Genomic DNA, 144,179 nt, shown 5'->3' with positions numbered 1-144,179 from the left:
TTTGATTGTAGAAATCCTTAATCAAGTGATCAGATCTACTATCACCAGTAAAAGGAAAGTAACATTGTAGTGAATGAGATAAATATCTTACTGTCATAATCTTCCCATTAAAAATCCTTCAACTAATTTAATTATGAAGAAGCAATCATATTGATTTAAGTGGAAAGCAGTTTGTAATCCAACTGACCAAATTTTCATGAAGGTCAATAACTGGCTTGAGAAGAATTCTAATAATATTAAACAAGAAAAAAAGTAAATATTCCTTTTTTAGGACATTAAAGTTAAATTGTTAGCAACATTTTTAAACTACAAGATGTTTTATGCTAATCTCACTGTAACCATAAAGCAAAAACAACAAGAGCTATATAAACAATGATTAGGGAATTTCTGAGTTCAATTTCCATTAATGCTTACCAGACATAATCAGCAACATTTCTATACGCTAACAACAACTATCTGAAGAAGAATAAAATATTCAAGAAAACAAATCAGTTCAAATTTGCTGTAAAATAAAAAGAAAACATTCACGAATGAATTTAATCAAAGAGGTGAAAAATTTGTACACTGAAAACTATACAGCACTGATGAAAAAAACTGAAAAAGACACAAATATATGGAAAGATAGCCCATATTTATGCATCACAAAATTTAATGTTGTTAAAATGCCCATATCATTGAAAACTATGGAGATTCAATATACATACTATTAAAAGTCCAATGCCATTTTCATAGAAATTGGAAAGTTCTAAAATTCATATGGAACCACCAAAGACTACTAACCGATCTTAAGCAAGGAAAGATTTACAGGTATGACTTTGAAATGTACTAGTCACAAGAGTATAATTCTAGCATAAACACAGGCACAATAACCAATAGAACAAAGCAGAGAGCATAAGAATAGACCCATGTATTTATGGTCAACTTTTGGCAGAAATGTAAACAATATACAGTAGATAAAAGACAATCTCTTCTTTACGTGGTGTTTGGAAAACTAAGTATCTTTATGTGGAGGAATGAAATCAGACCCTCAACTGACATTATTTACAGAAACCATGTCATATAGATTACAGAATTAAACCCAAGACCTAAAAGTTAAATTTTTAGAAAAAAACATTGATCTGGGAAATGACTTTTTCTTTGGATACAGTTCCAAAAGGGTGCTATCGTTGAGACCTGGAATGGCCCACCAAAACTCTCATGCTCACAGAGGTGGGGCCTTTGGAAGGTACTGGATCATGAATGTGCTATACTCATTGGTGGATTTATCCACTAACGAGTTCAGTAGCTAACCGTTTGTTAGGAGCCAGGTCCCAGAGGGCATGACCTGGACTTGAAGTATATCTTCCTGGCTCATCCCTGGGCTCCATGCTTCTTAGCCTCCATGACTTGAGCACCTTTTTTACAAGACTATTCCCACATTTTTACAAGGTGTACCTGTGATAGATTTTCTTTGCTGTAGGAACCCAAAGCATCCCAACACATAAATAATCCCCAGTCATTTAAAATAGATTCTGCCTGGAATATGTAAACAACCAGATCACAGAGTTTAAAAATGAGAAACTTATGTGGAAAAAAAACACTCAAAATTTTATGCAGTCATGATACATAACTCAAGGGCAAGGGCTAGAGTTTTTCATACCAAAATATATTTAATATGAGAAAAGAGACAATAAAATATGCACACAGTTACCCCAAACACTAAGAAAGTGACAGAAATATAAATTTCTAAAATCAATAGCTTAGCAAAAAATTAAACTTTATATCTGACCTTCATCCAGAATAAAAGAGGAAAGATGAAATCTTAAGCTTAGCTATATTTTATGCTACATTTTTAATTGGTTTAATGGATGATATAATATCAAAAGTACTCTGTGTATCTCTGGCCAAGGATAAAATTTAGATTCCATCGGCCCTGATTTTAGAGATTTGTGTTGCTTCCTCTGGGAAAATTAGACATCCTCTGAAGCTATAATTACATCTTATTTTTGCCCTGACATTTGTCAGCTAGTCAACGTTCTTGCTCTTTCCATGTTTTGCATGTCAAAAATTAAATAAATTAAGCACTAATATTTCTATAAAAAGTAAGGGTACAAGAAGAACAGAAAATAAGTACTGTACTCTTCAATTTAATAGATTCTCAGACAATCTCTGAGCTTTTAAAATTTTAGTTTATTAGTACATCTGGGCTTTTTTGGTCTCAAATAACATAGCAGTTTATTATTATTACTTCAATAATTAAATTTTTCATTAAACAGTTTAATGTTTAATAAAATGCATATAATTTCTATCCCTCTGCTACAGTTGATTTTAGTGAGTGCTAGTTTCATAGCTACAATTTAATATGAAATTTAATGCTTATCTTATACTGCAATGCATACAGGAGTCTTTATCTTTAATATTCCTGGAAAAGAATTTATTTGACCATTACATCAAATATTATATGTATCTTAGCTAAAAAATAAATTCTGTGATTGTTAATTAAAAAACTGGAATTCCCCACCACCACCTCCGGCATCTTCAATACCATCTACATTCCAAGCCCAAGCCAGGAGGGCGATGTGCCAAGAACCACAATGTCCACATTTTGGTTTGATGCATATACAGCTGAAGAAGCAGGCCTAAATCAAGCCCTGAATTACACACTGCTTTATATCCAGTTGTTTTAGGAAATAAGATTTATAAATGGGAGAGAAGACAAAATTAATGCCACTAGGTAGCATTTGGATAATATTAGCCTTGAAAAGTGTAGCTTTAGTCTTTCACATCCCTATTAGTATTTGAGAGAGGCAGAGAGAGAGAGACAGAGAGAGAGACAGAGACAGACAGACAGAGAGAATGAAGTGGGAGATTTTTAGAAACGAGGATTACCCAGGCCCCCTCCACTAACCAATGCTGGTCCTTCCATGAGACATGACAAGTGAATGTCGAGCCAGTGAGGAAATGCAACACGTTCCGGGGTAAGACAACCTCTGCAGACAAGAAATAGAGCCCCTAACCCTTCATGGAGAGGCCGACAATGGGGAACACTTACCAAGGCGAGGACGGAATGGACCTGGAAACTGGAACATTTTCCCAGTAGAACCTTCAGATCAGGAAAGGTAGAAATTCTTGAGTGCCTTCCCTGTGGGGAAGCCATATCTAACATATTCACTCTTTCTGCCTTGCTTTCAGTTCTCTTCAATCCTTTAATAAACTCAAATATGACTTTTCAATTGTTTTAATGGCTGTGGTCCAGCAGGAAGGAATACAACCATAAGGAGACATTAGACCTGCACTCCTGCCCCACACTCTTTCTACAGCAGAATTTGGGAAGTACCACTCTCCTGAGTGGCTCTAAAATGCCTGAATATGATTAAAAATATAGTAAGGCCTTGCATCTATATTTTTCTGATGTTTGCTGCTGATTGTCCTGTATCTTCTTTTGTGCTGCATTAGGTACCAAAACTTAGTAAACTGATATTTTTACCATCAAACTGGAAAAGTTAAAAAAAAAAAACAGAAAGGAATAGTGAGGAATGTTGCTTTTGTATTCTTTGAACTCACTGAACTCCACTAACGCTGTGTGGAAAAACACAGGTTAGTATAAAATCATTCTTAGGGACTGGAGATGTGACCAGTGCTTGCCTGGTACAGTAATGTGCAAGACCCTGGATTTGATGCCCAGTGCCAAATCAATAAATAGTCATTGTTAGAAACTTTGAGATATTGATAATAAAAATAGATTGTCGCCATTCGTGGACCGCAGAGGCAGAGATCCAGGCCTCACCAGGAGGTGGTCCCCTCTTGGAAAGGAGCACCATGCATAGACCGCTGGCCAGAGTGGGGTACTCACACCCAAGTCTTTCTCCATGAGTCAGTACCTTCCACAGACTGCAGAGGGAAAGAACAAGGCCTCACCAGAAAGTGATCCCCACCTGAAAACCATATCATTTTCATTGTTTTGTTGGATTGGATTTTATTCTCTTTTGTTTTGTTTGATTATGTTAAATCTGATGGCATGAGCAGCTATTTAAAAGATAGCAAGACATTATGGTAGCCATTTTGGATTTACCATTGGCTTGTTTTGAAGTCCTTTATTGCGTTCATTGTTTTGTTTTTATTGTTTCAATTCTGTTCTGTTCTGTTTGATTTTTACTATGTCCTAACTTAGCTGCAGCTATTTTGATGACAACAAAAGGCATTATGGTTACTATTGTTGATTTTGTAAAGTTTTGAAGTCCTGTATCACTTATACACTTTATTTTGATTGGTGTTATTCTGTTTTATTTTCCTTGGTTTCATCCTCTTTAAAATTAAAAAAAAAAATAGATTGTCAAAGAAACTTAAGAGTTCCAGTTGCTTCAAGAAGCATGTGAAAATGCTTTCATTTGGAGAATTCTGTTGAAAAGCAAACAGTTGGCTCTTAAAGCAATGGCTTGACCGTGCCACATAATCAGTAAGTAGTAAAGTGAGAGACTGCTTAGCGTTTCTGACTCCAGCACCCTGCTCCCCACCGTGCTGCAGCACCCCCTAACTGGGTAATGTTGGGCTCACTAATGTTGGGACCCTAATGAACCTATCAGTTTCCTGGATTATGCAGGAGGATGACAGGAAGCCCCCTAGAACCCTGGGGGCAGGTTGTGACAGCACTGCTTCTTTCAAAAACGCGGAACAGAGTTCTGCTCATCAGTTACCAACCTCAAAAGGGTACTCTTACTTTCTCTTTCTGATTCAGGCTTAAGAAGGGACATGGGGGCATCAAGTCTGACGTGCAGCAAGAGGCTTCTGCTTACCGCCAAGCCGCTGTGAAATTTGGGGAGCTAAAGGGTGACTGGCAGGAGGCTCTGCTGTGTGCCTTGCTTTGACACAAATATCAGAATGTTGGTTAACAGCGCAACCCTGAGTGCGGGATATAGGTTTCTTGTCATATATCATGTTTAATAGATGTATTTAATATTTACTATTGAATATTAAAACTATATTCCCTTGAAGTGATAGAGGCATCAAGAAAGAAAGGAAAATGACATGTTATCTTTTTTGAGGTAGCGAATATCAAAAAAGACTCAGAATAAATACGATCTTAATCATGACAGTTGTGCCTGGGGAAAGCACACGGTAGTTGCCCAAGGCACAAGAGCGTGCAGTGAGCAGTCCAGTCAGCCTAGCTTTGTTTGGAGCTGTGACACTAAATGTGTAACCTAGGACAACCTCATGTCACTCACCTGAGCTGCCTTATCTGTTGAAGGCGGCTATTTGAATGGGTTATGTTTGCCTATTGGCTTATAGCGAGGAGTAATAAAATTGTGGACTTACAGCAAGCCAAGCCCAAAATACTAGTAGGTCTAATAATTTAATGAAACAGTAATCAACTGTATGCGGATTCCACTAATTAACCACAAAACTATTCTTAATGAACTGCAGATTAGCTGAATCATCCATGCAAAACTCAAAAACATGAGTATCAAATTCACGTATTTAGCAGGAGAGAGGAACTTCGAAACATTACCCAGTGAGTGCTGATTCAGTTCTCAATGACATGAAATGTCTTTGTTTTAGAGGATAAATCTAATAGCAAACTCTCGGGTAAGTACTGACAGTTTAAAAGAAATACTTTCAATTAACATTAAATTCTAAATGGTACAATGTTTTGAAAGAGAAAATAGAAAAAAGAAACAAATCAAATTGATTTTTAAACCTAAAATGGAAAAAATTGGAACTGAAGCAATGGCATGATCCCTAAGAATAAGCTCAGTGTCCTAATCTGTTTGGGTGACTGCACCAAAATACCATCAAGTGCTTGGTTTATAAACATCCAAAAAGTAGTCTATCCACTTCCAGAAGCTGGGGAGTCCGATGTATAGGTGCTGGTGCTTTCAGGGTCAGGTAAAAGCTCAGTGCCTCACAGATAACACCTTTTCTGACTCCTTACAGAGTGAGGGACAGGGCCACATCTCCAGGATCACTTTCGCAAAGGCAGAACCTCCTCATGTAGATTTGGAGGTGCTAAATAAGGCTCCATTTCCTAATACAACTGCCTTGGGGGTTAGATGTAAATCTACAAGTTCTAAGGAAACACATACATGCAGACTGTAGAACATAGCTCTGCATAGTTCTGGTTCTCTACGAATCTTATACTTCAGAGAGTCATGTTCTGATTTTTTTTTTTTTTTTTTTTTTTTTTTTTTGTACCAGGGATCAAACTCAGGACAGCACGCTTGCAAGGCAGGCACTTATTTTTGCCACTGAGCTAAATCCCTTGTTCTGAATTTTTTATGGCCATCTTTGATGCCTGATCCTGGCCATATCATCTGAGCAGAATTCTCCAAACTTAGAGGCTCTGAACCTCGAGGCCTTCATTTCCATTTCTCCTGAGTAAATTTTCCTATGCTCTTTCCAGGGTGTAATTTCAACCAAATCATTAAGGATTCCTGGAACTTTTGCTGGTGAGAGTGCTCTGAGACTTTTCTGGCTGGCCTCTGATGAGTAGACATCTCCTAATGACCAGCATATTATTTCCTTTTGCAGGATCATACAAGATTGAACTCCAGGCATGGCAGCAACAAGCAGCAGATGTTGGTTGACTTTGTTATCATGATATGACACATTTAGAACCTGGGCTGCAGAGAAGCTACTGTTGAACCTTGGGCTTGTGTATGTTTGCTACCACTCATCTGTGTTCTGAACACAGTAACACCTTTGATCTGCACCACAGGCTGTAGTTTAACCCACATATCACTAGTGACCCCACAGGCAACCCCCTACTCTTTCTCCAGACTCTATGCTGTGTATCCAGTAGCCATGAGGGTATGGTCAGATTTACCCACTCTTAAGATTTTAAGATTGATATCTACTCTTTGATCAATGCAATAATGCAGTTCTAGGATTCTTTTTTCTAGGATAGATCTCTTCACATATATTGGGCCATTTTTTGTTGTTATTCTCCTATTCCTTTGCTACTTAAACTTGTTACCTGTTCTCTTCCCTGGTGATAATATATAGAAAGAAGAGAGATGTTTTACAATGAAAGAGATCACATTCTAGGGATGCAGTGACTATGTCCTTCAGAAGACATGTTATTCTATATTTAAACTATAAAATTCCAAGTGGTATATTTAGCATGAGTAGAAGATGAATTATTCACATTTCTCCACAAAGCCTAGGTAGAACTTCATCATGAAGGAAGCACAGTAACAGCTTTTAAGAGATTTTGGAAGCTAGTAATCATGGGAGGCATTATGGATGATGCAAAGTCACGAGCGAGTATACAGCTAGAATTAAACTAACAAGATTAGGGAACTACAGAAGCAAGGTCTTTATTTTCAATACAAGCAGATACCAACAAGACATGGTCTTGTAAATAATAACAACATTAATGCCATTTTCTCACAGTGAGAGAGAGGAATCAGCCATGCTTTAGTCACTTCCTGCTTGCTGAGACACAATACCTGACTCCCTCACCTTGACAGAGAAGCAATATATTGTGGTCTTGCTTTTAGTCCATAGCTGGCGAGCTGCAGGCAGAAAGAGATGGTAGAAGAGCATGGGTGGAGGACAGCTCCTCATTCCATGGTGAAGCGGAAGCAGAGAGCAAGAGGAGGAACCAGGAAGGAAGGTAAATCCTTCCAGGTCAATGCCCCCATGACCCGCCTCTTTTGACAAGACCCCAACCTTCTACATTAGCTATACACCCCAAAACCCAGTCACCTTTCAAAAGCCCTACCTATTAGCACATGAGGTTTTTGAAGGACATCTAGATACAAACATAAGAACTAGGAATTGTGCATTTGTTAATAAAGAATATGATGGGATTATTCCTGGACCTGAATAGGAGATAAGCCTAGCTAGTACTGGGAAAGATCATCTGCCATGGATCTGAGTTAATCCTGCATGTTCTTGCTCAAGCACCAGATTACAAGGCCTATCCATCCCCTGATGCCACATAGTTTCTGTGACTGATCCCTGGACCCTGGGTCCAGGGCCTCTCCTGCTATATGCAAGTTCTACTTGACCAGTCTCTGATGATTCAAGCAAATATGCTGATGTTCACTGCTTTGCTGTACAAGGAATAATTAAGTGCTTTGTTTCTAATTGAGGAGTCTCCTGGATTCCTCTAGAATTCTTAAAATAATACTGAAATAATCACTTAGATCTCAAGTAGAGTATTCAGTCCAAAACGTTACAGTTTGGGGCAAATGCCTCAATGAATTTTCAAGGGCATTGATTAGCCAATAAACAAATACATAAAAATCTTGATTCATTCTTCTTAATGTTCATTAATATAACTCACGTAAGCCTGAGATTTCATGACACATTTTAAAGTCATAGTAAGAACTTAGACAGAAATTTTCACAAAACAAAAATTTTCCCCAGGATTCTACACTCTCCCAGGGATGGGCCTGGGTAGACTCCCATCAGTTGAATGGATATTTAAGCTGTTCAGCATAAAATGTATCCAAATTGGCTTTTTGTATCATGACACTAAGCATCCTAAATAGTCTAATCATATACTCACCATCATTTTCAAAGTATGTGTTATACAAGTAATCAAGGAAGGTAGTAATTAAAAATAATGACTTTTTACTTTATGTCAGGCATGGGCCAAATGTTTGATGTAGGTTCTCCTCTTATTCTAAAACCCTGTTGTCATCAATATGTTGCAGCTATTCAGCAACATGTCTAAAACCTCACCCTTCATCCATTAAGTAGAATGTTTCAGACACTCTCCTTGAAAGTGTGGATGGAGGTAGTTTAGAGTAAGAATGGTTCTAGTGGAGAAGGGAGTGTATTTGTAGCTATTTCCCCCAAAAAGACTGAATTAGCTTATAGCTCAGAGAAGAAGACCAAAAATGGCAAAACCTGGGGCTCTCAGAGGCCCAGAGATGTGAACATCCTTCTCAGGACTCAGTTCCTTGTCTTTCCCTTAGTTCCTGTTTGTCTTTTATTCCTCTGTCTGCTTAGAAGTTTCAGTCCAAGGCTGAATCACTGCCATTTACAAATCCTGGATTAATATTCTCACATCTCCACCACTGGAGATAAAAGGGCTAATGCCTCTAATTTAAGTTTAAATCCTCAGAAGGAGTCTGATTGTCGTGACACATCAAGTGCCTGCTCCTTGGGCTAATCACTGTGCCACAGTGTACTATGATTAGCAACTGCTATTAAATGTAGGCCATTCGTCCCAGAGGAAGGGAGAGATACCAGGTGAGCCAAGCAGTGCACTATCACTGCAATAGATTAAACAACTGTGAGTCCGTTTTTAAAATTGTGAACTACCCCATCGGTATTGTTAGTCTATTTTTTGCAAACACAGAACATGAATTGCTATCCAAGTATGCAATTTGAAGGCCACACAGAGAGAGAAGCCACATAGCCAAGAGCTTCCCACTCTTTATGAGCCTGGCACTGAGGTTTTTAAAAAACTCTCTGTATCACCAAGAAATATATTCTAAACACATTGTAGTTATCAAGGATCATCAATCCCAAGATATTCCTCTCACCAAGAAGGGATTCAGCCAATAAAAGCAGGAGAGTCAATTATTTATCTTTAATATAGAACTATATTAAGCCTATATTTAGTGTCACAGCAACACTCTTTAATTGATTCAGCAGCATCTTTGAATTTACATTAGAAAAGCAAAATCACTTGTTTGATATTGCACATAAATATCACCCACATCCCAATCATGAATTTCATTGTAAAAAGTGTTCATCTAAATAGGAGCTCTTCACAACAATCAACACTTTTGACAACATGTATTTTCATGAACTTGAAAAATCTGGCAGACCTTCTCACTAGAGGGCATTTTAGGAGATCATTTCTGAAGACTATCCAGGTATACATGAGAGAACAGTGTTATCTTTATGACTGTACCCATTTCTAATACTGGCATCTGTTTATTAGAACAATAACAAGATGTGTTTGTTAAGAAAAATGGTTTTACATGTCAGACCACTCACTTGGATATAAGAAAGTTATGTGGGACAGTGAAAAATCAGCTAGGAGGGATGGTTAGAGGTACATTTTATAGTGCTTGACATATACCTGCATTCAACTAAGTCCACTTCTCTTGGAAATTAAAAAGAAAAAAGAACTGGGAGCCAGGGCACTGTGTTACATTCCTATAAATTCCAGGGTTCTGGGTGGCTGAGAAGGGAGGATCACACTAAGGAGACAAGCCTGGGCAACTCAGAAACGTAGGGAGATGGTCCCAAAAACTAATAAATCAATAAAGTTTAAGGCTATATTTCAGTGCAAAAGCCCTAGGTTTGATCTCCAGTGCTGAAAAACAAAAGAATACTGTTGAGATAGATATTGATGATCTGAAAATTCAGACCACGACATTTAGTAGCTGTTGACAGTCATGTCATCTGTAAGACACAAAAAGAGCTATTTTATAGCTGGAGGTTTTCTTCATCGTTTCCCTGAAATGAGGGCAATGGACTTTCTTGGTCCATAAAATGACCACTTCTATTTTACCGCTACATTGGCATAAAGATGAACACAGTTGTTTTGATTATATACATTTTTCTTTCACCTAAATGCTTGCTTCTTCTGATTTCTAAGCCATCAAAGTCTGTCCACAGACCTCAGGAAGCACTGTGGTCCCTAGACAGCGTGTCTTTTGTCTTAAGGAGAAGGATCCAACCGGAATCACACCACTGATCCCTCAAAACAATGCAGCTTTCAAAATCTACTTCACTTAGGTGAGGAAATTTCGAGGATGAAAACCATTTTAAGGGCAATGATTTGGAATAGCGATGCAGAAAGCACAAGGACCACTCACTTAAGTGATGTCTGTAGCTTCATCCACAAACAAGCAATCCATTCTCTGGATTCCAAGAATTCAAGGAATCCGAACTTGCCTTGAATACGAATGTTAAGAGTAGGGAAACTTAGGCTGGAAAGAAATACATGTTAGAAGCAGCTGTTCCTAGGGAAGTCTTAAATGCTACCTCTGAGTTGAATAAGTGGGCAGAATGCAATGCCTTCGTTAAATAGATGGAACAAGCTGTTGGTTGATGCCAAGCCATGTTCTGTACTCTAAGCCACTGAAAGGTAAGCAAAACTTGCAAGTTGCTTGATAGCAACAAACACTGGCTGTCCTAAATAAGAGGAAGCCATTTTACATTATTCGTTCAGTCATTCAATAAATGTTAATTAGTGACGACCAGCCTGGAGGTGTGAAAGAAAACCTGGCAGGTTTGGAAGCCTGCAAGCAGTTCAGCAGGTGAATCTGTGTTAGGAGTGGAGCATGGCGCTAATAATACTAGAAAGGCAGTGGTCAGGTGGTGTAGGGGATCATTTGTCTTATGAAGGGGCCTGATTTTATCAAAAGTTGAGGAGTCAATGAATGGTTTTACTGGGGGATTGATGTGATTAGATTTATAAATGAAAAGGATAGCTACAGTGGTAGTGGAGAGTTTTGGTTTCCAGTCTTCTTTTCAGGATAGGATCATCTGTGATGGATTTAAACGTCACTGGGCAGCTTCTACCCCTGAAAGACCCCAGTATAATTAGGTTAATGTGAGACCCCAGCATAAGAGCTTTTAAAAAAGTTGCCCAGTGTATAGGCAAGATTGGAGAGTCACTGTCATAAAGACAGACTGGCGCTAAATTTATGATAGTAGAGAAAGCTGCTTGCGGGAACTAAACTAATCATACTATAGAAAACCCCATGATGCTAGAACAGGAAATTTGGTGGGCTGGGTTTACCATGAGTTATTTCAAAATAATGAGTATAAATAAATCGATGCCTTCAGGAAATAGCCACATGGCTCCACCATGTGGACAAACTGTGGGGTACCAAGAGGCAGATTGCTTTTTCTTTCGGATTCTGGATACTGATAATACGAGGACACTAATAAAAATAAATAACCCAAAAGTAATGTGTTGATTAGAAAAACAATGTGTCAATACTTGGAAATACTTACAGTGAAATATGTTTTAAAATCTAATGTAGTGCTTTATATGTAAATTTTCTTTACAATTTTTATCCTAGATACAACATTTATGGAAAAGGTATTTATTTGCATTTATCAGGTCCGATATATATCAATAGCAAAATGGCCCCATATAATTTTGGGTAGAGATATTGTATAGCCTTGCATTGAGGGCTTTTGAAATACTAAACACTTACAACTGCTTTTTATATCTATTTATAGGATTCCTTGAAAGTAGCCTCGTAATCATACTACTCTTACTCTTGGAGTATATTGAAATAATTCAGGTTGAACTTTAAATTGAATATAAGAAGAGCAAAATAAATGGACTAATTTTTATGATGGTAGAAGTTTCTCATCTTATTTAACTACTCACATAATTCTCTTCAAAAGCTGGAATGTGCGATTCTTAATGGCAAAATAAAACACTTTCATAGTCTGTAAACTTTCATACATGATTGGCTATTGCAATTTATCAATAAATCCTCAAGCAAATTCTGAATATGAGATTATTAAACTAGGAAATTAACATTGCATTTCTAATTCTCCAGCCTCCGGACAACTTGCACAGTAAGCAGTTTTTCAGTTCATAATTAAGGTGTACTGTACCTCTCAAGAATGAATTGAGTTTAAATTTCAGTTCCATAGTCTAATTTAATACAGGAATCCAAAGACTTTGATTTTACTTCAATGTTGTTTTTATTTAGGAAGAAATATAATCCTTAACATGGGAATGCATTAAAACTATTGAAGAGAAAAAAATAAATTAGTTCTAAAAATATGTCACTGAAGAAGAATATCTCATCACTTATTTTGATGATAGTGTTCTATTGATAAAAACTACCTTTTCTAGCTATGGGACAGTCACTGGCTTCATAAATATTTAAATAATATTTGCCATATGCAAGGTGCTATATAGCTATAATCGATACCTAATAACAATATCTCTGCTTGAAGGGAGTTAATATTTTTAAGAAGTGTTAAGATCATGATATAATTTTTAAAAATCAAATGAGGGCTGGAGATGTAGCCCAGTGATAAAGCATTCAGTAGTGAGTGTGAGGCCTTGAGTGTGCTCCTCAGTGTGTGTGTGCATGCACATGCACCAAACACACACATACACACACACACACACACACACACACACACACACACACACACACATGACAGTATCAAATAGATGAGTAACACAAAGGAAGTACAGAGAGGAAGTGTTCAGGGTGAACTGCAGAGTGCATGGAAGTAACAGGATACAGGTCGCCTAGACCTAAGGATGCAGACAGGAGTTTGAGGTGATGGAGTCAGTGCAGTAATGAGAGTAAAGGAGGAAAAGTCGAGGATAGCGTAGTTTTCAACAGGGAACCCAGGGGAATGTATGCATATGAAAACTGTGAAAGCAATGTCTTAGGACAATCATGAGCAAAACATTTTCCACAAGGATCAGTTAGTAAATATTTTAGATTTTGCAGGCCATGTGTCTGTCTCAACTGCTAGATTCCAATTCTTAACTGGAAATTCTGTAGTCAAGATCACGGCTCCGGACAAGGGGCAATGGTTGTATTCCAGTAAAATGATCAGTTACTTTGCAGGTTCAATTCATGTGCCAGTTGGACTAGGATGGAGGGGATTAAGGTGCCCGGATATGTTTCTGGGTGTCTCTACAGGTGTTTCTGAAGGAGATTAATCTTGGAACCAGTGGTCTGAGTGAATCGCATTGCTCACTCTGATACGAGGGTCCTCATTCAAGCCATTAAAGGACAGAATGGGAAAATAAGAACAGTTTAGTAATTACTAGAGAGTCCATTCTCTGTCTGTGGCTGTATTCTTCACTTTGACTCACTCATATCCTTGGTTCTCCTCATTCTCAGGGCTTTGGAGTACTAGAAATAGATCCCTAGCTTCCCGGATTCCAGCTTGCACAAAATAATTCAGAACATAGTATTTCTCAAACCTCCATAATTGCAAGTTGATTCCTTATAATAAATATATGCATAAGAGGAGTGATAGTCCACGGAACGAGCTAGTTATAAAGAGACATAAATATCTGTATTGGATACTGCCGACCAACAACTTACAAGAAACAAGGAGTTGGGTGGCTCTGGATATGACACTGTTGAACTTTCTTGGAAAATCTAACCAATATAACCAAATCTAGCCAACATAATAAGGCTAGTTGGAACAAAATTATGAAAGAAAATATGGCTTAGAGGTTTAATTTCTCAACACAGCTACTACAGAAATGATCTGAAGGTTTCTATGTATGCCCTGAAATACTCTGGTCTCCTGTAGCTTCAGAGTGGAAATCATTAAAAATCAAATGCAAAATCTCATCCTGCAACTGACTGAATTACAATGCAGGCTGAACTCCCCGCCTCACATGGCACAGATTGTTAAGGTGAAGGCATTGTCTGGGGAAGAATAAGATCTTACATGTTGGGATGGGAATTTGTAGGAAGCTCTGGATGGAAGTGAGAATATTTAGCCCCTGGATTCTGATGAGTCTTTGCCAGTGGAAAGCCCTTACCTACCTCCAATGAAAGCAGAACAGCCCTTACCCATGTGGTATCAACTACTCCACTCTAGAATGAGGGAATTAAACCTTCAGGGTCTGAAAATCTATAATGCCTTTCCCTTGCAGCTTCTGTGCAAAACAATGCTGAGTCTTCTCAGGACCCATCATTCTCTTGCTCCTAAACCTAAAGGCAAGGTACCAACCACAGATGTTCTACATTACACAAGGGCTACTTAGGGTTTCTAATTTATATCTGCAGAAATCCAGGAACCACATGTAGGGATGAATACTGAGAATGTGGGCTAATGGTGGGAATGAATGTAAAATTCAATCAGGCCAAATTTCTTGATATGGATGCATTAAGCAGGAATTCTGCATCTAGTGTTGCAGCTCAGAAAGTTAGAAAGCGCTCTAATAGTTTAGTTGGTTTCCTGATCATATTGCAAAAGATGGTTGTCGTGAATGAATTGGAAGTGCTGGACTTGCTTTGGTTTAATAAAGAAAAAAGGATTCAAAGACTCAGGGAGATTGAAATGTTAGAGTGGATTTGTTATTTAAGATATACTCACCCATGCTGAAGAGTCGAGAGGTACAGCCTTCACCAACACTGGGAGAAATAAATTTGTGAGGGAAATCCTAGTATCCTTAGAGAACTTTGTGATGGTTTTTCTCTCTAAGCTGGACCTCATAGTAGGAATTCACAAGGCCTTTATTCTAAATATAAATTTACCTTCTCTACATACAGTACTTCAGCCAACCCTATGATCTGTGGACTCACAGAATGCCATGTCCAATGTTACTGTGTTCCACACAGCATTACTTCTGATCAAGAAACTGATTCCACAAAAAAAGAAGTATGGCAATGGCTTCCTTCCTTGTGTCAAGCATGGGTCCATATGTCCCAGCATCCAAAAGCAGCTGGTTTGATAGAACAGTGGAATGGGCTATTAAGGACTCAGTTATATATCAGCTAGGTGTCAGTAATATGCAAGGCTGGGGCAAAGTTCTCCAGAAGGCTGCACAGGCTCTGAATTGCCATCTAATATATAGATTTGTTTCTTCCATACCAAAGATTCACAAGTCTAGAAACCAAATGGTAAAAATGGGGATGGCATTATATACTATTACTCCTACTAGCCTTCTAGAAAAGTTTATGCCTCCTGTTCCCATGACCTTATGTTCTGTTGGTGTAGGTGTCTTAGTTCCCAAGACAGGAATACTGCTGCTGGAAACACAGTATTGTTCTTTTAAATTAGAAGTTAAGTATACTGCCCAGCTACGTTAGACTCCTCAGGCCTCTGATTCAACCAGCAAAAAAAGGAGTTACAATGTTGTATGCTAGAAATGTTGTATGTTAGAGTATGCTAGAAAACAGATTTAATATAAAATGCATACATGTGTGATCATATAAAGGGTTTACTAAGTAGACTCCCAATGGCTGTCTGTGGTATCAGAGAAAAAAGAATGCAAAATGACCATCTGTATGCTAGAGAGCTGGAGAATCCAGTCGAGATCAAAGGCCTCGTGCTCATGCAGAGTCTGGTGCAAATTCATGTTGGAAAGCTGAAAGATCTGTGTAAGAAGACATAAGAGTCTGCACTGGAAGCCTGAAGGAACTGCAGATGAATGTTTAAAGGCAATGACAAAGAGTGGATCTCCCTCAAAGAAGCAAACAAAAGACTCCCCTTGTCTATCTGCTTTTTATTCCTTTCAGGCTACAAGCTTACTGATTGGTGCCACCCGAGTCCAGGATGGGTCCTCTCCCCTCAGTTTGTGACCTATATGTCAATCATCCATAGAGACACTCAGAATTCTACTCCACTAAATCGACTATGCATTTCTTAATCCATTCCAATTGATAAATCACCATTACTTATCACTAATGCTAACTCAGGTGATCCTGACTAATGATGGAAAATTGAACTACTACTCCACAGTAGACATAAGAAAGAGTATGTTTGGAGTACTGGAGATGTTTTGAAAAATCTCTTCATACCAGTGTCCAGTAATTAAAACGAATGGAAATGTACTACAATCCAATGTAGGCAGAATTCCTGTGATATTTATCTTTCTGTTGTTGAGACAAATACCTGACATATACAACTTAAAGGAAAACAATTTATTATGGCTCATGGTTTCACTCCATGATCCACAGGCTCCAAGTAGAAACATCAAGATAGAAATATGTGTAGAAGAAAACTGCTCTCTCTGCTCAGCACAGCTAAAAAAGAGCCAAAGAGGAAGAATTCAGGAACTGGAAATGAGTCCCCATGTTCATGCTCTCCTGGCTGACTCAAACACACTGAGACGTGTGCTTGACTAATCCCCTACATAGCTATCAAGCCATTCACATTGACAGTCAAGCTTAATCATCATAAATCTACCCATTTTCAGCCTCTCTCTTTTCCTTCTTTGCCATATAGCCTAATATTCATTTACTTGTCATAATATTTAAGTATTTTTAATTACATCTTGTATTGAAGTTATGAGATAAAAAGAACAAACATTTCTCAGGCAACAACATTTAGTTGTATGTGTAACAGTTACAGAAAGTTAAGAGGAATGATTACCTTCTTACTAGGGTTATTTAAAAATTAAGTATTATTTGCACAAGTGTAAATGGGCACAACATAAGGGAAAAAAGAGAACTTGTGAGCATTTATTTTATCTGATAATGCAGATGGGTTGAAACATGTTTGAATGTTATTCTGAGTGAGTCTTTGAAACAGTTTGTAGGTGAGAGCAACATCTGAATCAGTAACCTAAGTGAAGCAGGTTGCCTTCCCAATGTGAGTAGGCCTTATTCAGTGTTAGGGTTCTACACAGAACATAAACATGGAACAAGGAAAACCTGCACCTCTGTGCCTGAATGCACACACCAGTATAGAGATATATATTTTATTCATTCTCTTTCTCTAAAGAAACTAAAGCAATTATGGACCTCAAGATGTGAATTTTATATAATTTCCATGTATCATGAAATACCGTTCTTCTTTTGACTTTTTGCAGTCACTTTAAAAATGTAAAAGCCATTCTTAGCTTGCAGTTGATGCAAAAATAGGCACTGGTTGGATTCGGTCTTTGAATAGTAGTTTGCCAATCCCTGTCTAGAATGTGAGCAATTAATAGAGAAAAATAGAAAACATTTAGCCTTTCTTTCCATATTCTCAATTTTGCTTTCTATATTCTAAATTCTGAGAATAGAAGAATAACAAAAGAGATAATGATTTTTATTACTCTGTAACAAAAGGATATTTTAATCCAATTATGGAAGCATGAATTTTTCTTTACTTTTTCCATCCAATGAAGTGTGAGTGGGAATCATTGTTTTTCAGAAGGACGTAAAATTCCATTTTGTCTGTATTAGGCCAACAAATAAGTCAGCATTTTCCTTTTTCTGCCTTATAAAGGTAAGAATGAATAAAAATGTAATTTCCTTCATCAATCTAATGACTCTTCCTGATAAATTACCATAATTCTTCCTGTCACCCAGGATCTAGAGATCAACTGATGCAGTGTTCTCAAAAGGCAGAAGGAGTGTTCTCCCTGTCCCTAACCTCACCTGAGATCCAGTTAGAAATGCACATTCTTGGTCCTTCCCAAGACCAGTGAATAGGAACTGTTAAGTGCTCCAGTCAGATCTGATAAATGCTAAATTTTAAAACCCATGAACTTTGCATCACTGTGAGAAAATATCATCCTTGAAAAAATCTTATTAGAGGTCCATTTTGGCTCAAGGTTTCAGAGGCGTCAACTGCCTCCATTGTTCTAGACCTACAGGGAGGAGGCAAAAACATCTTCACAGTAGGATGTGGTAGAAGAAAATGGCTCACCTTATGGCAGCCAGGAAGCAGAGACAGGTGGAAAGAGCCAATGAGGGAGAGGGAAGGGATCTAGATTTAGTCCCCAAAGTCACATCCCCTAGTATATTCCCTTCTACTAGGCCCCACTTCCTGTTTTCATTGCTGTTATGACTTGTGTCTAGAAGACACCCCAAAGCCTCATCCAGCTGTAGGTGGGGTTTCGGGGAGGTGGCTGGGTCTAGAGTGTGTTAAGGATGACATGTGGGTTCAGTTCATTGCCCAGTGCTGGGATTGTAGCCTGGCTAAAATACAGGGGAGAGAAAGAGGGCTGGTGGTGTTGCTCATCAGTAGTCACTTGGTGCTTGCTGCTTTGTTTCTTCACAATTTTGCTGCCTTCTGCCTTCCATGAACTATTTCTCCTCTGTGATGACACTCTCCCAATGTGACCCTGCCTTGGAACCAGCCCATTATGGACTAAAACCTCTACAAATTGTGAGCTGAAATAACCTTCTTCTCCTTTAACTTTGGGTGTCAGGCATTTTGTCTGAGCAGTGAGGAAAATAACTAAGGCAATGTATTCTTCAGTAACCCCATCAAATTATGACTTTATCAGTGGCTTAACCCTCTGAAGTTAGAATTCTCAAGAGCCAGTCACTTTTGCCAAGCCTCATTTGTTGGCAACCAAGTCTTTAGCACATGACTTTTAAAGTACATTTCAAATCTAAGCTGTGGAATTTGAGAGAAATATTGTTAAGAATCCACGGCACAGAGGCTCTATTTTGGATCTGTAGAACCAGAGTCTCTGGTTTTGTAAACAAATGCAATGAGTTTACCTCTTGATTAATGTAAAGCCAATAAAAACAACAAAAAGATAAAAGAGTAAAAAGATATTTATTCCTTTCAGCAAGTGAGGAACATACAAGAAATAATTTTCAAGTCACTGCCTTCTTGAATAAAGAAATTAAGGGCTTTTCCTAGGGAAACATACATATTCATACCAGAAGGATTTATCTTTACACATAGAAGTGGGTGCATACCTGAGAATACTCAGCCCAAAGCCATATACTACATATTCAAAACAATGGCAATGGGAATACTTTGAGGCATAGAACTTAGTATTAAAATGAGCCAAGTTCACTGCAGTCATCTTATAAAAGAGTGACTCAGAGTGAGTTTGAGTTTGACTGGTTCATTGTGTGCTTCTAAGGAAGACTTTAGCTGAAACAAAAATCATTTTTGAAGGAGAATTAACCATTATTTTAAGGCACAGAACTCACTCCCACAGCAGGGGATTGCCCTTAGAAGCACCTGATGCTCAGCTAGCCATTTTTATTTTAGCGAGCTCCTGGATGATCATTGTGTTGATTTCATCATTTATATAAGTCTTGATTTTAAAGTAGCTGCTTGCCTTTCATCCCACCATCCCACCCAATCAATAGCACTTTCCCAATCCCTACATATTTCATTTTCAAAAACTTCCAAACCTAATGTTAATTACTAGCAAAATCTAATTGTGGTAATCCATAATTCCCACGGCCAGTTGCAGCATTTACACACAGAGACATTACATATATATCTCAGATAGCATGTGTTACATTTCATATATAATATACCAGTCTCTGTATTCTGTGCAGTGGTGAGAAACTCACTTGAAATAACCTTAATCCAATGTAACTTGCCAAAGCACAGACATTTGGATGGCATTATAGGACTGATTTGTTCATTCTATTTTAATTTATTTCAATGAGGACTTCATAAAGTCCTCTTTCAAAAGTGTATTCATATATACAACGTCCTCAAGTTGACGGTCAAAGCCCCCTGCTAGTCTTTCTTATTAATTCATACACAGGTAGTTAAGCTTATTCTTTAACCAAACTAGTCTAATTCCTAGTCATTAGACAGAACTTTGTCACTGTCCTTGCAGAACCTGTGCACCTCCCTCAGTATCCATACAAATTTACAAAAATATTTTATTCTCCAAGTGAGGCAAAAAGTTAGGTTGACAAACTGGCTAGGCAAGAGGGCATGGCCTGTCTGTCACTGAGTTCCAGGACATATGGCAGAGCAGCTCCAAAAGCCCAAAGCATGCCTAGACAAGACAGGGCTAATGACATCTTTGTCAGTCCAGTCCCAGGTTACTGCCCCTGAGAAGAGACTGTATCTTAGTTATTATTCTCTCATTGATGAGACAAAATAGCCAATATCCAAAAGTAAGGAGGAAAGGTTTATTTAGCTCATTGTTTGTGGAGGTTTCAGTCCATACTCAGCTGGCTCCAAAACAGGCATAGTAAGAGGCAACAGTTCAATGCTGCAGAAGACAGCAAAAGCAACAAGATTAAAAGAAGAGAAGTGAAATAGCAAACCTCTTTTTCTGCTTATATTGTATACAGGCCACCTGCCTCTGGGCAGGTGTAGTACTCACATCCATAACCACAGCATTGTACCATGAATCAGTCACAAACTCTAGAAGTGTATGAATCTTTGGGGGACATCTAAATGTAAACCATAACAGACTGTCTTTACACATATCAGACACTGTGAAATGATCATTTCTGCATGCCCACTACTATCATCACTACTTCTTGACAATTAGTTCCTGGTTTCAATTATAGTGGAACCTTTTTTTTTTTTTTTTTTACTAATTTTCTTCCAAATTACATTATTTTACTTAAATATGTTTGTGATCCATAACAAATCTACTAATCATGAAGAATTGGTACATATCACATCTTGACCCTTTTTATTTCCTCTTCCCATTCTCACCCTCATTTCTCTTCCATCCCCAGAACTGCTTTTTAATAAATATATGCTGAATTAAATATAGATTTAAATACTCTTTAGTATGCAGTTATGACTTTATACACCAATTTTAAATACTCCTAAAAAACAAAGGAAAATGCACTTCAAATTTAAGTGAAGCCTATTTCTAAAATGTTATTTGGTCTCTTTATTCCTTTTTATTTAGCAGTATTCTATTTTGGAAAAGCCAGAAACTCACTGCAGGTCTTCTATGTAGAGTATCATGTTATCTGCAACTATAATAATTTTTTCCTTTTCTATTCTTATTCCTTATTCCTTATTCTTACTCTTTCTTTTATTTAATTATTCTGGTTAATATTTCCCAACTATATTGAACAGGAGTAGTGATAGTGGAATCCTTGTCTTGTTCCTGATTTTGGAATGAAAAATTTCAGTTTTTGACCATTTAGTATGATGTGGGCTATTGGTTTGCCATAGATGGCTTTATCAGACTGAGATAATGACCATCTATTCCAATACATAGAAGACCCTAAAAACTCCACAAAAGACCTCTAGATGTAATGACCAAATTCAGTACATTAGCTAAATACAAAGTCACACTCAAAAATCAATAGCATTCCTGTGCACAAATAACAAATTACTAAGAGACAAATTAGGGAAATCACACCTTGTACAGTAGCATTACAAAACATGAAATACTTCAGAATCAATCTAACAAGGGAAGTAAAAGGTCTTCACTTTGAAAACCATAGTACTTTAAAAAAGGAGATTGAAGAGGATATCAGAAAATGGCAAATAAATACATGAAGGAATGTTCACCTTCACTGGTTATTCGAGAAATGCAAATTAAAACAGCATTGAGATTTCATCTCATTCTGGAAAGAATAGATGCCATCAAGAAATCAACTGATAACAAATGATGGTGAGCCGACGGGGAAAAAGGAACACTGCTCCACTGTTGGTGGGAGCGTAGTCTGGTGCACCCACTATGGAAATCAGTATGGAGAATTCTCAGAAGGCTATGATTGGAAGTTCCATTCAATCCAGCTATTCCTCGCCTGGGTATTTTCCCAGAAAAATTGAAAAGGTCATATCACAGTGATATATGTGTACCCATGTTCAAAGCGGCACAATTTGTAATAGTTAAATCTTGGAATCAACCACGATGCTCATCAACCACAAAGTGGATGAAAAAGATGTGGTATTTTTATACAATGGAATATTATTGAGATACAAAAAAAGGATGATCTTGAGGCCTTCATAGGTAAATGGAGACAACTTAAAACTATCCTCATAAGTGAAATAAATAATAATCATTATTTATAAATATCACAATGTGTCTCTAGTGTACAAAAAAAAGAAAAACTGTAGGAGTAATAAAACTCAAAATGTATAATTGCTATTGTAAAAAAGAGAGGAAAAGAAAGTCCTCTAAAGGATATAACTGCATGTATGTTTAAGTGCGTAGGATTGATAAACATATTACTAAGTTTTTGTTGCATCATTGAACAGAACTGTTTGCAGTCTCACTGTTTGAATGTCCACTTTGTATGCTTTAATTTTGTAACTTGAACAACTATTTCTAAGAGGACAATATGTAATTTATCAACTAATGATCTCTTATTGTTTAATTTTTTGAAATTATGTATTATTTCTACTCTTTTTCTGTTTTTTTTCTCTTTAAATAAAATTTTAAAAAAGAATATAGAAAGATTTCCCTTGCTCTTGGATAGGAAGATCCAATATAGTGAAAATGCCAATTTTCTGTTTGACAATCCAACTCTGTCCATTCCAAAATTGTCAGACAGATTTAATGCAATCGTGGTCAAAATACCAATAGCGTACCTCACAGAACTAGGGAAAACAATCTTAAAATTCATTTAGAACCAGACGAGACCTAGAATAGCAAAAAAAAAAAATTATGGGCAACAAAGACAAGGAAGATGCATTACAAATGTTCTCTTGAAATTATACTACAGAACTGCGGTGGCAAAAAAAAAAAAAAAAAAAAAAAAGCAGGCCCAAGGATCAATGGAACATATTAGAAGATGCAGAAATAACTCCAAACTCACTCAGCCACCTTAATTTGACAAAGGGCCAAACATGTTCACTAGAAGAAAGATAGTATCTTTTAATTAATGGTGCTTGAAAAACTGGCTTTCCACGTGCCAAAGACTAAAACTAGATCCAGATCTCTCACCATACACTAAACTAAAATTGAAGGTATAAATATTAAAACAGAAACACCAACTGTGCTGGAAGAAAAAATAGAACTCTTGAAGACATTGGATAGGGAAAGAATTTATGAAGCCTACTTGCACAGGAAACTTACAAAGAATTAACAACTGGGATCTCATCTGGTTAAAACTCTTTTGCATAGAGAAGAGAAATCACCTAAGAAGTGAAGAGACAATCCACAAAATGAGAAAAATTTTACCAGCTGTTCCTCAAAGAACAAATATCTAGAATATACCAAGAATTTTTAAAAATCAGATTAAAAGAAAACAAAACAAGGAAAAAGAGGATTTAAAAACAAGATGATAGGAAATCGACAATGATCATTATATTTCATATTGTTATTTTTGAAATAGTTGCTCAGATTATAAGATAGAGGCATGTAAAACCAATCATACACGATTTCTTTCCATGAACTAATAGAATTAGAAGGACAGTTACTTTAGTTATGTCGTGTGAATATGCATATATATTTTCCCCCTTCCTTCTTTTCTCTTTTCCCCATCCCATTTGTTCTTTTCTTTTGAGCAGTTTCTTTCCCTTTCACAATATCTACTGTTCCTTTCGGATTTTATTTACTCTTTCAGTTTCTTACACAATATGATGTTTATACATGAGAGTCTGATTTATTTCACTTATAATTATGTTTTCCAGTTGCATCCATTTTCCTATGAAAGCCTTGAATTTACCTTTCTTTATAGCTGAGTAATACACCACTGTATAAAAATATCTTATCATTTTTATTCATTCCTCTGTTGATAGGCATTTGGGCTGTTCCCAAAATTTAGCTACTACAAATTGTGCTGCTATAAACTCAGATGCGCATATATCACTTGGTATGTTTTTAATTCTTCTGGAAAAATACCCAGAAGGGGTCAAATAGAACCTCTAATCCTAGCTTTTTGAGGAATCTCCATACTGATTTCCACGTTGGTTGTACCAGTCCACACTCAACCAACAAAGGAAAAGGGTTCCTTTCTCTCCACAGCCCAGCCAGCATTTGTTATTGGTTGATTTCTTGATGACAGTCTAGAGGCGAGATGAAAGCTCAGTATTTAATTTGCATTTCTTGAATGACCAATGATGTTGAACACTTTTGCATATATTTGTTTGTTACTTGTATTTCTTAATCTGAGAAGTTTGTATTCATCTCAAATGCCCATTTTTGGATTGGATCTTTGAATTTTGGGAGCATGATTTTTTAATTCTTTATATATTCTAGATAGAAGTCCTTTGTCTGGAGGACAGTTGGCTAAAGTTTTCATATAAATCGATCCTCTCTCAAATAGGGAGGAGGGCAGGAGAAAAGAAGGAAGAGAAAAAGAAAAATGATAAAAGAAAGAAAAATTGAAACAAAGCTTTTGTAAATAAAGAGAAGATGAGTTGAAAGGAGAGGAATGACAAAAAAAGAAGAATCAAGATACTTGTACAAATTTCCTATGATGAATGTGATCATTATGTACATATAAATGTACCAATAAACTTAGTTAACTTAAAAAAATTAAAAACCTCTCAAAAAAAAGTAATTCACTGAAGGCTCCTCTTTGCTCCTACTTCATTATAATTTGATAACTGGAAATAAAAATGAAGTAAGGCTTTTAGAGCCAATGTTAATTGTGTGTTATCCTAACAGAATTGTACAGAACTTTGTGGCACTTGGGTCTTCACTGTGAAGCTGTATTTAAAATGTCAAAAATCTATGTCAGTAGCTGAGGGGGTATAGTTTTGTGTCATATTTTAAAGCAAGAAGGACAAAGTAAGAAGTTTTTGTAAGTGAGATACATATGGTTTGTTTTCTTTTCTACCACTTTTTTTCCTTTGGGGTTCTGAAATCAGAAACTATAGAAATATAAGTATGCTAATGTGTTTGAAAGTATGGATTTAAAAGTAACCAACACACTGCATATGATGTTTTATTTGACTGCAAAGTTATTTCAAGTTGCAGGCATGTTAGAAGTCACTCCCTGAACTTCTAATTCCTGTTCTTCCTTTTCTCCTAAAATTAAACAGTCTGAGCTTTTCACTTTTACGTTCCCAAAGCATTCAGATAACTAGGGTAGAGCCTGAAGAAGAGGAAAATTGTCTTGACGGATGAAAGAAGCATTCCTAGTAGCATCCTCTCCAGAGAAACTTTGGAACAGCAGCTGGGTAGGAACAACATTTCTGTGGTGGTCCACAGCTGAGGCTTGCCATGCAGTGATCCAACTCTGAAGTTTGTGGATTGGGGTAATTCTTGCAGTCAAAATACTTAGGATTTGTTTACAAATATCACCAGAGCATAGAGTTTGAGAGGTGTGCACCACACAAAGATTGTGTTGACTTTTAAAAGTTCCTGAAATCTTCCCTGTTAAAATTTTACTTCTGGGTGCCCTGTCATGGAGTCCTCGCAGCTGTATTGTCTATTTCCTTTTAAGGGAGACTTGAGTCTGTCTGTCTTGTTTGAATTGTTTTCATGTAGTAACAGAGAAATGTGATTTAAAGTCACGAGAGTGGCGTGGGGAGCGGAAGGGATTGGTCATGTATGGATAGTTGTTAACATAGGTTTACCTCCTCTTTGTAATTGAAATGTTCCAGAAAATAAAAATAGGAGTAGAAAGAAACATTTGCTGCTTTTTTATTTGGAACTAATTTAGACATGGATGTAAACAGGAGCAGCAAATTGTAATTCCTCCTCTGCCTCTACTATGAAAATAGCAAAGAAAAAACCTGGTGCTGAACCAGCAGAACAGGAAAATGGCAGACAGCCCAAATGACTAAGGCAGCATCCCACTTTTTCTCTCTGTTTTTCTTTTTCTTTTCTTTCTTTCTTTTTTTTTTTTTTGAAGCTTTAACTAATTTATTTTCCCAGTTTTCTTTTTAATTAATTTACAATGGAGAGTGCTTGACTCTCCCACGCCTCGCCCTGCAGCTCAAAATGTGTGTGGCTTGGTCAGTGGCTTTTGTACCCTTCTCCTTCATGTGCCTGCCTGCCCCTTTCCCTCCCATGGACTGCAACAACTTACCTCAGTGTGCTCCGTGGCCATTTAACAGTCACTCCCCCCCAAGCTGCATCACCTGTCCCCTGCTTCTGCCCTTTCAGCTGTCACGGCCACCTCTTTGAAGAAGAGGACACTCTAAAGTAGCTGAGATCACAGAGAGAAGGATCCAGCACCATGATCAACTTCAATGATGATGAACACAGCCAGCCTTCCTAAAGACTCTCTGGTTTCCCTAGTGACAGGGCAACTGTCTGTCAAAAAGCTTTTCTCAACCTGCTTCTCACTGACAACTGCACTATCTTAGAACTTTGGCCCTGTACACTAAGACTAATCACAGGCCTTCACTTGGGCCAATCAATAAGCCTGGATTTGAACCAATCACAGAGAAATACTTGAACCAATCCCAGGCCTTCAGCTGATACAAAAGCAGACTGTCTGCCCACTTCCTGGATTAGTGGAAGGGGGCTTCCTGCAGTGGACTGACCCATCTGTCCTGTAGTGCAGGCCCTGATAAAATAAAGACTGGTTTTGCTGTTTGTGAACCTGCTTGTGATTTATTTCTCAGATAGTATGAACCGTGAAGTTCCTCAGGTCATCCTCAGTAGTGTGGATGAGTAGTGGTCTCAAAAGAAAAAGCAACAAATACTAGGGGCTGTTAGCCCTGAAGATATTCATAAATTAGCAAAGATCACCAGTAGAGTCTCCAAGCAGTGTTTGTCAGAAGCCAGCACCGATTGGCACTGGTCAGCACCTGGCAGAGTCAATCCAGGGTGTCAGGCAAAAGTCAGTGGCAGCCAGAGTGGTGGGGGCCAGCATTCAGCTGTATGGACTGTGGTCACCAGCATTGTCCAGTGTCATCTGGTGACATTAGGGTTGCTAGCAGAGTTGCACCTTGTCAGTTCATCATTCCCGTCTCAACTGTGCCAAAGAACCCACAGCTAATTGGCAACAGAATCATAAATAAGCCTTAGTTTCAGGGCATTGGCAACAGTCTTACTATGTAGATGATTAATTTAGATATAGCTCAGTTCCTACTATGTGGTGAAGGAAGAGATGTCAATGGTAATTTTTCATAGACTGTGCAGTGACATCAGCTTTTTCAAATCTGGCTTCCTAAACAAACTGACATTCAGGATTCTTCCCCATATCCCTGTGGCAATCATATCCTGCCAACTCTTCCAAGTGCCCATTTTTAGTTTTCCTTACAAAAATTATGAAATCATTAAACAGCTTTCGTAAAAACAAAATAAAGGGAATTGCACAGTATACATACACACACTCATTTACCTAACATTTTATACACACTCATTTATCTAACGTTTTCATAGAAAGCAAAATTAGGTCATTCTTTTTGTACCTGTATAGATTTTAAAGATCTAAATTCTCTAGACCTTATCATCTTTATCTTATTTTTTTTCACACTTACAACAGGTAAACACTTAGAATATTTTAGTCAATCTTCTTGCTCCAGGAAAACACTTCTTTTTGAACAGCTGTGTGATACCCAGACATAAACACCAAAACCAGTAAAAACTATTGGAATCAACATAAAATTTTAAATCTCAAATGCAATTTTAAAAGTGCTAGTAATAAAAAGAAAGTAAGTCTCAATCATCTTGGGGAGTTTACTGCAAGATTCTCTACAGGCAACAAGGGAGATTAAAGTCTCAAGAAAAATCAACCAAGGACTACACACTTTGGCTCTGGAAAGGGATGGGAGAGGCTTGGTAAGTTATCAACAGAGCCTTAAAGGGAAAAAAGCACAGGCCAAGGTTACATTAGGGGCAAAACCTTATCAGTGTACGCCCACCACTTCTAGTTTCTAACCATCTGTTCCTCCAGAATTTCAGTAGTTCTCCAAGAACTCTTTTTGGCTGCCAAAGTGTTAGTTTTATATTATTTTGCATATGGCAGATTGGATTTATAGAGCACCAAACGTTCCTGGCATTTCAAAGTTTTGTGTGTTTGTTTTGTTTTTGGTTTTGTTTTTGAGACAAGGTCTTGCTAAGTTATCCGGCCTGTAATTTGAGATTTTTCTGTCTCAGCCTCTAGAAGAGCTGGGTTTATGGGTCTACACAACTTCGTGGGTTCCAGAGTCTTCTTCAAAAGAGCCAGGAATGCTCTGCCTCGCACCTTAACCATTTTCCCTCCCCATCTTCTGTGTAATTGACGACTGACCAGCTGGTTACTCTCAGTGGTTTCAAACGTTTGCTCAAATCTCAGCTTCTCAGGGAAACCCTATTTTAAACACCGCTGGTCTCCCATGCCCCTTTCCCACTTTCTGTGACTTCCTGTGAGTCTGTGTCTACCCCAAACCTTAATTTACTACATCCCATTTGTTTTTCTATTTTCAGTAATGAAGATTGAATTCAAGGTCCTTCACAATGACCTACAACATCAACCCTTTAGTTTATATTTTTCTGAGACAGGGTCTGGCTAAACGGGGACCCTCCTTCTTCAGCTTTTCAGAACACTGCCTTGCACGCATGCATTTCCACCTAGCAGCACCGCGCTTTTTGGTCAGGATGGCGCCGCCCGTCACTTTTAAATCTGACCTGGAAGGGGCGGGACTATGCCGAGACTCACAGTCAGACAGGGGCCGGTCTGTAGGCTCCGTCCATCTGCGTGACCAGCGGCGGGGGCGGAACCTAGGCGCCACACCCCTCCTAGTAGGGCCCCGGAAACGCCCCGCGGTTGGACGGACCGCTGTACGTGACCGTGACGTCAGTGCACCGCGCCGGCCGCCGTGCGTCCGCAACTGCAAGTTACTGTGAGACTCGCGGAGCTGCTTCACGCCACGGCATCGCTGTGTTTACAGTTTTGTTGTTGTTGTTGAGGCTTTTGGGCTGGGCTCCTCCAGTATGTACCACAACAGCAGCCAAAAGCGGCACTGGACTTTCGCCAACGAGGAGCAGCTGGCGCGACTGCGGTCTGACGCCAATCGCAAATTCAAATGCAAAGCGGTGGCAAATGGGAAGGTGAGGGTCCTGCGGACAGGGCCGCGAGTAGAGCGGCCATGAGCCCGAGCAGCCGCGAGCGCTTCAGGCCCGCCACAGCCTCGCTTCCTTACTGCCGCCTCTGTGGACGGAGTCAGTAGACAAGCGCTGGCCAGAACCTGGGGACGCGGAGAAAAAACGTCGTCGCTGTAGTTGTGCGGCACAGATAAAATATTTGTTCGTTTGTTTAGACATGGTCTCGCTATATAGTTCAGGCTGGCCTTGAACTCACTTTGCAGCCTGGAAGGGGCGGGGCTCGAATTTGGGGGAATTCTGCCTCAGCCTCCCGAGTGCCGGGATTACAGGGGTACCACGCCGGGCAGTAGAGCCATACTGGGGAGGAAGACATTCAGGGATGCTGAGGTAGCGCGGGTTAAGAGCCTTTCACTTGCTCGACCAGGATTGGCGTGGAAAAGCGTTTGTCAGTAGTTGATCAAGAGACGAGAGAAAGGGATGGTGCAGACAGACAAGAACCACAGGAGCGGAGTGGGAAGCGGAAGGCCAGGAGGTACGCGGGGTTGCGCGCGCGGTCCCGGCGGCGGAAGCTGAGTTCCTGAGCTGAGCTGCTGGGGAGGACAGACGAGGAACTTAAAGCAGAAGTAAGTGCCGCAGTTTGAGTGTATGCGAAAACCTTGGGGAACCCTTGAAAGATGTGAAAGGGAAAGTTAACCAGTTCCAGAAAGGGCCTCGGTGCAATGGAGGTGAGTGGAGGGAAACGGGAGACCCTTGTTAGCAGCGTTGACTGGAGATGGTTTGAGTAGTACTTGTTAGCCAAGCCTTCTCATTCACAGTTCTCAGCCGGTTTAATCTGTCTTGTCAGGTCTCCCACAGTTTCTAGCCTTTGCTTCACTTAAGTGCTGTGCTCAGCGGTCCCACGCCTGTTGTTACTGAACTAGTTTGCTTTTACAACGATTTCCAAACACTGGGTTTAGCACCTGGATTAGTTTCCTAGGGCTGCTTTTAAGTCACCAAAATATGAGTAGGTTGTAGTAATAATACTGCTGTTCTTTACCCCAGATTTTTGTAACATTGTGATTGAGAAAGGGCTATTGGAGGTTTTCTAACCATTGAAAGTGTATCTTCTAAGATTTCAAATAATGAATAATCCTGAGAGTTTATGCACATTGTTTTTATATCAATGATGCAAACCCCCAGCTTACATTCTGAGAAACTGTTAATAGTGGGAGAGTTTTAGCTTATTAAATATTTTCCTAAAGCTCTTGTATAATGCTTAGCACCTCTATAAAGAGAAAATTAGGGCTGGGCAAAGTGGTGGTGATGCACACCTGTGAACCCAGCATTCTAGAGGCTGACAAAGGTGGGTTGTGATTCTGAGGCCAGCCTGGTGGTCTACATAGCCAGACCCTGTCTCAAAAAAAAAAAAAAAAAAAAAAAAAAAGATTAAAGAGAAAAATATTTTGGTATATTTTGCTTTGGTATGGTTATTAAATCAGGATAGAGAAGACAGTTTTACAATGAATTCACTAAATTTATGTTGTAAATTTTATTCTTTTGTTTTAAAGGTTCTTCCAAATGATCCAGTCTTTCTTGAGCCTCAAGAAGAATTGACTCTGTGTAAATACTATGAGAAGAGATTATTGGAATTCTGCTCAGTGTTTAAGCCCGCAATGCCGAGGTCTGTTGTGGTGAGTTAACATTAATAATGAGGTAGCTGTTTTATGAAATGTAATCTTTTGTAAGTTACTAAATTCTCTATCCATTTGTTTGTGGGATTCACCTTAGTTATATTTGTTTAGTTTTTGTTCTGTTTTTTAATAAAGGCCTTAAGTCATGAGTTGTTAAATTTTACAAAGTATTTAAAATCTCATTTCATAGTCAAAAAAATATGGAGGTCTGCTGAACAAGTTGTGACATATGCATTTTATACAGAAAGATAAAATAAGATTATTTTGCTTCCCAATACTGAACTAATGAGCTATAGAATTGGGGCCAGAACATAGACAAGTGGATTTTCAGCTCTGACCCACAGGACACTCAATACATGTTTGAAGTAATGTGTTGGTATTTGTATGAAGGACCTTTTCAAAGAAACCTTTGCATAAATAAGTTCCTTTTCACAGAATTTAACATGTAGGTTGTACAAATAGATCCTGATAACTTATTTTTTTTAACTTTAGGGTACAGCTTGTATGTACTTCAAACGTTTTTATCTTAATAATTCTGTAATGGAATATCACCCCCGGATAATAATGTGAGTATAAGTTTGTCTAATTTATTGTTTTCATTTTAAAAAGTCTTCTATTCTGTGGATAATGTGTGTGTTACCTGGGAAAGAGAATTAACTTCCTAATCAAGGGCAGCTTAGACTTGCGTTTTTATGCTATTTTTTGTTAGTGACACCTGCATTCTCACAGTTGATTGAGCCGAGAACCCTATGTGGTGACTTATTTCCGTGTCCATTCAGTGTTCACATCCTGTAGGTGCATAATCATTTCAGCTGAATTTGTTTCTACTCTCTGCTAAACACTCTGCTTATTGATAAAAAATCAGGGATCTTACTGTCAATTCCATTGTTTCTGTCTGTTTTTCTCTTTCATTTTCATTCACACCAATCAAACACAGGCTCTATATGCCAACTTCCAAAAACTCTCTTAAGTAGCTTTCTTACTAGCTCTTCACTGTGCACTGCATGTGGCAGTCAGGCGTGTTTCATAGGTGTGGCCCTGAGCCCATAATCCCCCACTCACTTGGCTTCACTATTTCCGCCAATGGCCAGCTACAGTATTCTTTGAACCTGCTTTTCTTCCACTGGCGCATGGTACAGATGTGTGTACCTTTCTGTTTTTAACTCCTCCATCTGCATTTCATGATACAAACTACTTTTATTCCTCAGTTACTTTGTTTTTTCCAGATTTTAGGTCAAACTATGTCAAACTGCCATTGAGTCAGTGTTAAACACTGACAATGTTAGATCATAGTTTCTATCTTTTGTTGCCTAATGAATAAAGATAGGAAGATAAATGAACTTTTTTTTTAAAAGATTGGACAATATCTTCTGTAGTCATTAATGAATATTTGACAATTTTAGAAAGTACTTCCAGCAATAAATACACACTTTTCAAAGTAATATGCATGACCTTCCTCAGTCCTCGTCTTTTCTTCTAGGCTTACTTGTGCATTTCTGGCCTGCAAAGTAGATGAATTTAATGTGTCCAGTCCTCAATTTGTCGGAAACCTTCGAGAGAGTCCCCTGGGACAGGAGAAGGCGCTGGAACAGATTTTGGAATACGAGCTACTCCTTATACAGCAACTTAATTTTCACCTTATTGTCCATAATCCTTATAGACCATTTGAGGGCTTCCTCATTGATATAAAGGTAAACTTTATTGACAGGAAGTGAACTACCAAGTGAGTTCTATGCTGTTGTTCTTTAAGAAGAATCCAAAACTTGGAAACCTAGAACCATCCTAAGTTATTACAAATGGGTGTGCACCCTGTGAATCTGACTGGCTCTGCGGGTAATAGTTTTCAAACTTTACCAGGCATCTGAGTCACTTGGAGAGCTTGGACTCAGACTGGTGAGTACTAAATGAAGGTTTCAAATTCACTGATCTGCAGCTCCTGCCCGGACTACAAGAAAGGCCATCATGAATTTCGAGAATGCTTTTAAGCACTTACTTTAACTCTTGACTCTGACCTGTATTATCTTGCATCTGGACCTGTTACACAGTATTTTTAAGAGTTTGTGAACATGAGGTACAAATACAAGGATCAAGTATAAATAAATATTTACAAAAAGAGTATATTGCTGGATAGCCCAAGTAGTCAAAGAAAAGTATGGAAGTGGCTTATTCATTTCACTTAGGTAGTGCAGTGTGATGACTTCTGTGTGCTGAGCAATATGCTTGAAGCCATGAGAAGAAACATGACAGGTGCACTCTTGAGTTTTCACAGACCTTACAGACTCAGTTCAGACAGCTGTCATACACTTGGGTGCTAAATGTTACAGAGGGAGAACACAAACCAATTTAGAAAGAGAGCAGGTTCTGAAATAAGGAAGACATTTCTGAGAAAACACCATTTAAAGTAAGAACAGAAGATAGGTGAAGCAAGAGCATGCAGAGAGTGAGACTTTCCTCATCTGAGACTCAGGTTCCCGGTAAGCTAAGAATGAAACAGGAGCTAGAAACACAGAAGGAAGAGTGTGTGCCAATGTTGCTGCCTGAGTGGAAAGAAGAGACTGAGGCAGTGTCAAAGCCTATTAGAGGACAGAAGCTGTTAAAAGACGATTTGGATTTACAGTTTGAAAAAGTCCTGTCAATGGCCTTTTGTGTCTGTCTACATCAGATTGTTTGTTGCACAGCTGTACGTGTCTTGAATATTGTGAAAATGGCTTGGAATGAAGGAAGGAAGAATGGTACTATTAGAATAGTCCAGAGCACTTTTAGAATAATCCAAGGGAAAAGATGAGTTGGCCTTGAGTCTGTAATGACCAAGAGAGAATGCTTCCTGGGCCTTACAGGTAGTGAATAGAGTCCGTAGCACTTGAAGCTTGATTGCACCTGTGGGCTGCCAATGGGAGGAATTCTGAACTTGTGACTCAAGGATACATGTAGATGTTACAGCACTGACTGCATGAGAGTCATGGTGATGGTAGGGTGCTCGGATTTGATTTGGGATCCAGTGGATTGGGATTGTTTGCAAGACAGCCAATGAGAAGTTTACATTTGGAAGTCAGGGACATGCAGAGTTTAGGAATACACTTGAATTATCTTTGCTCAGGAGACTTTAGGGTGGATTGGGTGAGGACATTTAAAGGGCAAAGGAAAAATAAAGATGCCCCTAAAGTCTGAAGACTGAAGACTATTCAGAGACAGAACTGACAGAGAAGTGAAGTATTTTTAGGAGGTGAGCACAACTGTAGTCCTGCTCAGAGTTCAGGTGGTGAAAATAGACTAGCAATATTTGTTCGATTTAGTGCCAGAAAGGTCTTTTGTGATTTTGTTGAAATTAGTCTGCCAGATTGTTGGCTGTGGGCCCTGGATTGAAAGGAAGGAAATAAGTGTAGTCATGAAGCTACTGAATGACTGGATATGTCTTGAGGAACTGATTCAGTGATTCATCATTTGTGTGAATGTCATGGCATATACATAAACGTAGATCGATACCGACAACACATCTAAGCTCTAGGATGTGTGTGCGTGTGCGTGTGTGTGTGTCATTACTGTAGATTGAACCCAGGGCCTTTGCAGTGTCCTCAGCCCTTTTATAATTGTCAGCTATGGTTCCTCTTAACACACCATGTTTTCCAGGCTGGGCTCAAATGTATGATCCTCTTGCCTCAGCCTCCAGACAGTGCTATCAAACATCCGGCTATATAGTTTGTTCTGGAAGTACTCAGAAATTTGGGTATCATTGCAAAGTAGAAACTAGGATTATAGGTGTATGCCACCACACCTAGCTCAAATTTAATTTTTTAAAATTCCCTTGTGAAAAATTAAGACACATTCTAAACTAGACTTGTGTATGGGGGTCATCAGTATCACTTTCTGTCCACTTCCACATCTTGTCCTGTCTTCAGGGGCAGTGACGTGCCTGAGACTATCATCTCTAATAACAAGGACTTGGATATGTCCTGAAGGAGCTGCCTCTGCTCTTACCGGTTTTCCCCATAAGCAGGAGTATACTCTAATGGCAAAAAGCAGAAGCCAGTGCCACAGTTGTGCATTAGCAAGTGATCTGCACCGTACATTAGTGTTTGTGCTGTGGTTTTATACAAACTAGCGGTAGCCCAGGTTTCAGCCCCAGTATCACCATGAATCTGTGGGTCATGGTTTGTACTAGGACTGTGTTACGTCCAGGACCATTGTGATCTTCTGAGAATCATCAAAGACCTTAAGACAGGTGGGTAGTGCTTGTCCCCATGGAAAAGGGGAGAACAGATTTTCTTTGGAAACCTCATCATTGCTAGGCAACATTTAGGAACCACTGAGGTCAGTGGCTGGGAATTGACAGGAGTGTTGTTACCGTTCTGGCCATAGGGTTTCCTCGCAAGTGCTCAGAAATTTGGGCATTGTTGCAAAGTAGAAGGTCAGTTGGACACAAACATGTTAAGCTTTAACCAGAATTGTTAGTAGGCTGTAGGAGCAGGGGACAAACTCAGGAGGAAAATGAGCACAAGGGGACACTGGTGTGAGGCAGCACCTGGAAGATGGGTGACCGGAGACTCTGAGGAGGGAGAGTGACTGTGAAGGACCTTAGCAGATGAGCCAGTACAAGCGTTTACCATCCGAGTGCAGTGACTGAATTTGTCATAAAGTCAAGTGTCGTGGGATGATGACAAGCCTGAGTGAGAGTGACTGTGGTAGTACTGTGCTGGGGACAGTGGGTGTTAGCTTAAAGCATATGTTTTATTGTGCTTGTGTTCAAACAATTTTGAAAGCTTCTAAATTAAAAGAAAAATTCATATCAGAGAAGATAAGATTAACCAATCAGAATTCAGTGATGATAATTTTGCTACTTTCTATAAAACGATCTTCTATTAAGATTACAAGGTATTTTTTGTTGGGTGTAGGGAAAGATTACTTTTATAAAGCATTAAGTATTAAGCACATTCTGGTTAATGTAAATATTTTTGAAATGTTAATACTCCATTAAACTCTCAGAAATCCTAATATCTAACTTTTTTTCTAGACCCGCTATCCCATGCTGGAGAACCCAGAGGTTTTGAGGAAAACAGCAGATGACTTTCTTAATCGAATTGCATTGACAGATGCTTATCTCCTATACACACCTTCCCAGATTGCCCTCACTGCCATTTTATCTAGTGCCTCCAGGGCTGGAATCACTATGGAAAGGTACTAACTTATGTTATACCTTAGGCCAGATTCAGTCACTCAGTTTACTTCTTAATGAGCCTGGGTTTTTTAAGTGGAGTTCATTTGTGAATATATTCCTTCATAGGTCCCTAGTGGCCAGAACGTTGATGACGAAAGGAATGCAGTCAGTTTTTAGGGGAATTGTTAACAATTGAGGAAAGTAGTGCTGAGCTAAGGGAGTACATGTCTGACTAAGGTGAGGTGGAACAGGTGACCCTGGAGAGACGGGAGTTGCGAGTATGTGGCGGGCTTATGTGTTCCTCAGCTGGTAAGCACCGTGCTGTGATGCGCATTTGCACTGCTTTCTCCTTCCTCCTTTGTGGAGCCCAGGTGGCACCCCGAACCAGGAGGGCCTGTAAAAGGTTACTGTGGGAGGGGATGTCCTCAGGTCACTTGTAATTGAACCATAAATAGTAATGGTAATACGCAACGTGCCCGAGAACTAGGCTCTTCACAAATGAATTCCATCGATGCTCAGAGTGATGTCTTGTGCATAGAGTAATTCCATTTTATAGGTTAATTAAATATACCCTTTAACATGCCCATAAGTGGATGTAACAGTCCCTTGAATGATTTAATGGGGGAGGCGGGATGGCGACATTACAAAGCAGACGTATCTGCTGTACTCAAGTCACTTGCCAGATTAGATGCATTGTTTACTTTTTGTTTAATTGCTCTATTTATGACCTTTTGTAATTTAAAAATCCATTGATAAGGTGGCAGCAAATATGAATAGATTGATTTTATTTTACCACATTTAATAGAGGTAGTAGTTTCCTTGCAGAAGAATTACTGTTCCTAATTGCAGGATACTGCTTGAGACATTAGTGGAGTATTTCACTTACTGTAGTATAGATCCCAGGGTCCTTCTAGACATAAACGATTACAAACTTCAAAGCACATTTGCATCTGAAACAAAGGACTGTGGTTTTATGGTATGTATCTTCTCCACAAACACAGCTCTACGTAAATAGATTAGTAACTTCTAGTCTTTACCTAACACTTTATATGTACCGCTGTGTATTATGCTGCATTTTAGGTTCACAAGAGTGAACAAAATACAAATCCCTGCCTTGCTTAGGAAAGATGGCTGCGTAAATATTTGATATCTGTAGAATTTGGGTGCAGAGCTTCTATTGTGTAGGAGAAAAAAACTTTTCCACAGTTAATGTAATCAAGTTTCATTAATCTATTGAAGTTTTTATGCATGGTATGTTGCAAATTCTCCTCTCGTGAGAATTTAGTTATGTAGAATTCAATGAAGCATCATAAGGTCCAGATTAGAGTTTACTTCATTTTACAAGTTGAATTATAATTCTGGACAGGCTGAATTGAAATTGTGGTTCCTTAGGTTTATTGCAAGTTAAGCTGGCTTTTATAGCATTTCCAGGCACTCATCTGAGCATTTTTTTTTTTTTTTCTTTTAGGAAAATGTTCTCCAGTCATTAAGACTGATTTACAGGCAAACTGTATTTTGAGAAGTTGAATATATATTTACTGTCCATTTCCAAAGGGGGAAGGTCTTCTTATATTTTAAACAGTATTTTATTACTCATAAGATATTCTAGTTTTTCTGATTTGCCTTTGTGTACTGTGGGGTATACAGCTGCGTCTTAGCTGGTAGTTTGGTTCTTTAGACATTCTCAGTTGCCTGTGAATATTTTAAAACTCAAAATTGAAAAAAATCTTACCCAGAATTGAGATTGAGTTAATTTAAGAATTTTCAAAGAGCTTTTAGAACCAAAATGTATTGCTCTTATATGTAAGAAATTGAAAGGAAGACAAAAAGTTAAAAAAGTGTGAAGAATTTTAGGGAGAAATGGAAATGAAAAACTAATACAGTTATTTTTAATTACTTACAAGCAGAAATTACTCATTGTCAATTATTGATTACCATTTTGAAAATTAATTCCCATAAAGGGCACTGAAGATGTTGTGTCAGACTTAATTACTGAAACCTTGTAATCAAGTTTATATACCTTGAATAGTTTAAAAGCTCTTAAAGGATTTATAGTTCTTAAAGGATTGCTTTCCATTTTAGTAACTTCATTTTACCCAAGGGAAAATTAGTATTTTTTTGTATCTATGTTTGAAAAATTTCTTGTGCTTTGAGAATCTGTTCACTTGAGCCTTTATCAACTATAGATTTAAAATCTTAACTAAAAATTTAGATAGAAAATTTTTTCACACTATTATTACTAGTTCTGGGAGAAAAAAATCCCTGGGAATTGGGCTTTATATCCCATTGACAGAAAAGGAATGCGTTTCCTTTGGCCTGATGCAGATGAGATATAATAGATCCTCTGCTGTTATAGACCCTCACCCCAACCCCAGCAGGTAAGTGTCACATGACCTCGACACTAATGGGAGCTGGAATCCTTATGAGTGCTAAAAAATTTGTAAATCCTTAAGGCTATCGTAGTTTAAGGTTATACTTTTACAGGGTTTAATGTATTCTGTAATACTGTCTTAACAATCGTTAAATTGTCTCTTCAATGAACATTGAGGCAAGCAGTTTATGTCATGTTTCTCATTGCTGTATGCCTCAAGAGGTTAAGGGTTTTTTCTTCTCTTTATCAGTTATTTATCCGAGAGTCTAATGCTGCGAGAAAATAGAACTTGCTTGTCACAGTTACTAGACATAATGAAAAGTAAGTAAAACATTACTTCACAAAGCCGTTTTTTGAAAAAATGTCTTGCTTTTTAACTCTTTACTGTTTTTTCCCTCTTACATGCTGTACTGTACTATAGTGTATAACATAAAACTACTGTACTGTACTTTACAGTATAATCAGCAGAAAACAGCACTGTATAAATAAGGTGTGCCATGCAAAGAAGAGACACTGAGGCTGTTTAAACAGGATGTACAGGCCTGTACAATAAAATCAGATGGGTGTAAGTCCAACAGTAAAGAAATAGGTTGTTAAATAAGGGCTAGCTTTACTTCACAGAAGCGTTATAAATTGAGAAAAAAAAAAGCACATGGTCAGAGTGAAAATCAGACTTGGTTTAATGAGTTACATGAAAATAAAAAGTATACACAGTAGCTATGGAAGTACATCTGAGGGGACTGAGAAATGATGTTGAAATTTGGAACTTGTATTTTGTAGATAGATCAGTTTTAACTAGTTAATAGGTGTCAGTTGCTTGTCACATTAATTGGTAACCCAAAAGGTGTGGTCTCACATCATGATTTTGCAGTTTGGAGACATCTTTTGGCCATCACAATTGAGAAGGGTGGGTGCTGCTGCCAGCATTTCATAGATGGAGAGATGAGTACTGTTGCACATTGTTCAAAGGACAGCCCAGTACAAGACTGAACAGTTTGTTAGGACAGCAGCTCACATTGAAAGTTCGAGTGATGTGGCCCTGAGCCACACTGTGCAGGCAGCCACCAGAAGCTAAAACAGACAAGGAACAGGTTCTCCAGTGTGGCCTGCCAACACCTGGAGTTTGGCCCAGTGAACCTGATTTGGACTCCTGGGCTCCAAAAACGAAGTCATGGCACTTTGTTTGTTTTAAAACATCAAGTTTGTGATAATAGCAGCCTCTGGAAACTAATATAAATAAAACCCTTTACAACAAAGAATATCCACATCCAGATGCCATGGTGCTGGTGTTGAGACACTGGTAAAGACCAAATGGTATCAGTGCCTGACTGAGCAGCTGTGTGAGGCAGCCCTGTTGCCATTGTTCATTATTACTCTGGCACTGAACAAATGCTTGTGACTGTTGGGCTACTGGGATTGAGTCAGTTGTGTTTATTCCCGAACCTTTTTGTGTTTATTGTTATTTTTCTTGAAATTTAATGAAGTATCAGGTAAACTGCTGAAAGATTGCAGAGCTTGATTTTGGGTGAAAGTTAGCAAGTGTAATTTTTATGTTTATTGTTGTTACAATTAAGATGTTTCAGAGCATACAGTCTTCATTTTGTGATTCTCTGCTTGGGTGACCCTGAGGGCTTCTTTCCCTCAATAATGATGGCCTCCAGTTGAGCCAGGAACTGCAGGGCTTCATTTTCACCACTAGAGGGTTCACTGGCAAAGCTAATTGTAGTTTGGCCAGATAGCAGGATCACACCATTTAGTAGATAAAAGGAGACTTATTTCAGTGTACTCACTGAAAAGTTAGTTTTATTACTGACTTCTCAGTACTTTTATTTCCTCCACTTATTTTTAATATGAAATAATAATCTTGATGAAGTATTCAGAGGTTTGACAACATTAAAATATTCATAATTTTTTGGCCCACATTCTGTAGGGTAGAATGTTACACATATGGTTAGTATAGAATGAAGTGTTTCACTGAATCTTGCAAGGATTTAAACAATTGGCAGGTATCCTAGCAACTTAGGGCCGAGGTAAGGGAATTGCAGTCAGAGCCAGCCTGGACAGCGTAGTGAGACTGTGTCCCAAACTGTACCAGTGGGACTAAGTAGCTCAGTGAAAAGGTATTGCAGATTGAACCCAGAAAGAAGAAAAAACTTTAAAGATTGAGCAAGAAGTATGAACATATCAGTGTCTGCAAAAAAATACCGCTGTCTTTATGCTGTACATAATATGGGATAGATGGCAGACAACCATAATTCATGTAATGTGTGCTGCTTCTTGGATTTAATCCAGAAGGATGCAAACCCCACTAAGAACAATCGTGTAAGGAGCATTTTTTGTGTTCTGTAATAAGATCAGAGATTCATTATTTGGCTCCCTTTACTGTGAGAACGGGATGTTTATTCAGTGTGACCCTTTTTATCTTGGCACAGGCATGAGAAACCTAGTAAAAAAGTATGAGCCACCAAGACCTGAAGAAGTTGCTGCTCTGAAACAGAAGCTAGAGCGATGTCACTCTGCCGAGCTTGCACTTAATGTTGTCACGTAAGTAGAGGGGACAGTTTTCACCAATAGTCTGTTGCCTAGTCTCCTGGCCATCTCATCTCATTTCATCCATCATTTGTTCATCTGGAGAAAACTCTTATCTTTTAAGTCAGATTTTTAAAATTGAGTGTACTTTGTTAATGAGATCATACGTAACATTGTCATTTGGCCACTGTATAGTTTTGATCATTATACAGATCTAGTCTGTCACTAGTGTTCTTTGGCTTGCAAATCTTGTCCTGTCCACTCTGTTCTGTTGTGGGATATCCAGGGTCCATGTCTTGCTGGGGACCTCTGAACTTCTGCCTGTCCTTTCAATCTTTGGTCTCTTCACAGGTCATCTAAGTGGTCCAAGGAACAAGTACGGTTAGCTAGTGTAGGAAAATTTGGTATATTTGCTTCCAGTGAGAAATTTTGTATTGAAAACAATCTATAGGAAAATGGGCTGTTAGCTCTCTTTTTGCAGCCTCAGGCACACATCTCTTAATTTGTAGGCCCATGTGGAATTCACCATAAAATTTGCACTTTCCATTTTGCATAAAGAAACCATAACATTAAGGAATTTAGGTAGTTGTTTGGGACAGTAATAGGAATATTCAGCAAGGTACTTTCTGTGGACTGCATTCTGATTTGAAAATTTGTTAAAATTTAATGGGAGTTTATGGCAACTTGTAGTTAAGATACATTAGAGATACTTTCATCTCTGTTGTAACTGGTAAATATATGCTTGCAGATATGCATGACAAGCCATAAAAACATTTCAGGGTCTTTAAAATAGGTACCTAACTCAAACCCTTTATGCAGATGTAGTAGAGAGATCCAGGGACGTATGAAGTGTGTACAGGATAGGACTGTTTTATTGTAATCATAGCTGTAACTTCAAAGCATGGCATAGGACTTGAAATTCACAGGTTTCCTTCCTGTATTTCAGTAGAGAAAGAAAGAGAAGAAATGCTGACTAATGAATCAGTGCTATAGCACTCATGTTTTCACACCAATTTTTGGGACAGTCTAAGGCCAGACATTGGCCAGTCATGGTCCACAGGCTGAATCTGATGCGTTCTTCCAAGAGAGTTTTACTAGAACATAGTATAAATTCAATTTACGTATTATTGCAGCTGTTTTCATGCAATGGCAGAAAAGTTGATTGTGACAAACTGTTGTGGCCTACAAGACCTAAAATATTTATTCTGAGCCCTTTAAAGTCTATCAACCTGTAGATGAGAACTCTGAACAGTTACAGTGTTACTCTTTAGCTAGGTAAGTAAATGGATCTTAACCCCAAATTTCTAATTGCCAGCTTATTATTTGGTTTGGAGGTACCGGGATGAACCCAGGGCCTTTCCACTGAGCCATATTACCAGTCCTTTTTTAATTTTCATTTTTTATTTTGAGAAAAGGTCTCAAGTTGCTCAGGCTGGATTTAAACCTTCAATCCTCCTGCCTCAGCCTCCCACAGTGGTGCAATTATAAGGCATGCCTGACTCAGGAGTTACGGACCACACTATGCATAGCAATACCAAGACAAAATACTTGTTTTTCTTTACCTTTAAAATTCTTTTACCTTTCTTTTTTGTTACACAAGAACTGTATTGTCAATAACTAGAATTCCCTTTAACCAAAACCAATCTATGTCACAGCCTCAAAAGTAACTTGTTTCTGCAGTTGTGTATGTGTGTGTGTTTGTGTGTATAATAAATACTTCCGATTTTTTTTTTTGCTGTCTTCATACATGGCACAACACTTTTTGTTACTAGCCTTTCATCTTTGCTAGTCTGGGTGAAATAAATGGTATCATACTTGTATTTTAATTTATATTTCTCTGATTACTGTGAGCCATTGATGTTCCTGTGGATAAGGGTCATTTGGATTTTTTCCGTATTAGTTTATGGTTTCCCAGTTTTTTGGCACTATTTTCTTGTTCTTTATAAATGTTACATACTCACCTTTGTGTGACACATCTCTTTTCAGTGTTTATGTGTAAAAATTTTAATATTTACTTTTTGGTTAGCTTTTAAAACTTCAATTTTTTTTTTTTTGTGGTGAGGTAGCTTTTTCAGATACTTAGTTCCAGCCTGCTTTTGAATCTGTTTTCAGTTATTTGATTTTTTTTTTTTTAAACACAGACTAAATTCTACTGGTCATTTTAAAGGCTGGCATGTAATAACTATGTACTTAATGGCTATAGTTTTAAGTGTACTTTTATAACTGAGATGAGGACCTTCAGCATTGTTCTTCTGCAGATTCTCTTAGCTACTTTTTCCTGTTTTCTTCCTAGGTCAGAGTTTGACTTTACCAGTTTCAAGGAAAAGTTTATTGGGATTTTAATTGGAATTGCATTGGAGTTCAGCACTGATTTAACAAGTATTGCCTTCATAGCCATAATTCTACATCTTTCCTAGCCCTGTCCTTTTAGATAGTCAGAGACTTATTTTATAGTTTTGGTTGCCAGTACCAGATTGCTTATTGGTAGTTGCTTAATTACAGAAAGAAGAGGAAGGGCTATGAAGATGATGACTATGTATCAAAGAAATCCAAACATGAAGAGGTACGTTAACTCCAAAGGTACAGCTGACTGCATTTTTGTTAACACATTAAGATTTATTGTTCCAGAGCATTTCAGAGATTTGACTTTCTTGTTCTTCCTATTTTTGCATTTTTATGTACATTGAGCTTTATTAAAGGAATTTTTCTTGCTTCTGTCTTAGCTTGTTGTGAGGCAGTGGAAGTTAGTCGATGGAAGAATCCTTCCTGTATTTGTAGACTGCAGCAAGGATATATACACATTTAGGTTTTGCTTTCCTTGTGTTCTCCAAGGATTCCTCCTTGACAGCTTCCTTTAAAACTGTTCTTGGCAAGTCAGGTTCAAGGAGTAGTCAGAGGCAGGAGATTACAGCTGTAGTCTGTAGTGCACACGGAGGAGGCTGGTAAGACCATGCGGGCAGAGTAAAGAGCAGTGTGCTGCTGTTTTCCGGTACATGTAGTCCTGTCCTCAGCATAAGTCACGGCAGGATTCTCCCGAAGGGTCAGAGGTAAACTACACTGGGCATGCATCACTGTATTACCCTAACCACGTTTTTTCCCTCCTTAGGAAGAATGGACTGATGACGACCTGGTAGACTCTCTGAATGTTTGAAGTTGCTATGTCAGTTCTGACCAGCGGAAAATGTTACCTGGCATTTCATGTTAACACAAATCATTAAATTTTTCTATTATTCCACTTGGATCCTTTCTTCTTAGCTTTGTGTAAAATAAAACATGTTCAGAAGCCTAACGACACCCAATTGCCCCTGAATGATAAAACTGCAAGGAAGTACTTTGCCCACTGACCATCTTCGTGTACTTAGCTTGTGTAAGGACTGTTCAACTACTTGATCCTCTACTTGATACTGAAAGTTGTCTTTTTGGGTACTGATTTTTTTCCCCCTCTGTTATTAGAAATCATTTCTAAGTTTAAAATATTTAGATATGTAATCAAGAGTTGACAAGAATCTTAAATTGATATAATCTAATTATAGTTTTAAATTTACTTTCAGTAAATTTATATAAGTGTTATAGTTACTAGGAATTTTGCAAATGAAATATATACAAGGAATTTCATTCAAGTTGAAATGAATTGATATAAACATAAAAACAAAAGAATACAGCACCAGGTTACTGAGCTGTGAGTCAGCGCTGCCTCTGCTTTACTCTGACCTTGCTAAGTCAGTAAACTTGAGTGTGCTGGTTTGCCACGTTCAAATAAAATGACAGTGACGGTGCCTACCCTTTGTAGGATGGGTCAGAGCAGAACCTTCATAAGCTGATGGACATGTGCATTGGTAATGTTTCAAGAGCAGAACAGATGTTAGCGGTTACAGCTGCAACAGGCCGTGGATGTGTTTTATCAGGCCACATTTGTTTCTGGAAAACTGACATGAAATTGTGAGAAACTCAGCAGCTGCCCTGGATCTAAATTGTGCAGATACACACCTCAGACTCAATGCATGCAAGGATGTACTTTACACTAGGGTAGTGAGCATTTTTTCTTAGGTCTTACCATATAATGGCAATATATTACTGTTTTAGGCTTGAGGGTTTTTTTGATAATTTTTGGTTTTGTTGTTCTGAAATCCCACAAGTGTAGTCCTAGCATTATGCGCTTGAGACAAAACTGCAAAAACGCTTAGTTTCCTCCTGTTTCCCTTTCAGACCACTCGACAAGTGGGCAAGTTCCACATTTATCCCTGAAAATTTCCTATCCAGCCCCAATAGAAAAAATGTTTCACAGATTTTATTGCCACACTGACCATCTAGTCAGGGAGGGGTCTACAAAGATAAGTAGTAAGTTTCCCACTCCAACTTAAGAGAGAAACATTGAAACACAAAAAGCAGGGTAAGTTTTTCAGGTTTGTGTTTTATAATCAACAGCATGGGAGAAAGATTTTGGAATGGTAGGTAGGTCAGAACCTTTCTACTTGTTAAAACATTTCAGGAAGTCTCACTAGGCCATATTCCTTGCATCCTGTAAACAAGGGAGACCAAGTGGAGACAGGCTGTGGTCTGACCAAAAAGCATGAGGGGTAGAGAAGGAAAGTACAGTGACATGGTTTAGAGGTGGCATTAAGATCAAGAGAAAGGACTAAAAGAGGTGTTGGGTTTGGGTAAATACTGTGGAGGTGTGACTGAAGCTGTGTTAGGCCAGCTGCCTTGGCAGAAGTAATCACCTTTCTAATGTAAAACTAAGAATAAACAGCCACCTTTTAAAACACTAGGGGCTGGGGGTGTCGCTCAGTGGTATAAATATTCTATCCCCAATACTGAGGAAGAAAGTTACCATTTTTTCCCATGTTTTAAGTGTTAACAGAATCAAGTGTTCCTTTTGGAATGTAGGCATTGAGAAACTTTGTCTTTACTCTGGCAACTGCTCATCTTATACCTTCACACTTGGTTCCTATCTCACCCACTTTTATTACTAGTATTTCACGACATGGTATTTCTCCTGTCTTGCCTCCCCTGCACACATATGGGAAAGGAAATAACTGTAACAAATATATATTAAATGAGTAGGAGTGTTTTTCAAAAGAGACATTAGCAAAAATCATGATCTGAAGTTCCATCTCCTGGGCCTTGCTCTGGTTCCGAAGTTTGAACTGCCCCTAAAGAGGAAGAAAATAATGAAATTAAATGTTTGGTAACATTTTAAACAATCACGTAAGATCTCCCTTGGTTTTATTTTAACTTAACCCTTGTGAATACTGCACAAAAATACACATACAGAAGCAAATAAAACTATACAGTCCGACTAAATATCCAGCCCAGCAGATACAAGTAGTCAGAAGTTCAAAGATGGTAAGTTGTGTTTAGTGGCTGATGAGGCTGTCTGCATAATCAAAGGGGTAACAAAAATCAACTTTTGAGTTAAAAGCATTCTAGTTTCTTGTTTGTTTGGTTTTTTTACACAAAAGAAATTGGGAGCTATAAAATGGTTGAAAGGGTAACATGCACTGATCAGTACAATGACCAATAATATTTACTGAATTCAAACTATTTACTGTTGTAAACATTTAACAAAAGCATTGAGATCTAAATACAATCTTTGACAATTCCAACAAAATAAGTGGTATGTTTAAAAAATAAAGCTGATGAGCAATAAATCCATTCTATATATTTTCTTTCAACAGTTCCAGAATGAGAAATAGCACAGTATTTTTAAAAAGTATATAGCAAAGATTGTTCCTATTATAATGACAAACCCTGGAAACTGTAATACAGTCATTGAACAGTCAAATGGTCATATCCCTAGTCAGGTGTTACTGTAAGAGCAGTCTATAGTCCGGTTATCCTTAGGTGTTAACAGAATGCTTTTTTTGTCAGTTGGTTTCATAGTTCTTTTTCCAAGAGACAGCAAAACTTTGGCAATTGGATGTATTGAAAATATACTTTCAGAGTTGAACACGCAGTCCTAGCATCGTTTGTGGAAGGTGATCTGTACACCCAGGCTCAGTTCGGTGAAGGGTCCATGTGGAGAAGTGCAAACATCCTGCACAAACAGCTCACAGAGGCGCCGGCAGAGAGTTGCCAGCAGAGTCTTCAGTTTGGTTTGCATAGCTCACACATCACTGGAATGTGGAAAGGTGTGCTATTTTTTTGGCAAGAGCAGAGAGATACTACACTGGTGTCAGTTACCATATTGGGCAAGCTGAATCCACACGGAGCCCCAGAGGGCTGCTACCTGACATCATTGGTTTTTGTATACTGGTTTTGTTTTTGTTGAAGCAGTTCTGTTATAGCCAGAAGCTTTTTCAATACATGCTAGACAGAAAGAAATACAAGGGGAAATTATTAGTAAATAAATAGTAGCCTGCTTCAAAATTCCAGGATAGGAACCAAGTCATGAAAGAGTACTAGCATTCTGTTCAAATTTGTGAGTTTATACTGTTTGGACCTTGAATGCATGTATTTGGTTGCAGCCAAGATAGAGAATTTTTGCACACTGACCTCACTCAAAGACAGATCTGTCCTTACAAACCTAGAGTTAAATGAATCAAAAACTTTTTACTAGAGTGGGACTCTAGTAACAATACTATTATATAAATAATTGGGGGGGGGGCCTTTAGGATTCTAACCTTACACTGATGAAGACTCAGAATCACCAAACTCAGTATTTTAATTTCTTTGGGGAAATCCTGCCAAACACATAGCCGGTGCTATGAAACACTCACTTCACTCTGCTGCACCACCAGTGACGCTTCTGCCATGTGCTCCAGTCATCTGCTGCCAGTAACTTCCTGTCGTGGATCTTGGCCCAACTGTGGCCGTTCAACACATGGTTCCTTACATCTCTAATAGCTGACTCCAAATAGCATCCTGTTGTGTATCTATTTGGATAGCACATTTCTACTCATAGCAACTAGTGTGTGTCAGAGTGAGTTAGAATCCACGTGGATCTAAATTCCCACAAAAGCTTGTCCGAAGTCTTTGGGTATGAAGCTTAAAATACATATTTTCACCAAACTTCACAAACAATCATATGTATCATAATGTCAGAATCACTCTGGCCACACACTCCCAGGGTGAGTATGTCTGAAAGACAAAACCATTACTGCCCTACTTTAAACTCGCCTGTCATTTTTGCATACGCTGTTGTTAAAGTGTATGAATGCCGTCATCTTCCAGGAGAGTTAACATTTTATATTTAAAAACAAGATTTGACATTTGGCAGTATGAGGGCACATCTTAGTCTGAGCCCTTTATTTTTGGTTTTCAGAGACAGGTCCTCATTGTAACTCAGGCTGCCCTTGAGCTCACTATGTAGCCCAGGCTGGCCTTGAAATTGTTGCAGTCTTCCTGCCTTAGCAATCTGAGTGCTGGGAGATTACAAGTATGTGCCACCATGCTGGCTGCAGTGGGCCTTCAGCTGAGATCTTTCTGGATTATGAATCAGATTCTTAAAAATTGTAACCTAACTGCAACAGTGTTGATCAGAACAAATTAGGAATTTACATCTCAGCCCTAGCTGCCATCCAGTGTAGGTGCTAAGGAAATACCGTCATTAATGAATAGCCAGTAAAAACCTACCTGCTGTGCACCGCGCTCATTACTGAGTGTTCGCAGTTCATCTGAATGGGCCACACAGATTTCATGCAGTGCTGCTAAATCACGAGACAGGTCAGTTCTAGAATGTTCTGTAGTGTCCGGAAGTTCAGGTACATTCTTTAAGGGAATCATAAAACTGCATTTAGAAATACAAATTTTTACGGTATCTTCTGAAATGATTCTACGTGAGTACACTAAGTAGAATTTTTAACATACTCTTAAAATTTTGGATGTTTAATTAGAAATTTTTCTCTGGAGACTGGGGATTTAGCTCAACGGCATAAGCACCTGCCTTGCAAGCAGGCAGTAGTGAGTTCGATCCCCGGTACCGATTAAAAAAAAAAAAAAAATTTCTCTGAAAATCCTAAGGTTTATTAAAATGTATTCATACACAAAAAGTTCCAACAGGTTTTGTAATTTCTGTATTCACAGGAACGCCATGTTCCATTTTCTTCATAGCATGTCAGTACATGGCTTAATAGTGTTATTCTAAAACACATTTCTGAACAATAAGCTACACATATATGACGTTTTCTGTTTGCTGGTTTTTTAAAAATCTAGAACATGTGACAAATAGTATAGACATTAACTGCTAATCTGGATTAGATGGAATTTCAATTGAAAATTCCCAGACTGACTTTCATAAATAAAGCTAGAGGTAGTTTGTCCAAATTCATTAACAGAGCCACTTAAAACTTAACAGAAACCTGTCGAGCCGTCTGTGGATGACACTCTATCGGCTACTGTGAGAAGCGTCAGGGTTACGCACGGTTTCCTTTCAATACGGTTCATGAAGTGACTCAGAACAGTTTATGACAGTTCATTATTAGCACAAATAACACTAATCAGTATTATTTCAAGTCTTAGAGTAAAATTTAACATTGGCTTGGTTAACCAAAAACATAAATGTACTCATCTATTTAATGGTAATGTTTGTTGTTGTATGTGTCTAGAAACTGGAAAATTCTGGTCTTTATGGTATAGAAAAGCATTAAAGCACATTCACTCTTACTGACCCAGTTATACATCAAGAACTTAAAGAATTATAGAAATGACAGGCATCAGTATTTGCCTTCATAAGGCTTATAGCAGAAAGAACAGAAGTGTAAACCAGCCTGGCATGGTGGGTTCACGTCTGTATAATCCCAGCACTTAGGAGGCTGAGGCAGAAGGGTCTATACAAGTTTGAGGCCAGCCTAGATTACTTAATGAGCTCAATGCCAGCCTCAACTACAGAGCAAGACCCTCTCTCAAAAAACTAAAAGACCTTTTTTTTTTTTTTTAAATGTAAGCTAATGATGATAGGGAAGAAATAGGAAGCAGAACATCAAGATGTGACTTTTCAAAAATGAATTAATGTATTTAGGTAGTGAAGGAACAAAAGCAGACTGGGGGTGTGTCTGGATCTGTAGACTCTGTGCAGCTTCCAAAGGCAAGGTTTTGTGGTATAACCAAGAGTGACAGAAAAGCTAGTGCCTAGAAACACAACCTAAGAAAAAACCACCTTAAACAGCAGGTACATATTTCCCAAGCAGATGTTTAAAAATTACAGCAAATATTTTCTCAGCACCAAGCAGCTGTATTTTTCTCGTAATTAGGAATATTGATATGCAAGTGTCCCAGGAGTTCATATTCTGATCATTGGAAACACACTAAGGTCTTCCCTAAGATTGCAACCTGAGGCCCTGCAGGTCGTTCGACTCCCTCCTTGCAGTGGTGCGGCACTGCTGACCTGAACGAAGTAAACCAGAATGGGGGGGCCCTTCCGCCTCCTGCTTAGTCATAGCCTGGGTCAGTTTCCATGTCTATGCTACTCTCCAGTTTCTGTCTGGGTAAGCTAACATACTAGTTTCAATAGTTTAAAACTGACTTAGTCTCTAAACTAATCACTATAATCCAGAAGATTTAATTATACCAAGAAACAGTGGATTTTAAAAATTTAAATATATTGGGGCTGGGGATTTAGCTCAGGGGCATAAGCGCCTGCCTTGCAAGCTGGCAGTCGTGAGTTCGATCCCTGGTACCGATAAAAAGGAAAAAGACAAAAAAAAAAAAAAAAAAAAAAAAAATTAAATATATTTCATTTATTTTAACTTTTAGTCACAATTTTATTATTTATAAAGGCATTGGTGAGGTATAGGTAGTCATGCTAAATGAGGTAAATCACCAAAAGCGTGTGTTTGACTCCTAGAATAACCATAAGAGCACTCACTTTATTTACATATTTGAGGCAGAACTGTGGGTTGCCCATCTTTATTTCAGAGTCTTCAGAATGTCACTGTAATTGGAATGGAATAGCTAAAGCAACATGAAACTACAAGTTTTATGCAGGTAGTGGAAAAGTTACAACAGTGTTCTTTGTGTAAATCAGTATAGAATAAATGGTATTTAACTACAAACAAAAATTACTGTTCAGAAAAAAACTTGTATAAAGGTTGTTAACTTAGAAAAGTTAACTCGTATATACCAAGTGCAAGTCTCTAAATACTTGAAAATCATATACGTACCCCAAGTTCATCTAAAAACATGATCATACGATGTTTGTTGCTTTTGATGAATGGATTCACACCTTCCATATAAGGCTCCTAAGAAAATAAAAAGCTTTTATGTACAATAAACAATGGTCTAATCTATAGCAAAAATCATACATAGGTAGCAAAGATTCCAATTAATACAAATGTAATCACACGCTACTATTTTCCTTAAAAACAGCTATCATAAGGAACTGAGTGTTTTAAGAATGAGAAATTCTGAACCAAATTAGTCTGGCAGATGCACTGAAAAACTAGAAGAGTCTTTACAGGAATGAAATAATGAAACACAAGTTTTGGCAAGGTTATAAAGAAGTAAAAAAAACAAAAACAAAAAAAAAAAAACAAAAAACTTAATCCTGCTGATAGGCAGTCTTATAAGCAACAGCAAAAGCCTAAGATGGATATTTAATTATCCTCCAAAGTTTAGGGAATAAATGGACAAGTATGAAAGTATACCAAAGGATATTAGGTATAGCAGTAACAGTAACAAATCGGAACCCATCTAACTATCCAATAGATGATAATTTAGCATTCACATGATGGTGTACTAACCTGACCCTAAGTCAGCTGTATATTTCTTGACACAAAAAATGTCACATTAAGTGACGAAAGCAAGGGATAGCATGATCCCAATGGGAAAACAAGCAACTGTTATCCATAGTATGATCATACATGTTTTAACAACTCATCTGAATTATGCAGTGTTTGCAGCAAATGTTTATGGCAAAACACCATGACTACATTTGCACCATGCCCAGTGAGTTTAAATGGAAAAGTCTGAATGTACTGGATCTTAGAAATTAGTTTCCTATAGTGGGTAAAATAATGGTTTTTAAAGTTCTGCTAACCTAGACATTTTACGAACACATCAACAAATATCCTTCATGTGTGATTAAAATTTTTATGAAATATTTACTGATTGTTTCACAAATTATACTTTAAAATATCGAAATGCTTTTACCTTAGCTCCAAATTCCACAAGATTTGCTAAATTCTGCACAGACTTAGCCACTAATATCAGTGTTCTTGCAGCAATAGGAGATGGGGAATCTATAAAAGAATTGGGGACAGCTAATGATATCAACTCCAAAGGTGATTTCAGGTAAGCCAGTAGAAATTAAAAAGGCTAGCATTCTATTCAAAACTTATTGTTCTCTGAAAACTGTATGACCTATCCAAAAGAACTTGAGTTAAATGGGAAAAATCAAACACCTATTGGTGCTTTTAAGTTTTCTTTCAAAAAGTGTACCAAAAATATCAGTTAACTCCCAACTGGCTACTACTACAAAATACCTCACAAAGTTTTATCTTATTGCATATTTCACTTAAAGATGAAGACCAAGCTGGGGATTTAGCTCAACAGCATAAGCGCCTGCCTGGCAACCGCAAGGTTGTAAGTTCAATTCCCGGCACCAAAAAAAAAAAAAAAAAAAAAAAAAAGATGAAGACCAAAGATAAATCTGGGACCTGTGTTTTATTTTGTGGAAAAAAACATGAAACTTAGTAAGGCTTTAAATATTTCAAAGTTCAGGTACAACACATTCCTATAGAACATAGACAGTAGAATATAAACAAAAATTATTTCAGCTACTAATTTAAGTAACTACTTAACAATACGACAAGTATCTATCCAAGAGCTTGATTTTAAAATGTATTGTTGGTGAGGAGTTCAGAGATGAACAGTCAGATAAATTGCAGATCTCTTAAAAGAAATTCTCCTAATTCTTAAGTCATAGATTTAACCATTTTAGTATCAACAATTACAGAAATATGGCTATAGAAGTAAGTATTAAGAGTATTAAAAGTATGTTTTATAGAGCTTTGAACTTCAAATTATGAAGGTAACTACAGTTCTGGTGCCTTCTTTAATGGCTCATTTTACATCCAGAGACACACTGTTAGTCTTTCTTTGAAAGAAGCCTACATCATCTGAAAATCACTCCACAATGGATATACAAGTAATGAGCAAAACTAACTCAGGTTTACAGTGTCTAAGATACTAACACACAACTTGTGACCATCTTCATTGGGTACAGCCAGAGCTACTTTTTCCTGAGTACTCACAAACACTGCAACTATATGTAGAAATTTAATTTGGTCTTAGGAAAAAATGACTTGCAGCAGTCCAGCATCTAATGAGCACACAAAAATTCTTCCCAACTTGCAAAAACGTAGTTACAGACTAAGACACGGAGCAGAAAGTAGAATGTGTGTAATTCTGCCATCTTTGGCATTAGGAAAAAGAAAAGCAAGAAGCAAAACAGAAAAGGTGAACAAAAATGGGAAGTATACTCTGGAATGCTTTATAGTGTAATTGGGTAATTTTTAAAAATCAGATTTAAAAGACAAAATGAATTCTCTTACCAAGTAGTGAAACTTTATTCTAAAATTTTTTTCTCATTTCAAAATTTAACAAAAGCTAATTACCTGAGATGATATTAAACATCCGTGGATTCAAGATGGCAGGACAGATAAGCCGAAGAAAAACAAAACCACTGAATAGGAGGGAAATTTTTTTTTAGAAAACCATTTTATATATATATATATATATATATGTATATATATATTACATTGAAATAAATATAAACAGAACTGTATGCTTGTTTGGGGGGACGGTACTGAAACGTGAACTCAGGGCCTTGCACACATGCTGATAAGCAAGGGCGCCAGTGCTGAGCCACACCCCCTTCATTTTTCTTTTTTTTTGGTGCCACAGAGCAAACTCATGACTGCACGCTTGCAAGGCAGGCGATTGCACCACTGAGCTAAATCTGCGGCTCCTTTCTTTTAAATTTTATTTTGAGGCAGGTAAGCTGCCGACTATGGTGTTGAACATGCCTTCTCCTTCCATCCTCCTGAGTACCTGGGAGTATAGGTATGTGCCACAGTGCTAGCTAGACAGAATTTTTTTTTTTTTTTTTTTTTGGGTACCAGGGATCAAACTCACAACCATGCACTGGCAAAGCAGGCGCTTAATGCCACTGAGCTAAATCCCCAGCCCTTAGACAGAAATTTTTAATATTCATAGTACCTCAGCCTTTAAATTCCATAGGGAAACACAAACATAGCTTTAAGAAAACAGTCAAAGCATCATATTTTAAAATTTATGCTTCTTGATTGTATTACTTTTTTCAAAACTAGAATTTTAGATTAACTTTAGGAAAATGTTAAGTTTAACAATACATTTACTGTCTTAGGTGCTACTTATTCCAGATTTGCAGTTTATTTCATCCTTACTTAGAGGTAGTGATATCCTTAGGAGCCCTAAGAATTTCTGAAATAGTGTAGGAGTACAAATAAACCTTTTGTATATACTGTATTTCTGTGATATTCCAAAACTTTCATTATTCTCTCATTCTGCTTCTCTTATTAATAACTGTAAGTCAAGCTGGTTTCATCAATTTTGTTGACACTTCATATAAAAATAGGAATCCACTGCACTACAGAAGTGACTTGATAAATGGAAATCTAAAGGAAGGCATTATGAGTTCTAAAGTTAAAAGCTATCAAGTCATAAAATAATAGCAAAAACATGATACTAACTGCTAATTCTACTTTGGGAACAGTGGTAGTGAGATGTAACTTTATACATATTCTACTCCATCTCCTTCAGTCACGAGTAGAAAGTACATGTTGTTATGTAAATAATTTTCATGTCCTTTTAAGAGAAATCCACATAGCCCTTTACCTGCCCTGTGCAAGAGTGCATAATCTAGCTTCTCAGCATTCATCTTGAAATGTATGGCAGTTTTCTCATTTTGCACTCTTAGAAAATGAATCTTACTTTTCAAATAGCACATATACCAAGTATATCGTAACAAGAACTAAGTCTTTACATCTGGATTTCTCTTAAATTACTTCATGAAGATTTCTGCCTAAATTTCACTATAAAATGTTTTGGGTCTGGGAACCTAAAAGCCTAACCTACCAACACTGACCTAAGAATCTCAGTGTGCACACTGACTTCAGGAGTTTTTGGAGGTGGTTTTAAATGGAAAGATGTATTAAATATACATATTTAAAAGCTTACCAGGAACAGAAATCATCTGGGGCACGAATGCCCCCATTACTGCACCAAATCCGCTTTATTTGCTTAACAACTACACTTTGGTTTACAGAACAGCTTTATTTCCATCACACACATAGCTACACTGAAATATTAAGACTGTAACTCATTCCTTTTATACCATCCACCACTAAAGCCTAGATATAGAATCTATCACTTTCAAATATGTATCCTAAGCATCCCAGAAAGCTGTTGCCCCTTTGACAGTCCCAGGGACTGACTCAGGCAGATGCTCTGCCACTGGGCCATGCCCCTTGATCCCAAAGAGAATGGTTTTACTTTACTGGTATATGGAATTTTTGTTTGTGTTCTTACTTTGGTTTTTATTTTTAGGACAAGGTTTCCCTTAGTTGCCCTGGCTGACCTTGACCTCACAAGCCTCCTGCCTCAGCCTTCTCAAGGAGCAGACTATAAGCATATAGTTGTATCTGCAAAAAAAGCTCTTTCACAAAGTTTTGTATTAGAGGCAGTTATGATACTATTATCTTTAATTATTTTTCCTGTTTTGCCTTTAAATTTTGAAATTTAATCTAACTTGCAGAGTTATGCTAACCAGTACAGTATATAACTAGAAAATAACCATATTCACTGATGTTTCTGTACTAAACATCCAGTTAGGTTGTACTGCTTGTTACATGCTTAACAAAACTGCAGCAGTGCTAGAGATGCCAGGTTGAATCTTAGAAGGTTATGTTACTTTTGGCCTTGGGTACTTTCTGACAGCTTTAGGCTTTTTACTTTTCTTTTTTTTGAAACAGGGCCCATGTAGTTCAGGCTCACCTCAAACTCAAGTGGCATTCTGCCTCAGCCTCCCAAGTGCTAGGATTACAGGCTTACATTACCACACCTAGCCCTGTAGGCAAACAATTTAACCTCTCCAGAACTGCTTCTTTATTGGACAAATAAGTTAGAATAATATTGGAGTCTCCATACACAAGCCTTAAATTCTGTGACTTGTCAGAGGAGTATTTCCTAATTACTGTAGAATAGGCACATGTGAAACAGACCTTCAAAACTAGAAGCTCTGACAGAAGATGATGCTCCCATCAGAGATTTTCTTACAAACCAGCTGGTCAACATCTAAATGTCTGATTAGCGCTTTTCTTGTAACACCAGATGTCCGTATCTTTATTCACTGTGTGTGCACCATCAGTATGTGCTATGTCTGGCGATACAACAAAGGAACAGGTGAGCCTTACCTGACAACTCTTGTTCTCATGGTTTTATTGGTAGGCCACTTATGTTCAACGGATTTCTGTAAACACCCATAAATATACCTCAGCGTCCTGCCAAAAAAAAAACAATTACTGTAATAAGAAAACAAGTGAAAAACACTGATCTTATGGCAACCAAAAGCTTACACTGACCTTCCCCCCTCAAAAAGTATTTTGCCAAAAATAATGCGAGACTTTTGGCAAAGGACAAGTAAGATAAGCCAATAAGTTACCATCAATTTAAGGCTATTTTTATGTCAATGAAAATTACAAAACAAGTATTAAGTGTGGTACTAATATGGTACCAAGTTTTTGGGAGAAAGATTTTGATTTTAAATACTTCCTGAATAAATAAATTCACCAACACTGTAGGCCTTTAAACAGACACTGAGTGATAATGATACCTGTTACACATTTTTGTTTTTTGTTTTTTCCACTGCTGGAATTCAACCCAAGTTCTCATCATGCCAGGCAAGCACTCTCCCCTGGGCCAGATCCCACCTCTCCAGCACACGTTCTAAATGAGAAATTATAGACCTAAGAGACAATCCAGTGTGTCTCCCGAGACCTGAGAAACAGGCCACCGTGGCCTTTGCAAACTACACCCATATAACAAATGCTCTGCCTTATTAAGCAGAGCGTTTCATTCTGGCTTAATAAGAGTATTTCGTTGTAGTTTCTTAAACTTTTTTTCTTTAAACAATTCATCTTTAAAGATCTGAACTATAACTCTTTCAGAATTATGGGAAATGGAAAGCTCTTATATTTGAAAATTTTTTCAAAAAAAGGTAGACAATTTCTTGTCAAACAAAAATCTCACTACTTACGGTGGCAGGATTTCAGAAGCCATGAATATTTTCTCCACCAGCTCTGACAGTATGTTCAATAGGTGTGCCAAGTTAGTGTTCACATCTTCATTTTTTTCTAACTTTGATGGACTTAACTAAGAGACAGAACAAACCAATGTAAATGCACCCTAGCAATGGTAAATCCAAGTATATCAAGCAGTTTCCAAGGTTCTCTCTTTTCTGCTGCATGGAAATCTTCTTGTGTGTGAGAAGGGATTCTGAAGTGCTCTGCCCTACAGAAGTCCTAGCAGGTTTGCTCTCTCATTCCCAGGGTCCCACTGAGAAGTAAGCAGTGATTACCCAGTTCTATTTACTTGAGGGGAAAAAATGATGAAAAGCATTTTCTGAGTAAGATTTAATTAATAGCTAATAATTACCAAATACCTTAGATAACATCCTGAGCCTTTTAAAAGCTTTCCTAGTAGTCGCTGAAATCTTAAGAGTTGTGGTTGGGCACGATGAAGGCCCGAGTTCCCTACGTTTCTCTGAACCGCAGAGCTCCCCACAGACATGCTGTGTTCTATGTCACCCTGCATGGTTAGGTTAGGCGCGGGCAAGACCCTGCACTGCACACTAGATCACTTACTTCTTCTCCTTAACTTGGACATGAAAACTGACAAGGAGAGCAAAATTACATTTGAAAGCCCCCAGTATGAAAAGTAATCCCTGATTTTACTGATTCTGTATCAAGTCTAAAAATCTAAATCCAGCATCTTCCTTTGTAACTGCTCTGCTTTTAAAATGAGAACAGCCACATAAGTACTATTCTGTTCATGATTTTAATGGTTTATTATAAATTCATCTTGTAGCCTTACTGACCCTAAAAAATCCTTTATTTTTCTCTTAATTCCATCTTTCCCCCAAAAAAACAAGCATCCCAAACTCAAATCCAGGCAACTTTTAACTGCATCAAATTTCCCACCTTTTCGAGTGGGGACATGTTTGCACAAATGGAAAATTTGATACCCAACCTTATAGGCCACAATCAAAACATAGGAGCTCCAAAAATACAGTATAAAATTATTTGCAGGCTATTTATATAAAGTATTATGAAACAAATTAATTGTATTCACAACCGAATCCCATCTCCAACAGATCTTATAATGTATATGAAAATATTCCAAATTTTAAGACAATGCTGGTTCCCATCATTTTGAATTAAGGCAAACTCAAACTTAGGACAACCCATAAGGCCCTGGAAAAGCATTCAATCTATATTATGCATGCTCTAAAAGTAGTGTACACGTGAATACTACTTCAGGACTGTCAAATACTTTCATGTATTTCTGGTACAACCTGACGAATTCCAACCCCAAAATTTTAAAGCACCCTAGTGTATGCCTACATGTGGTGTTGGGCATCAAACTCTGGGCCTCATGCGTGCCAGGCAAGTGCACACCACTGAGCTACACTTTTAGCCTTACTGCACCTAAAAAGTCTGTTATGCAAAACATTTTTTTTAATAAATGTATCAATTACCTTGGTGAATAATTTTAGGAAGTTAATGTCTGCTTAGCTTAACGTGTAATTTGCTATAAAACAGTACTTATACAATATGCTATTTACTAAAACAATTTAAAAATTAAACTTTAAAATACTAAATTCTTAGCTCCACATGGTAGTATACTACTATAATCCCTGCACTCTGCGAGGCTGACACAGAAAGATCTCAAGTTTGAACCCAACCTGGGCAACTCAGCAAGACCAGTCTCAAAATAAAAAGAAAACAGAGCTGTAAATGTAGCTCACTGTCAGGGCCTTTGGTTCATTCCCTAGTGCTGCAGAAAAAACCCCGACCAGAGTAAAAGGCCACTGCATTCTTACCTCACAAGACTGCTTGCTGTCCATTATCTTTAAAATGGAGTCCTTCAGAGCATGGTGCACAAACTGGGTGGCAGTGGCTTTCATGTACTGTTCCATCAGCGTGCTTGCAAGCGTTGTGGCTCGAAACAGGGTAGTGGCTTCATCTGTCCGGATGTTTACATTAGAGTTACATTTAATGCTTTTAATGTGATCAAACTGGGAATAATTTACTTTTCCTTAACAACTAGAGCCATTTTAATAAATACGTATTTTGTATGCATCACTGAAAACTGACTGTAATGACTTTACTTCTAGAGATTTCACTCCATAAAAGAATTTTGTATGTATTAGATCATTAGATCATAAACAAAATAAATATCATGCTTATGTGAACAAAATGAAGGCTCAGAAGGGAAAGATCATTTGCCCAGTTCTGCAAGACCCTGCCTTTGCTGAACACTTGATTTCATGTTCTCAAAGATCTGAGTCTGTTTGTAAGTAACAGTGTAACATAAAATCCCAGTATAAATAAATTTATTAGCTAGAACATGGATACTAAGTTATAATAAAATTGCAGTAAATAATATCAGAAAAAAGTCTCAGTGTAAAATATGTGACACCATTTAATCTATTTCTTCACAAACCTGTATTTTTATAATTTTATGATTAGCAAGATTTACTCCTAGGCTTTGCAGTTTCTTGTGGGAACTCCGTATTTAGAAGCAAGAACTACTGGTGAATCAAAGTGCTGGGGGGACTATTCTGACATATTACGAAGCTGTTAAAAGCACTGTGTCCAATGGCCTACTTATAAAATCCAATTGACACTCCACTTCTGTGCAATGAATTAGTAAGTAAGAGAATAAACTGAAGAGTATGTTAAGTAAACCAGACTATTCTCAAGAGTATAGTACTATGGGCCACTGATCTGGAACAGAAGGGATTTTCTATGGCATCTAATGTAATATTCCATGACAGAGATTTATATTAGAAATGCTCACCCCCACATTAACCAAATAGATCAGAAGTGACATCCCAATTGCACTTCTTAGTGAAGGAAAAACAGAATAACTTCCTTTACAATATGATAGCTTTTTAATATTTTTGAAGACAGACATATGTGATTAGTAAATCTAATAGCCCAACTTTTTAAAATATCACACATCCATACTCCACCTTCCATGCTTATTTCTCTGTCATTTAGTGTACACAGCAACAATGATTCAAGCCTTTCATGGAGAAAAATCCTCAGGAGGATGCTGGCCAGTAGTGTTCGGTCTTGCCCACATACATGTGATAATGCATAGACAACATGAAGCTCCTTCTGCAGGACGAGCTAGAAACGACATGACGAGATGCTGAAAGTACTACACGGTATGTCCTGGGGACAGTAGTCTTATGTTCAGTGAGCAGTATGTTAACTCAATAAACATACTAAAAAAGTCTGCCACCTGTTTATATATGGTTTCTTAAAATCACAGTCAACATGAGCTTCTTAACCTAGGGTTAGCAGCGTGCCATGGAGGTAGGAAATTACTGCATCTAACTTAATGTGTTTTATTATTAAATATTTATGTTATTATTTAATTATTATTAAATATTTATGTTATTATTTAATTACTATTTATTAATAATGCCATCTAAAATAGATGGAGCATAATTACCTCTTTAAACTCACTGTACTCTTCTTCTGGCATGATTTTTTCCATAGAATACCGTGCTCGAACGCGCAGGGATCCCGGCTCAATACCTTTCAGGGGTATGTGGGAGCTGAGGAGAAACCATTCATCTGTGGCATGACCTTTCTGTAACCGGCTCAGCTGGCAGCGCATAAATACTTAGAAAGAAAAACAAGTGATTACATAAACAAGGTAACACTGGCATTAGCTAGCCAAGTAAATTTTCCTGAAGTTCAGTCCTCCATAATGTTAAAGTTTTTACTAAAGCATTTCAATAACATAATGGCTCCAGTGTGATTGCTTACTTCCTACACTGCATGTCTACTATGTGCCAGATATAGTAAATAGCCAAGGACCTGTGAGACAGAGATGATTAACACATGGTGTCTGTCCATGGAGGGCCCCACCAGGAAGGTAGAGATCAGTCATGGTACACTAGGATAAGTAACAGGCAATAACACTTTAAGACTACAGAGAAATAATACTTAATTCATTCTAGAAAGCTCAAAAACTCATTGTAAGCTGGTAAACCTTAAATTGACCTGCAAGCTCAAATTAAAAGGTAGAGAGCAAGCAAGCAGTTCAGACAGAAAGTATGGCTTTCCCTCTATATCACCACTAGAATTTGATCATAAAAGTAATAGAGAACCAGTACAAAAATGTTTCAGTTAAACATTTCACAGAGACGAATTGAAGCTTTGCTCTATGTGTTAATACATATCACTTTCCTCATTAGGCTTGAATTTTAAAAAATAGTAATACCTAACATTCTACCATTTGTTCCAGCAGCCGGCTGGAGAAAAGTAAGCCATGGAGAACAACTATGAGTGTCTGAATATGTTGTGTGAAAATACCATACTCTACTAGAGTAGTGTTTCTACAGAGAGCAGGAAAGGACTACAAGCAGAATGAAGGAAATGAAGACTCGGAAGGCTCACAGAAAAATGGCCAGTGACCATTTTCCTGTTCTTCTCAGTTAGGAAAGGGACTGATGAGAGTTATTTGGTCTTAAGCCCTCGTTTTACAGTATGTACACATTAGATACTTGGGTCTGTTTCTTCCCACATCAAAAAGCAGAGTTAGAAACTGTCTTAAATTATATTACTTGCATTCCTGTTTTGCTTTTTAATTTTCTTTTAAGACACATCATTATGAATTCTGAAAACTTATAAAACATGCTTTTTTTTAACTTTACAAAGTTTCTTAATAACTTACAGATATCAGGATCTTTGCTTTTCTTTGTTTTATTACTAAGAGTGATTTCAAATCTATTGATGTCAGGAGGAAGATCACTAAAGAAGCAAGAAAAAAAATAATTAACAAAATGTTCTGGCATCTGACTGCTCAATCCTTTCAGTTCTAATGTCAGATAGGTTCCCTATTTCAAAGTGAGCACACTGGACTTAAAACTAAACTCATACTATCTAGTATACAGCAACATGACAAGCAGATTACATTTCTCCTACCAGTTCTAACCTTGCAAACCACCAATAATTCAAGTTAGTCTTGGAAACTTCCCTAAAAAGCATTTTGTATAGTTTTTCACTTGTAAGTAATGCTAGTGTGTATAAATAATTAGGTGGAAAACCAAAAGCACAGCACTCAACTAATGAAGGTGAACAAACACAACACAAAAACAAAATTGTCTACTATTGAAACATCTAAATTTGGCACCTTGACCTGTCTGTATAAACACAGAAAGGAAGGAGGCAGATAAACGGGAGAGAAGGAGAGAGGGAGAGAAAGAGAGAGAAAGAGAGATAAAGAAATGCAGTTTTTAAAATACTTACTCAAAAACAAACTCCTCTGACCATACTGGGTTTTGCCCTTCCCTTGCATGAGTTTTGGCTACTTGGACGCTATTCAGGTAGATATTACAATATGGATTGGTAAAATGTTTTACCGGGAGTTTGTGGGCTTCTTCAATATGTAAAACAAGGCTGCTGACCTAAAGAAAATAAAAATTACTACCCCAGAGCTCAAGTTTTATGCATTAGGTTTCAGAGCAACAAATACAAAACACAAAATTGAAAAGTGACTTATTTTCTGTTTTCAGAAAATACAAGCCTTCATATTTTTCCTTTTATGTGACACACTACAAAATATCCATGCATTTAAAATCCAAGCATTTAAAATTTTCCCACTCAAAAAGATAAAAATAAGATTTTATTCTGTAACTAGCTGTGCAGTAATAATGAAATAACCTTTTTCCTCCATAAAACAATGACACTGACAAAACAGTTTAGAAGATTCTTTAGTAACCCAAACAACTGTGACTACCCAAATCAAAACATCAAATGTTAGATAATGCTTATCTAAGAGACTGTTATCACTACATAAAATAAATTATACTGCTAGACACTGATTCTTTCTTCTGATTTTATAGAAAAGATTTTACAGGATTTATACAAAATCCTAGCTTAGTTTTTAGTTTTAAAGCTAAAACTTAGACCATCTATCTCCTAGTTCCAGGGTCTCTTTCTCTCTTGCCACTGCTACTTGTGTGACCTTGGCCTTCAGAGTCTGAAAGCCTTCCCCTTCTCATCCACAGAATGCACACACCAAATATGGCGGTGGCTGGAGGACAGAGTGGAAATAATACATGTACAGGACACACAGTCCCTAACACACAAGAAAGACATAAAGGAGATCATCTATGATTATGCCTACAAAAATTTCATGGTCCATGTTTCACACAAGACATAGCTTGCTGTTTCTGTAAAATAATCAATCTGATTTTCCACAGTCCATAAAATTACAATATATTCTAAAGGTGTACAATAATTACAGGTAAAATTAAATGTTTTAGGGAAAAGGTGCAAGACTCTGAGTTCCAGGGACAGTCAGCTAAATATTTATCCATTTCAGCAGAATGATGTTAGATTCAGTGACTACACTGCAAATCCCCATGAATAGGAATCACTTTATTGTAGGAAGTTTTCATCCAAATCTCAAGTGTCACAATGTGCCTGAGTTCTTCCAACTGTCCAGAGCAGCTATGGTGAACCTTCTAGAGCTTTCAGTGGTACAAACAGCCTACTGTGGCACATGTGCTATGGGTTACCATGGAAAATAAGAAACTCGAGAAGTGGAGTGTATAAAGTTGCTCTTACATACATAGGAAAAAGAAAAGAGAAAGCCTTAATTTTCCATTAACAAAAATATAAGCCAGGCTAATGTTTCAAATTAGATTTGGTGAGTTACACATGAGTTTCAGAAACAATTGGTACAGAATGAAAAGCTCAAAAGTTTACTGAGATTAGGAGACTATGAGTCAAACAACCTTTTCAGTCAAGTACCGTTATACTTCTACTTTTTTGAGAAAGGGCAAAATAATTTGAAGAAAAAGTGTCCGACACAGTATTTTCTGTTACTGATTTGGTATTGTTATTTTAAGTGAAACAATCCTCTACATGTATTCAAAAGTTAGTACTAACACTAAGAAGCAGAGGTAGGTATATAATAAACACCCGTTTTCAGAACTATTTTTCCTGCTACTAAAGTGAAACCAGGGCTTAAAAATGCCTGAAAATAACCTCTCAAGAAACACCATCAGAAAGAGTTCACGTAGAAATAAAAAGAGCAGAATGACAGTGAAAATTGTGCTACTTGTGACAAATACAATTAATATTTACCTGGCGAAGGCGTTTATTAGACGTCCCTGGACTACTTTTCCGTAAACTACAAAATGCCTGCAAACCTTTCATCCAATCCTATTTAAAAAAAAAAAAAAAAAAAAAAAAAAACGAATTTCAGAGAAATAATCTGATTTTCAACCATCTATTTATTTCCTTCAAATTGAATAATTTTCCTTGCGTAGACTATTATACCTTAGTCTCAGAGTATATTAAATTCTAAAATGTCCAAAAAGTAAAATGATATCCCAAACTTAAAGAGTTCTATAAAAAATGCTTTATTTTATGAAGAACCCTTAGTTAATGTTAGAATACTGATATGTAGCCATTGATTGACCAAAACACCACAATTTTCATTAAAGAAACTTTTTTTCAAACACCAACTCCCTAGGGAGGGGTCCTGTATGTAGTTCAGCTGACACACTGAGCTTCTGGAAGAATCTAAACAGACATCTTAGATTTACACCTTGTGAGCGGGGAGGGCCCATGGCAAAACTGTCTGTTACATGATGTCTCACGGGACAGGCAATCTACTTTTCTTAAGACCATCATATAGACACACTTATAGGAGGATTTGGTATTTCTAAACCTAGATTTAAAATATCATTTCAGCCAATATTTAAATTACAACTATATATTCTGAATGTTTAAATATGACATTGCCCCAGAAAAGGAGAACAATTTAGGTTTATTAAAATCTAAATGCTCACTTGGTTTGCATGTTTCTGGAGAGCTCTGCTCTTCTGATTTAATTACATCTTCAGTGTGTTGGCTGTTTCTGTGGACCTAAGCTCTGTCACTGGTTAGTATCTTTATAGTGTATCAAATTAAACCCAAATCAATTAAGTAGAAATATGGCTGTGTTTATACAAACTACAACTAAAACTCTCTACAACTATTAAAGTTTAAGTTAAAACTATGTTTAAGTGCAGATTTTTTAAATATTTCTTCACAGGATTATGTAAAGTTCCTGCTGCAGCAGGCACTGCATACAGGTCAGTATGTAAGCCTTCAAGTACAGCCATGTGCAGACGTAGAAAACAGACAACAACAGTCATAAAGTGTGTTTGTCTCAATGATGGAACTTTTATTTTTAGACATGGCTCAGCCAGTGAAGAATAACGATACATGTCAGCAAAACTAATTGCTCACCTCTGGACTGGACTGAGAACACCCACAGCCGTGGTGCAGAGAGGGTTTTAAAGGAGTTGGACTCAGCTGGACTCAGCTTCACAGAGAATGTAAAGGTCAATGTGAACTGCAGTTCCATCCCCACTAACCTCTCACTGCATTTGTTTCTGCATTTCTTTCAAAACAGATTTTTGCACATGACACATCTCATTGCTTCAAATGAAAATCTGACAAGGTTTAAGCATCTTTTTAAGCATAATCACTTTATCTTAAACTCAACAGTGTCCCGCTTCAAGGGTAAGACACTATTGAAGAGACCGTGCTCACCTCTGCCTGCTCTGGAGTCTCTCCCGCGAAGTAGAAGATGTAGTGCTCTTCACTGAAGTGCTGAACTACGATCTGAAAACAGTTTGGCCTTTAAAATACAAACAGAGAACTGCAGTAAGGAAGTTTACAGTGACTACAAGTATTTACACAAACTTTAAAAACCACAATATAGAATTATATAATTTATATAAAATTGTCATACCATCAAGAAGTAACACAGCATTTTACTGGGTCAATTAAAAAGAAAGTCAGTCTTTCACAGTAAAGTGCTATGTCATTTTAAAAGACACTAGAAATAGTAAAGGTTTAAAGAAAACAAAATTGTCTTAGCATTGCACACAGTTACTCTGAACACTTTTATGTTTTGGAAAAAAGACTAGAAATATTCCTAGACCAAAATGTCTGTAATGATTAACAGATTGTGGATCATTTTAATTATCTGTTAGTCTGTATTTTAGGTTTTCTTTAATACACACCTCATATATTAAGATGAAATCATCATCTCCTATATTGCTTGTTTTGATGTTCAAGTAACCTGGTAGTGATTAAATCATGTCTTTAGTATGCTCTAGGATGGATGTGAAGGCGAGCTGGCTGCGACATCTGTCACCCAACTGATTGCTAGGGTTGATCTGGCTGATCTGGCTGGTTAGGAGGGTATCCCCTCTTCCTCCCTCAACGATCCATGTGCGTCCGTCCCCAAGTATGCTCTAGTATAAATCAGTTGACTCATAAATACAATTCCTAAATTATATAAGTAAGTTCATAATTTACATCTCATTTTGGGTATGTGCTATCTTTCTAACTAAGCCTGAAAATATTTGTAACGTGTTTAATGAGGGCCTGCATGTTTTTAGAACTCAATATATGTTATTTTTATTTACTGCGTTAAACAGATTTTTATGTGTTAGTGTGAGGAGGCCATAGCAAAACACAGAACAAGTTTCAGGCTTGTGAAATATAAAAACCAACTTTTTATGGCTTGAGAATGATACAAAGTAGTGGAAAATATAATTGGAAACTTCTGATTCTGAAAATGACCTGTATCTTCCATCTGCATAAAATATAAGAAAACAAAACAAACAAACAAAACCACTTGTGTGAGGGCACTAGAGAACAAAGCTGCAAACACCTGAGGAGCGACATCCCACTGAGCTGACTTGGACATTATTCACGCTTTTCCTCTCAAAGTACACGCCAGTTCCTAAGCTTCGCAGGAAAAAAAGCAGCCACTTTTTTAAAAATTTAAATACTAAGCAGAAAATCCAGCAGTTTCCAAGTGCTGAGAGAGCAAAATGGAATTCAGGGCATTCCAGAAAAAGGTCCTCAAGTCTCTGAAGAACTGCATCTTCACAATCAGGTTGAGCCAAACTAAGGAGCCCCCAACCCCGAGCCCTGCCTCCATGGAGCCCCACAGGGAGAGATTTACCAGCCTGCAGTCCCTGCTGCAAGCAGTCACATTTCCGCAACTTTTCGTGTGTTATGGTCACCATTCTGTGAAACATATCAAGATATTTCAAGACTGGAGATCTAATGACAAAGTCAGGAAGGAAAAAACTAATTTAAATGTTTAAGAAAACAGGCAACTATAATTCTGTCAGAATACTATTTTTAAAAAAATACTCAAATTAGAAATAAATTGGAAAATGTTAATGAACATTAAGACTTCAACAAATGGCTCTAACTGTAGAAGCATAGCTTAATTAACTGCAAGACCAGGAAAAAACACATAGCCTGGAGCAGAGAGAGAAAAGATGAACAAGTATGCATTTACTAGACACAAAGGATACAGTGAAAAGACACATAAGAATGTCTCACAAGAATGCCAGAAGACAACAGAACGCAGCAGCAGAAATGCTTACAGATATACTAACAAAGACTAAAACTGACAAAAGATAGTTTCAGATTGAAGAAGCTCTTCAAATCACAATAATTTAAAACAAACTTCTGTTAGGCATGTTTTACTTTTGTTGCTTAAGGAACAAGAAGCATCTAGAAAAAGACAGGATAGACTTCTCTTGAAAGAAAAGAAAAAGAAAAAAGCAACAATTTGTGTGACAGTGAAAATGTTGGAAGGTAGAAAATCATCATTGAAAAGTAAGTAACTTGCAATCTAAAAATATCCACAAAAATATCTTTCAGAGGTGTATATAAAACAATAAATACTGTCACAGTGATAGATCCATCCTAGGAAAACATAAGCGTAAGAATCTTTTTATCACTAAAATGTCTTTCAGTTTGTGCTTCTGAAATGGTTAATATTAAAGCAGTATTAACAGTCTGAAGTTTAAAAGGAAGCAAGTGCTTAGAGACCTCTAAATAATCCTGACCTAACCTAGGAAAAGCATACAGCCTGCAGCTAGAGCCATGCAGGAGAACAGCCACACAATTTGTGTGGTCCAACCTCACTTCCTGTGGACACCTACCTTTCAAAGCCAGGTCAGTGTGCACACAAAGCATGTAATGTTCAAAACCCGCTAAATATTTGGTAACACAGTGAAGCAACAGATAACAACACCGGTCCATAATTTCACCTTTTGTGCATTATATAATGAAATCACTAGTATTAACCTATTTTTCCTTGCAGAGATGTCTTCTCGTTTCCTTGAAATAAACTTTGCTGATGCTGTTTATAATGGTACTGTTTTCTCAATGCTTCACTTAGTACATCACAGGGCCACCAAAAACAACTGATCCTACACTGACACATTTGAAGGAAAACTTTTTTTAAAAATGAGACCTGGGCTTAGTTCTCATGGACATAGGTTTTTCACATGAGATCAGACATGGTTTAACTAACCATGTTATGACTGTTAATGATGACATGAGGTTGTTACCTGAATTAAGAAACCTCTAGCAGATGAGTGAGTGCTCTCCGGGGTGTGTCTGGGTGGGCATGGAGGGGGTGGATCCTATACTACACACGGCAGTGGCACTTGGTACTCCACATGGCTGTTGGTCCCTTCCTCCACAGCACTGCTCCCTGCTCTGCCATGAAGCCAGCAGCTCTGCTCTCTGCCACACACCTTTCCAATGAGGTATCTACTTTAAACCCTGCCAAACATGCACTGATTTCTTGAAATTTCAAGCTGAATTAAATCTTTTCTTACCTAAGCTGTGGCTGCCAGGCATTTTGTCACAGCAATGGCAGAACATTGGTACCACAAATGAGGCTTTTGCTGTGACTTTCCTGACCATATAGTTTCGGAATAGCTTATGACAAGAGTTTGGAAAGGTTTAGAGAAGGGAGCGGACAAGTATGAGAATGGTGTGAACAGGGAGCTTGATAGGTGATTCTGCAGAATTCAGAAGATTGGGATGATAGAACTGCAGACAGTACAAGGCCAGATTCAGACTCTTTTAGTTGGGAAGAAGGACCCTTTCAGTATATGAACTCCAAGCCAACGTGTTACCCTCCAGCAGAAAATGTGTCTACATTGCTCATGCCCTCAGACTCTGGAGGAGACTTGGATTAAGGATGGTGGACTAGTGAATCTAGAAGAGGAAATTTCAAAGCAGCCATGAAGGCATGGCTACTGCTGGCTGCTTTTAGTTTGACTTATAATGAGAATCAGGGGCAAAAAGCAAAGGAGAAAAACTTGAAATACTTAAATTTTGGCCTGGAAGGAATCATGTGTAAAGGTGGAACCAAAAGAGGTGTGGCTGCCAGGCATTATCAGCATCGTTTAAAGGTGTAAACTTTTCATTTTCAGAAAACTCACTGCAATATCTGCTCCTCAAGGGCCTCCTAGGGAACCGGTACCCCACAATTCATTTTACTGGACTCAACCATTTAGGCACTCAGAGGCTACTGCAGCCATGGTCCAGGGGACACTAACTACACGAGCGGGCAGCCAATTATAGCATCATCCATGTGATACTGGTTTTACTTGCATGCAGAATAAAAGAGCTGTGGGATCAAGAAAACTTCCATGCAGATTTCAAAGAAATGTCTAAGAGGTCAGGCAAGAAGTCCCTGAGAGGACAATCTGTGAAGCTGTGGAATGAAGCCAAAGGTGTAGTATGGCCCCAAAAGGTGAAGATACTAGGAAAGTAGAACATTCGCAGAGCTGTAAGTGGGGACAGCTGGCGAGAGGTAGACTGGGCTGCAGCCAAGAAGCCCATGGGCTGGAGCTTCCAAGCCTTCTGGAAGTCAGACCTTAATTATCAGTCACCTTGGACGACGGCAAGGGAATTGGAGAGGAATGTTGGGTCTGCTGGTCTTGATTTGGCCTGATTCTTTTTAATCCTCTTTTCCTCCCTTTTACAATGGGAATGCTTACATTATGCCACTATATGCTGGGATGACATAATCTTATTTTTCATTTTTACATACTTTTACAATTTACTTTGAGTCTCCGAAAAAGAAACTTAAGACTTCTCAAAAATGCTATACTACTGAGATTTTGGAGGATTATGTTTCTGGCTGTACATGAAACAGTTGTGTTATTAGGTGGATTATAAATGGACTGTTGTCTTTACCTGGGGATGAAGTATGGCTTAAGGAGATGTGTGTAGGTGTGAAGTCAGCAAGGGATGGCCTCTGACAATCGCTTCTGACAAAAGGAGTAAGAAACATCTAGCAGATTAGAAAAACTCTGGCTCCTGGATCTGAGTGAGTCCTAGAGGTGTGACTTTTTATACATGGTCCCTGGCACTCTTCCCTGCTCTGCTTTCTAGTCACCAAAAACTAAGCAGCTTTGCTCTACAATGTTTCTGCCTTGGAGTCTGCCAGGCATGTGCTGAAATTACTAAACTGAGTAATTTAAACCTTTCATCTTTTAAATTGTCAGTGTGTCAGGTATTCTGTCTCAGGAATAAAAATACTGACTAATGCAATAATCTAAGATGTTTTAACATATTTTCAAGTTCTTTAATCACCTTCAATAAGAAACTGCGTAGGAATCAAGTAATGACTTTAAATAGCAGATTATAAACGTTTCTTTTTCCTTACACCTGACAAACACCATTATTGATATTAACCAGTATAAGAATAATTTAGACTCTTTAAAGGTACTTCAAAGATCTGATCCACCTTTAACTTTAGCAAAAAACAAACAACAAAAAGTGCTGTTTGCTGTGACATGGACTTTCTTCTGACAGTATAGACTGATTTTCATTCTAAACATACCTGTTCATATAAGGCAGGTCAAAATAATACTAAAGGATTTCCTTAAACCTGCAGACATTTCTTTATCAGTTTTAATAGTCCTCTAGGAATCATACTGTTCAAAGTATAGATATCACTAGTGAATCACTTTTAACGTCTTTTTTTTAAGACTGAATTTCTACTCTGAATCAACTGTCAAAATACATTATCTTTTTGCGCTGTTTCTTAAGGTAGTTCACTCTTCAGTAAATCTACAAAATGAGAATCTTATACAGTAAAGAGAAGCTGTTGTGCAAATCAAACTTTTTAACACAACATTTTTTGGACAGTACCAAACGGCAGTACTCGGATTGCGTTTCTTCACATAAAACTGAAAAACCCACGTTGCTGAGCAGCTTGGATTTTACTAGAGCCTCTATCTTAACATTTTTTTATATGGAATCCAAGTCTACACACAAGCATATAAGTAAGACTACTTCCAAACTGCTATTTTCCAGAAGGAATTCCTGATGAAAACCTTTACATACTTCTGCCTGAAGCCGCATCTGTCTTAAGATCAAATGACATTTCCATATCTTCATTTACTGTTTGGAATACTTTATCCTTGACAGTTTTGGAACTTCTCTGAATGCCAACAATTCTCTTTCAAGTATTGTAGTACTTGTTACATATCGTGTATTTATATAATGGAGTATATATCATACAGTATACCATTCTGCAATGATATCTGGATATTTTAAAACCTATCATTTAACTCACAAATGCATTTACTGATAACCCTACCTTAGAATTATCTACTACTATTTCAAAGTGGTGTCTCTTCTCTTACTTTTATTCTTGGCCATAAACAGAATTGGCAGTTTCCATGCAGACTGGTAAAACAAGTAATTCTCCAACTCTGTGTGAAGCATTTTTGCTTCAGCTTTAACTATTAATTGCATGATCTCAAAACAAGCTTTCCAAGTTTAACATGATACTGTAGGAACGTATCTATGAGAAGAGAGGAAGGGGTGGGAGAGAAGAAACTTTCTCATTTGGAGTTTACAATTCAATTTTTTTAAGCAGTGGGTATGGTGCTAGCCTAATATACTTGGCAACACTGACTTATACAAAGAAAATATTGAAGGTAAAGAAGACAGCATTTACTGGGCTTAGCAACCTAAGTGTAATATATTTTTTATTTATTAACCTAATACATGGGTTGAATTTTTAAAATTAAGGGTATTATTTTTATCTTGGAAATATAATAACTTCACAGTATTAATCACCAAAACTGCCCTTTATGCTGATTTCATAAATATTGCACATTAAAACTGATTATAAAGAAATAACAATGAAAAAAATTAAGTCCAAGAATTCATATTATAAATAATAATTTTAAAGTGGTTTAATAGGGAATATAAAAAAATTAAAGAGTTTGTGAATTAATGCAAACAGTAACATCACTAATGACTGACTCACAAGAGTCTAGATTAAGTAATATTCGAGTAACTGAGTAATTTAAAAAGAAATACTGAAGTACAGTCACCATAAAGAGCTTACTGTCTGCAAGGTTTTGTGCTATTTCTTTTGCCTCAATAGAATAACAAATTAGAATAGCTTGTGGAGGAAGCCAGGTAATTTCAAGTATTATAGCATTTGAAATGTAGAGTTTGGTTTACTATTTTTATCATAACACTTAATAATTAGCTGTGTCTCACAGACTTTTAATAATATTAAGCACACTAGTTGCTGATCTATCAAAATAAATTCATAGATGTCCTCTTGGACTCTGCTCAAGAACCACCTATTTCCTATTACATTAGTTCTCCATATTCATTGGTTCCACTCTTACAAATTCAAGCAAATGCACACCCAAGTTATTTTTTTAAATGCACCTGTATTGAACAAACACATAGCACTGTTAGACTAGGAATTATAAGTCATCTAATGATGATTCAAGCATCCAAGACAGTCACAGTATCTGTACATTATCTTCATAATCTGGGTTTGTTCATGCCTTCCTTCCAGAAATTTTAGGCAGGCTGTTTAAATTCTCTGAGCCTATGATCACTGCCACTATTTCAGCACTAGATGGTACCCCAAGCCCAAGTTTATTACCGATCCATAAGATGTGTGTTGCTCTGGATGGAGTAAAAAAGATAATACGCCCCAACTGTGCCAATAAGCCTCTCTACCTAGGGCAAGGATGAGGCCCAGATGCCTGATCCAGTCACTGGGCTATGGTCAGGCACCACTGAATTCTGCCCAGCAGTGGGGCTCACTGAACAGCTCTAGCTAGAGGCTCCAAAGCAACAACCTGCACCTATCCCCTTTACCTGTGCACCAACCCTCTCCATGTTATACTGTCTGGGGTTAGGGGAAGCACGGTGGCTTGGGCAGCACAGTGGCCACCATGGCTGTTACAAGGCTAAGTCACACCCAGAGCCCAGACTCCATCAAGACTAATGCAGTAAAACAGCAGGATCAGATCTCACACTGCCACACTTTGTCTGACACATTGATATTCTCATGGGTTAACACCACTGCAGCCAGCTTGAGGTGATGAATGCAGAACACAAGTCTGTCATTGTCCACATAATGTCACGACAGGTCCAGACACCCCACCTAGGGGCAATGGCCTGGGAAGAGCTGCTGGCTTCTGCCTGATCCTGGAGTCCTGCATTTATTTCTTTATCCTGGCCTTGTTACAGTTTATATCTAGAGGCCTTATCCTCATGGAGGCCTCATATGCTCCTCCTAAGTGGGGCTTTGGAGAGGTACTGGATCATGATGTTGTGATAAAATCATCAGCAGATTAGTCAACTAATGAGTTTATAACTAGATGTCAAAATGGGAGGCAGAGCCTAGAGGAAGGGGCTGGGTCACCAAAGGCATGGCTCAGAAGGGCCCATCCCCCTTCTGGAGTCTTCCTTTTCACTCTGCTTCCTGTCTACCATGTCCTGAGGAGCTCTGCCCTACCATGTGCACTGGAGTCACCATAACAAGAATGAGGCTTCTAAAATCTGTGCCAAAATAAACTTTCAGTTACAGGGGTTGGGTATTTTTCTGTTTGCTCATGACAAGGAAAGTAAAGCAAACTGCCAGCAATTGTGTTCCCCAGTGTTGAGCCAGGATCGAGCACAGGCATTTCTCACTCACTAATGGCTGTTGCTGTGGAGAGGAGTGGCGTGCACACCTGAGACAACCTCAAGGACCAGTGCCATCAAGGGTACAAACCCCAAAACCAGACTGGCTGCTGTGATGCAGGCAGGAACACGAGTCCATCATGTCAAGGTGCCAGGTCTCCACCTAGAACTGGACTGAATCCAAAAACTCCACCTGTACACAGTGGTCTGGGACAGGAGCCAGTGAGGATCTTCTAAACACTGAGTTTCTCTGTGATAGACTTGATACTGGGTTTCACGTCTAACTCCTACACAATTCCCTCTCCCTCCCTCAAGCAGTTGATTCTTTCCAAACTGCCCTTATTGCATCTGAGTGACAAAAACAACTCTTTCTGCTTCCTTCAATGTATCTGCGCTTCTTATGCTAAAACCAGGTACAGTGACCTCTCAGTGTTTCCTTAGCTCTTGTGAAGGTACTAGGGTCAACCAACAGTTGTTCAAGCTGATGGTTTTAGGAGGATGTATTACCAGAGGACCTAACTGCTGTCATGCTCCATTCTAGTCACCCCTACTGTTACAAATGGGGATAAAAGTCTACTTACCCAAACTTCTTGTGTTTATTATGAAATATTAGAGAATCCAGAAAAAAGGGAAAGATGTATCAAAGTCTAATTAATTTATAAACACATCAATAGGTAATAAATTGATGAGTACTTCTGAGAAGATTCTATAGACTACTGATATTGTAATGTTCTTGAACAAATATCCAGGTGCAATTAAAAGCTGGAAATGTCTCATAATGCTCAGGACTTGCCTTATAAATTTATTTTTTAAAACCTTAATTAACATCAGTGTATGAAAAACTTTTTAAAAGTTTTTTTTTTTTGAAACAATTTTTGTGTGAGAACTGTTTTGTAATGTTGAGTCCCTTATGAACATATCTACAAAGCTACCAGCTAACTGAGTGTACTTCATACTATCAGATATATGCATTTAATAGGTAGTGTGGAAAAAAAAGCAGGAAAAGGGTGAAAAAATGTAAATTAAGTCTCTCAAATGACTGTCAGAGGTGACAAAGAGAGCACATACAGACCAAGATGAAGTCCTGCTATATGAAATGGCATTTCAAAGATTTCTATCTAACAGAGGAATGGAATTTCATATATAGGTTAGCCTAAAGCAAGAAAAACAAAAATTACGCTACTGATATTTTTAGATGACGTTATGTTATAAAACTTTGTTTTGCTATGCTTTGAAATAACCTGAACACATCCTTTATTATTAAAATAATTCCAAAAGAAAAACAGAAAAACAAATTCTTACCTTCCAAAAAGACTATCGTGAACAACGTAGACAGAACATACACTGAGATCTATTAATCCTTTTGGTTTGGTAGCCCGTTTTTCACTTTCAAAGTAAATAAGTTGGGCATCACTGCCCTCTAAGATAAAATACAAATTCTTCCAACGTTTTCCTTTGCCTGTTAAAAAATAAAATTATTTTTCCTCAGCCGAACAGTGAACTCCAAAATCATGTATGTTAGAATGACAAAGAAATTGTTGCTAAAAATAGATACAGCTCAATTTTTAATATAAAACATCTTTGGGGCTGAGGATTTAGCTCAGCGGCATAAGCGCCTGCCTCGCAAGCAGGCAGTCGTGAGTTCGATCCCTGGTACCGATAAAAAGGAAAAAAGACCAAAAAAATAAAAATAAAAAAAAATATATAAAACATCTTTATATACTAGGAAAATGCTAGTGATTAGGAAAAAATGCCTTTTGTAATACTACTTGTTTTAATGAATCAGAGTAAATGAGAAGACACTTTTCTTCAGATATTCTTTTATGATGAAATTTCCAAATCTCTTTGTTTGGAGTAATCCTTTTCCAGTTTTAAGGAAAAAAATCCACAAACACCACTAAGGCCTTCTCCCATCCCCTCAACATGCCTTACAGTCAGACTGAGGTAAGCACACCAAATACAATCATCAATACTATCAGTCAGCAAGGCCACCAAGTCAGGTGCCACCAAGTTTCTTTAAAAAGAAAATTATCAAAAGAAAAATGGGGAGAGGAGGCAGAGTCAGATGTCTTTTCTTATCCTGGGGGTGCTTGAAAATGTATAAATTTGTTTTCTAAAGCCCTGGATTCAAATGTAGACTTAATGTAACAACTCCTAAATTTTGAAGGGTGCTTAGAAACTGTAAACAAGTGTAAATTACCAGTAATTTGTGTTAAAACAACTTATTAAATATACATGCCATGGGAAGTAAAACAGTTAAGCCCTTCATCTTAAAATTTCACTTACCCTTTTTCAGAAGATAACCTTTCTTAACAATATTTTTATAAAAGGCATCCTTTGTTTTACGGCGAATTGTATTATAGATTTCCTTGCCATCCACTGTATCACTGAGTACTTGTTCTTGATCCTAAATTTTTAGAATACAAAATTTCATGAACGTTTGATACAAATGAAACAAAAATAAATTACCAATCAAAACTGTAGAAAAAGTATTAGCACAAAAATCTAGATGAGTGTCAGATAAATAAAGAGAGCCTAAGAGCCAGGGATACAGCTCAGCGGTGCTGCGCCTACTGGCAAGTATGTGGTCGTGAGTTCCCTTTCGGTACCAATAAAAAAAAAAATTAAGAGAACTTTTGCTTCCCAAAGAAATTCTCAGAAAACTTTCCTTATCATGTCCTGAAACTACAGATAAGGAGAATAAAGGCAAGCTTAGAAATTCATCATATGCTACTGTACGATCTTGTATGTCTTTAAAAGGATTTTGATCTTAACTTTAAATGAAATATAAAACATCAATTCATATTTTAAATGGATCCTTTTGACTGTGGAATGCTGTTAAGACAAAGGTAGATAGTGAAATGCAGTCAGTTTTTGGTGGTAGTTATATTCTAGATATATTTTGAAGGCAGTTAGCAAGAATTATTGATAGGGTGGATAAAAGTGAAAGAAAAAAGAGAAAAGGGAGAGCAGAGGGAAAAAAGGGAAGGACAGGGAGAAGTAGAGATAAAAAAGAAGAGAAAAGACATAAAATCCATTAAGACTTAATGCCTTAACTTCTCTGGCCAAAGTTTCTCAATTTGTAAAACAGTCATATTATAGTGTCAGTCTTATTAAACTACTGGAAAACAAAGTGAATTAATATGGATACATGTCTAAAATGTAGTACTCAGCCATCATAAAAACTCCAGACATTATAAATCACTAGCCAACACCAGCTTGTACCCCAAAATCTTTCTCCCTTTGATGTGCCTGGAATGTCAAAACCTCCATTTCCTCACAGAAAAATCTTAATCACTCCTTTGAAGAACCTTTTTCTAACCTTCTCTACACCCTTACCCCGTCACATCTCAGAAATGCAGTGAGTCAGAAGAAGCACACTAACCACCCTGTGCATTAAACAGTCAGTGTTTAAAAGGCCCTCTTGTGCAAGGCCAGTCTGTCCAGTGTATTCTCTCCTGCCTTCGCCAAGACCTGTACATCAGGTCCTGCCACTCCCATACCCCGTCCACCAAGGATGGTCTCTTTTTTACCATGGCTTTTACGTGGGGCATACAAACATGCTCATAGCCTCTCGAAATAAAACTACTGGCAAAGAAAGAAAGGAATTCAGACCCCCTTTGGTCCCAATCCTTTTCAGTCACCCTCTCCCATTCCACCCTCCTTCCTCCTGATGAGCCTTGGGCTGTTTATCCAGTCTCCACTTTGGCCTCAAAAGCTTGATGGGTGACCTCCTCAGCTGCTAGTCTCAGGAACCAGCACAGATAAAACACTCAAAAAGTCTCTTACAATTGCTTTTCTAGAAGAATCTGAGTAGCCTACAGTTTAGAATTTTATCTAACATTCAGTGTTAATTGCATCAAAATGAACTTTAAAACAAAATTCTGGTTATTGCAAAAAGAGAAACAACACTGACCTGCATTGGTACAGGTTCCTTAAGATAATACCCTTCAACAATCTGTTCTTTTCGATAGTGATCTATGATGTCCCCAATACTGTTAAAATAAAAATAACTAACGATGACATATTTATCTCACAAAAAATTGTAAACCTTTCAAAATACAAGTAAAGCCCATTACACCAAGGATTATCTATTTGCAGGTTCTTTTTCAAAGCATATAACCTGAATATGTTAATAGAATAAATGACCTTAACAATCATGTATTTTGGAAAAACAAGAACATTCCCAATACAGGTTTATAGTTCAGAGCTGGAGTCAAGTCAAAGATTCTGATTTGCATACACAGCCCATCAACAGGGCCACATTCAGTGATCACAAGTCCCTGGATGTTTTTACTGGGTTTTGGGGAGGGAGGAGACAGGTGTGTAGTTCAGGCTGGCCTCAAACTCACGGGGATCCTCCTGCCTCAATCTCCCAAGTGTTGGGATTACAGATGTGCACAAATCGCACCTGGCACTTTTTTGTTCCTGTTTATGCAAAAGGACTTCTGAGAATGAAGAAATAAGCAGCTGGTGAAAGGAGAAGCAAAAAAAAAAAAAGCAGCTATTTTTACCTATGTGATTATCACTGTAGTAGAAAAGGATTACCGATGATTTTGATAGAAAGTACTATCAATTATTCTAAATACTGGGAAATGCTACAAATAAAAATGACATAGTACTTTAACAACGATTTTAGCATGCCACAATGCATTTAATACATAAAATTATCCTTCTTGATTATCAGTGTGTCATTTTATTGACTTAAATACTGTATTTAAGTCCTTGGATTTTAAACCTTCCTTTATATCCTGGAGAAATGGTATTTTCAAACACCTAGGAACATTTCTCCAAATGGATCTCGTTAACCTAGCTCTTGATTTTTTTCAGTAGTTCTTCCTATTGATAACAGTAAGTAGAGTATGTCTATGTATAATAGCTCCACATGTATTTACCTATACTACAAAATTAACTTCAACCAGGTATGTTAAAAAGTAAAACAAAAACTTGAAAAGATAACACAAAAATGAGCCTGAACAAATAGAAACTAAATATCAGAGGCCACTGCATTTAACATGAGGCAGGGAATGGCATGAATATAAATGTAGTAAAAAGGCATTATCATAAAAAGGACATATAAGGTTATAAATTTTTAAAGAAAAATGTTGTAACATAAATCCAAAAATACCAGAAAATAGAAATTAGGAAATATGACTTGAAAGCAGCCAGATACACCAAAAAGATGACTATACATTTTGAAGAAAACAGCATCAAATCTATGAAAATCAAGAAGTATCAAAGGTTTCTGGCTCAAGAACTATAACATGCAGTCAATCTCATGCTGTATCACAGTGCTACAATACAATTATCCTCCCTGAACTGAAAGGATGCCACTCGTGGAAACTGTTCTGAACTGGTTTAGAGGGTTCTGGAGCAAACTAAAAGGATGTAGCAACTAACGAATGCCTGCGGTATCTCACACATCCCATGAAGTTCCAGCTATGAAAGCAGACTTCCATCTCAGGAAACCAAGACTTGTGAAATATAAACTTGCTTGTGAAATGTGAGTTTCTCAAGACACAATGTCCTGAGACTCCAGTTAAGTTCTTAGTATAAACTTAGAACACATGTGCTTCACTTCTCAAATCCGAGATTAATCGCCACTCATAAGCTTCAAAGTCTAACCATACACCTCCCTGTCCTTTCTCATTATGATCTGTTCTCTTTTTGCTGGATCCCAAGCCTGTCTGCACATCCCCTGGGTTTATAGTCAACACATCATCTTTTCTAGTGGACCTGAGCATTAGTAATGCAGAATTGGTATCCTTTTCCTTAATGAATAGCACAGGATCTATACAGTGCATTTCACAAAGTAGACAAGTCAAATGTTTGCTAAATCAAGTTCACTGCTAAAAGCTTCCCCTGCTTTTTAAATTTCTGAATATAAGAATATCAAGCTAAGTTTCAATATCTACTTGAAACAGACATAACTACTGTCTCTCAAAACCAAGACTCATATACAGTTAAAAGCGAAGTAGGGATGGTTGTGTTAATTAATTTGTTGAATAATCTTACTTTATATGTTTATATATAAAAAGTAATAACCATCAAAGTATGTCTTTCTAAGAATTGTGACATCAAGATTGAAATGGAAAATATATTTCTAAGACAACTCTAAAGCCTGCCAGTTCTAGGTCAGTGGAATCACATTTTGGGTTTCTTTTTTTAAAATTAGAAACAGTAAGATACATAAGCTTTATAGGATGAACACATCCATGGTCAAAGATCTGGGGTCATGGCCAAAGTTACCATATGGGCACCTTCTAAAAGTATTCATATGACAAGTAGCCCAATAATTTCACATAATTTTAAAAGAAACCCTACAAATATTTCTTTTTTCTTGTTCCATTTAAGTCTTTATGAAGAAAGGCTATCTTCAATATTTCACTGTCTTCAGTAATATACTAAGAATTTCCATCTTTGTAGAGATCATAGGTATCCCTAAGGAAATGTAAGTCATTAAGAAATTTCCACACACATCAACATAATTTTATCTTATAAAAGTTTCAATGTGGGCATTTATTCCGCTAAGAATATACACACCTCTAATTTATAGTTTTATTTTCCAAATCTTGAAAATATTGAACAATGAGAAATGCTAATCTATTTGAAGTGCAAATTGCTGCTGGTAGGATTTCAGGGAGGGTATTAAGCACATAGACTATAATGCAGAAGCTCATTCAAGCAGCATGCACCTGAAGGTGTGTACTTGTACCTTCCATTTGATGCCTGGTAACTATTCAATGAACTTCTGGTGACCAAACGGAAGTGGTCTTTGGATTTCTGTTTTGTTTTCCAGATGAACCACCTTCCATATCCGTATGTAATTTAAGGTCAAGCTGGTAGTGCAAGAAATTCTAGTTGGAATAGAGAATCCTACAGTGGGGCTGAGGCATTCGGCAGGCAAGAGGCAAATGCTAATGTTTTTCTTTTTATGCATTTGTTTTTATTGCTTCTGTTTTTCCAAGACATGGTCCTACTACATCATGGAAGCTGGCCTTGAATTCACCATGGAGGTCAGGAGGACCTTGCACTCATAGCAATCCTCCTGCCTAACAGACTCCCAAGTGCTGGGGTCATGGGCTCCAATTATCAGTATTTTAAAACAAAGATATGGGAAAAGCTTTTTATCTAAAAGCGCAAAAAAAAAAAAAATTGCCTTTACAAAAAAATACTTGACATTTTACCATATGGTTTCCTAATCAAGCTAAAATTCACTCTGAGTTTGGGAGAAGCAAAAGAGCTTATTTTGCAGGTGAGAAGTAGTAATTAGTCATGACTACCAGAAACACCAACCTGAGAAAAATCCACTTACATGCTAACATTTGTGTTACTCTCAAGTAACACCTAAAGGAAGCTTTTTTTCCCTATTAAAATGACTCACTGATAAAAGATTACAGAGAACCCGAAGAGGATCCATCTCTGCCGGCCAGGCGCCACCACCTGAAGGGCCTTTCCTCCACATGCCCAGCACAGACAGAAAGAACCAGGCAATCTGCCTCTGCCTGCCAGGTGCTGTCACTGGAAGGCACTTTCCTCTGCACACCCTTTGCAGGCCACCAAAGGAGACAAACAGATTCACTTCTGCCTGTTGAGCACTGCCAGCAAAAGGCCACGTCCTGCAGGCAACCAGCGTGGGCAGAGAGAACCAGCAGATCCACCTTCACCTTCAGGGAGCTGACACCAGCAGGCGCCTTCCTGCAGGCAACCAGCAGGAGCAGGGACACACAGCCAGGTAAGCCCTGGGCATCCATAGGCCACCACTTGAGGCACTTGGTTCCCTCAGACAGTCATCATCCACTAGCAAAATCAAACACACTCTGTGTGGCTGCCACCATTTTGGGAGTTCCAGTGTAGACACAGGCTGAGAGAAGCCAACCCCAACTACATGTACCCCTGATCATCAGCGAGGCCTCACTGAGGCTGCATAGCTCTGGAGAACTCCACTCCACACCCTGCTACCTCACTGTAAATCTGAAATCAGAGGAACTCAGGTACCTGTCCCATCCCCCTACACTGCCTAGGAGCAACCAACATTGGAAGTATCTGGGACCCCATAACCAGCTTGTTGGGAGGAACGTAGGAGAATGTCAAGACAAAGGAGCAAAATGCAAACTGATACCTCTAGCCCTCGCACTATAAGTCTGGGCGATACATCCATGGAAGAAAACGGAAATCACACACCTGAAATCTCTGAGAGGATAGCAACTGAAGTAAGGAAACAACTTCATGAGACTGTAAAAGCAGTCAAAACAGAAATAGTCTCAGGTAAAAGAAGAAATCACAAACATACTAAAAGAATTGTTCAGCAGGTCTAAAGAAGACAGAGACAATAAAGAGGAGCCTAGGAAAATGATGGAAACCATGAATGAATGTAGAAAGGAATTGCAATGCATGAAACAGATTCGAAGAGAGATGCAGGAAATTAAAAATTCAATCAAAAGCTGGCAAACTGCTTGAAAGAGACTGAAGATAAAGATTTTCAAATCTTGAAGACAGGATTGTAGCTAGTGATTTTAAGAGGAAAGATCTCTTAAAAATACCACAGAATCAGGAAATAACAACTCAATGGCTGCAAGATGATGCAAAGAAGCATAATTTAAGAGTGATAGGTATCAATGAAGAAGCAGGGGTTAACACAAATGAAATTAAAAGGATATGCACAGAAACAATAGAAGAAAACTTCCCAAACATGGGAAAGGGATCTGGCATGCAGATACGTGAAGCATATACAACTCCAACTAGCCATAACCAAAGTAAATCTACACCCAGACATAGAATAATCAAGATCCCAGAAATTCAGCACAAGAACAGAATATTAAAAGCCTTTAGAGAAAAGAGACAGATCACCTATAAAGGAAAACCAATCAGAATCACAGCAGACTTGTCCACACAAACCATCAAGTTTAAAAGAGTTTGGAGTAAAGTGTTTCAAACCCTAAAAAAAAAACAACTTCCAACCCAGGCTGATCTATCCAGAAAAACTATCTTTCAAAATTCATGAAAAAATAAGATACTTCCATGATAAAGAACAACTGAAGGAATTCCTCACTACCAAACCAACCATGCTAAAGAATATTCTAGAGAGAGATAAAGATGACCATGGTTGCAGGAACAGCAACAGAGGAGGATCGCCCAACAAGACAGCAACTGAATGAAGGGGAAAGGTGGAGGACCAACAACAGGATAGCAGGGCAGAGACAAACCAATACTGATTGTAACCATTAACTCAGCCTCAGGTCAGCAATAAAAAGAAACACATGGAAAGTGGATCAAGAAACAAGACCCATAGATATACTGTATACAAGAAACATATCTCACTGGAAAGAAAATTCGAAAGACTGAAAATCAAAGGAGAGAAAACAATTGTTCCATGTAACACGAGACAAAAAAAAAAAAAAAAAAGGAAGAGTAACTTGCCCATCAACTGCAGAATGGGTAAGAAAGATATGGTATTTTCATGCAGTGGAAAGCTACCCAGCTATAAAATAGAATAATCTCAAGGCTCCTGTAGACAAAAGGGAGATCATGTTCATGACCAAAACAGTTTGATCACACACCCATGAATCTTAGCATAAGAAACAGAAGTTAATGGGATCCAAATCCAAAAAAGTTAATGTAAGAGCAAGGGAGAGGAAACACCTGGGAGGGAAAGGTGGAAACTACTGTCAATTTCTTACTGTCTTATCTTGAACTCTCACATTGTTTACACAATTTTGTTAAGTTTGGCTTTATTCTGTTTTGTTTTGTGAGATTTTATGTTGTCAGATGGTAGGGGTAGCTATTTTGAATATTTATGGCAATCATGATTTCCTATTATATTGCTTTGAAGTCTTAGAAGGCTTTCATTTGTTCGTTTGATTGGTTTTATTATTTTATTTGATTTTATTATGTGTGATGGTATGAACAGCTATTTTGAAGAAAACAAGACATTATGACAAACATTGCTGATTTACTATCATCTTGTTTTGAAGTCCTACCATGCTTGTGTTCTTTTGTTTTGATTGGTTCAATCCTGTTGTATCTTATTTGATTTTATTAAGTGTGACGGTATAAACAAATTTTTTAAGGAAAATGAGATATTATAGTAGCTACTGTTTATTTCTTGTTATTTGGTTTTGAAGTCCTATAATGCTTTCATCCTCTTGAATGGTTTTATACTATTTTGTTATAAATATATATATTACTGTCTATGAAGGTATGTTCAACTATTTCAAAGAAAAAGAGTCATTATGGTAGCTGTTGATATTTTTGTCTCATTGTGAAGTGTTGTGTTGCTTGCATTGTTCTGTTCTAACTTGCTTTGTTCTGTTCTCTTTTGTTTTATTCTCTTTAAAATAAAAAATTTTTTTAAAAAATTTTTTAATCACAATCTTGAAAATATATTCCTAAAAAGAATTTTTCAATAAAATGTAAAATACTAAAAAATATACATATAATGTATTTTTCTTAGGTTATATGTTTTGCTTTTCTTGAAAATAATACATAGTTACCAAATTTTGCTACAAATAGCTTGTTTAAAAATTTTTTTAATCACATATTATTTTGGAAGGAAACGAGTTAATTTGTATTCATATTCTGATACTGTCTCACAAATTCTTGACTATTAACTAGATTATATTCTTCTATTAACTAGATTATATTTTAAAACTCAGGAACTTATATATAATTTTTGACCCATTATATTAAGATTTTGATTATTTTTGCCAAAGTAAAAATAAATAGAAACTGTTCATATTTTACCTGTTATAATATCGGCCTCCCATCATAAACTGATTGTTTGGTGTTGGACATATTTTAAATCGTTGAATATTTTCATTGGTCCGAAAATAAAGTGAATAATCACCAGGCGTATTATCTGAGGGCCTCACAAGAAAACTGCAGACTTGCCCAACTGCAAAAAATTTAAGTTGTTAGTTTTATTCCAAATTATCAAATTTAAAATAGGTGTTAAGTAATACAAAATACACTCAAAGTCATAAACATATATCAATTTTCAATGGAAACAGTTACTTTTTTCTCTGATTCTCCTTGTGATTCACCCTACCCATGATGCTCATCTACACTACTGGGGTTATACCTGTACTATAGTTCATAAAAATAAACAGTAATTTTGTAGCAGTAACTTCTGGTCTATAATGTTGATATGCATCTTAACTTGCAAAGAATATTCTAATCACACGTAGGAAACAGAAGCTAAAAATGCTATTCTGTTTGTAAATTCACTCAAAAAGAAGATTCTAAATAAGTTAAACTTTGCCTAGGAATCCTCTATATTTTATCAGTGTTTCCAATTAGCAACTAAAATGACTGGGATAAAAGAGAACAGTACCAAAGATTTACAAAGGTAGATTCAAAACAATTAAAATATTTCAGGACAATATTAAATTCAATATACATATACTATATTTGATTCAACTGGTATAATCTTGAAAAACAGTATCAATGTTATAGAAAATTACCATATATTACATATTTTCATAATACGGTTAGATAGGACTTTGATATATTTAACTGACAAATGAAATGCTTTGTCTTTTTTCTATTTAAGTCCTAATGACACAGAAAATACTGGAATTCATGGGAGGAGACCCAAGAACACTGAATACCAGATGTAATTTGTTACAAATTATTAACACTTTGATCATATGGTTATAGCACTTGTTATCAAGTAACTTCATGGTTAGGACAAAAAGCAAAAAAAATTTTAAACTGAAACTTCAAGGCTTAAATATATAAGTAAACTGACTAGATAATGTAAGCTGAAATGAAAGTGTCAAATCTTGGTGATAATAATACAGGATACTCTACTTCTTCTAGAATATGATAAAAAAAATACTCTACATGCAAAATTATACATGCTATGTGTACTTTTCAAGTGAGAAAGTCTTACCTGATTCTCATGAGAGCACATGAATATAGACTAATGTAAGAAATTAAAGTTTGGCTGTTTTTCATGTTTACACATCTAAAAGAGTGAGTGCATCAAGTACTTCACAGAAGTTCCAAATATAAACCTACATTATAAATTTATTAAAGTGAGTATTTTTGGTCTCACTTTGGGAGCTGATGGCTCATTCCTATGGTTTAGCATCTGGTTAGTGTTACTTGCCATATAGCAATATCATGCTTATATTTTGAGCTTACTAATGTGGTTAATAAGTATTTAAAAAACTGACTCAAATCATTCAAAAAAGCGAAGTATTAATCTAAAATGCAAAAATATATGCCTTAAAACAATTCAGATCACATTTCTAGTAATCATTATGAGAAGTTCGTTTACCAAATATATAAACTAGCCAACAAATTTTAAAGAATTAAGACTTCTTCAGGGCCAGGGTTAGGGTTTGATTCCCAGGACGAGAGGAAAGAGAAGAGAGGAGAGAGAAGAAAAGAGAGGAGAGAAGAAAGAGAGGAGAGAGAGGAGAGGGAGGAAGTAAGGGAGGAAGGGAGGGAGAGAGGAGAGAGGAAAGAGGAGACAGGAGAGTGAGAGAGAGCCAGAGCCAGGGAGAGAGCAAGAGAGAGAGGGAGGGAGGGATTAAAACTTCTAAATAACACAGTATGGATTAAATCTGTATTGGTTCAATGTGAGATATTTAGTTAGCATAAACAAAAACAGGATGATTTTCATTTTAAATATAAACCCAAAGATACAGGTTAGTTTTTAATCATTTCCTTGTAAACCCAAGAGTGCTGGGAAATGTTAAACTGATACTTTACACACGTGTAAAGCATATAATTCCACAAGTGTATAAAGATAAACACAAGAACATTTATTTTCTGCACTTCAACAACAAAAGAATGACAACAGCCAATAGCTAACTGGGACCTGGTAAATCATGGTATTTAAATCAGAAAGCTTATGGCCATTGAGGAAAAATACTGAAAATTTATACCTGCACATACAGGACAATTTCCCAATAGATCTCCTAACATGAAAAAAGTATGTTGCATGCTCCTAAGAGCGTGTATAGATGTAAGGGAAAAGAAATATACACAGACACTAAAAACTTCTAGGAAAAGAAACTGTTATTGGGTATTACATCTGGGGACGAAACAGGGACCGAGAATAGGGTTAAAGAAAATATACTTTCTGGAATTTTGAGCTATGTGTATATTTTTACTAAAAACACCAGCTTCTCAGCACTAGATAAGAAATTCTAATATACATAAATGATAACTGGATGCTGAAGGTAAACAGTATATGATAAATGGGTGACTTTTTTTTATTCTTTTTAAATAAAAACATTTTTAAGAAGACAAGTGAATATAAAAAGTACCTGTCATTAGTAAAGTATAAGCTTCTTGTTTGGAAATCTTCCCATGGAACCATCTTAAAAAGAGAACAAAATATATACATACACATACACATACACACACACACACACACACACACACACACACACACAAACACACATAAATGAAAATGCCTTTACACTGCTGTCATATGATCAAAACTAAATAACCAACGAAGCTGCAATTCAACAGACATATGAAATAAATAAAATGCAACAGGGTCAAATATTTCATTCCTATTATATTCATGTTACTTTCCATGAATATATTATGATTATTTTCAACATAATGGAGAAAACCTAGGGACTACCAAATAAAAACTACTATTTCCATATTTGTCACCAATATAAAAAGAACACTGCCTTCAATCCTGGTGATATCTAATTGTTATATGCTTCACTTGTTAACTCTTCTTTCTTTGGGGAAGATAGTACTGGCAGAGCCCACTCTAAAACTGTGTCCCCAGAAAACAGTATTTTTCTCTTGTCTCTCTCAAGGTGAATTTTCTTAGGATATGTGCTAAGTTCTCTCTTCCAATATAATCAAATTGTTGATGCATACTTTATTAAAAGCCAGCAAATAATACTGAGAACTAAAAGAAAAAAAGAATATTCGTAATTCTATTGGACCTAATAGCTTATCAAACTTGATAGGTATTTTATATCCTGTATTCTAAAATTAAGCCTTTACAAATCAGTATAAATAGCATTATATTCAAGACACATAGCATTATAAAAACTCAAGTATTTAAACTCTACTTTCATATAAAATGACATGCTTAAGAAACTACTAAAGTACATAAAGTCTCTTGTTTACCCAAGGCACATTACCTATTTTGCTAATTAACACACTTCAAAGCCAGGCTGAAATTTCTAGATTACTTCTCTACCTTTGTACATATTCTTAGAGTCTACAATTATTTGCCATAATTAAGCCCTAATTGGAAAGTATGTAAGATTAAACCTATCAAAGTGCTCTAAGCATAATGTTACAAGTTTAGCAGTTGCTCATACTGCTTTAAATTACTCATGCTATTAATGGTGAAGAGTATGAAAATATAGATAAATTTTTACCTTTTCACTTAATTTCTTTTTTACACTACTCCAACCATTAACTCACTAACTCAAGACTTCCCAGACCTCCAGTTCCAATTATGAATAATGAAAAGTAATCACATAAGCAGAACAGGCTGCCTTGAAAGGTAGGAAGACTCCCAATAGAATTGCAAATGCAGTTTAAATGATCATTGGCTACACATGCTAGAGCAGAATTCCTATATTCTGAGCAAGAGTTGACAAGGTGAACTCCAAGCGCAACCCTAATTTTTTTCAAATATGCCAAAATGGCAAACATGCCACCATCTCTAAAGTGGTTTAGAAGTTAACAAGTGTAAGCTAGCCTATAGCTAAATAGCAGCATTATTTTCTGAAGTTACTCCTATGTAAAATTTATATAATCCACAGACATGGATTGATGAGTTATAGAAGAAAAAGAAAAAATGCTAAGTCCTTGCCCCACCTATTTAAGAAAAAAAAAAAAGACATTAATCATGTATAGCTCTAAAAACAGCGTAGACAGAAAATACAGAAAGCAGTGTGACAGGTATGTATAAGACTATTTTGGAAATAACAGAAGACTACCAATGTTTTAGGGTCTGCAGGGAAAAAGATGAAAGAAGAATATTTACTGAATGTTTTATCACATAGAAATTTATTACATATGTGATTTATCATTCAGTAAATAATGGTAAGTGAATGAATAAACAGAAGGGAATCTTGGTCTAGGTAATGAAGAAAAAAATGTGGGGGGACAACTGGTACCATTTATCTAAAGACCTATAACCTGCAGCATGCAAAACTAAAAGTGAAAAATAACAGGGATAGAAAAAGACACAAGTGTCAACTCATACAACGAATTTTTAAGCGCAGCCACATAAAGATGATGGAGAATCATTTACAGATCTTGCTGCACAGAAAGCATTCTGATTACAGGAAACGAGAATGTGAGGTTAGAGACTTGGGGAGTTCCACCAGAAGGTCACAGCTGCACTGGGTGCTAGTGAGAAGCGCAAGCAGCTGAAATGGGATGTATTACCTAAGGACTGAGAAGATACACGCTCCAGAAACAAGTCCAGAGACAAGAGTCGCAGGGCTTGGGATCTCCATCATGTAAATGTCCTACCTGCTTACTCAAAACAGAAACCCACTGATGCGACTTAAGAGACTTTACTGTCACAGCTTCTGCCCAAAACCAACCAACAATGCATATCTAGCTTATGCTAAACATCAAAAAGGAAGCAAATTATAAAGTTAGGAAGAGGGGAGACTGACGAGGTATTAAATAAGAAAAGCCTTCCCCATGAACCTGGGATTTAAACTTCCAACTGAGAAAACCGGTGCCTGACCTGAACATTTAAAGATACATCTATAGTATTACATGAAATAGGGATTAAAATGCAGATTTGTGATTTGTCTTGAGATTTAGGAAGATTTTATAATAGTAAACTGACATTCTATGTGAGTAGACCAGGTGGTCACCTTAAGAAAGACAAACATTTTCTAGTTTTCTATTTCCCACAGCCTTTCCTAACACCAAGAGTGAGTTTTTGCTGCCACTTCTCACCGCTCCTACAGTGTTGATCTCTGAGAGGAAAGAAATGGTTCTATGTACCTAGATATCTGTCAAATAAGGAAAATAACAAAGACCATCATGATGTAATACCAAATCAGGTTCATCTTCTTACATTTTCTGACTATTCAAGCATGAACAGGACTTGTAAATCCTCATATTGGAAGGAGGTGGGAGGGCATCACACTAACGGTACACTCTTGCCGATGGGGTCTTGCAGGTACAAGAACCGCAAGAAGAATGAACTCAGAAAACACATATTCTACTTAAGGAAGGGCAGAGAACTGAGGTGACTAGTTACAGGATTTCTGTTTAATGTGTCTGTGTTCTAAAGAACAGAAAGCAGAAAAAGGACAATTGAGGTAAGCCTTAAATTCCATCCATAAATGTATTCAGGACTGTTAAGAAAAAGTGTTCTATTTTAAAAATTATTACATGAACAGTTGATAAATAATCTAAGATAGAACTGGAATTGACAGTTAAGATCTTCTAAGGAAAACTCATACATGTAAACCAATCTTAAAAGATTATTAAAAGAAATACCTTGATGAATCTTACTAAAATTGTGAAAAACTATGATCCTAGGATAAAATATTTTCATGCAAACAAAAACCCTGAGTGAAAAATTTCCAAGAGATGGTCCAATACACAAATGCTATGACTAATCAACATGAAAATAAAGAGATGTGAGGAACTGTGACATTCACTAATGTTATTAATGTAATATTTACCAGAAAGTCTTAGTTTGGTGATATATAAGGAGAATATAAGTATAGGCCATCATTTATTTAAATAAGACCTTATTGCTGAGTCCTTAAGAAAATATTTACACAGCAATTCTCTAAACCAAACAGAAATTTGTAAGCCAGTCCGAAACCATTTTAAAGTACGTTTTGGTCAGTTTCCAATCAGTAAGTTCATACTGTATTTCTCTTCTTGTGATACTTAACACAAACTCACATTTTGCCTTCATGTGGATCTTCTTCCCGGCCCTAAAGAGAAGACATTAAGACAGTTTTTTATATAAGTAACTATTAAAACTATTAAAAATTTTATTAAAATTCATAAAAATCATGTCTTCAAACATAACTCCACCGTGCCCTTCACGTTTACACATATGTGGGAGAAGAGATTCCCTTTAAGCACTCTCTCCACTACTCCGCCATGCTCTCACCCCAGCCAGCAGCCATGGCTCAGGTCCCATCCTCTTACTTTAGCCTAGCTGTGTGTCCCTCCCTGTGCTCATCAGCATTCACCAGGTGCAACCACAGCTGTGCATTGCGCTAGAGAAAAACCACAGCCAGGGAACTCAGTGAAACCTCTCCGCCACCTCCAGAGTCTGCCTCACCACCGACCCACACGTGTCCTTCCTGCCCCACGCTGCCTGTTCTCCAGGTGCCCACACGTCACCGCCCACCTGTCAGTCTGCTTTATGGCACAGTGTAACTTGTGTCTCATTACTGTAGTTATGAGAATGTCCTTTCCACACTACTAATCTATTACATAACACCTAATCCACAACTCATGACATCTTGAATAAGACATTCTGCCCCCCTAAAAGTGATAATAATTTTCACTTTGAATATAAAAGATATCGTCATTTTATCATCTGTTGAATTTTACCTTACTTTATACTATGTTCCAGTCTTTTAAGATACAATCACATTATCCATTCCAGAACAAGGCTGGGTACATATTTTTCACTAAATTTCCACCAAAATGTGTTTAGTGCAGTACCTGGCACTGGGCTGTCAGTGAATAATGAAGAAAACAACAGAAAAATGGTTCAGCTCCACACGGATTTACTTCTCTCCATTTGGTCTTTGCTCATTAAATCAGACTAAAATCTCAACACTAGATAAATGCCTAGCTACTATGCCCAAAGCAGCACAATAAAAGAACCAGCTCTACACATCAACAGCACTATCACTGCCCTCTAAGAGAAGAGATTACACAATAAATTCACTGTATATAATGTAATGACACAGAGAACTAAGAAAAGCCTATAGAAACACAACAGGAAACAGGTTAGCCTAAGAGAATAAACAGACATAAATCTGTGCAACGGGTGACCTCTTTTTTTCAGTTGGTTGGTTGGTTGGTTTTTGTGACACAGTTTCACTATGCAGTGCAGGCTGGCCTCAAACACATGGTGATCCTCCTGCCTCAGCCTATCGAGTGCTGTGATCACAGGTGTGTGCCAACACAATTGGCCCAGGTGACATCTGAATGGATCTCATACTGATAAGACATCTGGCAGAACAGACGTGTCTGGACGGGAGACACATCCCCTGCAGGCTTAGTAATGCCAGACACTAGTTAGGCAATGGGGACACACTCACTACATTCTGTATCAGAACTAAACCCCTTCCCACAGCACACATCTTAAAGTTAAAGCAGAAAGGCACAGATGTGCTTGGAGAAGAGCAATTACAATTTTAGAGCGGGACATTCCTTAAATCTAGTAACTAAACACAGACCTGAAGCATCTTCACTCTCTAGATACCCAGTAGCTTTTCAGCCCACAAGGAATGCACTACCAATGACACTCACTCCTCAAAGTGTGACTGTAATTCACCTTTGTGACTGCGTCACACTGCCCAATCACCCTGCGTTTTCCTCCCATTCCTTGTATAGCATTTCTGTTAAGGAACATCCCCTTAGCCTAGACTGGACTATTATTCACTGTTTTGCTGCAGCTGGTGGCTACTTTTCATTTATCCTTATAAAAGTTTATTTTGTTCAGTTTAATCCAGAATTCTAAGAGCTCAAGTTCAACTATACTTTAATTCCTTTAAATCATCAGGGTAGGGAAGAAGGCAACATAGCAGACAGGGAAACCCACCATAAAAATTCTAACCAAGAAATTCTGTGGGACAAGCACCACAGACAGAAAGATGCTTCTGCATGAGGACATATTGCCTACATAGAATACCTCCTCTCCTAGCGTTAGATACAAACTATTACTCTAAGAATACTAAGGCACACTGTGTGACTACAAGGACCCAGTGTATCACAACATTTCCTTGACGCCGTCTACCTTTCCTCACTATGTTTTATCTCTGTGAATCAAAACACCCTTGCAAGAACAGGCAGAATAAGAGAAATGATAGCAAATAAAATTACATTTTCTACTGATGGATTTCTGGTATCATAATCAAAGCACAGGTTTTAACATACTACCAGACCCAGGAAATAATTTAAAAATAAGAGCTTTGAGGGTCATAAAATATCACAGAAAGGCACCACATCATGCTAGACAAAAGAAAGGTTACGGGTGAAATTCAAAATTATAACGTTTAATGTGGTACTGAGTATTGCATCTGAGGTATAAATGCCATATAAATGCTGACCTGCTATCTATATATGCACACACAGGACAACTTCTACTGTGTGCTATGATGACTACTAATGTGCCTTGTGGTGGTCACAAAAACAAAGGGAATATGCAAAATGCAGAACCATGAGATATCTGTGTAATGTTTAAGTTTTCCAAGATTAATGAAAAATTATATATTTTTAGAAAATACAGTATCTGAAATCAAACGTATAACTATTTAACATTATAATTATTTAGACATAATTTTATTTATGAGAAAGACTAAGTAGACAAAAAAGGTTGAAAACAGTCACAAATTTAAGACATTTTTACTTCACAGAGAATCGGGAAAGCTTTCTGAAAGTTGATAGCTACATAAGGTAACATGGTAGCTTGTCTGTTTTTAAAAATAAATATGCTTTTAATAAAAATTCTTATACATATGAATTATTTTTTTCATAAAAGAAACTTCTTCATAGCTAGTTACCCATACTATGTACATGTTCCAAATTGGGGGGGGGGGGGCGCTAGAACTTGAAATTCAGAAGAAAAACAACTTACCACTTCTTCTACAAGGTCTTCAACAATAAGGCCTTGTTCATCTGTCCTTAGATTTGTAACCCACATCCATCCATCTTCTAATTCATTATGGACAATAAACATATCTCCTTTTAGGAAACTAAAATAACAATTATGAACTTATTAGAATTAAAAATCTTAAACACGGAAATTTAAACAGTCATATTCCATAAGACAGGAAAACACTATAGTGGAGAAATCATGGGATTATACCAAATACCTTCAATTCTTGTCCTGATTCTGGCATTATCTATGACAATGAAGACCTTTCATAAGTGGAATCTTAATTCCTCCTTGGTAAAATGAGTTTGATATGGGTACTTATGTCATCTACATTGCTAGGTTATTATCAGATTTAAATTAGACTTTTTGCAAAGAGTAATTATATATGTATTGAAGCTTTTAAGGAAATACCTCAAGGAAAGTGAATTGAAAAATTTATCAGTGTCACAGTTTTCAGATGTAGGTTAAATGCAAAATAAAAAATACACTATATGTATAAAAGACATAGTTTAGAGAAGTTTATAAACATTTTCAACTTTTTATTATGTAGATGTTTATGTCGGTTAACATTTTTATTACAAAAAAATATTAGGGGTATTTAATTCATTCAACAATTACAGCATTCTCCTTCTGAAGGTAGTATCAATGTACTACTAGAAAACAGGAAGTTGGTTTTTAATTTTAATCTGTCAGGGCAGAAAGATGCATGCACAACTTAATTTCTTTCCATTACCACTTAGATGATTTTAGCCTCCACATTACCATGGGAGCAGAAAGTTGCATGACATCAATCTAAAATCAGCAATAATTTCTTAGTTTTCTTTCCAGGCTTGACAAAATGCCTCTGCACATTGAGTTTCCAGACTGGTCAAGTACTATCACTGACCATTTATCCATAACCCTATCTGTTACATATTTGTCAGTAATTTTCCCTTCAGGCTTACTGTTCTCAAAGTTCTAGTAAGTCTTTTCTTACACAGTTGAAAGCTTTGTCTTCTCTGGAGCATCCTGAACTTCACTGTTTCTTGGACATGTTTCAAAGAATAAAATTTGCACACAGCACTTCACTGTGTTGGAAGCATCACAGAATATTACCCTCTTCTTGGTTCTACTACCCTTCCTAGAGGTGGTGAATCATGCCCTAGCTGAACAGCAGCGAACATTATTACCACCTCATCACGTCAGCTACTTCTTCCTAGAACCACCCAGGAAAGACAGACCAAGGGCTGCACCGCCACACAGTGGCACACAGCCTCGCTGGCTCACATGAAGCCCCGGGCTCAACCCTCACAGCACTAGCACATAACAAGAAATCATGAGTGTGTACAGGAACAAAACAGAAATGAAAAGGGACACGTTTCATGTCTTAGTCAAAATGGAAAGAGTTTTGCTTTTCTTATTTTTTAATTTCAAGGTATTGCTATACCAACTCTTTATGGCACAGAAATAAATAAATAAATACAAAACTTCCCAGTACAAATAATCTAAAATTCATTTTCTCACAGAAGCCAAAAATGCTTCATTAACTCTCATTTATCTTCATATGCTTCTGTTTTAATAATAAACTCACGACTTCATACATATTTATAGTACACCTAAATTAACATGTAAATATTCTGATTCTTCTTCAAAGTCCTCTCTTCCTAGGCCAGCAGTTCTTAATTGGGAGTAGGGAGAGGTAAGGATGTCTTTTAGTCTTAAATATTGATAAACCAAACACCTTTTACAGTATGGATTATATTTACTATTGATATTTATCATATAGAAACTAACACATTAATGTTCTTAAATATTCACTGATTCCTTTATATCTCATTACATAAAGCAGATGAAAAATAACTGTAACCTTTATAGGTTTAGTGATAGTATTTTGTTTTAGATTTTTTAAATCTCACGTCTGGCTTAAATGCCAACTTATGGATACTTGTGTGCCTCTACATTCATTTTATTATTATGAAAGTTTGGTCTTTTTGTTTGAAGCATATGAAGAAAACCCAGCTTTACACAAATATGCACCTGTGGAAAGGATATTTTAATAGCCTTTCCAAATAAATTATAGTCTTCTGTGATACTACACCAAAAAGTCAAAATAGCTGGTACCTTCTTAGAGGTCAGTTGTACTAAGAATCTAAAACTACATATCAAGAATATGTATGTATTTCAATAACAGCCACTGGTCTACTTGACACTTTTAATCTTCTACCCAGTTTTGTAACATCAAGCATTGGTCATTTAGAAAATACTAGTTCACTGAGCTATGCAGATCTTCTAGTTGTTAACACATTACTATACACTACCAACATCTTTCACTCTCTGCTATCATGACCACAACCCAGAAGTCAACTGTGACACTCCAGCTCTTGATAACCACCAGTAACTCAGGGTTCCTAAAATTCTAGTTTTTCTTGCTCAGAAGCTCAAATTTTGTTACTGGCAACAAACACGGCAGTTATTTTCATGGAAATAACAGTTTCAGTTTGCTACATTTTAAAAAGAACTCAAAACCCCAGAGTTGCATCTACACTCCTCTTGTAAAAAAGTGGTGTGCACAAAAGCAGCAGAGTTTAGCTTTCAATTCACTTTCTTCTCAAGACACCAAATTTTAGTACAAAGCAGGTGTGTGTGTGTGTGTGTGTGTGTGTATAAAATTTCCCTTTGCATTACACACAATATTAGAAAGATGTGGTCAAAGGCTGATGTTTAATATTTTAATGCATTATCAAGAACATTAAGCAAAATTATTTAGACTAACTGCAAGTGTGTCACAATGAAGGACAGTACATTTTTTTCACCGAACTGCCATGACTTCTAAGATACATGGAAGGCTTTCCCACTCTCATCACACAAGTCACAGTGAAAAAGGCAAATGATATCTTAATATATTGTGAAAATAAATTTGATCCCATGGAGTGTGATGGTTCATTTATGTGTCAAACTGATTGAGCCAGTGTCACGATTAAGCTTTATTTCTTTGTTGTACACGAAGGTGTTGCTGCAGAAATTAACCCGCAACTCCGTAGAGTGCTCTGGAGTATCCAACTCTCCTTCCTCAATGTGGGGTTGGAGGGATGCACACCACCCAATCCACTGATTTTCTGAATAGAACACAAGTTGGGAGAAGCATTCTCTTCCCTCTTCTTTCTTTCCCATGGTTGATCTAGCACATTCTGTCTCAGCTTCCTTTTCTGCCCTCAGATTTAATTTCCATATTGCACAGTTTTTCAGCCATTTGGACCTGAATAATTGAAATTATACAACTGGCTGCCGTAGGTCTCCAGCTAGCAGATGGCAGAGCACAGAACTTCTCCATTTCCTCAGTGCTGACTGTATTTCCTTCTCTAAAGACCCTCTCAATGGATCTCGAAGAGCTCCAGTTACATGAATCACACCATGAGAACTGCTGTCTTACATGACCCCACTGGGAATTTACAAATTATCTAAAACTTCTTGATTTGTAGATCCACTGTTTGCCTTTATAAATTGTATTTCTTCCTTTCTCTTTTTTTTTTTTTAGCCTTTCCACCAAAGATCACAAATAAAGGTGAGTCAATAAAAATTAGCTGAGAAACTTTTATTTTGAAGACAATCATGAAAACAGAATTACTATTTTGTGATTCAGATTCTGAAATCTTTGTTCTTATATAACTGCATTTCCACAAATTATGTAATTATTCAGAAATACTCTTAACATTTCACAGGTAGGAAAATTTTTGTTGAAAAGTCAGCTTACAGAAAGGCAATACTGCTTATCAAATTATATAAAGGACTGAATTATACACAAATAATAAAACCAAAAAACTATCATGTTCCACAGTTGTTATATGCTATTCTCTTCTCCTTTTTTAAAGAATTGGTTTCACTGCATAATCCAGGCAACCCCTCCTGCCTCAGTCTCCTAAGCAATAGCATTACAGACATATGCCTCCATGTCCAGATAGTCTGTAACATTCTCAGCACTGGAAAGCATTCACCCATTATGTAAAGCAGAAGCTTATCACTTCACTAACATGTATAGTTGAGGCATAAATGCCATGAAGTGATACATCCTAAAATACAGTACAAATTATAAGACATCACTCTCCACCATGTCAGAGATAGTGTCCTGCCATTGTCATTGTGCTCACCCTAAGCTGAATCTTTAATTTTGAACTATGAGACAATAGACTCGATTATTAAAAGGCTTTTTTACTTTGCCATATGCTACTTCCTCAAATTTCAAAACTTTTCTAATCCAAGAACAAATCTTCAATATCAAGGTCTTTCAAATTCCTACATATAAGAAATACTGTAAAATACCTTATTTCATCAGTGTCTGGTACTTTTGTATAAGGTAGAATAGCTCGTACACGTCTTCTATCTTCTACTGGCTAAAAACAATGAAAAAAATCTGTTCAAAGTCAAAACAATATGTCCACACAAAGGTAAAGTCAAAAAAAAAAAAAAGCCACATTATATATATACACCATAGGATAGGATCATTCTAATTAATTTTTTTGCCACTATTAATACCTAGAGCCTAGAAATCTTCTATGCTCAGGTTTTTGTTTTTATAAACAAAGTATGAACAGTACTTTTTATCCAGTAACATTAGTGAAATACACTATACAAAACCTAGAAATTAATTTTTCTACAATGATACAGAAAGCCTTTCAACTTCCACAGTAACTTCATTTCACAGTAACTTAGCACCATGAAATCAGTAATTTTTCTTACACACTCAAAAATATTTGTTAGGCTATAAACATAGAGAATTATTTAAAATATCTAGTTACATAGACTATTACAGAAAAACCGTTTTTTAAAGAAGTTGTCGATTTTGTTCTGACATTAGAACTAAGATTAAAATTTAATATAAGAAATATTTATTTAATTATAATAAAGATTGTAAGAAATGGAATAGGAGCGAAATCCATTACTAAAGTAAAGTAGTTTAGAGATAGTTCATTCATATTTTACTTGCCTCTGGTGGTGCAACTGGATAAAGTAGTTTTTCTCCTTTAAGCAAACAAGAAACATGACTGTAATAACCTATTAGATCTGACAGTGAAGAAAAACGTCTTCCACCGATATAGTAATCCCCGCACATAGCAATAATCCTACGGAAAGGAAGAAAACATAGTATACGATGAAAATCTTCACAGCTCATTTTTTTTCCCCCATGTGATACTGTGACTGAATCCAGATCCTTGTGCCTGATGGGGAAGCACTCTACTGCTGAGTTTCCTCTCCAGCCCCTAGAACTAACTTTAAAACACAAGTCTTATAAAGAATGTACATATCTGTAAATTTCGTATTTTTGCTTTTATATATACACCTCTATGATTTTAAAAAGATCGCTCAACCATGAACAAATTTCTTCAGGTTGTTTCTTTCTAAATAAATATATATGTGTATATACAATGCATTTGACTTGAAATACTCATCAAACTTACAGGCCTCAATTATATAATTCAAATATTTAAAAATTTGTCCTTCAATAGCTTGCTCACCCTACATAGTTAAGACTAAATTAGAAATTTTAGTTGCAGAGCTGGGGGTTTAGCTCAGCGGCATAAGCGCCTGCCTTGGAAGCAGGCAGTCGTGAGTTCGATCCCCGGTACCGATAAAAAGGAAAAAGACAAAAAAAAAAAAAAAAAAAAAAAGAAATTTTAGTTGCAATTTCAAATGTTCAATTATAATATTAATAAATTGTATGTGGAATTATTCTTACAAATGTGTATATAGGAAGTATGATAGTATTCTAGCTTATTTTAAAATCTAAAACTTTTGGAATAAGTACCTTCTTTCTAAATAATACTTCTTCAATTTCTCCCATAAAAATGAAATCACGTGCATATATATATATACAGATTCTGATGCCCATACTTCAGAATCGGTGTCTCTCTTTTCTGAGATGCATGTCTGCAAAATGCTAAAATGGCACTTGTAAAATGAACAATGGGCAGAAATCTTTTTTTTAAAAGTGTTTTCTATACTTCTGCTACTTCGTAGTCTCCAAAGTTTATTTGTACTTTTAAAAGTGATAAATATATTTGGGGATTAGCACAGTAATGACCAATAATATTTATAGCAAAAAAGTAAACATTTCAATAGCGTCTAACTCTAAATCACTGATTAAATCATCTAAATGAAAACAAGATTTTTTTCTATTACTGAAATGTCACTGAACCATCTGCCTCTGTGAAAGCAGAGTACATTCATGAGTACTGCATCAGACAGCTGCACTGTGTGGCCCCTCACAGGAGCAAAGACTCACCTGAAGTGGCTGACCACACTTGTCTGGCTGAGAAAGGAAAGCACGAAGGAGCCCGGCCTCCGGTCACTCTCTCTTATAAGGTAGCTGCCAAACTTGCCCGCCTGCCGAAGGCGTTCTTCTGCTATGGTTCTATCAAGTTTTCCGTGATACCACCTAGAGGACAGAAGACACAAGGTTAGAAAAGAACAGCAACCATGAAGCTACTATGTTCACTAAGAAAATACTTTTACAAATTTTAAATACCTACAAGTAATTCAAACATTCACATTTGCTCTGAATCAGTTATTACAAGTTACTTTAACTGAGCAGTTTTTAACTTTCCTCAGTCTAAAAATACTCATTTGCTCAGCTATCTTTTCTATGAACTCTGGCTCAATCACCTCATATGTGAACCTCCTTTTTACACCCTCTCTCTACCTCCAGGATTATTTGTTTGAAATATTTATTGCGATCAAACTCACACTTAAAAGAATAAAATGGATAAATGGAAAGGAATAATAAATATATAAACACTATAGTGTTTATATTTAGATAAATATTTAGATATATTTAGATAAATATATAATATATATTTATTATAAATAAACATATAAAAACTCTATAAAGTATCTGAAATACTTTGTCATAAACATTTACTACAACAAGGCACACAGAACTTAGGAAAAAGCAAAACATTTTATTCCATTTCAGTGTTTACGCTGTGACAGGAAAACTGAATGATGCTGCCTAAAAGGCTGAAGTCTCATTTCTTTCTTCAACATGAAACTGACTGTTCCCTTCGATTCTTAGATGATTTCCTCTATAAGATTCAGCTGAACTCAGCTTCCCAAGAGCACCTAACTAACATGCAGCACATAAATAGTACCTCTGTCCTCTAAGTATCAGACAACACATTTCAATGACTGCTATGACTACAGCACCATCCATGCTTTCTCCCATTGCCCGAAGAGCCGCACGACTCCAGCACACAAATGGACTGAACGTGTCAGATAGCAGTCAACAAACCCGCAGAGGATGGTTATGAGATGTTCGGTGTTCCTACACATTTGGTACCCTAGCCAAACCTATCCCTAGATGCTGACCATACCACTTGACAGGCTTGGAGGGAAACTGGAAATACAAGAAGTCAATGATAAAGTTATTATACCACTAAGACGATTTTTATGAACTCCACAATGGAAACTGATTACACTTGACCCCTCATTTTGTTTTGTTTTGTTTTGTTTTATTTTGTGAACTTCAGACTCACACATGTTGGGCAAGTGTTTTCACTAAGTAACCAGACCTTTGTTATTTTGAGACTGTGTCAAGCTAAGCTGTCCAGACTAGCCTCAGACTCACAGTCCCCCTGAAACAGATGGATTATAAACATGCATTACCATGCTCACCTCAGTTGATAGTTTTCAAAGTAAATAAAAACACAAAAAAAGTTGAAATCATCTCAAAAGAATTATTTTTAGTTTTCTTCTACCAGCCTATTTATTTATTTACAGGTCTATGCAAAGACTGAAAATAAATCATAAGACATTTAAATCATATTTGTAAAATTGTCAGCACTAGAGGAAGGGAAGATCAATTCCTCAAAAATTCTAATCTTACCATCTCATTATTTCATTAGAAGACTAATATTAAATTTAACTTTTAAGGGTTCAGGTTTCTCTTTAATCCACAACAGTGATGGCGGCTGCTTGTTACCACTGAAAGCACTAAAATGGTCACCATCACCGATCTAAAAGGAAAAGTTACACTAGACACCATAAATGGTTCCTTGAAGAGTTCATATTTAATGATACATAAAAATAAACTTGAAATTTCAGGCTAGAAATTTAGCTGTGAAAATAGAAAACACACTTAGAATATTAAACTGTACTATATTGTTTATTATATAAAGTAGTTGGAATGAATATCCAACAGATTTATGGCAAAATGAAGGAAATTTTAGTTTGTCTCTATTGTTGTTTACTTACCATGTTACCTTTCTATTGTTTTGAGCAAAATAACAAGATTGAAAGATTTTATTTGATCTCCTTTTATAAACTAATTATACACAATTTCATGAGACACTATACAATTACTATTTGTAATAAATGTGTGACTAAAGACCCTTTTAGTAGATAATTTATTTGTGGCTTTTTGTTCTTACCTCTATGTATGTTAACATTTTAGTATTAAAACAGGTAAACAATTCAAGACATCAATCTAAACAATCTATTTCCTGAATATTAGTAATTCTCTTTCATGTCAAAAATATATGTGCTTCACACAGTACAAAATGTCAATTCTAGATTATTACTATAACTGCAATTAAATGATCCAACAGTCAGCCTGTTGATGTACATGTACTTAACGTGCTTCTCAAAATTTTTTATGGAAAACTGTATGTTCTTAACTCTGAATTTCTTGAATTATCCTTGTTGTTTACTTCAAATTATAGTGAATTATAGTAACAATATTTTAAATGCATCTATCTCAATAGTTCAAAGTTATTTTTAAAGCAGAAAAAAGCACTATAGGTAAATTGATACATGAAATCTTTATTCCACCTAAAGAAAATCAGAAAAATAATTATCATTATCCTGGATAAAGATGATCATTTTACTAAATGAACATACCATTCTGCAACTAATGGTGTGTTGATTTGACTGAGATGCTTAACAGAGTTGTAGACCCCAAGCACATTTGTACACCTATTAAAAACCAGTTCTAAAAAAAAAAAATTTAAAAAAAAAACAGTCCTTGGTTCTATTCATATCAGTGCTTCTCAACCTTTAAATTCATCTCTTTTATAAAGAGGTTCAGAGTTCCTCTGAGAATCACACATTTATTTTTCCATAAGCCAAAAAAGTTATCTATATTTAATCTGCTGATGTCTGCAATAGATTTTCATTTAAGAATATAAAATATGGCTTTTCAAAATATAACCACAATGACGAAGATACAACCTACCTTAATGAAAGATACTTCCCTAATAGGTATCTGCCTAAAGTAGATTTTTAAAATGCTAAGCTTTTGGCCTCTACAGTTAGTTACAGTAGCAGAAGTACAAAGAAAACATTTACTTAATCAAACCATTCTTAAGCCATCTTTACAGTCAAGTTTTTACTGTATCTCTTTAAAGGTAGCTTGTTGGTAGGGGGAGAGAGTCAGGCCCCACATGTGGGCCGTGTGGGCCTCTGCCAGCAGGCGGAAAGCCAGACCCAAGCCTCTCTCTCAGCCTCTCTCTGCGAGTCAGCACCATTCGCAGACTACAAGAGATTACCCCCTACCCCAAAATCATATCATTTTCATTGTTTTTTCTTTTGGGTTGGGGTTTATTCCCTTTCCTTTATGTTAACTCTGATGGCATGTGCAGCTATTTGAAAGATAGCAAGACGTTATGGAAGCCATTATGTATTTACTACCAGCTTGTTTTGAGGTTCTTTATTGCATTCATTGTTTTGTTTTTGTTTCTACTTGTTCTGTTTGATACTGAATATGCCTGAACCTATCTGCAGCTATTTTGAAGACAACAAAGCCATTATGGTAACTACTGTTAATTTCAAAAGTTTTTGAAGTCCTGTATCAGTTATTCTGGTTTATTTTGATTGATTTTATTGCTTTATTTTCCTTGTTTTTTTCCCCCCTCTTTAAAAGGAAAGAAAAAAAAAGGTAGCTTGCTGATCATTTTCAAATAAGTGAAAAAGAAACTTAACAGGCATACATATCATATTGGGATATTTTGACCATAAAAATGAGATTGCTAGATAATGATTTCGATCACACAAACTGAAGTTTACAAACATCTGCAGCCACTGTATCTCACTGACTACACTTAACACCGTTTTCAAAAGTGTTTTGAGGGTTCCAGCTGCAACTCACAGTGGAGTACTTGCCATGCCCACACAAGATCCTGGGGTCAATCCCTAGCCAGCAGGCAGGCAGGCAGGCAAACAAGGGAGAAAAAGGAGGAAAGGATTAAATCATTAAGGCCTGAAGTTGGAAAAGACAAGTCATCTAATTCAGCTTCCTTGCCAATTAATTTTTTTAAAAAATCTCCCGTTCAGTGTCTGCATGAGGACTTCTGATCTTTACAGACTATTATGTATGTCTGATAGTATATGGAAAAAATTCAGGCAACACAGAAAGGATGGTTACAGGGACACCACCACCACCACCACCATCACCAGCCCACTGTGCACGCGCCACGCTTGTTCATAAGGAGATTAAAGTCATTGATTAAATACTAAAACTTACTAGAAATGGCTTATCAAAGGATTTCTCCACAATATTTCTTCTACGTTTTATATAACATTACCATCATTTGTAAAAAAGGAAATAATTTGTGTTAAGCTCAGGAAAATAGAACAAATACAAATAAACAACCTGATGCTACACCTCAAACATCTAGAAAATGAAGAGGAAGTCAAGTTTAAAGCCAAAAGAAGGGAGGAAATCATAAAAATCAGAGCAGAAATTAATGCAATAGAGACGAAGAAAAAAAATCCAAAGAATCAATGAATCAAAGAGTTGGTTCTTTGAAGGAATAAATTGATAAGCCCCTAGCCAACCTAATTTTAAAAAGGAAAGAAAAAGCTCAAATTCATGCAATAAGGAACGAAAAAGGCGAAATCACTACAGACCCTGTAGAAATACAGAAGATCATCAACACCTATTTAAAAAACCTCTACTCTCATAGGTTTGATAACACAGAAGAAATGGACAGATTCCCACAAACATATTAAGCACCAAGGCTGGGTCAAAAAGATATAAAACTGCTGAATAACCCAATTTCTATCAATGAAATTGAAAATGTAATTAAGTCCTTACCTACAAAGAGCCCAGGCCCAGACGGATTCACTGAGGAATTTTAAAGAAATACAAAGAAGACTTAATGCCAACACTCCTCAAACTCGTCAATGAAATTGAAAGGGAAGCAATTCTTCCTAAGTCATTCCTGGAAGCAAATATTACTCTAGTACCAAAACCTGAGAAAGATCGAACTAAAAAAGAGAACTACAGGCCAATCTCCCTAATAAACACAGATGCAAAAATCCTCAATAAAATACAAAAGTCCTCAATAAAATATTGGCGAATAGGATGCAGAAAATCATCAAGAAAATTATACACTACGTCCAAGTGGGATTCATCCCAGGCATGCAGGGATGGTTCAACATACGTAAATCAATAAATGTAATCCATCATATCAATAAAGCCAAAAGTAAGAATCACATGATCATTTCTATAGATGCAGAAAAAGCTTTTGATAAGGTTCAGCACTGATTCATGATAAGATCCTTATAGAAAATTGGAATGGATGGTCTTTACCTCAATATGATAAAGGCCATCTATGACAAACCAAAAACTAGCATCATATTAAATGGCCAAAAACTGAAGGCCTTTACCTTAAAATCAGGCATAAGACAAGAATGCCCCTTATCACTGCTCCTATTCAACATAGTACTGGAAATACTATCCAGAGCAATTAGACAACAGAGAGAAATAAAAGGGGTAAAAATAGGAAAAGACGAAGTTAAATTATCATTATTTGCAGATGACATGATACTCTACATAGAAGACCCCCAAAACTCCATTGAAAGACTCTTAGATGTAATAAATAAATTCAGCAATGTAGCTGGATACAAAAATCAATGCTCACAAATCAATAGCATTTCTATACACTAACAACAAATTTATGGAGAGAGAAATAAGAGAAGCTACACCCTTCACACTAGCATCCAAAAACATGAAATACTTAGGAATTAATCTCACAAAAGAAGTAAAGATCTATACAGGGAAAATGATAATACCCTGAAAAAAGACTCTGAATTCGATCTCAGAAAATGGAAAGACATCCCTTGTTCATGGGTAGGGAGAATAAATTTTGTGAAAATGGCTATTCTCCCAAAATTGCTATACAGATTCAATGCAATTCCAATGAAAATACCATCATAGATACCTCATAGATACCTCATAGATCTAGAGAAATCACTCCTAAAATTCATCTGGAACGTTATGTTTGATAAAGGGGCCAAACATGTTCTCCATATACCAAAAATTAAAACTAGACCCATGTCTATCACCATATACTAAACTAAAATCTAAATGGATCAAAGATCTGAATATTAAAACAGAAACACTAAATCTGTTGGTAGGTAAATATCTTGAAGACATAGGGGTAGGTAGAGAATTCATGAATAGGAATCAAACTGTATGGGAGCTACTTCCCAGAATCACTAACTACTGGAATCACATCTTAATAAAAAGTTTCTGCATGTCAAAAGAAATCTCCAGCATAGTGAAAAGAAAATCCACAAACTGGGGAAAAATCTTAGTGAACTGTCCCTCAGACAAACAACTTCTAAAACATATAAAGAATTAAAAAAAAATCAGATCCCCGAAACTCAAGGACCCAATCCAAAAGTGGGCATCTGAGATGAATACACACTTCTCAGATGGAGAAATACAAATGGCAAATAAATACATGAAAAAATGTTCATCATCATTAGTCATTAGAGAAATGCAAATTAAAACAACACTGAGATTACATCACCCTCCAGAAAGAATGGCCAGGATCAAGAAAACCAACAACAAATGCTGGAGAGGATGTAGGGAAAAAGGAACTCTCCTGCACTGTTGGTGGGAGTGCAGACTGGTACAACCACTATGGAGGTCAGTTTGGAGATTCCTCAAAAATCTGGGACTGGAAGTCCCATTCCACCCAGCTTATTCCACTTCTGAGCATATTCCCAGAAGAACTGAAAGCATCATACCATAGTGATATATGTGCACCAATGTTTATAGCAGCACAATTTGTAATAGCCAGATCTTGGAAACAACCTAAATGTCCAGCAACTGAGGAATGGATAAAAAAGATGTAGTATTTTTAAACAATGGAGTACTACTCAGCTATAAATAATGATCGTGTTGAGATATTTACTAATAAATGGGCACAACTTGAGACTATACTCATAAGTGAAATAAATCAAACTCACAGGTATAAATACCATATAGTCTCCCTAGTGTAAGAAATAGTAAAAGTACATAAGAATTTAGGGTAATCATGATTCCCTATTACATTGTTTTGAAGCCTTATAATGATCACAGTTGTAATGTGTTGATCCTGGTTTTTTGATTTTATTATCTGTGATGGTATGAGGGAAACAAGTCATAATAGCCCAGTACTGATATAATATCATCTTATCCTCTTGGCTCTTCTGTTTCCATTGGCTCTAGCATGTTGTACCTTATTGGATTATATTACATGTGAAAGTATAAACAAATTTCCTATGGAAAATGAGATAATATACTAGCCATTGTTTGTTTTCTATTATTTGGTTCTGAAAACTCTGTAATACTCTCATTCTTTTGAATATTTTTATATTATTTTGTTATGTTTGATACTATTATATATGAAGTTATACTCAACTATTTCAAAGAAAGAGACATCGTGGTAGTTACTGTTAATTATGGGTTGTTTTCTGGTGAAATACTGTTTTGCTTACATTGTTATGTCCTGATCTGCTCTGCTATGTCCTGTTTTGTCGTAATCTCTTTAAAATAAATAAATAAATAAATAAATAAACAAATTTTTAAGATGTTTCACATTAGCCAGGCATAGAGGTGCACTCCTAGAATGTTAGCACTTAGACTGAGGCAGAAGGATGGCCCCAAATTCAATGCCAGCCTGGGCTATATAATGAGACCCTGTCCAAAAAAAAAAAAAAAAAGCTTCATATTTTGGATTTCAAATTTTGGGTTTAAAATGCTCAATCTATGTAAAATCTTTTGAAAAACACCAAATTTGATACACATTTTTAAATACCAAATTAGGGGCTCAAGCTACATTATTAAGTAGTTAATATATAAAGCAGCATCAAATGGACAGCAAAGGCCCAGTAAATGTTGTTATTAAACACTGTCAAAGGAGAGGGATACTAAGAGCCTATGAGACAGAGTAAAATAACTTTGCCAATGAAATTCAAGTGTTAAGCCTACTGCCTGAATGTAATCAATGTGTGAACCATTGAGTCCCAGCTCTCTTCCTATTTTCCAGTCTTGTTTACTGCTACCGAATTTTGGAAGAAAAACATAAATCAAGCTTTGTTTATACAAAGGCACTGATTTCAGGAGAGAATTGCTTCTCAAAACTGTGTCTTGAACATCACAGATTAGGCACACTGGCTAGGGCTGGATGTCTCACAGGATGCAAAAAGTAACAGTGTTGCATCTATCCTAGCAACTCCAGCAGGAAACCTCCTTCTCCCAGCAGCATACTCCCTAGAGGGAGGCAATCTGACTTAAATTTGCTTAACATGTAACACTTGTTCCTTATTTAAAAAGTAAATTCTCCCTCCTTTTCTCTGTCTCTCTAAAGAAAGATGAAACAGACTGTCCAAAAAGTAATGCCTTTTCTTCTACTAGCTTTGTGAGTTTCTGTTGAGAAACCTTAGAAGATATGAAATCTTTTGTTACACTGTCTTGGAAACATATATTAAGTTAAAGTAGTAACATCTAAAATAAAGCTACATATTTAATAAGTGAACAATAAAAGAGAGAAAATTTACACTGATGGCCCCCTGTCCCCACTCTGGGCTGTGATAAACCCGAGGGGCACTGACTTACACCCTCAGCCCTTTTTAAGATGGAGGCTGACTAAACTGCTCAGATAGGCTGAACTTTAGATCTTGCCTTGGCCACTTCAGTAACTAAGATCATTGTGCTATCAAGGCCAGTTCTTTACTTTCAAATTTGGGATCACCTGAATGTTTTTTGTAAACGTGTGCTGCATACTGCTGCAGAACATTTGAGGGGCCACAGAAGGGCCTGTGTATTGTTCAGTTTGCCTCAAATGATCAAAGAGGAATATGAAAATCTATGCAGTGTGAAAACTACCTGGTATAAATAGAAATATATACTTCATTAAAATTACAGTAATTTAAAACTACCTCAACAACCCTAAATAAAAACTTTCTACTTTAGTAGGGAACAATATAGTGCTGATATCAACAGACATCCTTTCCCTAAGAAGGAAATTAAATCAAAATCCCCAACAGATAACTTTGCCTTTCCACGATGCTCTTCCTTCTAGCATTGTCGCTGAGGGGCACCAGAGTTCCTACAGAGAAATTATGTAGTGGAAAGTTGACTATTTGACACAGCAGGCTGTTTATATCACTGAAAGCTCTAAAAGGTTCGCCACCACTGAGGTAGAACATGTCTCAAAAAATGAACAAAAAAAAGTTGAAATAGTCTCAGATTCATCCTCCTCACCTAGCCTCAGTGATAAAACCACTGGGGTGGAGAAATGTCCACCATCCAATCCAGGATTCTGCCTCTGCAAAATACCCAACAATCTCCCAGAAGCAACCTACACCCCAACCAAAGTACTGTCCACAATTCATATTCATCAAACAAGGCCTTTTAAAAGCACTACTATGCACGAGGCACTGATTTAAATACTGTTTTTCTCCCTTTGTACCTTTAAAAGATGAAAGACTATTATTTATCCATAGATCATCCTAACATTAAGTTATTTTCTATGGACTTTTTAAGAATTTCTAAACATTCTATTTTTACTCACAGAACTACCAGTATCTCTTCAATTTGCTCAAACGTCTATGCAACTTCTATGAGGAAAATTCTCAAATTTTCTTCTCTAAATTTGATTTCCTTTTTAAGCTCCAGGTTTTAAAGTACCTGCTGAGAAACTTCAGCTCTAGGTAAAAATATCTACATCTACAAAAACCAGCAACCTACACCATATGCACATACCATATGCACACACACACACTCCTTATTAGTTCTTCATACTGTTCAGTGGGACCACAATCCTTCCATGCGTCCAGTCTCTAAACTTCAACATCAATTTTCTTTCCTATCCCTCTTTCTTTCCTATACACTGCAACTCCAACACCATTCATATTATTTCCCAATTTTATTCCTTCACTCTTTCCTTCTAATACTATTCCAACCCTTCCAACAGCTATGTAAAGACTGATCTTTTTTTACAAGCTGTTCCTGAACATGGGTTTAATAGCTTCACTCTAATAATTCAAAAATTTTGGTATCCACTAGCAAATAAAGTACAAACTAGTATTCAACTTGGCCTTCAATGGCTCCACCTTCCATTCCAGCCAAACTAGAATGCTTAGTCCCACAAATAGTATCTGTCCCCAATCACATCTTTTCACACATTCCTCACACTATTCTACTTATAGGTCCAACTACACTTCAGTAAAGTCATTGTTATCCCCCTTAAATGGGTATTTTGCCCATCTCCTTTAAACTTCATTGCATTCTGACATTTAATTTTATCTCACAATGCTTTTGCATCTCCCCTATATAGCTAAGAACTCCTCCTCTAAAGTACCAAGTCTTTATTTACTTTTATATCCCTTAGAGCATCTAAAACACTGTCTTGCACATACATAGTAAGTCCCTAAAGGTTTGTGGGGATTGACATAAAAGCTAGAGCAGAGGTCAGGGATTTAGCTCAGCGACATAAGCACCTGCCTTGCAAGCAAGGGCTCATGAGTTCGATCCCCAGCACCCTTAAAAAAAAGCTAGAGCAGAACTAGTCCTCTGGATTTCGTAGATGAAAGCACCTATGCCAGCAAAACGTCAGCTTAGCAACCAATCTTAACCTTATACCCTTATTTTTAATCTTAATCTAATGGCAGTACCATTAGCCTAAACTAATGTCCTTATAAAAACTGTTTTGCTATCACTATGCATTATACAAATTCTGATGACACCTAATAAAGCAAAACTCTTAAAGCAATGGGAGGACATGACTTTAAGAGTACAGGAAAAATGAAGAATGTGCTACGTCCTTTCTCCATCCCAGGATTCAGATATTTTTCCAACTATTCTTTTGTTTCTTTTGTTTTGAAGGAAAGGATGACCTTCCTGCTTATTAAGACTGCTCATTTTTCAGTTCTCCTAATAAAGTAATATTCAAGGCCATGAGGAAGTAGATAGGCCCTCAGCAGTCCGTTAAAATGCCAAGGAAGAGCAGCTAAGGGGAAATGCATTAAAAGTCTGGAGGATATGAACAAAAGGCTGCAGAGTAACAATAAAAACACAAAGTAAGCACAAAATTGTAGCATTCAAGTACAACACTCAGGTAGCTTTCCCCATCAGTTCAGCCTCTCTGACACTAGAGTAGCTTAGCTTAAATCCAAGGGTCCTTTACTATGTGCAAGAAGAAACCAGTGGGCCCTACCAACTTTGCATCTCTAAGAGAGAAAGCTTTGACCATTTATGTACAAAAGTTCCCCCAAACCGGGATGCTGTAGCACTGGAAACTAAAAAAAGACACTGCAAGATCATGCGACTTCCTTACTTCCACTCATGTTCTCAATTTTCAGTCTCGACAGCACAAAACTAAAAGTCCCTAGAGAGGAAAGATATTCAAAGACCGACACTTATGACCCATGAAAAGATCTGTTGTAGCATCACAAGGGAGAGAGAAAATTTGGGTAACAGAAGATTTAGAAAATAAAAGCTTTGGCAACTATCAAATTTAACTGTTTCTTTACCAGTGGTCTAACAAGCTGTGATTTGAAGAACTGATTTTTTTTTTCACAATTTCTTCAAATGCACTGTGACACCAGGTGGCCCTCAATAAGGTAACTATAGTAACCACCCATAGGAAGACTCACTCTTCAAGTACCCAAGCCAGAACACTTGTGAGGGTATTTGAGAAAGGCAGATGAGCCAAGGCACAGCTTATTATTTCTCCAATTTTCTTCACATTTGTACTCCTCTATCTTGTCTTTTCAAATACAATCCAATACAAAGAAATTGAACATTAACAGTTGTCTAGAATTTAACCACAAATTGTCAGTGGAAGATGTCTTACTTTCACGTAAAGACTTGAGTAGTCTTTCTAAATTTTAATTAGATTACAAGTAAGTTATCAAAGATACCATATAAAATTTTACTGTAACTCTGAACAACCTTCAGGATGTATGAAGGGACTGGCATACATATTAATTTTTAATTAGCCTTTTCTTTTAACTGTAATGTACTCTATTGTAATAGAAAAACTTAAGACAATGATAATCTCAGGGTGGGGCTTGTTTAATAATATAGTAAATATCAACAGCAGTCGCTCAACCTTCTCCCATACCAAGCATTCTACATGAGCTAATAAACTATTCCACCTTTACTGCACAGTGAGAGGCCCTCTGAAAAACTCAAAAGATACTACACTTGTTTTGTAAAAAGGAAGTTCTGGCCTGTACCCTTATCAACAGCTGTAATGTAATTCTATACCCAATTATGAATGCTGTGAACATGATAATCAAAATATATCCATTTTAGTATAAAACCCTTTATAAACTACATTTGGCTTATATCCTAAGTATATAGCCTCCACAAGGTATAACATTTAAGACATACAAGAAAGTTTTGTATAGAGTCTTCAAAACACAAGGGGAGTGGTTACTTTTAAAACTGAGGGCTTGTGTCACACATATCTGGGGCTGTGACAGAAAATACTGTTTACCAATGTAAATGGTCCCTAACCCTCCCATTAGCCTTCAAAGCACAGCTGCATTCTCACTGCTGCTAGACATGTCAATCTGGATATTTCTACTAACAATTTAAACCCCATACGTTAAAAAATCTTTATAGAACTCCCTATTCTTCCCATAGCCATTCTCTACACCTCTTTAATAACAATCTGGTCACCCAAACTGTATATATTTATTGCTGTTTTTTAAGCCAAAAGACATGATTCAATACCACAGAAACATCTTAACAGAATCTCCTAGTGCTCTACACAGTGCCTGATGGTCGCACCTTAACAATCTCACTTCTCAGTGCTTCCCACCCTCCCTTTTCCTTTCCCACTGCTAGCACCTTCCTCATCATGTCTCATGGCAAGTCCACGATAGCTTTCAACTTATTACTCTTTTATGTACTTTTACCTCAGTAATAAAGTAGTGCTGCTATGCCTCTATCACAAATCAAAAGCTGCAACAGTCCTGCTGCTTACAGGATGAAATCCAAACTAATGGCGCACTATTTGGTAACCTTAGTACTTGGTCGGCTTCACAGGACCACCTACACCTCCAAAACACGTCCAAGAGTCTGTCCCTTTGCCCGTGCTGGTCCTTCAATTTGAAATACCTTCACTGCCATTCCTTTGCCTCCCAAAGTCCATCCCATTCTTCATTAAGTACCATCTCCTTGATTTCTTGCAGTTTCTTACATGCTTTTTAGACATTTTTATCTGTTACTTATTTTCACATTTTGTTTTCTCCACCAAATTAAATGATACCTGAGGATACTGGGAATATTTAAGTCATATTCACAATTTTAGTCTACAACCTGACACACTGTCATCAAAAATGGGGGTACTGGCAGGTGAGAGGTGAGAACAAGTACGTCACAAAGCCCTGCCTACAAAGAAAATTCTGAAGTCAAAATCTCTTACTGGAAACCACATCTGTAGTCAGACCGGAAAATGTCTTGTGTCTCAAAACTATTTCCTTGGCCCACACAGTGCTCCCATCTCACTCTAGAAATCTACAATCCCCCTTCCAAAGAAAACCTATGCTTTAAGCAAACCCAAAAAACTTCAGCCACCTCAGAGCAATTACAGCTCACCTTTGGCCAAAGTGATGTCCCAAATCTAAAACCTACCTAGAGAAAATGTCATCTGATAACATCAATTTTTCAGAAGAAAAATGGAAGTAGAAACATGAGTTCCTTCACTGAGACCTAAACTCTAACTTCCCCTACTCCAAACTCTCGTAGTATCTGTAGTCTGTTCAACACAAACCTGAGAAAAGTTAAAAATGTTTACTAATTTAAAACTACCACATAATACAGTTATTAATTTGAATAACATCTCACATATGTAAAATATACTTTCTATAAACAAAAGATGATGAGGATAGCACTATTTTACATTTTCTACAATTCCTTAATAGTCTCTAATGGAAAAACAACTGGGTTTTCTTGTTTCTATATTTAATCTAGTGCTGTACACTGTTTTGGCTCATATTTGAAGACTGTTACTAAACAGTTACTTTTAGAAATAAAATATAGAAAGTAACCAACCCACAAACATCTGTTCTCCACTTCATTAAAATCCACTAGTCTATTTACTCCTGTATGTTTCTTGTAACATCACGTACTACCCATTTCAGAAATACCGGCTCACTGAGTTGTGCAGATCCTCTAACAATAACATATTTCATTTACAATAACGAACTGTACAATAACACATGCTGTATATCATCAGCACACAGAAAGATTAATTTAGCGGGGCTAGGTGGCCCAAACTCTAGACACTCGTAAGAATGGTTGGCTGGGCTCTTGCCCAACCAATGGGAGTTAACATCTAGGCCCCTGATGTTGAGTCCATTAAAATGTCTTTGACAACTAGACCACACCAGACAATTTATACTAATAATTAACTTATGGTAGAGGACTTGGCCTACACAGTGTTAAGTTTCACATCTGCAGTCAAACTGATGGAGATACAAAAGTGAGTCAATGAAGTCACTTTGGTACTTTAGCCTTCATGACCGACTCCCAGTAAAAACCTCCAACACCAAGACTGAGGTCACTCGTCCAAGTTCCATTTTACTTCACACACAGTATTACACAACATTTTGGGAGAAGGAGGTGCTATCCATGACTCCAGAAGAACAAAACTGGAAACCTGTATCTACCCTCTCCTAGATTGCCCCATGTAGCATCCATTATTTTTCTTTCTTTTTTTTTGCTTTGTTTTGTTCTGTTTTTGTAGTTCAAGCTGTCCTCACTGTGATCCTCAGGCCTCAGCCTTACAAAGGCTGAGATTATGGGTGTGTGAAGTTTTGTCTGTTACTGATTTCAAATGTATATTTTACCATAATAAAACTGCTGCTGTGAGAATAACTGCTACATTGTTAATCCTATTAGCAAATGAATGGATCAGAAGGTGCTTTTAGGAACTCTTCAACAAAAACATTTTCATGAGGAGTCATTCACTTACAGTGGCACATACAGCTTCCAAGCTGTCCGTGTTCTCTGGAAATCTGAGTTTGATAGTACCAAATAATGCCAGTTATACTCTTTGAAGTGACAAGTTCACATAGTTCTATTTCAAGAAAATGTCTGACAAACTCAAGAACAAACCAGTTTGTAAGTTGTTTTTCAGAGTAAAGTAAGTGAGCCATAAACGTGGATGGTTCAGTTTTCAAATAAACTGCTAACACCCAAGACATTGCCCTTCCCAATGCAGCCCTCCATGCAACTCCATTTCTACACACAGAGCACTGAGCACAAGGACTACACCGTGAGAAATTAATGATTTTACTATTCTACCAAACCAATTCCAAAGTTGAAACTGGCTTTTTCCTCTTTTCCACGTTATGTAGAAGTAAGGAATGCAGACTCCTCCCTCATATAACTGTGCCACCACCATAATTCATCCTAAACTTACTTCCTATCCTTCTGCAACAGCAGCACAAATGTCATGAAAGTGAAAATGGCAAACAATGTCTTAGTGTAGACAATGAGTTTTTAAGGGTTTAGGAACCCCCACTGTTCCACAAGTATTTTAGTGAAAGCAGAGGACAGTCAGTAGATCCATTTCTGGGAAGTGATTCCAATGCTTTTGTGAACAGTCTTAGCTAAGTGTCAATGGTAATGCGAAAAGACATGACTACCTCCAACATTATAACTGAAGTTTTAATTCCTTCTCCTCTATTTTTTTAATGAATTTCTAGTCGCCACTGTTTTTAAATAAAACCACTTCTTTTATAACAAGTAACTGTGGAAACTTTGAAAATAAATTTTTCCAAGCACAGTGGTAGTGGGTTCAGGAATGCTTTGGTTTGCAAATAATTTGGTTTGCTATCAGAAACGTTTCACAAAATTTTGGTTTTTTTTTGCAAATTTCTCATCAAGAAATAAACAACCGTGGGCATCTTGCCCACATGAACACAAACATGGCTGTCTTTTCCAAAACTGTAGAACAAATTAAGTTCATGAATCAAGCTGCCACTATAATTTATTATTAGTTCAATGGACATTATATTCTGATAATGCTTCATATTTCCTTAAACTTCCTAGCTGACATTATTCTGCTTACATTTTCAGTGATCAACTGCAGTCTCTTTAGATTATTAATTTTCCTTAACTGAATCACAAAATTCTTTTAAATTTTATTTAATATTTTGGAATTCTTTAAAAATTCTTTCAACTTGATTTTCAGGTTAATTTCAACATTTAGGAATGGTTACTCTCAAGTCACTGAGGAACATCAAAACAGCCAATTATCCAAAGAAAACTTTTAAAACTAGTTAATTATCACCTAGCTAGATCTTCAGAAATCAACTATCTTCTTGGTATCACTAGCCACAGCCAACAACTTACATCTTTTCTCTGGTCAAAACACATTTAGCTTTCCTTCCTCTTCTCCACCTTAAAAGGCTTCCTCCACCACACCCAGCAGGGCAAAGACTCTAAAAAAAAGGATTCTATCACATGCAGCTCCGTAATGTAAAATGGAGGACATAACACAAAAAACACTAGTAATACGACTGCAGCATTTAGTTGTTTGAAAAATAACTTAAGATTCTTAATCATCCCTAAAATAAATGCCAATTTTATGCATAAAATTAATCTTACTCACAGCATAAAACTATCTATATGTAAATCTTTACATAAGACCACATTTACTTAAGAAAAATATCTAACAAAGATTGAGATCTGTCAAGTATGTCAAAGTAAAAGGCAAAAACACTAAAAATACATATATTCTCATATACATGCTAGGATCACCATTACGTTACAATGTCATAGGATTAGATAAAGCTTAATTACTTAGTCACTTGAAATCAAAAATAAATACACCGAACAGAAAACTGTCCAAAAGAATAAAGAAGTTCAAACATGTAAGTATATAACACAACCACCTTGTATACTACAATATTACCTTCAAGTCTATTCACAAAAATCTCACTCAGAAACTATCCTAAAGTAGCACCTTCCCCACTAACATTGCCAAATACCCCTTTTTCTTTTCAGATTTTTCTTTTGTTGCCAAAGCATTTACTACCTTCATGTGTTCTGTATTTATCTTCTTGATTTATTCCATTGCCTGGCTTTCTCTTTCCAACAAACTTAACCTGGAAGGAAGCGGATATCTTCATCTGTTTATTCATTATCCTAGGCATGTAGAATAGTGGAAGATATGTTCAAAAAAATTTAGTTTAAATAAATATACAACACAGAGGCAGCTGACCATAGAAAGTGTAACAAGAACAGAAAGCCAGTGATAAAAGAGGATCTTTTTAATTAGTGTATGTGTGTGTGCGTGTGTATATGCATCAGCACTTTTTTTTCTGTGTATAAATATACTGTTTATTGAAACAAATTACTTGGTGCCCTGGATTGAACTCAGGGCCCTGTGCATGCTAAGTACATTGTCTACTACTGAGCTAAACTCTGAGTCCTACAAAACATAACTTTAACACCCTTAACCTCACCACACGTCATACACATTATACATGTGCTTTTGTTATATACATACGTATACACACACACATCCAATTCCAATGGTTATTACCAAGGAAGGTAACATCAAAGAAGGATGAGGGAGGACAGACTTTTCCTGTACTGTAAGTTTAAAACAAGAAATAACATATAATGCTTGTCACATTACTTGCAATGTAATTCTCCCAACAAGAGCTAGAAAAGACAAATTAAATAAAAATAACAAGCTGTCTGTTTTTAATTATTCAAGACCTACTGAGCCAATCAGAGCTTAAGGAGTCAATATGTCACAGGCAGAAACCTGAAATGCCATTCAGCAGCAACTGGACACTGTCTCCCTCAGAATATTTGTCTCTGGAGGTCACCGGGCAAGAGGCTGAGAATCCAAAGCAAAGTCCCAGAGCGAACAGCTGCCTAGGTTCTGCCCGAAGGAAAAAAATCCAGGAGAGTTTCTCTCATCCTCGCAAGGCTGGCATGAGAATATTAAAAGACAGAAGGCAAGAACTTCGGTCAGGAAAGGGAAAGCTTTCATTTCAACAGGAAAGGGGAGCATACTTAAAAATATAAGAGAGAGAGAGACACACCAACGACAGGCAGTTAGTTAGACCCACTACAGATCTAACAGTGCACTGCCCAGCTGCTGCCTCACCCTAATCTGTTCCATCATCTGGGACTTATTTTCCTTTCATTCCTAATACTGCACTGCAAGCATCTGCACACACTGACACTGGAATTCTGTGCAAACTTACACATGTTCTGCTCAATAATCTAACATTTCTGAGTCACTGGGCAACAGAGAGTGAAGTCCTCACCTTGCTTCATCTGCTCGTCTCCTGAGGTCCGAGATGAAACAGGCATCCATGCTTCTGCAGCATGCATATTTCATACCCCTCAAGATTACCACTATTTTTTTCATTTTATGTTCATTAATTATATAAACTTAATCATAGCTATCATTTTTTCCAAACACCCTGAAGTTCAACTTCCTATAGAAAGCTCTCCCGTACTCATACAGGTATAATTCTAAAAATCATCCTTTTAGCATGCCTATCCAATTTATGTTTACAACTGCAATTTTTTAAATTTTTGCATGAAATTCGTATGTTATCCAGAAAAATTCAAAAAACAAAAACTTAAAGAGAAATTCCATTATGTTCCACTGTTACAGATGCCCTCAAATATAGATCACTAAACACTGAAGGATTAGAACAATTAGAATTGTAGATATTATCTCAAAAACAACAGCACATGATTTTACCCAGAAGCTTCCTATCATATTTCTTTCATTAATAAGTAGGATAAGGGCCTCAGCTATGAAAGCCTTCTCTTCACCCCCTGAATCTTAATCAGCAACACTAAAATAGCTGTTCTTGCTCCACTGGTCAAGTCTTCCGGGACACATAAGTAACCAAAGAAAAGCATGACAAGAACATTGCTGTGTACAGAACGCTAATATGTCATTCATTTAAATACTTCATTCATCTAGTCTTACAACATTTACACAGACTGCTGATTCCTGTGCAATTCACAGAATTGGCCTGTTAGTAATCTCCAACCACTGAGAGGTGTTAAGTATCCCTATTCTTCTGTAGGAATCACATACAATATTTGCTTGATTGGCATACACACTAAAAAATGAAATGATACCTGGAAGATTAGCATGGGCCCTGTTCAAGAATATCACATAAATTTATGAAGCATTCTATATTGCTTTAGGTAGTCTTACACTTGCACACATACACACATATACTCTGTGAAATGGTAGATATGCTAATTTTCCTAACTATAGTAATTACTTTACTGTATGTGTTCATCAAAATACCATGTTATAGATGTCCTAAATCCACACCAAAAGCTCGTATATTCAAATCTTGTACATATGAACCTTACAAGTACAGGATATTAAAGCATCAATATCACTGTGAATTTATAAAGGGGGAAATGTTACCATATTTCACAAAAGGAAACAATGAATCACACCAAACTAAAACAAATGTTTCAAGGTAGTAATTCACTAAAACCAGTAAGAACAGTTTTAATAAAGCTTTAACTATGGATCCATTGTCTGTAAATTCTTCCACTATCTGCACAAGTAGATAGAAACTTAGCTATTTGCTATTATTATATTTCTGAAAACATGCTCTGCAGGTATGCTCAATAAGCATGCAAATTTAAGGAAAAAAATATAAACAAAACAGTTGGTCCATATATTTGAGGCTCTTAGTACTACTAGACGTACATATATTCTGGATTTCCAAAAACATGAACCTAAAATGCAGTTCTCAAATTATTTAACTATCAAAAAAGTCAAAGATTACAAATTCCCTTAACACACAACTTAAGAAAATGCTATGACATGCTTATGAAATTGCTGACACCTTTACCATACAGGTGATTCCTCTGATTCATTCAAAATTGCTTTCTTTCGTAAAATGTCTACTTCTCTAGGTTTTAAGTACATCAACAAATATAAAAAAGAAAACAATTACTTTGAAATGCTTAACATAAAAATAACACAAACTCAATATTTCAAATTGTTTCAAAAGACAATTATTAATAATAAAAATTAACTATCAAATTTCACCTATTTTGAAAAAACACTGCTCCCTTTACTTTGCTTTCTCTTGTAATTGTCCATTCTCTTTAAGAACTTCCAAATACCCACAAAGCAATCTCTTCTTAAATCCTTTAAAAAGTAACTTAAAACTCTTAAGCACTTCCAGCTTCCTGTTTGGCATGTAAGAAGATCAGAAGTCACCATTCTATCCTATGGAAAAGTAAAAGACTGAACAAACTGAAAAATCAACAACTCTCAGTCTTTCAGCAAACTGAGGTCACAGGGCAAACCACTCCCGGTAGAACTAAGACAAGCAAACAGAGAAAATCACAACCCATAGCACAGAAATTCACAAGCAGAAACTTCTCTTAGGAACCGATGCCAGGGTAAGGAAGTTTTACCTATGTATGAGAAGTGTCTGGGGTGTCTGTGGACGAGTCCCAGACTTCACAACTCCAGGAAAAGCCAGTCCTGTGGTTTCACACCTAGGAGCTACTGGGGGTCCCACAATAAATAAGCTAGAAAAATCCCTTTGTGCTTATATTATAGTAAGGCAAGGGGAAAGAAATGACAGTGAAAAAGGTCAGAGCACCATTCTGTTCTTCTTAAAGCCATCCTTAGGAGAAGGAATTTACGGAAGACTAACCAATCTGCAGCAAAGGGAAATGCACAACTCCAGCTCCCTGTAGCCTCCTCCTCCCGGATAAAGATGTCTCCAGCCCCACACAGCCAGCCACTCCTTCCCATCAAACCTGAGGGAAAGGAGGTTAGGGAGCTGGGAAGCATCATGAAACTGCCGGTTCTGGGGCAAAGGCCCAATAAAAGTCAGGGCTTGTCACAGGGAGGCAGTGTATTTCCCAGTCACTGATTACTAATGTTCTGTTATTACTTTTATCCAGCACATCACACAACTTTCAGCAAAAAATTACATACTGAAAGGCAATAAACATGTCAAAGAGACAGTATAAACACCAAAACTAGACATGGCAGGGATTATGGAGTTATCTGATTGGAAATTGTGAACAAATATGCTAAATGTCTTACTGAAAAAAGTAGACACATGCAAATAAATGTAAGGACAATATGAGCAATGAGCAATAAGTTGGAAATTCTAAAAAAGGATTTTAAAAGTGCTCGAAATCAAAAACACTAAAATGAAGAATGCATTTAATGGGCTCTTTAGTAGACTGAATACTGTGGATGAAAAGATCTTATCTTAAAGTTACAACAGAAACCACTTCAAACGGAAAAATAATAAGAAAAAGCAAATTTTAAAATAGAAGAATAAAGAAAACATCCAAGAACTATGAGACAACTACAAAAGGTGCAACTTACACAAGAAACCAGAAGGAAAAGAACAAGTGTAAGAAAGAGAAGCTATAGCTGAAACATGATTACAAATTTCCCCTAAGTTAATGTCAGACACCAAAACCATTCATCTGAGGAACTCAATCACCAAGCACAGTACAAAAAATATGTGTGCTTTGAGCAATCAAAGATAAAGAAATCTTAAAAGAAACCTGAAGCAAGAACACTTTATATAGAGAGAAAGTTAAAATCCCACCTGGCATCTCAGAAACCATGCAAGTGAAAGAGGGCAGTGAAACAAAGAACCCAGAGCAGGAAGACAAACAAAAAAATTACAATTCAAAATTATCCTTCAAAAGTGAAGGTCAAATAAAGACATTCTCAGACAAAAAGAAAATGAAGAGACTTGTCAGTAGCCCGGCCTTCTAAGGTATGTTTAAAGATTAGCAGAGAGAGTGAAAGTAACAAAGGTAGAAATTCTGATCTATATGAAGAAAGGAAGTCAATCAAAGGACGAGAAGGTAAAATTAAATTTTATTTTTCTTATTAACAGGTGAGTTTATTCAACATAATAGTAACAATATACCCAGTTAAGTACGCACTTATAAGTGGAATGTATATACAAAGATACAAAGACAAAAAAACCAGAAACACTTTGTTACCATAAAGTACCTACACCCCATATAAAGCAGTATTAATATTATTTGAAAATGAACTTGGATATATTGAATGGCAAACTGATAAGAAAACACTAAAAACATGTTTTGTTTTATGATATGCTAAAAAATGAAACTAAAACAGAATGTTTAATTAAAATCACAAAAGGTGAGAACTGTCAAAGTTACAACAAAAAAGGAAACTAAAAAGCTCTAATAAATACGGCAGTTATAGCAAAATTAGTAATCTACATAACCGAAGATTATTGGAATGAATCAAAAAATTCAAGTATATTACAAAAACTCATTTTAAACATAAAAATACATCTAAATTAAAAAGCAAAGTAATAACCACAAATACACCATGTTAAGCCAGGTGTGGTGGCTCACACCTATAATCCCAGCACTCGGGAGGCGGAGGTGGGAGAATCGTTGCGAGTTCGAGATCAGCCTGGGCTACATAGTAAGCTCAAAGCCTACATGAACTGTATAGAGAGACCCTGCCTGAAAAGGACAAAAAAAAAAAAAAAAAAAAAAAAAAAGTACACCATGTTAACACTAATAAAAAGGAAAGAGAAGTAGCTAAATGACAACTTTAGGGCATGAAAAGTTACCAGGGATGGAGGGGCACATTACATAATGATAAAGTGGTCCATAATCCAAAACAGCCCTCAAAGCATGTGGGTAACAAAAGTAAAAATACCTGAGAACAAAATCAGAACTCCAAGTAGAAACACATGAATGTACTACACTGTTGAGACTTCCAGGTACTTCCATCAGAAAGGGACAGATTCAGCAGGCAAACAAATCCGATACAGCTGAACTCAAAACAGCAACCAACTATGTAAGTGACTTCCATACACTACTTCACCAAATAACAGACTGCCCACTTCTTTCAAGTTCACAAGAACATTCACCAAGACAGCCACAGTGTGGGCCGTAAAACACACTTTAACATAGTCACATAAACAAAAACCAGACAGGGTCATCTGTCAGATGACAGTGGGACTGAAGCAGAAATAAGTATTAAAAACATAGCCTGAAAATCAGACATATCTGAAGATTATACAACACACTTCTGAAAAACATATGGATCAAAGAGGAACTCTCAAGAGCAATTTTAATATACGCTAAGTTAAAATATAAACACAACTAAACTATTGTGGGGCACAGTGGAATGGTGCTTAGAAGAAAACTGATAGGGGGCTGGAGATTTAGCTCAGCGGCATAAACGCCTGCCTTGCAAGCAGGCAGTTGTGAGTTTGATCCCCAGTACCGATAAAAAGGAAAAAGACCAAAAAAAAAAGAAGAAAACTGATAGCTGGACAGCTACATTAGAAGATCAAAAATTCACTTTAGGGGGCTGGGGATTTAGCTTAGTGGCATAAGCGTCTGCCTTGCAAGCAGGCAGTCATGAGTTTGATTCCTGGTACGGATAAAAACGAAAAAGACAAAAAAAAAATTCACTTTAGAAAATTAAATCCACAGTAAGCACAGAAATGCAAAAATAATATATAGAAAAAAATAAATTTGAAAACAAGAAATCAGTAGGGAAAATTAACAAAACATGATTCTTTGGAAAGATTAGTAAAGTTGATAATCCTCTAACCAAGCTAAGGAAAAAAAAAAGACACAAATCATTAGTAGTATCAGAAAGAATAAAATTAATACTATGAATAATCCTATGGCTATAAATTTAAAAACCTTTATGAAAGACCTAAAATGGACTTGAAATAAATAATCCACCATTAATTTGCCAAGATCTCATCTGTTGATTCTAATATTTTTGTGCATCTTGGTTTTCAACATAAAATTCCAGAAAAGGCAAGCTAACAAATAGAGACACAAAGAAGTGACTATGGCTATGAGGCTGGAAACAGAGGAAAGATAGTATGCAGGAGACACAAAGAACCTTAAAAAACTTCTGTACTTTGATTATGGCAGTGGTTTCTATGAACCTATGAACGAAAACGTCATAAACTTACGTATTTTCAATGAATACAATTATTACACATTAATTACTCCTAAATAAGATTACAAAAAGAAAAAGGATGCAGCCCAAACTCTTACCAGAAACAGACAATTTGAACAGGCTATAGCTATTAAAGAAATCAAATCAATAATAACATTCATAAACATTTTAAAAAGCTCAAATGCATTTTTTGGTGAATTCTAATAAACATTTAAGGAGGAAATCATATCAATTATTTGTGATTTTTTTCTGCAATCTTTTTTAAAGACAGGAGAAGGAATCCTTAATTCATGCTAATCAACAAGTACAGAATACCAATACTGAAAGCAGACAAAAACATTACCAAAAAAAAACCCTACAAACCAGTGTCTTTCATGAGCATAGAATATGAACATCCTCAACAAAAATTAGCAAATCAAATCCAACAACTTATACAAAAAGTTGTAAACCACAACCAACTTATCAAGGCTGGTTCAACCTTAAAAACAATGTAATTAATCACACCAACAGGATGAAAATGAAATAGTACATATTAACAGACAAAAAATCCATATAACAAAATCTAATATTCACTCATGATTAAAATGTTCAGAAAACTAGAAATAACGGGAAATTTCTGCACCTCAGTAAAGATAATCTCCAAAAAGACTATAGCAAGTATCACAGATAATAAGAATCTTAAAAAGCTATTCTAATGGTGAATAAAGCAGGCTGTACCTGAAATTCCACTAATACAATAAGACAAAAAATTTGTTTAAATAAAATTACACTAACTGAGTAGGAAAAAAAAAACTCCCTCTGTCTTTAGATGACACGTCTGTCCACACAGAAAAATTGTAAAGCTGACCAAAGGCAAAACAAAAACACAAAAATTTCATGGAATGAGCAATTACAGCAAGGTTGCAAACACAAGAGTCAATAAAAAAATGGCCTGCCTACATAAATCAGCAATTAGCAGGTGAAATCTTAAATGAAAAACTATTACCATTTGCATTAGCACCCAAAAATACAATAACCAATTACAAATCTAACAAAACATGTGTAAGATTTATTTAAGGAAAACTGTTAAGATTCAGATAAAAGTTTCAAATGAAATAAGGAGTTCATGTTCATAGATAAGAAAACATGCTACTATCGCAATTGTCAGTTTTCAAATTGATGTACAGATTCAACACAGTCCCAATCAAAATCTCAGCAGCTTACTTTGTAGACACCAACAAACTAAATCTGAAGTTCATATGAAAAGGCAAGAGAACCAGAAGAGCTACCCCATGCCTAAAAGAGATATACCAGACTTCAAGGCTTCTTATGATGCTACTGACAGTGTGATATAGCAAAAACAATACACAAACAGATCACTGGGGCAGATTAAAAAGCCTATAAATAGCAACAAGTAAATTATTCAAATGATCTGTGACAAAGAAGCAAAGGTAATACCAAAGAGCCAACAGAATTCATAATTCTCATGAATTATGCTGAGGAACCTGGATATGCAATTACAGCACCCAGATACTTACTTTACATGGTTCACAAAATCTAACTCAACATGCATCACAGACCCAGATACAAAAATAAAAACTCTTAGAAAATACTTTTTAAAAAGCTACATAACCAATGGCCTCTGACATACAATACAAAAGTTATAACCCATGAAAACAACTGATAGGCTGCACTTCACTAAAATTAAAAATACCTGCTCAGCAAAAGACACTGTTAAGATAAAAAGATAAACCACAGACTGGGAGAAAATATTTGCAGAAGACACATGTGATAAAGCACTGTCACCTAAAACTTCATAAAGAACTCATCTCTGTAAGAAAACAGTCTGATTTCAAATGGGCTAAAGAATAGACATCTAGCCAAAGAATGTACATGCACGGGACGCAAGCCCATGAATAAATGCTGAACATCATGGGGCTGGGGGGATCATTATTAAAACAATGAGATCGCTGTATGCTCATTAAAACTCCTAAAATCCAAAACACTGAAAACATGAAATGCTGGCACAAGGGTGAAGCAACAAGAAATCTCGTTCCTATCAGTGAGAATGAACGTGGTACAGGCACTTTGACAGTTTGCTGGTTTCTTTTAAAAACTAAACAGCATGCTCTGGTTTGGATATGGTGTGTCCTCCAAACTTCCTGCAGGTCTGGTGAGGTGGGAGTATAGTGGTGGTAAGAGGTGAAGACCTGGGACCTGAGGGAGGTAATTAGGTCGGGCACTGTCACTGGAGAAGATTAACCCTGGTTTCTTGGAAAGAGCCAGCACTTGAGAGGGTAGAATGTTATAAAGCATGGCCAGCTTGAGGGGCAACCTCTGCACATTCTGGGATACGGTGCAGTGGGGGGGTGGGGTCCTCACTAGGAAACAGTTGGGGCTGCCCAATCTGAAACTTGGCCTCTGAAGAAGTGAGCTAAATAAACTTCTTTCTTTCATAAAATACCCACAACAACAGCAGTGGACTAAAATATACTACTACTCATCAGATTCTTTACATTTGTGCAAAAACTGAAACTTAAACCCATACAAAAACATAGAAGCAACTAAAATGTCCTTCAGTGGATGAATGGGTAAAATTAAACCACATACATTCAGAATAGTATCCACGGCTAAAAGGAAATATATTAGTAAGCCATGAAAAGACATGGGAGAATCATAAAAACATATTAATGAGCAGAAGAACCCAAATTTAAAAGGCTACATAATGCATGATTCCATCTACAAGTATAAGACATTCTGGAAGAGGGAAAACTGTGGAGATAAAAGTAGTCAGTAGTTGCTAAAAGTTATAGGGAAGAGGGGAATGAACAGGCAGAATACAGAGGATCTTTAGGGCAGTGAACCACTTCTGTATGATACTATAAGAGGAAACTGTTACAGTTTCAACCTGGAATAATCCCAGAAGTTGAAAAGTAGCTGTGATCCAGGATCCAGGTGACTGGATCACAGGGGTGTTATACTCAGCAAATCAAACCACTGATGAGTTCAGATAAACATCCTGTGAGGAGGTGGGCCCTGACTAGAAAGGTCTGTCACTGGAAGCACCTCTTCCAGAGTGCATCTCTCCTGGCGCCTCCCTTCTTTTGCTTCCAGGCTGCCACGAGGTGAAAGGCTTTCCTCAGTCACACCTTCCCACCGCTCAACTTCAGCCCAATATAAGCAAACAATTCTGCCATCATCAGTGAAACAAAAAGCGAGGACACTGTTTTAGACTGAAGTAGACTAAAGAGGTCTCACAATTAAATGTGATTCATTAGAAGAGAAAGTAAAAGATATAAATGACAACATAAGATTAATGAAAACATCTGAGTAATGTAGGTATTCGATTCATTATCCTCAGCTATTGAGGTTCTTTCCTTATTCCTAAAAAATGCAATGATGAACCATTTAAGAAAGGACAAGATTGCCGCATGCCAACAGTTCATCATAAATAATATATACACACATGTATAAAAGAGGCATAATTTAACGAGGCAAAGGTAAACAATATATGGCAACTTAATTCTAGTATTCTTAAAACTTTTCTGCAGATTTCAAATTTTTTAAAAATTTGAGACAATTTGCTTGTATTACTGACCATGCACATCTGCACAAAAGAAATAAGTAACTCACATATCTGTAAACAAATTAAAACATTTATATCTTGCTTAAAGCATTTTAATAAGAATAACTACCAGAAACAGACAAGTTTCATCCTTGGGATGAAATAATGTACCACTGTACAACATGGTCCCTCACAAGCTGTCCCATAATTAACAAGTCTCCACTTTCTGAGATGACCTAGACCACATCTTGAGCTAATTTCTATTACTTCAATAAGTCAGTTACATCAAACCAGTTACTGTCAGGTCTTACCACAAAACTTTTGTAATGCATCACACTTGGTTTATTTGTGAATCTGTGGTTTAATTTCCTAAGAAAACACTTCTTTCCAAATATATTTGATAAGATCACTGCTGTCACTAAGAAAAACTTTTATTTTCTGTCATAATATACCGCTTTCGGTTATACCTCTGTTGCATGCAGAGGAATGTTTGTCTTGCAATGGAGGCAAGGAGCACTTAGAAGAAGCAATAAACAGAGAAATATAAAAATGCATAATATAAATATCAGTATTGGAAAAACAAAACACTGAGAAACAGAGGAAAATAGCTTTTTTTTTTCCTTCATCATTCAAGGATCAAGAAATCAATTTACAAGATCACATTCAGATTTTTTTAAAACAAAGTGAGAAGACAGCAATGCAGGATAAAAAAGTATGCAGGGCATATCCCAAGTTGTCAGGGAAGATATTTTTTCATCAATATATGCCAATAAGTATTTCATACTGGGTCAGAGGTGTAGAGTCTATTTCTTTTAGTGAATTGTCACCAAACAAGGTTGAAAGCCACCACTTTCTAGGTGGAATTCACAAAAAGGTTTCAAGAAACAGTCTAAGATTTGTCTTTACAAGATCATGCTGTAAGGCAGTTTTCAAATTTGATTTAGCTGCTTTCTGTCAATATTTCAGTAGAATGGAACAAAATTAAAATGATAATAAAATGCCTAACTAGTAATTAAGAGAATTTTGCATTAAATTTTAGTTTCTTTTTTAAAATTTAGACCAAAGTTTTATAAATCACAATGTATAAAGAATTTCTCAATTTTTACTTCTTTTGATGTTGAAGCATTTTGAAAGCATTAATAAAAAGATCTATTAGTTGGTTGAGGAAGAGAACAAAAACAAGGAGAAAAATAAATAGATTACTCCAATGGGAAGAAACAGAAAATGAGGGAGAAACAGCAAAACAAAAGTATGAGACTTAAAGCTATTTAGGAGGTAGAATAGAACAATCTCAGGAACTGATTAAGTTAACGTGGAATGGAGAAAAGGAGACAGATGAAAATCTCAAAAAAGTTATTTTGAAAAATTAAGAAGAGGACTGTATTCCATGGATTCCATGTTTACAATAAAAACGCATGAGTGCTTACCATGGAATTCAGAGGATAGCAGGTATTATATTTTAAACTTTCCTTCTATTTTACCCCTCATGGGCCCTGTGCACTTGGGAAACAATACCACTTTTGAAAGCTTAATATTTATTAATTAAAAGTACTATTTTTCCACACACTGTAAGACACTAAACTGTAATGTTACATGTTGCTTTATTATATCACATAGAATAGGTCACACTATCAATATAAAATAGGTCGTTTTCTATTCTCTTTGCTTTGATTTCCAAAACGGCCTCATGATAAAAAAGATTCTGACCCCTTCATCAGAAAAGACTATGATATTCATAAATTCTTATATTAACTAAAGAATGCAGTCTCCTGTGAGTCTGAGATTTGTGTTCCTTCCAAATTTCATAAAAAATTAGTCAGTAAATGAATCAAAGCAAACATATAAAAAAGCTACAAAATTAATATCTTTAATTGCCAGCAATGAAATGTAAATAAGTCTTACATAATTCCAAAGAGCTACTAAAATTTAAATGAATTTTTTTTATTTTTCCTACCACTAGCAATAAGCGATATAGTGTCCCTGAGAAGTCCTTCTAAATACTTAAAATTAGTTTTGCGTCAAGCAGGAACGAAAAGTCAATGCAACATCAGTAAGTCCTCTCACAGGGTCGCTTTTGAACCCAGTGATTAGCAGTCTCCCCTAAATCTATGCTTTGGCAGCCAAGTTTAAACAGAACTGAGGTGGTTTTACCATTTAGATCTAACGTCACCCAGAAGCCTCCTGTGCTCAGAGTGGCCTTTTGGAAGGTGACTGGATCACAGTGGGCGCTGCGTTCACCAGTGAATTAAGACACTGAGGAGTCTACAGCTGGAAGGTGACATTAGGAAAGTGGGGCCTATTTGACGTGCACTATGGGCTGGCCTGGAAGGGCAGACTCTTACCATGGCTTCCCTGTTCCTTCTCGGGGTCTCCTACCTGCCATGTGTCCTGTGCCTCACCTTTCCACCATGCTGTTTCTGCCCTGCAGCCCAACAGCCACACACTCAACTCACTGAACCTGCCATCAACCTGCCGGGTTCCAGGGATCTTATCCCAGAGACAGAAGAGTAACTGATACAGGTGGATAAACAAATAAGCTGTCTATCAATCTGTCTACATATACAGAGCAAAACCTATATTCCTTTACATGAGATAATATATGAAAGAATTTTGTTATAATTAATAAATGAGTAAGGAAATGATTTAGTTTTAAAAATTCATTTGGAAAGGTGATTGATTACCTGTTTCTAAGAGAGGGTTATTGTTGCTTCTCATGCAACTTTTAAGGAAGCTATTCAAATGTTACTAAGTAAATGCTAGCAAAACTCCTTTCTGTGTACCTGAGATAATCCTTCCAGAACCCATGTATATATATATATATATACAAGCATAGTCAAATACCATGTTATGCCAATAGACCATGATAAATTATATATATTTAATATCCACAATAAGAAAATTCTGCAAAGTAATATATTCAAAAATATTTTACATAAAACAGGATATACTAACAAATGGTCAAGTAAAAACAAATTAGAAATAGAACAGAAAACAAAATATAAAATAGCAGACTTAAGCCCAAACACATCAGTAATAAAGCTGATAAATAAACTTTTACTAAGACTGACAAAGGAGAGATTACCAACATCAGGAATAAAAAACCTATCACTGCATAATTTGAACATATTACAAATAAGTGTATGCTCACAGATACCAATTCCTTCAAATTTACATGGGACCAAAACACAACAAAAAAATGCTACAACCATTAAAATAATGAATTCATAACTTAAACCATCTTAAAAAAGAAAACAGAGGCCCAAATGGTCTCATTGGTGAATTTGAGCAAATATTTAAAGAATAGTTATTATGAATACTTCATAACTCTTCCCTAAATCCAAAGAGGAGGTAAAACATCCTACCTAATTCCTATCTCATAAATACTACGCAGCAGTATTGGTCAGATATGAAACCAGAGAAAGACATCACAGGAAAGTTACAGACCAGTAACTCTTATCAACTGAGATATAAAAATCCACACTATGGTATCAGAAACTAAACTCAGCAATGTATGAAAAGAATTATACACAATGACCAAGTGGAATTTATTCCGTGAACAGCCTTTGCAGTTCCTTTGTTTATACCCCTGCTTCTTCATTCACATTCTTTATTCTTAAGTTATATATAGATCCTCTTGTCATCTTCTAGCCTTTGTATTGTTACTGCTTGTTTCCTTGTTATTTTTAAGAAATTTTTCCTTTCATGATCCCACACTGCAAACCTGTGCTCCAGTATGGATAATCTATCTTTAGTTTCTTTCAAGCAGTACTAGCTTTCAATGGAGTTTTTAATTTCCTGGTAATCTCTTTGAACCTGCTTCATGCATTCTACATTTTCTTTATATTCTTCATCAAATGATTCTCTCCCTTTTTGTGTTCCTCTACTCTTCCATCTGTGTCTTCTTGAGAGTGCTCAGCATTTCTTTTATTAATCTATTTATATCTTGCTTTACTTGGTTAAATATTTCACTTTTGAACTAGTCTATGAGGTCACGAAGATATCTCTTTATGTCTACGGGTGCCGTGTCTGATATTGCATGTTTGCTGTCCTCAATCTTCTTTGTATTTACCTTTCCTGGATCAATGTTCTCAGGGTTGGGGGCTGGGGACTTTTTCTTGTTGCTTCCTCTTCTATTTTTTGTTTCTTCCATACAGGCATATAGAGGAGGCCCCAGTCTCTTTCTTTGTGGGCTTGTAGTTGCAGTACAAAATTACTGTTTGTGACAATGCCTATTCTCTAGGGGTTATTTTTGCCTAAACGGAGTCACACGGACCCAAGCATAAGGGCAACAGGAGCAACACAAGCACCATCACCACCGCAGCTCCAATGGAGAACCCAGCTTCTGTGTCCCTGGCAATCTCAAGCAGAAAAACGGCGAGGGGACTGGAACGATGACTGTGATGAAGGCCCCCAAGTGAGGTGAGAGTGGGAGAAGTGGAATTTATTCCAGGTATGCAAGGCTGGCTCAAGATTCAACAATCAGTGTAGTCTGCCATACTAACAAACTAACAGACAAAAACACAGGATCCTATCAAAACATCTGACAAAAACTCAATAACCATTCGTCATAAAAACTCTCAGAAAAAGAGGTGACCTACCCAATGTGATAAAAAGCATCTACCAATGAACTGTACACAATTAACATCATGCTTAACTGTCAAACACTGAATGCTTTCCACCAAAGATTTGTGATCAAAGCATGGATGTTCACTCGTATTCTAGCTATTACGGGAGGTCTAGCTATTACAGGAAGTAAAAGAAGACGCACACACATCAGAAAGAAAAAAAAACTGTATTTGCAGATAGTATTATCCTAATAGAAAATCCCATGGAACTTATAAACTCTTAGATCTAAAAGATAAGCTTTAGTAGAATCACAGGATACATGACGAACATATAAAACTCAATTCCATTTGTTAAACTACATACTACCAATGAATACAGAAACTAAAATTAAAACATTTACAAAATCATTCCAAAGAAATCAGAGAGTATGAACTTAACAAACAATGTGCAGAACTTACAGACCAAAAATCATAAAATGCCCATTAAAGAAACCAACGAAAGACTAAAAAGGAGACACACAATAAAGACATTAACTCTCCCCAAACTCATCTACAGGGTCACTTCAACTTCTCTGGGAATCACAGCAATTAACAAGCAAGTTCTAAAATTCATATGTAAAGGAACCAGGCCTAAAATAGCTACAATATACTGAAAAAAATTAGAAGAAATCTCTCTACTTGATGTTAAAACTTACCACATAGCCACTGCAATCACAAGCATGATACACTACCCCATCTCCTCAGAGAGTGTGTTCCAAGACCTGCAATAGATGCCTGAAACCAAGGACAGTACTAAATACTACTTCTTTCCTAAACATATGATGAAGTGTAATTTATAACTAGACAAAGATATTAATTTATAGAAAAACTGCAACCGTGCATGCCCAGCTAATTTCTGACAGAAGTGCAAAAGAAATTCAATGGGAAACAATTCTTCCTCAACATTCTCTATAAATGCTACTAAAGCAATCAGACATCAATAGACAATAAATGAACTTCAATTTAAACTTCATACCTTACACAAAAATGCAAAATATATCACTCTGTGTATAAGCACTCCTGGTGTGTCTTCATAATATCATAGGTTCTACTGGATTTGTGAGCCCTGTTTTATGACCTCGTTTAATTTTAATTAGCTCTTTAAAAGCCTTACCTCCAAATAGTCATACTGGAGGTAAGGGCTTCAGCTGATGAATCTGAGGGAAGCATAACTCAGTTCACAACAGCCAGCGGCTGCAAGCCCTCCAAAATTTTAATGTTTGTATGGAATGTGTAGATGTGTGTGTGTTCTTTGACAGCATTCCAAGACTAAAAACTGAAATCTGAAAATAATTTCAGATTGGGAATATTTTAACTGGCACATTCTATGCAAATACTACAGAATCTGAAAAATGCTGTAAGTATCTTGTCCCAAGTATGTTGGATAAAAGGTATTCATATTAGAATTCCAGTTCTGTCTGCTTTCTGGATATTAAAAATCAGGGTAAGAGCAATACTCATTCACAGTTAGGGGTAAGAACTGAATTAACATAATCTATGAAATGCCTGACATTTTTAGCAAACTACTAGTAAACACGGGGGAATAGGACTTTGCTTTCCAGCTCACTAAACAGGATTTCTGTAAATGCTTCCCACAGGTAGGCAAATCTGAAAAGTGATGAGAGAGAGCCCCACAACTGAGCTGTGCGCAGGTAAAAAGCTGCTTGCCCCAAGTCCACTTCCACTGGGCACAAAAGGCCTCTCTCTGTCCCAAAAATGCTATCGCCCCATGAGAGTATCGACACCAATGCTACAAAAGGAAATCACACTTACCATAAAGCTCCAGTAAATTATGGTATGAAATTTCAATACCTTTTTTCATTTATTTTCATCCTTCAACTCATAAAAACTATAAACTGAAAACTTAACTATACATGACTATAAGCTGATTTTATCATCTCATCTATCTGAATAATCCCTCATCATCCAAGTACACTGTATATTCTTTTACACTGTATTTCCTTTTTTGCTCACACTTTTCACTGCTTTACTCATTAACATACAATCACTATATACTGAAAACTGTATTTTAAATCCTGTTAATATTTGATGACATATAGAGATCTATTCAAGGTATCTAGAAACAATTATCTTTAACTTAGCTCAAAACTAAAATATACTGAAGATGATTTCAAGACAATATACTTGTTCAGATGCGTCTGCCTATTCTAACAGCAAATCACCACTAACATAGAAATGCAATGGAAAATGGCAGCCAAAAAATATCATTTGTGGAGTACTTGGCTCATTTATTGAAAGACAGTCTAGAAATAAATTTGTACTTGTCCTTTCTCCTATCCCATTTCCCACCTCTAGTACTTTAAAACTATTTGATATTACACGTAAATGAATGTTATTTTAAATATATATTATATATATTTTAAATAATGTTATTTTAAATCTGTCACGAAATCTCACTTTCAGATCCCATGCTCTTTTACAGTCAGTCTTCTCCCACACAAGATCCCTACTACCAGAAACATTAGCAAGCAAAAGCAACACAGGCGCCTGCTACGCAATGCAGCACAGGGACAGGTCCCTTGAGTGCAACTTGTTCTCTTGGAATGCTTCTTTGCTGTGAAGAACCCCACACTTTAAATGTAAGACGACAGACAAAAAGGACCCTGGCTATCCACCAGCTCTTCCAACTATCCCAGTTGAAGCGCCAGCTCTGAAAGTTAAGATGCCACCTCGGACATGACGGCTCACAGATGCTACATGGAAGTCTCTAGTAAATCCTGCCTAAATTTTAGAGTTGACAGCAAATAAATGATCCATGGAGCTTTTACAACTAGGTTCTAGACTGCTTTATTATGAAACAATAACCAAAACAATACAAATAAAGCACTGATTCCTGTTAGGTTAGCAATAACAACAAAAAAATGTCAGTGGTAATAACTATCATTTTAATTGTAAAAAAAAATCTCCCTCAGGGTCATATTTTGAGAATTGCAGTATCCTTATTGCCATTCTGCTCACTTCCCTAATGGCCAGTAAAGAAATAGGAGTAAAGCAACCAGAACCACTCTACACTTTCTCTTTTCTTCCTTCTAACCTAACCTCCCTGTCCTTTCAATCTATCAGTAACACCTGCCTTGTTTCCCCAGAGTAGCTAACCAGTGGTTGGCACCAGTTCTGGCCTTTGGCTGAGCTCTGTACCTCAACACTGCAACTACAAGCACACCCCTCAACTTCGTTCCAGATCACAGATGAGCTTCAGTAGAATAGACTCACCACCAACAACCGGAAGTTTGAACTCATTTAACTCAGCATATTTTAACCTAGTAAAATCATTAGGCAAAGGGAGCTGGAACCAGTAACCTCTTCTCTTGTTCAGGAAATAAATTAAGCATTAACAAAAACTTTACCTGCTACTTTTCTCAGTAAATTTACTAATGCTAATAATATAAACCTCTTATTCTTTCGGCCTCTATTAACCCAGTACTGCACTCATGATATTTACCTTAACGTGACCTAAATCACAGCTATAGGTTTAGGTAATTATCCTGCTAGATCTGAAACTTCCCTGGAAGAGCACCACAATGAGAAAAGGAACATTTTATCCACACCACAATGAGAAAAGGAACATTTTATTCATTACTGTAACCCTTGAAATACCTCTGCTTCTCATGCCAATACAGTAAAAGTACCAGTCCTGGTCAGCCACCACTTTCTGTCCATAACCATTCTGCACAATTCTCACCCCTTTTTATTTTTTTTCTCTACCTCTATTTTTATTAAGAAATAATGACCTGTCATAATTTTAATGTAATCAGTGACAAAGCTAATGAATGCCAATCTCACTTTTAGCATATCTGACTTATGAATAATTTTAGTTTTGCCAGTAAAATTATTTTTACAAAAGAGAAAAACAAAAGAGCTATTTACAGTCCTTATTTTCTCTTAAAGTTGCAAGCCTCAGACGTCTGAACTTTGGGTCTGGGATAAAATGTAGGCCAGGTATCAGCCAAATATCAAAGGCAAAGTAAGTACAGTGGAGACTACAGCAAACTGGAGAAAGCAGTACCTTTGAAAAACAAGTTCTACTCACCTCTAGCAACCTACTGTCAAGCAGGAATAGCCACCAGGTACAGCAAAGGCTAGTTACTTTTCAACAGGTGACAGAAATCAAGACTTCCTAGATACGAAGCTATGACATTTTCCTACTTTTAAAAGATGGCAAGTAATTCCTAAAGCTTCCAAATACACTAAAAGCCAGCAACATCTATCTGTGGGCTACATTCTCTCCAAAGGATTCTGCCACTGCAAACTAATGGTTCAAAATTTCTCTACATAATCTCACCCGGGGAAAAATTCTCCTTTAGCAAAACCCTCCAGAGAAGAAAAACCTAAAGAGTTTCACAAAATTAGAGTACCAAAGACAAAGTTCTTTTAATCTAACCTTTTCTCTGTCTTGAAAAATAAAGCTAATAATTTTAGATCTACAATATTCATAGGCTTAAAAAAATATACACATATAGGGAAAATTTTATCTTTTTAAATTTTTTTTTCAAACCTACCAAAAGGAAAATACTCAAATTTTACACAAACTTTTCTAGCCTTATTCAAACTATTGGAAAAGCACAAGACCATACACACATAAAAACAAGATCCAAAGCACCAGCAGTATTAATATACTCGCAGTGGTCTATCTGCATCTTGTCACTTGACTCTTGTGAGCAACAGCACAAAACCACCTGGAAATAAGGTGGAATCAGGGAGCCTGGACTTCCAAGCCGGCTAACAACTCAAGTCTGTTACCTCCAGCTTCTTAACAGCATGCTATCAATAACTAAAGTGGTCAGTTATTAGTCACCAATACTAATTTAGCCCAAGAATGTTCCTTCAATTCTTTTTACAAAAAATGGACATTATTTGACCGAGTTCAGACTTTTTATTCCCATTTAAGAATAAAAATTATAGCCAACACTTGAATTTCACCCCTAAAACTGCTCAACTTTCTGCTAGGAGCTTTTATGAAGTTAAAATAAAAATTGTAATATAATCAATCATGGTAGGATTTCCCTTGCACTTCAAAATAGCCTCTAAAATAGTTATTAGATCTCAATGCAGTGCTAGTACCTGTAATCCCAGCTACTTAGGAAGCTAAGGCAAGAGGATCACTGAAATTTGAGGTCATTCTGGAAAATATATTGGAACTTTGTCTCAAAAATAAATAAAATAGATAATTAATTTACTGGAACACTTAGTATGTGCCAGACCTTGTACTGAATACCTTTTAAAGCAAATTTGTACTTGAATGGCAGACTAACAATTTGCTAGGAAACAGAGATGCAGCTCAGGAGTAGAGCATTTGCATAGCATGCACAGGGAACCTAGGTTCAATCCCCAACACTACTTTAAAAAAAAAGAAAAAACTAGAAATAGAGGGTACTTTTAAAATATGAACAACTTTTACGTACCCAGTCACAGAAATGTTATTGTATTCCTAAACACACAATAATGGTAACAATCTCTCCTTGCACACATGCAATTTTCCTTAAACATATAATCATGTTTATCAAAAATTTAACAGGAACACGCAGCACTCTCCACTGAATTTTGCTGTGAACCTAAAAGTCCTCTGAAAAGCAGTCTATTAAAACTAAGGGATGAATCAGAACATCCTAAATTTAGTAATGAAATGGCACAAGATTGTACTTTTCTTTTTTTTAGTTTTAAAAGTTGCATTTGTTTATTATAAAAACAACACTAAACATGTAACGGGCATTTATTAAACACTCAGTTGACCAATATTCTTCAAAAAGACTTCATATGCAAGTGGTGCTGTGATATTAGCATTTTAACACTTCTAGAATAACCTTAGTAAAGTCTGCAATACATACATAAGCTGGAATAAAATCAAACAATAACTGGACTCTGTGATGCTACACAAAGCATAAAACAACGTATCTATACTATGGCTGGCATACATAAAATCATTTTTCCATCTTAAGTATCAAACAAGTCACTTTAAGTCAACAATAGATTTGTATTACAAAGTCTTTTCCTAATGTGTTACTTTCTAAATGTCTTTTCTAAATTCTCTTAAAAAAGCTTGTTTAAAAAATACAAGACTTTCTATCCCCCAGAGAACTGTCAACATATGAAGCACATCTTTTTTCCTCCACTCAAGGTTGTTGAAATTCTAAAGGCCTATTAAGACTGACATGAGGACAAATTTTGCCTACAATTACCACTTTCCATTTCAACAACTTATTTTTATCAAAGCCTACTTTTATTAAAAAGGTGCAGATTCTAACGTACACAAAAACTGTCTGGTATATTTTGCAGTACACCGTCAAAGACTGTATTGTCCACCAACAAAAATGTCAAAGGGGATCAGGATTAATTTTTATTTTGCTCTACGTACAAAATCTCAACATGAAAGTACAATGCAAATACAAACAAACAGCAATTTCGTGGAACAAGTTAAAAACAATTAAGAATGCGCCCTTAATCACACCTGTAATTCACAGAACTCCCTCCCTGACTTCTCAGAATCACGATGCTTTCAGCAGTCAGAAGTTGAGATTTACAGTACATCCCAGACAAAACATTTGACCAAGGCGTTCTCCAAATTATAACACAACACTCATTTAAACACTGGAGCTAGAAGCTGCTCCTGAAGACCCAGCTGCACCCGGCGTGCACACAGGTAACAAATAGTTTGTCACGGCCATACAGCTGGCAGGCTCAGCTGAATCCGGGGACATAGTTCCATCTGGACCACGCAGAATCACATCTGGTTCTCCCTGGACACATATTTTCCCATGCTTGCCATCTTCAAAAAACTTGACATCCTTCCCGAGGGGCAATAAATGCACGAAGCCACCCGGGGAGTCATGTCTGTAGAAGAGACTGCCGATCCAATGAAATCCCTACGCCTCGCGAAACCTGAAGCGCCCAAACTTTTCCAAGGGCAGAAGCTGCGGGGAGATCCCTGACTCCCATCTTCCCCGATCCCCGAGCCGCAGCCACCGCGTTCACTTACTGGTTGGTCGGAGGGGCGGTCAGCGGGATGGCCACCTCTTCTTCCTCGTACTCAGGTCCGTCCAGGGAGTCGCCCTCGTCCACAGTGCCCAGGCTGGCGCCCAGCGAGGGCAGAAGCGGCGGCAGTGGGGGCGGCGGCGGCGGCGGTGGCAGCGGCGGAAAGGCGCCAGGGGCGAGGGGCTCAGCAGGCGGCGCCCCGGGACCCCTAAGCAACGCCGCTTCGGCCCCGGGCAGCCCCGACGCCCCCAGAGTCCCCGCCGCAGACGCGGCGCCCAGGAGCCCCGAGCCCAGAGCCCCGGTCACACCGGCCTCCGCCAGCCCGGGATAAGCGGCGGCGGCGGCCACGGGCAGGGACACGGGCATCTTCACCCGGCAGGCGGCCGGGAAGCCACCCGGGCCCGCCGCGCCTCCGCTGCCCGCTGCGGCCGCCACCGGGCCGCCCTCCTCCCCGCCGGCCTCGGCCGCCATCATGCTGGAACCCGCCCCGCGCCGCCTACCGCGCCCGCCCGGGAGCCCCGGGGGCCAGCAGGCCCGGGCTCCGAGCCGCCCCACCCAGGCGCGGCCCCCTGCAGCTCCCCAGGCAGAGGAAACAACAACAAAAGGAGCGCCCGCCGCCGCACCGCCTCAGCCGCAGCCGCCGCCGCCGCCGCCGCGCCCCCTCCTCGGGCCGCAGCCCCGGCCCCAGAGCCGCCGGTTACGGGAAGCCGAGTGGGCAAAAAAGCCAACGCCTGCACACAGGCAGGCCCGAGCTCCCCTCGCACACCCACACTCGCGCGCGCACACTGGCACACGAGCGGAAAAAGTTCCTAGCTGGGCCGAAGAGGAAGGGAAGCCCTGGGGAAGCAGGCGGAGGCGGCTGCCGCCCCTTCGGCCGCCGCCACCGCTTCTTCACCACCCCAGTTCCGGCCACCCCCACCGCAGCCACCGCCGGTGCCGCTGCTGGGGCTGGAGCCACTGCCGCCACTTCATCCTCCACCAGGCTAGAGCCGGGCGGGGTGGAAGCGGAGGAGGGAGGGGCGGGTGGTGAGGAAGCCGCTGTACAGCTCGCTACCTGGAGCGCTCAGTGAAACCCGAGAGAAAGGAAGGCGGAGCCGGCGGGAAGGGGCGGGGAAAGGGAGGGCGCCGGGGGGTCCCGGGCCGCTCCTGCGCTTGCGCCCCGCGTGGGGGCGGAGCCGCGCCCGGAGAGAGAACAAGGAAGTGGCTGTGCGCGTGCGCGTCCTTGTTGGCGGCCTGGGCGCGTGGCGGCCTCGCGGCTCCGCTGGATGAACCTGGAAGACGGACTTCCGAGCGCGCGCGTAGTGGCAGAGGGGCCGGCCGGCCGGAGACGGGAAGGAAAATGCCCAGAGGCCATTCCCCTACTTCCCGGGCGGGAGAGGTCTGCGCGTGCTTTTCGCTCTCGCTTCGTCTTTGCCACACGCCGTGAAGCACCCCAGGGCCGCTGCGCATCCAAGAGAGAAGAAGTCTGTCCGGGGACTCGAGGGAAGGAGACGTCACGGCCTAGGAGCTGGGCAGGAAGTGTGTCGTGGTGGGTGTGGGGTCCTGTTTCTGACACAGATGTCTGCCTTTGCGTGCTTTTCCTTGCCGGCCGTCGCCCACGCGCGCATCTCCGGGAGAAACAAAGCAAACCGCGGTAGCTTTGGCCTGGTTCATGCAAAGACTGCAGGACATGGGCCCTAGGGCACTCAGTCGGAGAACAGGACACCTTCAGGTCAAACCTCAGGAAGGACCCCGATTGCTAGTTACCACAATTTCCAAAATTACCAATGAACTCAGCTCTCACTCTTATAGACAAGGCGTAGGGGGTTTGGGTCATATATACATATATTTATAGTTGCCCCTTTTAATTAAGGTTGTCCCTTAGTATCCTCAGGGATACCACTCAGGACCTCTGTGGGTGCTGAAGTCTGAGAATGATGAAGCCCTGTATGTAAAGTGGCTTAGTCTTCACATAACCTACGCACATCTTGTCATATACATGAAGTCATCTCTAAATTACCTATACTACCTACTGCACAAAGCTGTCAAACTGTATTGCTCAAAGAATCACAAGAAAAAAGTTGTATTCTGTACAGATGGAATTTTTTTTCTGAATATTTTCCATAGGAAGTTAAATTCATCCTATGGATGCACCACTGCAGTTATAAATGGCAGGTATTGTACAGGTATTCATTTAAATGGAGAAATCATTACCATTGTGTAAAATGCTTTCATATTAGTGATTTGTCTTTTGGGATTCTTACGTTGGTCTTTTCCAATAGCGGATATCATTAATACTGACCTTTGAGGTCGTTGTTTTCCCTCGTAAGGATGACATCAAACCAACATAAAAGCACACTGGGGATAGCAAATGGCTGAAAGTGAAACCTGGGGAAAGGGGGAAATTTTTGTTGACAACAGTCGAATCTGATTCATACCACTTAGCTATTACACAGGGAATCAACTGGAAGAGTGACAAATGAGTTATCAGTAGGGCTGAAATATAAGAATTCCAATCAATAGATTGAGACCAGTAATATTCTAGGAACTTGTAAGAAATGCAGCTTCTCAGTCCTCAATCAAAAATTATGCAACAAGCTTATGTTTTAACAAGCCTTCCACAGAGACTGTACACATTAATAGAGCCACTATATTATCAAAAAGATGTGCAGTACCTTCAAGAGATTCTAAAAGAGTAGATGTCCTTCATTAAGGTGAGTAGGTAAGAGATGCAGGTATTATGTTGCTGACCTGTGTGTTGTTCTAGAAAAAAGTTTAAAAGATAAAGTGCAGAATGAAGCATTTTGATAATCCTTAAAGATAGTAATGATATACTGTTTCATATGATGACCTGAGGACAGTTTTTTCTGAATTAGGAGATCATCAAAGTACCTACCCCAAGTACAACATCCCCAACAAGTTTTTACATAGGTGATACTTTGAAATCTATAGTGTGTTAACATGCCAGTCCTCAAGCTGTCCTTTCTGACCATTACCTCTGAAATATTTGGCTTTGAACTGATGGGGTTTACCAACTCTTGATTGTTCTTCACTTCTCTAATTGCTGAAACATCATCTACTTGAGAACTTTGATCAGATTCACTAATCTAGAATTAACTTTTCTTTGAAAAGGTTTTAGCCCTTAAAGGTCAATATTTACTATAGTCTAATATCTATTATACAATGAATTGTATTGTTTTCTAGTTACTTTTAGTTATATATGTCTACAAAGTTATGACCTGTTGTCTACTTTTTAACCTAGCCCAGTTTTAGGTAACCTTAACACACAGCCTTGAACAGATGTTTACTTTAAAAAGAAGAAAAACACTGGATCATTTCAATTCACATCCTCAGAAATCGCTTTCAAACACATTGCTCGTTTGTAAATCAACCTACTGAAGTTCAGCATTAAAGTTGATATAGTCCTTCTCATCCAAAAAGATTACCACATATTCCTATGAAGTATTTTCAAACATTTTATATATTTCTTTTATGGTATTTATCTTAGTTGCTTTCTTCATTGCTTGGACAAAGTAGCTGATACCCACAAATTAAGAAAGGAAAGGTTTGGGGCTGGGGATTTAGCTCAGCAGCATAAGCACCTGCCTTGCAAGCAGGTGGTCGTGAGTTCAATCCCTGGTACCAATAAAAAAAAAAAAAAAAAAAAAAAAAAGGAGAGGTTTACTTTAGTTCACAGAGTTTGCAGAGTTTTGCTGAGGAGCTCCATTGCTGGTCAGCCTGGCAGTAGAGAATGGGAGACAAAACCAACTCAGCATGTAGCAAGAAACAGTAAGTAACAAGAGAGGAACCGGGACCAGAACACCCTTCCAGCCCACATCCCCTGGAGACCCATCTCCTCCAAATAGCTTATCTCACGACATAAAATTGAGCTAAAATCAGTGGAGAAGTCTCCTGGCCCTTCCCAACTCATTTGGTCCCAAGGTCCTCCTGGCTCATTAGTCAGGCTGATGAGGAAGACTGTGATCAAAGAGGAGAACAAAATGGGGAAAACACCTCTTTCCTGTGGTCACACTGCAGTGACATATGTATTCACCCTTAAGGGTATCTGATTTTTCCTGGAACCCCCATGAACTTTGGGTGATTCCTTCTGTATCAGAAAACAGTATCACCCAAGTGTGGTAGAGACTAGGACATTTATAAGGATAAAGACTGAAGGAAGCATGGATCTAGAAGCACAAGGATCCTAGGTGTGTCTGCAGTTGTGAATTTAGACTCCCTCTCTTTCTCTGTCATCCCTGAGATTGATTCAATGCTGGTTTTGAGACATACCAACTTTGTTCAGCTATTCCTCCACAATAGGTGTCACCAATAATATTACTGGCCCCCAAAGGGGATATTTTCTAAATATTAACTGTGGTACTTAATTCATATTTAAATTTGTTTCAGCAGTTTTCTATTAACAAACCCAGGTCTAAAGTAGCTGTGGAGAGGGAAATATAATGTGTGATTATCTTTCTTAAACATTCTCAAGTTTTTCAGACTTGTTTCAGTAAAGGATAGAGTAAGTAAGAAATAGAGCCAAATGAGGTAAGTATCTGAGCCATGAAGTATAAGTACTGTAAGATGTCATTTTTATTCAGGAATTGGGAGATAATCAAGTCACAGATTGCTACTCAATCTTCCCTTCCAGGAGGCATATTTTCCCATGTAGATCATTCTCTTCTTGGTTTCTTCAGTTAAATCAAAGCTACGTATTTCTTTTTCCCCATATATGTTTGCTTGCTAGGGTATTTTTAAGCTATTATTCCTTTCCTTCCCTTTCTGTGAAGTGGTTTTTGTTGTTTTTCTTTTTTAAACTTGGGATTAGACTACCAGGTTGTAAAAAGTGTTTTTACCTGACAGAGGTGCCTTACATAGACTGTCAAGTTGAGGAGAGGGATTTGATACTTTGCATTTGTTTTTAAAATTAAATTAATCTTTGATAAGAGTTGGGTTAGTGCTTTTTTAGGGTTAGTGCTTGACTACAAATTTTTAGGAATTAGCCCTTGACCACCCATTTTGGGTGACTTGTGTCACC

At 37.2% G+C, this 144,179-nt stretch overlaps 2 protein-coding genes and 1 non-coding gene across 4 annotated transcripts; 2 read left to right on the top strand and 1 right to left on the bottom strand.

Moving 5' to 3' along the window:
- Positions 1 to 28,933: 28,933 nt before the first annotated feature.
- Positions 28,934 to 44,136, top strand: Ccnh (cyclin H). The gene is made up of 9 exons (XM_003479464.5): positions 28,934 to 29,185; positions 30,727 to 30,849; positions 31,342 to 31,415; positions 32,330 to 32,540; positions 35,858 to 36,021; positions 38,623 to 38,693; positions 40,805 to 40,916; positions 43,404 to 43,464; positions 44,008 to 44,136. The coding sequence occupies exons 1-9, from the start codon at positions 29,069 to 29,071 to the stop codon at positions 44,050 to 44,052; spliced, it is 978 nt and encodes a 325-aa protein (XP_003479512.1). The 5' UTR covers positions 28,934 to 29,068; the 3' UTR covers positions 44,053 to 44,136.
- Positions 44,137 to 46,110: 1,974 nt separating this feature from the next.
- Rasa1 (RAS p21 protein activator 1) lies at positions 46,111 to 140,252 on the bottom strand. 2 transcript variants are annotated; one of them, XM_063245307.1, is made up of 25 exons: positions 139,167 to 140,252; positions 100,051 to 100,203; positions 98,751 to 98,890; positions 98,091 to 98,157; positions 93,774 to 93,891; positions 90,854 to 90,885; positions 87,250 to 87,302; positions 84,713 to 84,863; positions 77,886 to 77,964; positions 76,256 to 76,376; positions 75,272 to 75,428; positions 65,732 to 65,819; positions 64,274 to 64,351; positions 62,429 to 62,586; positions 61,854 to 61,930; positions 60,624 to 60,796; positions 60,136 to 60,295; positions 58,981 to 59,123; positions 57,136 to 57,251; positions 56,294 to 56,380; positions 53,456 to 53,523; positions 51,990 to 52,078; positions 51,002 to 51,079; positions 48,477 to 48,611; positions 46,111 to 47,210 (listed from the first exon to the last, which is right to left on the bottom strand). In XM_063245307.1, exons 1-25 carry the CDS (start codon positions 139,634 to 139,636, stop codon positions 47,127 to 47,129), a joined length of 3,075 nt encoding a protein of 1,024 aa, XP_063101377.1. In that variant the 5' UTR covers positions 139,637 to 140,252; the 3' UTR covers positions 46,111 to 47,126. The 2 variants fall into 2 exon arrangements, 1 of the variants encoding a protein (XP_063101377.1); XR_010046395.1 differs by lacking the exons at positions 46,111 to 47,210; positions 53,456 to 53,523 and having other exon boundaries at positions 48,501 to 48,611.
- On the top strand, positions 119,142 to 119,243 carry LOC111754547 (U6 spliceosomal RNA). The gene has a single exon (XR_002789223.1). It is a non-coding gene; the product is annotated as a U6 spliceosomal RNA (small nuclear RNA).
- Positions 140,253 to 144,179: the final 3,927 nt, after the last annotated feature.

The sequence above is a fragment of the Cavia porcellus genome, unplaced genomic scaffold (assembly GCF_034190915.1).
Source record: "Cavia porcellus strain 051 isolate PalLab524CR breed Dunkin Hartley unplaced genomic scaffold, mCavPor4.1 scaffold_2, whole genome shotgun sequence".
NCBI classification, from domain to species: Eukaryota; Metazoa; Chordata; class Mammalia; order Rodentia; family Caviidae; genus Cavia; species Cavia porcellus.
The sequence above is the reverse complement of the archived record's forward strand: the minus strand, read 5'-3'. Positions and strand labels throughout refer to the sequence as shown.

Bases quoted from the DNA above. Each gene is read 5' to 3' on its own strand.
- Ccnh (XM_003479464.5), top strand. From the start codon at position 29,069: ATGTACCACAACAGCAGCCAAAAGCGGCACTGGACTTTCGCCAACGAG. The intron at 31,416-32,329 runs GTGAGTATAAGT...CTTTTCTTCTAG, and splicing joins TATCACCCCCGGATAATAAT to GCTTACTTGTGCATTTCTGG. The intron at 36,022-38,622 runs GTACTAACTTAT...TCTCTTTATCAG, and splicing joins GCTGGAATCACTATGGAAAG to TTATTTATCCGAGAGTCTAA.
- Rasa1 (XM_063245307.1), bottom strand. From the start codon at position 139,636: ATGATGGCGGCCGAGGCCGGCGGGGAGGAGGGCGGCCCGGTGGCGGCC. The intron at 76,377-77,885 runs GTCAGTGTTGTT...CTAAAAATTTAG, and splicing joins AGGAACCTGTACCAATGCAG to GATCAAGAACAAGTACTCAG. The intron at 75,429-76,255 runs GTAAGTGAAATT...ATTTTTTAACAG, and splicing joins AGGTTATCTTCTGAAAAAGG to GCAAAGGAAAACGTTGGAAG.